The 143,781-nt window shown below is 48.2% G+C and overlaps 1 protein-coding gene and 1 long non-coding RNA gene across 2 annotated transcripts; one reads left to right on the forward strand and one right to left on the reverse strand.

Annotated features, from left to right (window-relative positions):
• Nucleotides 1–416: 416 nt before the first annotated feature.
• LOC146356867 (maestro heat-like repeat-containing protein family member 2B) lies at nt 417–80,341 on the reverse strand. The gene is made up of 43 exons (XM_084826443.1): nt 80,308–80,341; nt 78,208–78,347; nt 76,051–76,213; nt 74,392–74,490; nt 73,737–73,888; nt 72,901–73,041; nt 67,424–67,516; nt 64,306–64,467; nt 58,296–58,350; nt 57,490–57,606; nt 56,285–56,358; nt 54,342–54,464; nt 53,200–53,310; nt 52,410–52,548; nt 51,173–51,213; nt 50,011–50,150; nt 47,783–47,825; nt 46,153–46,260; nt 45,954–46,073; nt 45,739–45,864; nt 44,555–44,707; nt 42,420–42,446; nt 39,709–39,831; nt 37,528–37,607; nt 35,047–35,182; nt 33,925–34,020; nt 32,622–32,723; nt 31,543–31,666; nt 29,687–29,796; nt 25,577–25,729; nt 20,282–20,436; nt 18,969–19,131; nt 17,451–17,641; nt 16,969–17,106; nt 14,961–15,072; nt 12,217–12,363; nt 11,278–11,451; nt 9,103–9,258; nt 6,904–7,035; nt 4,980–5,082; nt 3,892–3,957; nt 2,095–2,277; nt 417–609 (listed from the first exon to the last, which is right to left on the reverse strand). Exons 1-42 carry the CDS (start codon nt 80,339–80,341, stop codon nt 2,105–2,107), a joined length of 4,995 nt encoding a protein of 1,664 aa, XP_084682569.1. The 3' UTR covers nt 417–609; nt 2,095–2,104.
• A 26,689-nt stretch (nt 80,342–107,030) lies between these two features.
• Nucleotides 107,031–116,961, forward strand: LOC146356868 (uncharacterized). The gene is made up of 3 exons (XR_014786528.1): nt 107,031–107,201; nt 109,003–109,139; nt 116,120–116,961. It is a non-coding gene; the product is annotated as an uncharacterized LOC146356868 (long non-coding RNA).
• Nucleotides 116,962–143,781: the final 26,820 nt, after the last annotated feature.

The following is a 143,781-nucleotide window of genomic DNA, read 5'->3' on the forward strand; positions in this document are numbered from 1 at the left end:
ATCACAGCTGACTGCAGGCCAGGGACGCAAACGGCGGCAGCTATGGCCGCCGCCATTTGCGTCCCAGCAGGACAACAGGATTCGTGGCCGGAGAGACAGGGCACTCCCCCCTGGCCAGAATTTCGGCGGGGAGGGATGGGGCGCCTCCCTCCCGGCCAGAATTTCGGGGGGAGAAGCGGAGTGCCTCCCCCCCACCGCGAAGCAAGCTTCGGGATCAGGTAAGTGACTTTCGTCCATCCCTAAGTCTGAAGCAGAACACAACGGGGTAATTTGATAGCTCATTATCTGCGACCTATTTAAACACGGAACAAAGGGCACTTAGTGCAGGAGACACCTTGGAGGTTCACGGCATCATGTAAAGAGCCCGCAAACGTCCATGAAGGAGCAATCTCAATCGCAGGATAAAAGCTCTGTGTGAAGGAGCCCGTAGATACATTTAAAAATGAAACAAAGCTTGGCATAGAAGAGAACTACAACCCCAGCAAAGGTAAGTATATTGGTTCAGATCATGCTAAGAGCCATGGCGGCAGGAACGTTGTCTTCATCAACATGCTGGACGGCATCAGGCCTTTCCTCTCCTGCTCTCGGGGTGGCATCGCTCCAGATGATCTAGGAACAGGGAGGGAAGGAAGAATAGATGTAAGGACTGCACAGGGGCCAAACTGTTCATCATTTTGAGTTCTTAAAATCCCAAGAACACAAGCCAGGCCTTCAGCAGGTTTCCTTCCACCTGCCCACCTGCCAGTTAAGATTAAAAAACCACCTGCTAGCTTTAGCATCCCTACCAGAAACTTTGTGGACTTGGGGCTGAACCTTCATTTAACTCATCCCTTTTAGGGCAGAACTGCATGTTATTTGGGCGTGGAGTTCAGTTGGCTAAGAAAACACAAATGCAAGGCAGAGGGATGAGCTTGTTGATGAGACTTGGTAGGTGGGAACATCTGGACCCCCCAAATGTCCCCCCCCTTGCCGGCCTATCTAAATATTTTTGTTTCACCAGTTGGACACTGTGAAGGAATGTTATATTTTATCTGTTTGTTTAGGTTTTGTGTTGTTTGTATTGTGTAAGTGACCTCAGAGTGAGGTTATAATGTAACTGAGTAGGCTGGAAGCCTGGCTTTGCTACTGCGTGTTGGGCATAAGACAATTGTGGCTGCCTTGGTTGCAGTTGCTATGGAAGGCAGGCTTCAAGCTGACAGTTTGGAAATGATTTGGGGCAGAAGCTGCCATTGTTTAAGTAGGTACAAGGGAGATAGTAAAGCACAGTTTGGATGAGTCAAGGGGTCAACACATTTCACTGATATTCAGGCGGTACATAAAGAACAGCTTGGTCAGAGGTTCTGGCCAGGAGATTTTTAAAAGGTCAGTTGGTGGTTGACTGTTGGAGATGGCTGGAAGAGAAATGGTGTCAGAAGACAGCAGAGTTCAGAGCTGAGAAAGGAGCAAGCCTTCCAGTCTGAGAGAGGACCTGGACACTGGAGCTGGTGGCTGAGGAGAACAGGAAGCCATGCTGCGAGGTTATGGTTAGGGATGTCAGAGAAATCTACTATGGATTCAAATGAGTTTGGATTTCTATGAATCCAGCCTTTGGATTCCACAGTGGACTGGCTTTTTCTGAGTCACGTGGATTCCACAGACTTGCAGACCAGTTTTTCATGGGTTTTTTTGGTGTGCTAATGCGCATCAACTAGTGTGCATTAGCACATGTGCACAAGAGTGCAAGTGTGCATTAGCGCTAATGCACATTAGCAGAAGTAGAATAAAATTCTGTTTAAAAACAATCGCAACGAGCAGGTGACAGAACGAAAGATGCCCAACAATTTGTGAAATGCCGACGGAATGGGTTTAACAAAATCCGAACATCACTAGTTATGGTGAAGCTTCAAGAAGAATTTACAGATCTGGCCCTAGCTTTTTGTTTTGGTCTTGATGGCTAGAATTGGATAAAGGCTTGGAGCAATTATCCACACCAGAGGAACTACAAGGTGCAGTTCAGAAAAACCAAACCTGCTGCAATGCAATGCCAAGCCATCACCTCGTGGGAACCGGAATTCTAGGCTATTTATTAATCTTAGATGTGGCAACAATACTTACAGGAGAAATGTTACTCATACAGGTCCTGGACCGATGCAGCTTCTAGGATTGTGCCAGGTCGAGGTATGCAGTACTGGGCAAGAGCTTGCATTGTGTCTCCCCACTTCTTGAAGATGTAGGCTTTCTGATCAGCAGCTGCCTGTTGAAGGCCATTGCTGGGCCCCTCCTGAAGCATCTCAAGAGCTGAAATAACAGATGGGCAATGTGTCAATGGACCAACTCTTTAAACAGCAAGGAAGAGCTCAGATTTTGGATTTAGCCTCCGTCTGGCATGAAAAAGCTCAATAAACTGATGAATTGTCGGCATGATGAAAATGCAAGCATTTTATAGCTAGATATAGATATCTAGATGTAGATATCTAGATCTATATATATACTTTAGCCTTCCTGCTAGAATACCTAGATTCTAGAGATCTAGTTTCTAGAGATCTAGACCTAGAGATCTCTAGATCCTTTAGCAGGAAGGCTAAAGTTTGCATCAATCATGACATCTGAATCCAGGAAACCTCTGATCCACCTGAAAAGAATGGTCATGCTATTTATTATCTTTTAATCTGACTTTCATCCAAGGAGTTCAGAGGGACATATATGGTATACTCCTATTTTATCTTCATAACCACCCTGCGAGGTAGGTTAGGCTGAGAAATAATGACTGACAAAGAATCTCCCAGTTTGCTTCATGGGGATTTGAATTCAGGTCCAAGTCTGAGACTCGATCCACTGTACCATACTACCCTCCTTCCCATCTGGCCACTGCTGGCTTCTGGGTGGCCCTTGGTCAACTTCCTCCTCATCTTGGCCACAGCAGCTGCCTGACTGTGTTGACCACTCACACTGGTCCTTTTGCAAGGGCACCTTGCAAAAGATGTGCTTCTGATCACTCCCATATCACAAAGAGCATTTGCACCTATGAGGCCAAACTCCTTTTTTGAGCTTTTTGTGCACTGCTGTGATGGTAGCATGTGATTATTGCTCATGCTTGAGAGAAAGTGGAGAAGAGGCATTGCCAGGAGCACCCTGGCGGCCTCTTTCAGTACACTCCAATAGCCAACTCAAGACACAGATGAAAGGATTCGTTTCAAGGCTTTAATCCTTTTACAACTTAATGACTCTTTAATCATTAAGGCTAATCACCAGCGACTGAGCAATGAACAGCAGAGTAGCCTATGCTCCGGGTAGGCAGTTGGTCCCCATTTGAAGGAGAATCACTTGAAGACCCTGAACTTATAGGCTAGGGAGAGATCTTCCCTCTTTCCCTTGGGTCCGCGGGACGCGGCCATTGCTTGTGCGCCAAACGGGCACTACGCCTCCTTTCTGCACCCTCCATCACTCGTCGCTCCCTGCGTCTGCATCGAGCATCAAGCAAGCCCCATTCCCGCACTTTCTCACTGCTAGGATCACTATCTGTCTCAGGAATGCCGGCAGGAGGAATCTCTGCCAGCTGCTGTGCCTGTGAGGGATGAGCTGGCTCCTCTCCCACGGATTGCTGATCCTCCTCAGACTCAGAACTGCTCTGGGGTTCTATTGGCTCAGTTTCCACCCTGACAGGCATTTGTCATGTGGATGAGCATTGTGGCTGGTGCAGGTTTCTACATTCATGTGACAAAGCTGCTCTAAGCCTTATGTGTGAAGAGGCCCATAGGCTCAAGTCTGTCCTCATGTTCTGGCCAGTCCTCTACCTGTGCAGCTAAAGCCCAGCGTAGGGGAAAAAATCGGTCAAATTTTTTGATGTGGTCAAACGATCACAGCTGCTGCTCTCCTTGGCAGCTGTATACAGGTGCATTTTTGCTTACTTACAGGTCAGCAGAAGCTGCCGAGTGGCCTCGTCTAGGTCTGTGATCTGCATGCTTTCCAGAATGACTCCTGCAGAAAAAGAGGTTCAGCAAGGAAAGGTCAGAGTGCCTGGAGGGGGGTGGTGAGACTTACAAATGGGTCCTGAACTGAAAGACTAAGTTTACAGAAGAGACCCCCTTCAAAACTCTTGAAAAGCACTGAGGTAGGGAAAATCATGGCATCATTGGCTGCAGAGACAACTATAACCACTTTAAAAGAAGTGGAGGCTGGCAGCTCCGATGTCAGTGGCGTGGTGAATCTACTCCGGGTTTCAGTCGGAACCAGTCAGAACTCTAGAGGAGCTCTCCAAGGTGCTCTGCACCTTGGAGAGCTCCTCTAGAGTTCGGGCTGGTTCCGACTGAAACCCAGAGAGGATTACCCACCCCATTGCCATCCAGTAATCTCCACTGTTTAAAGCGTCTTGTGGCACCTCAAAGAATAACAAATCCATTCTGGCATCAGCTTTCGTGGACACCGTCCACTTCATAGAATCATAGAGTTGGAAGGGACCTTGGAGATCATCGAGTCCAACCCCTGGCACAACGCAGGCTCCGCACTTCGGTGCAGCTACAGCATCCCTGACAGATGGCTGCCCAGCCCTCTGCTTAAATGCCTCCAGCGAGGGAGGACCCGCCCCCTCCCGAGGCAGCCCGCTCCCCTGCTGAACGGCTCTCAATTAGGAAATGTCTCCTAACATTTAGCATAAATCTGATTCCCCACAATGCCCACCTGTTGGAAGTGTTTAACCTCAAATTGGCAGATCGGTATACACCACAAGACTCCTGGTTGTTTTTGCTGCAACAGACTAACAGGGCTGCTCCCCTGGAAATTATTATAGTCCCCCCCCCACCACCACCTTGGGATGTGAGTCAGAGACATGTGATGAGGAGCTGCTGAATGTTCCAGGCCAGAAGTCCATCTCTTGAATACATCTTTTGGAAGCTCTGAAACTTCCTTGTGGCCCACACATCGCCCGCCGCTGGCACCAGCCCATGCTCACCCTGCCTCACTTCTGCTAAGCCTCTCAAATCCTTTCAGCTAATGCCTCCTACCTGATAATTCAAGAGCTCTTGTTTGGATCTCTTCACAGCTGCTTTGGAAATACACCACTGCCTTTTTCAGTAGCTCCCCGCTCAGCTCTGGTTTGATATTAACCTAAAATGCAGTAACCACAACCCTCACTTCAGTTTAATGGGGCGGGCACCAATAGTCTTCTCTGTTGTAATACAAGGTATTTTGGGGTGGCTTGGTCCTGAATGGGCAATTACCACCCAGTAGCTTTACAAAAACCCTGCTCCTGGTGAGAGACAAAACTCCCAGATTCGGTTTCTTGATACAGCTGCCTGGATTTTGGGACTCTCCTCGGGGCCGTGGCTATGGGGACTGTCATGAGCGCCTACACTTCCACACTGACCACTAGACCAGTGCTCCTGACCTCTCCAGTTTAAAGAAGACCTTGAGCAGGAGGGCTGGACGAAGCCCTTGGAGGAGGGGCACTAATGAGAGCAGAGAAGACTGTGCTAGCTGGATTGGTGGCAGCTCCGTGGGCTGTTCAGTTGTTCACGGGCGAGAGAGATAAGAAGGCGAGGCTGCTCTCGGAAAGGGGCCATTGCGCAATGGCAGAGCACACGCTTTGCATGCAGACGGTCTTGAGTTCACTCCTTGACATCCCCAGTTAAAGGATCTGAGGCAGCAGGACTGGAAAGGCTCCTTCTGCCTGAGTACCACCACCAGCCTAAGGGCTGGAGGGACCAATGGACAGACGCACTAGAAGGTGGCTTCACAGGTTGTTACTGCTAGGGGTGGTGCAGGGACCTGATTCCATCTGGGAATCTGGCAGAACTGCTCCTGCCTGTGCCCAGCGCCCCGCTCGCTGAGCCCCTGCGCCTGCTCACCCCCTGCCCACACTCGGCGCATGGCCCGCACTCACCCCGGTGGCCTCATCGAGCTCTGTGGTCTCCATTTTTTGAGAAATAAAATGGGGATCACAAAAGTGTGCATATTTGTGTATGTGTGAAAATGAGTGTTTTTGCGAATGCGCATACTCGCATATGCAAAAATGTGCATTGTTTGAATGCGCATATTTGTGTATGTGCAAATATGCACATTTTTGCAATCGCCATTTTATTTCTCAAAAAATGGCGACTGCTGAGCTCGACGAGGAGGCTGCTGGGCTGAGTGCGGGCTCAAGTGCGCTCAGGGACTAGTGAGTGGGGGCAGGGGCTGGGGGGGGCACCCGGAGAACCCGGACAGGGGTGGGTTTGCACATCCCTAGTTACTGAATTTTAAATCTTTGTGGTGCTGAGAGGTTTTATTTTGGATTTTATTTTTATTTTGTATTGTAGCTTAAAAATTTTTTCTTGTATTTTATCATGTTATATTTTATTATTTTAATTGTTGTGAGCCAAGCTTCAGCTCTTGGGTGGTATAGACATGTAAGAAATAAATAAATAAATCCCAAAGACGGAGGAAACATTACAGCAGCCTTCCCCAACCCAGGTTCCTTCAGATGAGTTGGACTACAACTCCCACCATCCCCAGCCAGCATAGCTAATGGCTGGAATAAATAGGCCTTTGGTCTGATCCAGCATGGCCCTTCATATGTTACAGCCAATGGCCATGCTGTCTTGGGAGGATGGGAGTTGTAGTCCAACACAACTGGAGAGCACCAAGTTGGGGCAGGCGGCCTGGCAGTCTGGAGCACCGTTATCTCAGACCACTTTTGCAAATGCTTCTTTTCCTTCTATGTGAGCAAAGGCGGGGGGCGGGGCGGGGCGGGGCGGGGCGGGGGGGAATGTTCTGCCACATCTTGCTGAAAAGCTGGAGAGGCCATCAGAGGTCCGAAGATGGCTTTGGGGACAGGCCAGCCAGGGTCAAGCCAATCACCTACATCTCTTCCTCTTCCACCTGCCTTCTGCTGCAGTGATGCTGCACTTATAGCCTGTTCATTCAAGGGCCTCCCTCCCTCCCTCTCACCAGCTGCCTGCACAGGTGCATGTGGAGATTTGGGAGGCTCAGGCTGGTGGTACGGTAAACTTCTTCAATATGGACCCTCAGTTTTCTCTTGGCCAAAAACCTCACTGACTGCAGAAAGGCAGCTCTGCACGCCTGGAAAAAGAGAATGACACCGTTTCAGAATGTACCAGCAGGTTGTTGCAGAGAAGCGAGAAGCAGGTCTGTGATGTAAAAATGAAAAAATAAAACCCCTTTTAATTTACACTATCACCTGTCCATCCATCCACCTCTTGAGAGATGGCAGATTCAGAAGCTCTCCTCCAAACGTTCTCCTTTCAGGAAGAAAGTGCTGCTAGCCCCTGCCGAGGATCTGGAAAGATCCCAGTGTCCATCCAGGGCCAGAGCCTCCGAGTAGTACCTGCTCTTTGCCAGGATGGATCCTCATTGCCTCATTTTAAGGGTGCTGAATAGGAGGAGTACTTAGATTCCAGCGGTGCAATCCGTGGCAGCTGGTGACTCCAGTTCCAGAGGGGCAGTTCTTCCATTCAGGGTTTTAGCTACAAGCAGCCCAAACTCTAAAGGTGCTATCCAAGGTCTGAACCCATTTTGGGGGATACGATTCAGCACTTTGGATAGCACCTTTAGAGTTTTGGCTGGTGGTAAGTAAAACCCAGAATGGAATCACCACCCCTCTGGAACTGGAGTCACCAACCAGATGCCCCAGTGGGAAGCCCGCAAGCAGGACATGAGCCCAATAGCACCCTCCCCACCAATTCATGTTCTCCAGCAGCTGTATTAAGAGGCTTACCACCTCTGATACTTGCAGGTAGCATAGAGCCATCAGGACTAGCAGCCGCTGATAGCCTTCTCCTCTGTGAATGTGTCCAATCCCCCTTTAAAGCCATCCAGATTGGTGGCCATCACTAAACACAGTCTAACTCTGCGCTGTGTGAAGACGTCCTTCCTTTGATCTGTCCTGAATCTCCCACCAATCAGCTTCCTGGGAGGACCCCACTGGGTTCCGGTATTATGAGAGAAGGAGAAAAATGTCTCCACACCATGCATAATTTTGTATACCTCTGTCATCTCCCCTTGCTCCAATGGCAGTAACCAATGGGCTGCACAATTTCTTAAGTTTGGATGGATTGCACTCCTAGTTTGTGCAAGACCACCCATTACTGTAGGGATGGGTGGATATCAGCGCAGCCTTTGGGAAGTTTGGAGGCTGATCATCCATGCTCATTGCAGGAAAAGTGGCTCTGGCTCTTCTTTTTAGCTCCACCTCTGGTGTGTGTGCGCGTGTGCGCGTGCATGCGTGCGCACACACATGTTTGTGTTTGGTCCAGGCATGGTTGAATCAGTCTGTTTCAGTCCATGTCACTTTTCCTTGCGTTTGCTCATAAGTCCATTTTGGCCCACTTCTGCATTCATCTGTTAATTATTTTTTAAAGAAACACGCGCATGGGAATCCACATTTTAAAGCATATTTTCTCCCAAATAGTCTTTTAAAACACATGTTGATATGTTTGAGCTGAGTGAGAACTGCATACACAGAATATTTTAGAAAGGCAAAAACTGGTGGAGGACTCAGTTCTGATCTGCACAATAGCCTAGGACAGGGGTAGGCAACATGGCACCCGGAGGCACCAATGTGACCTTGGACACCTTTCATGGTGCCCACCAGTTGCGCCAGCCCTCCCACTTTTTTAAAAAATAACTGCTGTTTTCTTACCAGCAGTTGGGATTGCTATGAAAGAGGTTTGTGTTGGTGCTTACAACTGTGGGTTCAAAAGAGTTATTTAGTGTGTTGGGCTCAGAACCCACTTCTGCCTTGTTCTCAGTCTTTCGGGCAAGTTACTTATTCTTTGCCATGCCTCCCATGGCAACCATTTTGTGATGGTGCCCAGGACAGTTTTTCAAATTGCCAAATGTATCCATGGCCCCCAAAGGTTGCCTATCCCTGGTCTAGGAGGTGGGAATATGGTCAGTTTGTATTGAAATTCACAAAGATTGAATTCCTCAAACTTCTCTATTTTAATCAGCATCATGTGATGTCAGTTAATATGCAAGGTGCAGGGCCTGGCACAGAATAAGGGATGGGTGATCTACACAGTGAAGGGAGAAGTGGGTCTCCAGGAGAGAATGGATGTCCAGCCAAGGAGTGATCACGTTCCTGTGCTTTTGCAGGACCACCAAGTAGAACATTAATTCTGGCCTTACCTCAGACACCTTGGGACTGGGGTCACACTGATGAATTAGAAGTGGCACCAAATTCTTCTTCACTTGGTCACCAAAAAATGTTTTATATCTGAACTTTGTCCAACCAGCCAGGATGCCAAACAGGCGCAGTGCAGCCCCGCGAAGGTCAGAATCATCCTATGTCCGGAAAAGAATCAATTTTTCCCCAATAGACAGACAACTGATGGGTTTGTAATAATACGGTACAAAAGGCAGCTTATGCTGAAAGCTGTTGAATATATATTATTTATTTATTATTACATTCATATCCCACCTTTATATATTATTTATTTATTATTACATTCATATCCCACCTTTTCCCCGCTTGCAAGGAGCCCAAGGCAGCTCGTATGGTCCTCCTCCTTTCCATCTTATCCTCACCCTGTGAGGTAGGTTAGGCTGACCATCAGTGACTGGCCCAACGTCATCCAATGAGCTTCATGGCCCAAGTGGGGACTAGAACTGGGATCTCTCCAATCCCAGTCCAATGCTCTAACCACTACACCACACTGGCTACGACATTGGTATGGCATAGATCTTCATATGGTGATGGCTGAGATGGCTTTAAAAGGGGATTAGATAAAATTATGGCGAATTATTATTATTATTATTATTATTATTATTATTATTATTATTATTATTAAATTTATTAATCGCCCATCTGGCTGGTCACCCAGCCACTCTGGGCGATGTACAACACACCATAAAACAATTTAAAACAATAAAATTCTACCATAATTTTTTTTTTAAAATACCCTAACCCACCCCAAATGCCTGCCTGAGCAACCACGTTTTTAATGCACGACGGAAGCTCATTAAAGAGGGGGCATGACGGAGTTCCCTAGGGAGGGAGTTCCACAGAGTGGGGGCCACCACAGAAAAGGCCCTCTCCCTCGTCCCCACCAGTCTAGCTGTCCTGGCTGATGGGACAGAGAGAAGGCCATCCGAGGCTGATCTTGTTAAGCGGCCTGTCTGGTGTTGCTGGAGGCGCTCCTTAAGATAAGGCTCTCAATGGCTACTAGTCACAGTGGCTATATGCTACCTCCAGGATTAGTGACTGAATACCAGTCACTGGGCAACATGGGAGGGAGGGTGCTGTTGCACTCATGTCCTGCTTGTGGGCTCCCCACGGGCATGTGGCTGGCCACTGTGGGAACAGAATGCTGGACTAGATGTGTCTTTGGCCTGATCCAACGAGACTGCTCTTATGCACTTACATACCTCATATTGGAAATTGCATTCAAACCCTTTGCCTGCAGAAATTCGCTCCGGCTGGCAAAATGGAGGCTTAGTGCTCACAAACAGCAGATGAGGTGGTTTGATGGAAGTCGCACATAGAAAGCTAGGAGGTTAGGGGGAGCTGTTGTAGCCTAGCCTTCTCCCTGACATGCTCGTTGTCTGTGCGTTTCCCTCAGAACGTCTTGCTGCACCCTCAAGCAAGTGGAATTCTGACTCCCGCCCCCCGCCCCAGGAGCTGCTAGAACATGAAGAGCCTTCCTTGCCCAGCAGTCACACACCTTTCATCAATCATCGTCCTTCATTGGTTGAATAAAAGCAAAGAGAAGGAATGTGATAGTTGAGGTCACAGGATCCTCAAACATCAGGTCTTCTATGACGCAACGGGAGAGTTGGGAAAATGAAGTTTTTCATTTGAAAAATGAAAATCCCAGATAACTCAAATGAAGAATCCCAAATGAAGTCCCAGATAACTTAATTCTTTGGGAATAGAACTTCTTGACTGTTCAGAGTGCTTAAGAACATCTCGCTAGCCCTTAGAACAACCCTGTGGGGTAGGCTAGCGTTATTATCTCTGTATTGCAGAGGGAGGCCAAAGCTGGGGGACTGGTTTGCCTCAGGCGGCCCAGCGAACTTGAAGCCAAGAGAAGACTTGAACCTGGAGTTTGCGGTTCACCTGCTTAGCCACTACCCAAGGTTAATTCTCAGATTCTTGGGGGCCTATTATGCAACACAACTATGGAAGATCCCTTCCCCTCAAAACCATCTCTACCAGAGATGAACAGGCAACAAAGCAGCAGTGAGAAAGAAGGCAGGCACTATGCAAAGACAGATCTAGAAAGGAGTAATGCAATGGGAGGTCTCCGTTCTCTTGGCAGCTCCTAGATAGGTTGCAGGGAGGGAGTCCTACTGTCAGCTTACATCAGCCAGGTAGGTTATGGTCTTCATGGAGATGTCTTTAAAGAGGAAGCCCACGTCCCTCCCCTTCAGGCAAGGAAAAACCAGAGCAAGCATCTCGAGACCTTCTAGGACCACCTTGGGATCATACAAAGCACCAAGGAGAATAGCTACGATGGCCTTCTTCTGCTCTTTCACCTGGAAGGACATATAAGAAGCACCTGTAATGCTGGAGACAGGAAAACAATCTTCTTCAAAAAGCTGAAAGTGGTTCGAGAAAGGTGTGCCCTCCACTGAGGCATGCCCATCTTCAACTTGCTTAGAAGACTATTGTTTGCCTCCTGCTGAAGGGTTTGTTCTTACGGAGGCAGCAATCTGTGTTTGGATTGTAACATTTACATCTCAGGCTGCAAGTGGCAACTGACATGATGGAATGGTCTTACACACACAAAACAGAGATTCCTACAGAGGGAAAACTAGCATGTCACAGAGTAGTTTGGGCTACAGCCCTTTGAGTTTTGGAAAGCACCCCCAGTTAACCCCCTTTCTTAGCTGGAAATGCCATTCAGACTTTGAAGTGCGCATGTCACTAGCGAAGGAACTGTAAGGGTTTTTATGCCAGATTATGCAGATGACTGTAGATTGCTGGCTATCTTGCCTTACGGAGGAAGAGGTGGTGTCTTGCTCTGGTTGGCAACTAATTTTACAGCCACTTTGAGGAGGAGATGGTCGATCATGACCTACCCCATCCTGCAAAGTCAATGGCCATCACATCCCATTGTCATATTAGGTACCCCTCTTGCCTCTAGGTTGGCAACTGGAAGGCTATGGAACTCTCCCAGGGCTGGTTTTGGCCCTGGGGCTTCCAGTGGCAGATGCCTAGTCTACTCAGTTGAATGGGGAGGGCCTTTAGCATATGCCACACATGTTCTGCAATGTCAGCTCCAATGAGCGAAATCTTACCTTGTCAGGAGCCATGAAGAGAACATTGCCAAGGCCTTTGATGGCCATCTGGCGGATGCCAGGGTGTTGGTCTCCTGCTCTCTCCATCAGGATAGGAAGGAAAGATTTCAGCTGCTCCCTTTCTCCTAACATAGGATCCTGAATCACCTGCAGTAATTCAATAGGTTCATTATTATATGTACAGTGGGATTTCGTACATCTAAAACGCAGCCTTACCATGCAGGAGTGAAGCTACAGCATCAGAGCTCATAATACAGGAAATGGGAAAGATAGTTTCGCCTGGCGAAGGGGACCCAGGAAGACAGACACTTCCACTTACATAAATTCTGTTGGGTCATGCCAAATCTGAAATGATCACCATCACCACCATCACCACCATCGTTATTATTGCATTTATATCCCACTTTTCCCCTCTGGTAAGGAACCCAAGACGGCTTACATGATTTCCCTCCTCTACAACCTACCCTTGTGAGGTAGGTTAGCATTGTCATTGCCTCCCATCTCTGCTGCTGATATGGTGCTACTTTTTATTTTTTCAGATTACACCGAGAAGAAGAGGAGGCATCAATCCCATGGCCTCATCAGGAGAGACTCTCCTGGTGGTACCCAAGATTTGGGAGGTCCATTCCATCATGGCTCAGAATAGGACCTTTAGTATCACAGCGCCTGCTCCCTGGAACTCCCAACCACTACAATTTAGGCAGGTGACGACCCTTCTGGGTTCTTGGTGCCTACTGAAAACATACCTTTCCAACAGGCATTCATTCCCAGCAAGGTAATATTGTCCTCTGTATGAAGACATGATTTTATAAATCACTTAGAAATGTCTTTAATGTAATGTATTCATAAATCCAGTTAAATAAATAAATAAATAAATGGCTGATCCAAGACACTTCGGGATCAAGTAGTGATGACATCAGGGAGGAGAAGGCTATTGATGGCTACTAGTCCTCATGATTATGTGCTGTCTCCAGTTTTAAAGGCTGTATGCCTATGTCTACCAGTTACTGGGGAACATGGGAGGGTGCTGTTGCACTCATGTTAATAGAAGTATAGCTTCCAAATCACGTGAAGTACTAGTTCCCCTCTACTCAGCACTGGTTAGGCCTCATCTTGAGTATTGTGTCCAGTTCTGGGCACCACCATTTAAGAAGGATGCAGACAAACTGGAGAGGGTTCAGAGGAGGGCAACAAAGATGATCAGGGTCCTGGAAACAAAACCCTCTGAAGACTGAAAGAACTGGGTATGTTTAGCCTTGAGAAGAGAAGACTGAGAGGAGATATGATAGTGCTCTTCAGGTACTTGAAAGGTTGTCACAGAGAGGAAGGCCAGGATCTCTTCCTGATCATCCCAGAGTGCAGGACATGGAATAATGGGTTCAAGTGACAGGAAGCCAGATTCTGGCTGAACATCAGGACAAACTTCCTGACTGTTAGAGCAGTATGACAATGGAACCCATGACCTAGGGAGGTGGGGGGCTCTCCCACACTGGAGGTGTTCAAGATAAGGCTGGACAGCCACCTGTCAGGGATGCTTTGACGCAGATTCCTGCACTGAACAGGGGGTCGTACTCAATGGTCTTATAGGCCCCTTCTAACCCTACTATTCTATGATTCTATTTCCTGCTTGTGGGCTTCCCATGGGCAGCTGGTCAGCCACTGTGTGAACAGAATGCTGGACTGGATGGACCCTGGGTCTGATCTAGCATGGCTCTTCTTATGTTCTCATCACAGTGCTACATAGCCAGGTTTGCCTACATGACAGCATTGCCGGTAGCAAACACAGCCACCCCTGGAAGTAATACCCTCAGTTTGAAAGTGGAGGAAACAATGTGGCCACTTTTAAAGCTGACAGGGGAGACATTGCTGAAAGGGGCGTGAGTTTTGATCAATGGGGAGGGACTGGAACTAAGTGGGAGAACACATGTGTGCTGAAAGATCCCAGGTTCAATCCCTGATGCTTCCAGTTAAAAGGATCAGGCAGAAGGTGACGTGGTGCACCCCTTACCGTAGACCTAAAGCTTCTGCCATTTCAAAGAAGATAAAACTGGGCTAGATGGAGAAATAATCTTGCCTGGTACAAGGTGGCTTCCTAGGCTTGCACCCTAGCTCAGTCCTAGGACACCTGCCCCCTGCCCTGCCTTCTGCATGCAGAACAACCACGGTTGCAACTGGAATCCATCTGCTCCTTTTAATCAGCACAGCCTCCATGTGAATGTAATGCAAACAGATATTTATTCATTCATTTACCTTATATCCCACCTGCCCCCTACCCCACCTCACCCCAAATAGGGCTCAAGGCAGCTAAAAATAAAATCCGGATTAAAAACAAATCTTAATGAAACTATAACAGAAAAATGAATTAATTAAGAACATAATTAAAAACACAATACAAGAAACAAGCAGCACCAACCAATTAAAACCCTTTCAGCAATGGTGCAGCTTGCATACCGAATAAAAATGTCTTTGCCTGGCGACAGACAGACAACAGAGAGGGGCAACCAAGCCTCCTTTGGCAGGAAGTGCCAGAGGGTGGGAGTGGCCACCAAGAAGGCCCCCTCGCACGCCCCCACTGAATGTACCTCTGATTGTGGTGGTACCGAGAATATCTGAAAACCTGGACAGGCTTGTGGGTTAGGAGGTGGCTTTTCTCCTCTAAGGACTGAGACAGATTCATTCCAAAATGGCATCACACACTTCTCTGAAACGCCAGTAGAACAGACATTCTTGCTGCCCTATCTTACCTCTGTAAAGAAAGCGGTTCCTGTTAGCTGAAGCTTTTTTGACCCTGAATTCATCCAGGGGAGGACGCTCTGGATAATCTCATAGCCGAGACATCCATTCTGAAACAAATGGCTGGGAGAGAAAAGGAACAACGGAATGATAGCAAAAGACACCCACCTCCACAGCAGCCTGTCCCCTAGAGCCTGTGTGGTGTAGTGGTTGGAGCGTTGGACTGGGACTCAGGGGATCTGGGTTCCAGTCCCCACTTGGGCCATGGATGACTTTGGGCCAGTCTCAGACTCTCACCTTAACCTACCTCACAGGGTTGTTGTGAGGATAAAATGGAGAGGAAGGGGAGGAACGTGTATGCTACCTTGAGCTCCTTGGAAGAAAAAAGGCAGGATATAAATGTAACAAATTAAATGAAATTTAAACATTGTTTCATAAGAACATTCTATTCACAGGGTGGCCAACCAGCTGCCCATGGGAAGCCCACGAGTGCAACAGCACTCTTCTGCCCATGTTCCCCAGCACCCGGTGTATATAGGCATACCGCCTCTGAGACTGGAGCTAGCGTAGAGCCATCAGGACTAGTAGCTATTCTTATCTGCCAGGAATGTGTCCAGTCCCCTTTTAAAGCCATCCATTTGGTGGCCATCACTACAACTTGTGGAAGCAAATTCCACAGTTTGACTTCCTTCCTTCCATCTGTCCTGAGTCTCCCACCAATCAGCTCTATGGGATGACTCCATTGGGTACTAGAGGGAGAAATATGTCTCCCTACCCACTTTCTCCACACCATGTACAATTTTGCGCACCTGTATGATGTCTCCCCTTACTCGCCTTTTTTCTAACCTAAACCACCCCAAATATTGTAACCTTTCCTCAGAGGGGAGTCGCTCCAGCCCCTTGATAATTTTGGTTGCCCTTTGAAACAGTCCCATCCGAATATAAGGCAAGGCACCAAGATTTGGGCCTGGGCTCAGTTTGCCCCATATTGGACTTGTGCACCTCTGTTGCCAGACAGCTCTGCTTCCTTCCCTGCCTCCCCCATCCCTCCCCTTCTCATGCATAGCAGTTGCACAGGGCAACTTCAGAGGGGGCAGCAAGTTCCCTCCCCTGCTGTGGACTCGGGAGCCCTGGGAAAAGTCATTTCCCAAGGCTCCTTGTACCTGTTGGGGAAGTTCCTTTGAAGTTCCCCAACAGAGGGGTGGCGTGAGGAGAGGGGCAGATGGAACTTGCTGTCCACTGCTGTTGCTGCCACCACTGCCCATGTCCCACTGGAATGAAAGGGCGGCGGAGGTAGTTGGGTTGGGGGATCACCCAGTCTGCTTGCTTTTGGCAATCTTTCCTTGGGAGCACTAAAAAAAAGAAGCCATTTTGAGAGCCTGCAAAATGTGAATGCACAACTGAGGTGAACCAAGAAGAGTTTGTGCCCATCACTAGGTTGGGGAGGGCTCCAGTGGTATCATTTTAATTATTATTATTTATTTTTATTATTGATGAGGCACCTCAAGCTATTGTGTGCTGTAAAGGTGGTAAAAAAGAACATAATAAATCCGCAGCCTGACGTCTCATACAGCCTTCTCCAGCCTGGTGCTTTCCAGATGTTTTGGATGACAACTCCCAGAATCCCCCATCCTGCTTCCTACGCTGGCCAATGAAATGCCTCTTGGGAAGCCCACAAGCAGGACAAGAGCCAGTGTGGTGTAGTGGTGAGAGTGTGGAACTGGGACTCAGAAGACCCAGGTTCTAGTCCCTGGGTGACTTTGAGCCAGTCGCTGACTCTCCACCTGACCTACCTTGCAGGGTTGTTGTGGGGATAAGATGGAGAGGAGGAGGATATGTAAGCCACTTTGGGTTCCTTGCAAGAGGAAGAAAGGTGGGATATAAATGTAATAATAAACAAACAAACAAAAATGAGTGTAATAGTCCTCTTCTGCTGTTGCTCGCTCCCCAGCATACAGCCTCTGAACCTAGAAGCAGCACATAGCCATCGTGACAAGTAGCCATTGATAAGCCGCTTACCTGGTCAGCAGACAAACACCTCTCTGGTGGGTTCTGGGATCCCTGAGTAAAGCCCAGATATTCACTTCTACAGTTTCCGCTAGTGACGGGTCACAGGTAACCTTCAAGACCAGCGCCTTCAAGCTTGCCACAGAAAGTCTGCCATAGGAAAAGAACACAGAAATGGCATACAAACCAGAAGACCAGAACCAATGGAATAATAGAAGCAGGGCTGGCAAATAACTTAGGAAAGGCCTGTTAGCAGACTGTTCTGCCTGGAAAGGTATCCAAAGAGGGGCTCTGAAAGAGTGGCTGGCTAAGAGGGACCTCCAAACCGGGCATAGGTCTCTACCACAGTCATGCCATGGGACAGGAGTGTGAATTGCTGCATGTGAACTTTTTGTGGAAGCCCATGTACTTCTTAAGAAGGGACACTTCCTATGCTATGAGAAAAACCAGCTCTGCACCTTTCATTAGAGAGCTTCTGCATGAGGGAGGCTTACCTGCAGGGGTTGCCTTCCGATACATGTTGTTCTCTTAGGAACAGCCTCCGGCGGCCCTCGTGAAATGGCATCTTCTGCCCCAGCGTTTTGCTGACCTGCCACAGGAGAGCACAGAACAGCTCTGGGAACTCTTCCTCGATGATGTTCTCAGCTTCCAGCACAGACAGGACTTCATAGATGGCACAAGTGGCCTGAAAAAAAAGGGCGGGGGGAGAGAGAGAAAGAGGGAGGAAGAGAGAGATGCTTTCTTCCAAAAAGTCCCGTCCCCTTAGAGATGTAGAGCAGGGGTGGAGAACCTCAAGCCCAGGGGCCAAATCTGGTCATCCAAGGTTCCCCCAGATGGCTACACCCCCTTCTCCTGGCCCCACCCCTTTCCCCAAACCACCAGTCATTGGGTGGTTTCCTGGCTTCTGTGCAGTTTTTTCCCCATTCTAAAAGGCTGATGTGCCTCTCCTAAAGCTTCTTTACTGGCAGGAAGAGATTTAAGCTACCATATGGTATCATTCATTCATTCCATTTCTATACCCTGCCCCTCTGCCTTTGGCCCCACCCACCACTGGAATCCAGCCCCCAAGAGCTTCTCTGAATTTGAATCCAGCCCTTGGGCTGAAAAAGGTTCCCCAACCCTGGTGCAGAGGAAGCAGGAATCTGGAGTTTTCTTTGAGGACCTTCCATTAACAGCCTTCCCCATCCTGGTGCCCCCCAGATGTTTTGGACTGCAACTCCCATCAGACCCAGCCATCATGGCCAATGGTCAGGAATGCTGGGAGTATACGCCTAAAATATCTGGCGGCCACCAGGTTGAGGAAAGCTGCTCTAGAAAGCAAAGCAGAGGGGGATTCTGGGTTAGAGAAAGGGCAAGCGCCCCCTGCCAGGCTCAGAACTGAGCTTGGGAAACCAAACCCCACTGAATCCCTGACAACATCACCAGTCCTGCCGTGGGGTCCATCTCCACCCGCAATCTTTGTTCTGGTTGTCCCCTGCAAGGTTGGCTGGAACCCTGAATAGGAGCACTTCTGCAAGCGGCTGGGGATGCACCACGATAGGTTGAAGTCAGGCCCTCTTGTCCCATCGTAAGATGGCTACTCAGTGTCGCCATCAGCTCGACTCTTCCCACCCACTGCCAATTTTTAATTTTGCTTAAGAGCTAGAAGAGGTTTGGTGAACTCGGAAACTTGCACGCTACCTGTTGGTCCTTCCTTATAAAGGTACTGTTGCTTTACCACTCTTTGGTGGGGTTTTAGGGCGTTTGCTAATATGCTGATGTGATGAGAAAACCTGATTACATGGAGAAAGAATTGGATGCATGCCTGATGACTCAACACTCTTCAGGAATCACATCACACACAGCTCCCATGTTGCTGGGCATCACTCCAGATGGAAGAGCCTCAGATACAAGACTCTCTAGTCGCCATTGCGCTGATGCTGTTCAAGTCAGCTGCCCTGAAAGCAGGACCCTCAAGAATTCCTCCCTGAAAGGATTGGCAGGAAAATGGACCTCTGAGCCTTCTGGCTTACTTTGAGCGGCTCTTCCTCAGCCAGTTCCTCAGGCTCCTCGCTGCTGGACTGCGAAGTGGCGCAAAGACTCGAGGGCTGCGTTATCCTGGCTGACAACTTGTGGAGGATCAGTGAGGCCAGGGAAGGGTCACTTCCCAGAGACCTCCAGAGTTCACCCGTCTCACTATAATTCAACAATGCAGATGTTACAGGCTTTCTTCGACACTCTCAGCATTCACAGGCAGATTAAAAACAACAAGCCAATGGTTACTTGGCTGGCAACTAGATGGGGTGTCTGGCCAATCCTGGAGAGAGAACGCAGGTGAGATGCCATTTTTATCTGGCCCTTCCTCGGAGAGCCTCGATGGTCTCCACACTATGCCCGCAGATCGTGTTTGCAGGAGGTGCTGTGTGCATGCATGATCCATGTGTGGCAGGTGGGGCCTGTTGCCACTGGAAGAAGGGATCAGACAAAGCCATGATGGATCAGGCTGTCAGGGGCTGTGAGCCATTGGCTGTAATGTGCTTCCTCTGAATCCCAGTCACTGGGGAACAAGAGTGGGAGAGATCTATTGCACTCGTGACCGGCTTGCAAGCTTCCCAGAGGCGTCTGGTTGGCCATGGGGGGACAGAGGATGCTCGACGAGACAGGCCTTTAGTCCGATCCAGCCATGGGGCTTTTCTGATGTTCTTAACTGCCATTGATTGTGCCCAGTGACAGGTGATTTGCACAGGGATGGTGGATTGCCCATGTTTTTTCTCCCCCGCAAAGCTAGCTATGAAGAGATGTCCAAGGACTAAGGCACCAGTACAAAAAGGCACTGGTGCAGCTCGTTTTGGGGCTGGCTCCTTAACCTCCTTGACTTTCCCCAGGGCTCTACTAGCTTAAATCCAGAGGGTCCAGTTTGTGGGCCTGCAACGCCAACGCTGAGGGAGGATCCTCCCCGACAGTGCCAGGTTTTGGAGGACCCTTGGGCAAGACACCCCCACTGGGCCCCCTCCCTCAGCGAGTCTCCCTTCTCACCAGCATTGCTCCGCATCCTCTTTCTCCTCATGGCCACCACTCGCTTGCTGGACAGGCAGAGAGCTGGCAAGCAAGCCGGCCAGGGCATCTCCTGCTCCTCCTCCTCACCACCACCGTTGTCCAGGCCACGATGAGAGGCAGTGGAACACAGCTGCAGTGGTGAAGAAGAGGAGCAACTCCGGGGGGGGGGGTTCTTGTCAGTGGGCTGTCCTGGGGCGCGGGCCCTTGGCAGGGGCTCAATTACCGCTACCCTTGACGCCGGCCTTGCTCCCCAAATGACTAAAAGCCCCAGTTTAACTCCAGCACACACTGGTCCATTGGAAGGCGCCGGCCCAGGAGGCTGCTGAACACGGCGTCCAGGTGATAATGGGCAACAAGAGACACGGCATCCACCAGAACCTGTCGCAAATCATCCCGCTTGATGGTAGGCAAGCGGCTGTAGAATATATCGAGGATCGCCGATATCTGGAAGGAACAACAGTGGTATATATAGAGGATAGCTTGGCCACAGTGGTCCAGGCACTAGTAACCTCAAGACTGGATTGCTGCAATGCGCTCTATGTGGGGCTGCCCTTGAGGCTGCTCTGGAAGCTGGAGCTAAGTGCAGAATGCAGCAGCTCAGCTGTTGTCAGGACCTGCCCCTTTCCAGCATGCAACTCCTTTGCTGGGGGAACTGCACTGGTAGCTGCCTATCTGCTACCGGGCCAGGTTTTGGTACTAGTGTACAAAGCAGCTTGGGCTTGGGGCCAGGACACCTGAGAGAGCGCCTTATCCCTTACCAGCCTGTCCGATCACTGAGGCCATCAGAGGGCGTGCTCCTGGTGGTTCCACATGGTCCTATGGCCTGGTTGGAGTCCACCATGAAAAGAGCCTTCAGTGTGGTGGCCCCCTTCTTGTGGAACTGCCTGCCTTTGGAGTTCAGGCAGGTGCAAACCCTGGGTTGTTTTCAGTGCCTCCTGAAAACAGCTCTTTTCCAGGAAGCATTCCTTGGTTAACCAGCCTCAGTTTTATTGGCACTCTGTGTTTTTTTTTTTAAAAGAATAATTTTAATGTCAAGTTTCATTCTTTTTATCTTTTGCTCATTTTATCTCTTGTTGTTCACTGCTCCTGAATCTGTTTAGATGCGGAGCAGTATACAAATGCTGTAAATAAAATAAACAAAAAATATATATATTGCTATCTGCAGTCCTCTTTATTTTAGTACATGAAATAAAATAAAGAATCCAAATACCCTTCTAACATCTTAACAGCACGCTGCTTCCTCTGAAGATGAGCGGGGGTCAATTTAAAACCATTTGTTTAAAAAAATTCGAATACCATCAGTCTACTTATACAGTGCCACCAGAATTCGTGGTGCTTCAGTGTATGCAAAAGAGACACATCCCTGCCCCAAGGACCTCAAAATCTAAAGTTAACCATGGAGAGAGGAGAGAGAGAAATAGAAAAAAACATGGGATGAAAATGAGTTAAGGTGTAATCTTATGCATATTCAGAAAAAAAAGAAAGAAAAAGCCATACAACTCCCAGCATGCTTGAATCAGCCAGACTTTTTTCTGTCTGAACATGCCTAGGATTGTGCCTTTAGCAAGGCGCATTGTTACCTATAGTCTAGACCAGGGCAACACAGCCTACACCTCACCACCCTGCATTGCCAAACGTATATCTATCTCCCCCATGCTGTTCAATATCTGTATGAAGCCGCTGGGTGAGGTCATTAGGAGTTTGGGGGTGGGGTGTCACCAGTACACTGACGATGCTCAGCTCTACTTCTCCTTGCTGTCGGAGTCAGCTGGGGCAGTGAAGGCACTGGACCAGTGCCTGGAGGCTGTAATGGGCTGGAAGAGGGCCAACAAACTGAAGCTAAATCCTGACAAGACGGAAACTCTGTGGATTGAAGGTTCCCGAGTCCAGGAGCTGGATAAGTGACCTGTCCTGGACAGGGTTGCACTCCCCCTGAAGGAGCAGGCACGTAGCTTGAGAGTATTCCTAGATCCATTCCTATCACTGGTGCCCCAGGTGGACTCCGTGGCTTGGAGTACTTGGGTCTAGCTTTGGCTGATCCGCCAGCTACGGCCTTTCCTGGACAGGGATAACCTTGCCACAGTAGTGCACGTGATGGTAACTTCCCGATTAGACTACTGCAATGCACTTTATGTTGGGCTGCCCTTGAAGACAACTCGGAAGTTGCAGCTAGTGCAAAATGCAGCAGCTAGACTGTTGACCAGAAGATCTCATAAAAATCATATAATGCCAGTTTTAAAGGAGTTGCACTGGATGCCAATATGCTTCTGGTCAGAATTCAAGGTTTTGGTGATGACATTTAAAGCTCTAAGAGGCTTGTTGTTGTTTATTCGTTCAGTCGCTTCCGACTCTTCGTGACTTCATGGACCAGCCCACGCCAGAGCTTCCTGTCGGCCGTCGCCACCCCCAGCTCCCCCAAGGTCGAGTCCGTCACCTCCAGAATATCATCCATCCATCTTGCCCTTGGTCGGCCCCTCTTCCTTTTCCCTTCCACTTTCCCTAGCATCAGCATCTTCTCCAGGGAATCCTGTCTTCTCATTATGTGGCCAAAGTACTTCAGTTTTGCCTTTAATATCCTTCCCTCAAGTGAGCAGTCTGGCTTTATTTCCTGGAGTATGGACTGGCTTGATCTTCTTGCAGTCCAAGGCACTCTCAGAATTTTCCTCCAGCACCACAGTTCAAAAGCATCTATCTTCCTTCGCTCAGCCTTCCTTATGGTCCAGCTCTCACAGCCATAGGTTACTACGGGGAAGACCATTGCTTTAACTATGTGGACCTTGGTTGTCAGTGTGATGTCTCTGCTCTTAACTATTTTATCAAGATTTGTCATTGCTCTCCTCCCACGAAGTAAACGTCTTCTGATTTCCTGGCTGCAGTCAGCATCTGCAGTAATCTTTGTGATTAGAAAGACAAAGTCTGTCACTGCCTCCACGTTTTCTCCCTCTATTTGCCAGTTATCCATCAAGCTGGTTGACATAATCTTGGTTTTTTTGAGGTTTAACTGCAACCCAGCTTTTGCACTTTCTTCTTTCACCTTCATCATGAGGTTCCTCAGCTCCTCCTCGCTTTCAGCCATCGAAGTGGTATCATCTGCATATCAGAGATTGTTAATGTTTCTTCCAGCGATTTGAACTCCAGCCTTGGCTTCATCAAGCCCAGCACGTCGCATGATGTGTTCTGCGTACAGGTTAAATAGGTAGGGTGAGAGTATACAACCCTGCCGTACTCCTTTCCCAATCTTAAACCAGTCCATTGTTCCGTGGTCTGTTCTTACCGTTGCTACTTGGTCATTATACAGATTCCTCAGGAGGCAGACAAGATGACATGGTATCCCCATCCCACCAAGAACTTGCCACAATTTGTTATGATCCACACAGTCAAAGGCTTTAGAATAGTCAATAAAACAGAAATAGATGTTTTTCTGAAACTCCCTGGCTTTCTCCATTATCCAGCGGATATTGGCAATTTGGTCTCTAGTTTCTCTGCCTTTTCTAAACCCAGCTTGTACATCTGGCAATTCTCGTTCCATGAATTGCTGGGGTCTACCTTGCAAGATCTTGAGCATTACCTTACTGGCATGTGAAATAAGTGCCACTGTTCGATCGTTTGAACATTCTTTGGTGCTTCTCTTTTTTGGTATGGGGATATAAGTTGATTTTTTCCAATCTGTTGGCCATTCTTGTTTTTTCCAAATTTGCTGGCATATGGTATGCACCACCTTGACAGCATCATCTTGCAAGACTTTAAACAGTTCAGCTGGGATACCGTCATCTCCTGCTGCCTTGTTATTAGCAATGATTCTTAAGGCCCATTCAACCTCACTCTTCAGGATGTCTGGCTCACTGACCACACCGTCAAATCTAAGAGGCTTGGGACCTCGATATTTGAGGGAGTGCCTCTCCCTATATATGCCTGCCCGAGGACTGAGATCTGTTGGAGCGGCTCTCCTCTGCTTCCCACCACTGTGAGACATACACTATGGTAGGACATGGGAGAGGGCCTTCTCTACTGTGGCACCCCAGTTGTGGAATGCCCTCCCCTTGGAGGCCCAATTGGTGCATACTTTGGTTTCATTTCAGCACCAAGTAAAAACATGGCTTTTTACCAAAGCCTTTGAGGTCTAAATGCATTCCCTAAAGTAGCACACTGTTTTAACTGTTTTATTGTTTTAGATTTTAATTGGTATTAGCTTGTTTATTGGTTTAATATGTTTTAGGTGTTTAAATGATTTATTGTTTTATACTGCTTAAATTGATTTTATCTGTACGCCACCTTGAGATCTTAATGATATAGGGTGGGATACAAATGTTTTAAATCAAACATGTATGTATGTATATATGTATGTGTACACACACACATTTCAAGCTACTTTTGACCCTTCTGGTACTCCATAGTAGCTACAAAGTACTAAAAGGTTAAAAAATCTTCAAAATGGCCGCTCCAGGTGCCATTTTGTTTTTGTTTTTTAAACACATAATTACTTTGTACAGTTTGGGGGCATGGCAGGGGCTGCAGCAGGAGCCCCATGCAGCCCATCGGAGGCAGGCCGCTCACCCCTGCTCTAGATGCACCCTAATGTTTGTTCTCATTCCGGCCTCTGGTCAAAGAGGTTTTGAAAGTGTCTGAAGCATTATCAACCTTCCGCTCTCCAAAATCATCATTCTCCAGCGTTAGACTTTATTTTGTTTGGGGGAAGGGTTGGGAGTTTAAGGATGGATCTGAAGGAAAAGAGAGATGGCGGGGTGTCGGGGGAGAGACAGCTGACACCATATAGGAGTTCCAGGCAGGAGCTTCAGTCTAAGAGGCTACAAGGGAGAACAGTTAGAGTAGATATGAATGCTGTTAAGAGGGCAGGATGGCCTATTTTCGCAGATCTTCAGGTGGTGGAGGAGAAGCACAGGTTATGGGCAGAGATATACTGGGATATGAGGGGTGGAGGGAAAGGCCATGAAGCGCTTTCAAGGAACGTAAAGGTTAAACTAGGCCTGGACTTGGTCAGACGCAGCTCCCTGGCTCCAGCGTGGCCTAGCCCCATCTCCCGTGGCTCCCTGCTGAAGAACCCTGCTGTTTGCTGCTGCAAACCACTGTGGAGGCTTAGAACAGACAAATGTAGCTTGTGTTCAAGCTACATTTGTCCCCTCTATTCCTCTGTGGTGGCAAGGCGCAACTTATTTTTAACCCCCCCACCCCGTTTTTCAGCAGCACAGCAGCAGGAGTGCAGCCCACAGCAGGTCCATGGTGGTGGTGGTGGGGTCACCCCTGGACTAAGCCCTGCCCAGCCTGTGATCCATCGAGCCAAACGCAGCCCGCCAGCCTGCAGTGTGCTTGGCATCTCCTTCTCTTCGTAGGCCCAGGCAGGCAGCATAACCAGGAGACCAATCAGCTCCTCAGTGGGGCACCGTACATGGCTAGTGGACTGACTTGAGCTTGGCGGCTGAAGCGCTGAAGCGAAAGCCACGCCGCTGCATCCACGGGGGGCCGCTCCAGCCAAATAAAAACAAGTAATCCCAGAACTGCCTTCAGAGGTCTGTTCAACAGCCATCGAACGGCGCTTGGAAAGGCCGCAGCAGTGGCAAGCAATCACCTGTGCTTCCAGTGTTTCACCACAGTCTTGAAGGAGGGTTAGTAGCCAGTGACCAGCAGCAATGGCACACTTTTCGTTGCCGGACACAAGGTCTTCTAAGATGGCCTCTATGAAGTCCAGGGCTTGATCTGGTGGGAAATAGGCACTGACCATCTGTAAACACACCACAAACAAAGGATCCCATGGGATGCTTATAGCTCAGTGGTAGGGCACATGGCTTCTATAACTCAGTGGCACAGCACATTGCACACAGAAGGTCCAGGGTTCAATTCCTGGCATCCCCAGTTAAATGAATCACAGGTAGGAGAACTCAGAAAGATCCCAGAGACCATGGGGAGCCCCCGCCGTTCAGAACAGAGCAGCCTTCCTGAACCTGGAGCCCCCCAGATGTTTCTGGGCTACAACCTCATCAGCCCCAGTCAGCATGACCAGGGACAATGGGACTTGTAGTCTAAAGCATCTGGAGGGAGGGTTCCAGGCTGGGGGAGGCTGGAATGGACAAGACCGAGCCGCATCTGGCAAGCTCAGACCTGCTCTTTCACATTCCGGAGCTGGCTGGCCAAAGAGCTGGCTGCCTTCCTGGTAGTGGGCTTAGATTCTTCCCACCATGGTTCACCCCCCACCCTTCTTGAAAGATTATTTTTTCTTGCAAGGTGAGAGATGCGGAAGGGGAGAGGAGGGCATTTGCAACACATTTCAAGATCCGATCTGGACATGGGCATGGACCAGGGATGGACAGAATTTGTAAAATCCGTTCTGTCTGCATTTCGTGGATTGCCAGGTCCCTTCGTTCTCTGTTGTCTGCTCGTTGATGGAATTTGATTTTTTTCCAGTTTCCTGAATCTGCACAAATTTGCATTTGTGCAAATTCGCACTCGTGCAAATGTACAAATCCCCCCCCCCCCGTGCACATTTTCATGCTTTAGCCTATGGGGGAGATGCACACTTTCAGCTGGGGACTTTTTTTTGTCATATTTTTCTATGACTAAGGGAGCAATCCTATGGCTGCTAGTCAGTGGCTAGACGGCCGTAGGATACGTCGGTTTCTGGGAACTGACCTCAGAGCCCGCACTGAGGGTGGTTCCTGAGAACCGACCTTCCCCCCCTCCTGCAGTGCCTTGCATGGCCCCAGGGTCCACACTCAGAGGACGAGTGTGGAGCAATGAAAACGGGGCATTCCAGGGCGGGGAGGATGGAAATGCCAGTCCGATGCATCCTATGCATCGGCCAGCGTCCACCCCCCCGCTCCGCCTTCCCACAGCTGTGTTCAGTCGTTCAATCGTGTCCGACTCTTCGTGATCCCATGAACCATAGCATGCCAGGCCTTCCTGTCCTCCACTCTCTCCCGGAGTGTGCTCAAGTCCATAAAGGAAAGGTTCCTCCTGTGCAAGCACTGGGTCATTACTGACCCCTAGGGGGACGCCGCTTGTGCTGGCGTTTTCATGGCAGACTATAGCGGGGTGGTTTGCCATTGCCTTCCCCAGTCGTGACTACCTTTCCCCCAGCAAGCTGGGTACTCATTTTACCGGCCTCAGAAGGATGGAGGGCTGAGTCGACCTGAGCCGCCTACCTGAGACCCAACTTCCGTTGGGATCGAACTCAGGTCATGGGGAGAGTTTCGGTTGCAATACTGCCACCTACCACTCTGCACCACAAGAGACAGCCGAAATTGCTGTCTAGCCACAAATGCAGGGTGGCTGAAGTGCGGAGGAAACGATCCCCTCCACACTTCTCCTGCCCTGCATTGGATAGGCGGTTGTCTCTGAGTTTGGAGATGGCTGCCTATCCCCATACGATTGCACCCTAAATTTGCATGAAATTCCGTAAAGTAAAAACAACAGCAGTCCACAAGTCTGGAATCTGTGCGACTCAGGAAAAGCTGCTCCGCTGCAGAATCTGTGGGTCCAATTCATAGAAATCCAAACTCATCTGATTCTGTTGCAGATTTCTCTGACATCCCTAGTATGAATTGATATGGAATGGGTCTCACATTTTCCCTGAGAGGGTTTTTTTTTTTTTGCATTTTGAGCCTCCCCCAGTACTCACCCCATCCCTGTTTCATGCATGCATGTATGTGTGCGCGTGTGTGTGTGTGCACGTGTGTGTAGAGCCTCACACTGGTGTCACTCTATGGAGTGGTATGCAGTGGCGCATTCACACACTTGGATGCAAATGGGGCAGTGTGCTTTTTGGATGGGAACAGGCTATATGCATGTATGGGGGCATCTGCCATTTGCACAAGGGATTGGGGGCTGGGGACTGGATTGTACCCTGTGCTGACATCGACAGAACTGTGTTCTCATGCTTTCCACAGAACGGTATTTTTTTCACAATATTTCCCACATGAAAAAACCATTGAGAAAAAAGTACAGCCAAACAAACCTGACATGTGGATGCAGGGCCAGTGTCAAAGGCAGGCACGGTTGGGCACTTGCCAAGGGCCCACACCCCAGCAGGGGCCCACCGACAAGATCCTCCTGGAGTGGCTCCTCCCCTTTGCCATCGCAAGGTGTGTGTTCACCTGCCTCTTGCTTTAGCTCGGAAAACGGTGGTGGGGACAAGGAGGTGCCACGGCCTCCTGGCTCCCTGGCTATTTGCCTGTCAAGCAAGCAAGTGGTGGCAACAATGAAAAAGGGGCTGAGGAGCACAGGCAGCGAGTGACAAGCAGGTGGTGAAAAGGTGGGCTGTGACGAAACGGTGCATTTCTTTATGGTTTGTCTGTTGTGATGTCTGCCTGCGTGGTCGATGTGTTATAACACGTCTTGTCTCTTTGAGGCTTTGGTAAGTATGTGGGAGGGGGGAATTTGAACGTTCAGAATTTAAATACCGTCTCCTGATTGGCTGAGGTGGTTTACTCTCGGGACAGAGGGAGAACAATTGGAGCTGGGTTGGTCCTGAGGCCTTAGACTAGGTTTGGTGGCTTGAGGGGCAGGAAGGACTCTGGGCTCGAGTTTCGGGGTTGGATAGATTTCCTGGGAAGTTTAATTATTATTTTAAAGACTATTATTAGATGGGGCAGAGGAGGCAAGGATTTAATAAAAACGTGAAACCATTCTTTACCACAGGTTACACCAACTAACTTGAAACGTCTTATCCTTTGTAAATAAAGTTAGTTTTTATTTTGCTAATACAAACCACATCATTCTTGGTCTCATTATTAACAGGGAAATGGTTTGATGAACATAAGAATGTCATAGAATCATAGAATAGTAGGGTTGGAAGGGGCCTACAAGGCCATCGAGTCCAGCCCCCTGCTCAATGCAGGAATCCAAGTCAGAGCATCCCTGACAGATGGCTGCCCAGCCTCGTCTTGAATGCCTCCTGTGTGGGAGAGCCCGCCACCTCCCTAGGTCATTGGTTCCACTGTCGTATTACTCTCACAGTTGGGACGTTTCTCCTGATGTTCAGCCAGAATCTGGCTTCCTGTCACTTGAGCCCATGATTCCGTGTCCTGCACTCTGGGATGATGGAGAAGAGATGCCGGCCTTCCTCTCTGTGACAGCCTTTCAAGTACTTAAAGAGCGCTATCCTATCTCCCCTCAGTCTTCTCTTCTCAAGGCTAAACATGCCCAGTTCTTTCAGTCTCTCCTCATAGGGCTTTGTTTCCAGTCCCTTGGGTCACAATATGTACATGCACACACACACACACACACACACACACACATGGAAAGAGAGAGAGAGAGAAACTGAAGGTTCTCTCCTAGCTAAGGGGAGAATGGTGGCAGTGACAGTTTTAAAGGTTTGTAAAAGAAAAGAGGTTTTCTTAGCAGTAGGAGAAAAACACCTCTGCAGTGGATTTTAGGTTATTATAGTTGTAACCATTCCTCACACACTTGCTCTCTGGTTTTCCCGAAAGGAAGAGGTTGAGGGAATATAAAGGTATTAAGAATTCTAGAGTTGGAATTTGTGCCTGATGCTGTTGAGATTTTCATGAGGAGTGGTGATGGGATAACAATCACATGTGGGGATGGGATGGACACGCCACATGGACTCCCTGAGGGAGGGGGCCCATTGAAGATACCTTGCCCAATGGCCCTCAAAAACTGGGAACTGGCACTGCATTGATGCTACCCAGATTAATTGGGATATTGCTCAAGTGGAGGCACTCACCTTGGCCATTCTGGATGATGCTCTGAAGAGAGCACTGGGAACGTCCGTCTGTAGATCGGTACAGGCAGAGGACATTTCTTTTTCTTCCACATACGTGATTCTTGACTTAGCTGAAAAGAAAAAAAAGAGGAACATTGCCAAACTATTTTCCTAATCTCTTGCTCAATTGATTTTGCTAAAGGAAGTGCCTAAATATTGCTATGGCTTCTAGTTGGCCATTCCTTTGTTAGGCAGAATGGTTGCTTGATGTTTCTTCAATGGGAGCTCATCCCTAGGAGTTAGCTGGGAATCTCTCTGTGTGTGTTTGAATGATTTTGATGGGCAAGGAGACAACCCAGCAAAAACCAAAAGGAAGGCACCAAAACAAGGAAGAGTGTGATGTCTGTTGCTTATGTATGCATTTAGGCAAATCTCAAGACAGCCAAATCTTCTGTAAGCATCAATATTTATTAAGATGACCAATACGTAAAAGGTCTCAACAAACACTCTCAGGCCAGGGCTACTAAGCACTGAGCTATGCTTTTTACTTTTACTTTTACATTTGCTGTAGGCTCTCTTAAAGGACCAGTACACCACAAAGAGAGAAACAAGTTCTCAGAGGTGGGCAAGATGAAAATGTAATATGACCCAATGCATTTTCGGAATAAGGTCCTTCCTCAGGACAATCTTGTGCATCCAAATGCTGGGAAGAAAAAGGTAAGACAGCTTACAGAAATAATGCTCTTTCTCTTGCCCTTCAAGGTCTATTCTTGAAAGGCGACAACTTGCCCACCCAGATGAGGGGAGGGGTCTCTGTGTGAAAAACATCTGGCATGCAGGCTTTTTTTTTACTTTGTAAGAGACCAAGCGGAGAGAGTGAGCAAGAGAGAGAGAGAGAGAGAGAAAGACAGAGAAAGAGAGTGAGCGAGAGAAAGAGAGTGAGAGAGATGTGAGTTGGCTGATGCAGACATCTTGAGGGACCTGCATCTCTCACTGAGGATCTAATGTGGTCGTTTGCTTTAGAGCACCGCCCTCTGTCACCACTGATCTAGTTGTTAATTTGTAAAAGAAGCAACGTTGCAAGATGCTGTAAGTCTCCAGCATTCTCTCATCCAAAGCAAATCAAACCCAGAGAGCGACACCCCTAGAACGTCACTGCTTGGAGAAATGGGGAATGAGTAACTGCACAATCATCTATTTGCCTTTAGGTCATCTGTTCTTGGAAAGGGGGGGACTCCCACTGCCCCAGCTGTCACGATTCCCTTAGCCCCCACTTCACTCAATGCCCAAACATACACGGACGAGAGGCTTCAGTCTACAGCTTTTAATCCATTACTTCACAGGGTCATACAGATGCAAATTCTCAGAGAAACTCTCCATCTACAAGGAATGCCTTCAGGGGATCCAAATGGAATTTATGAGAGTTGCCTGCGGTTTGAAGAGGGAGGCAGTCTTGCTAGCCTAACTTAAGGGCAAGAGGTTCCTCTCTTCTTGTGTGGCCTCTAAGCGCAGCTTCTCACAACAGGAGGTTGACCTAATAGATGCCAGGTGCAGATGCAGAGCAAAGAGAGAGAAGGCGGGGCGGAAGTTAGACGGTCTACCCGATTGGCCTTGTGCTGCCTCTCACGGGAGGGGTGGTGGTGAGGACAGACCCTCAATGGTCTTGTAGGCCCCTTCCAACCCTACTATTCTATGATTCTATAACCCTCAAGCTCAGCCATCTGTACGTTTGTAACCTGAGAAGCAGGCCTACTCATATCTGGAGTAGCTGGGCAAAACACCTCCCCCATGTCTGATGGTTCTCCTTCAGAATCTGAACTGCTATCCCACTCCCTGCGCTCAGAAACACCCCTGATACCAGCTCACAATGCCCTCACCTTGTATGTGCATAAGGCAAGTGATACACTGGGCTGCCCACTGTCGACATCTGATGGAATCGTCACAGGTGTACGGGGCGAGGAGCGCAACCCGTGACCCAAATTGTTGAAAATTCTCTCCATCCTGCCAAAAAAGGAAAGAACAAAAAATTAAACTGGCCTGAGTATTTGAAGAACTGCCTTCTCCCATATGAGCCTGCCTGCAACTGACTCCCTTTTCTGGGTATCCCGCTTGTTCCAGGTGAGAAGAGTGGTGATGGAGGAGAGGGCCTTTTCAGTGATAGCACCATGTGCATGGAATGCTCTTTCCAGGCAAGCAAGGGAGGTGCCTGTGCTATCGTCATTCAGGAGCCAATGTAACACTGTCCTATTTATTTATGTATTTATTTAACATATTAATATACTGCCCTTCATTATCAAATCACAGGGTGGTCTACAAAATTCATTAACATGACAATTAAAATAAACAAAGATTAAAAACAACAAGAAAGGAAATCTAACTGAGCTAGATATTAAAATCAGCAAATGCCCCGTGATGCAGATAAGCTTTCAACAGGTGCCTAAATATAGCCCAAGGATGGCACCTCTTGCATGGCAGGGGGAGCAAATTCCACAGGCAGAGTGCCACAGCCAAAAAGGCCGCCCCCCTGGTTGCCATCAAATGTACCTGAGCCGGCGATGGGACAGGAAGCCCTGATCTGTAGATCTCAGCAAATGGGCAGGTTGATGGGGCTTTTTGCAGTTTTTACCAAGACGTTTAATGATAACTGGCAAAGTTGGTGTCTATCATCTTTTATTCGTTGGTTTTATGTCTGCTTGATTTATGGCTATAATGATGATGTCACTGGTCTTACAGTATAGTTTCAAGTTATCATGGATTTTGTATGGCTTTCTCTGCTGAAAACTACTTTGCAGACAGCAACAAGAGAAAGTGGCACCAGCTTGTGGAAGGTTGATCTAGATTAACTGACCCAAGGCAAAAACAAGCAAACAAACAGTTTAGTTGCAAGACATTTCTGTGTATTCCAGAGTAGACTTAGTTGCACCCCTGCCAGGAAGAAGAAGAGCCGGGAACTCACAGGGAGGTGAACATTCTCTTGAAAGGCAGCAAGTGCCTGGAAGTTGGCCTGCAGAGCCCTCTCTCTGCTGCACTCTGTTTCGGTAAACCAGGGGTCTATCAGCTGTGCGTGGAGCAAGAAGACAAGCGAGGGTGAAATTAGAAAACCTCCCAGAACGGCAAACTTAAAAAATAAAATAAAAAATTAGGGCAAAATCTAGGATTGTAGGACTTTCTCTCTCTCTGAACATGCATAGGATTGTAGGATTTTTTCTGTCTAAACATGCATAGGATTGTAGGACTTTTCTCTCTCTCTAAACATGCATAGGATTGTAAGATTTCTCTCTCTCTAAACATGCATAGGATTGCTCCCTTAAACACTTTTATTCAGGTTTTGAAAGCAGATAGTAATCCAAATTTTTTGGGGGGGGGATTTTCAGGGGGAGGATTATACTTTTATATATTTTGACTGGCAAAAAGTACATCTATCTTTTATTTTATATCTATATCTATATCTATATCTCTATATCTCTATATATCTCTATATATCTCTATATATCCTACCTGTTTTTTTCTTGCAAGGAACCTAAGGTGGCCTACATCATCGGACTCCTATCCATTTTATCCTCACAACAACCCTGTGAGGTAGGTTAGGCTGAGAGTCAGTGATGGGCCCAAGGCCACCCAAGGAGCTTCAGGGCAGTGTGGGGACTAGAACCCAGGTCTCCCGAGTCCCAGTTCAACACTCTAATCACTATATCTCACTGGCTCTCTCTATCTTGTCCTTTTAGTCATGATATCATAGAGTTGGATCAGAGCCCTATAGTCAGGGCTGGCCCAAGACATCTTGTTGCCTGAGGCCAAGGACAAAGATAGCATCTCTGTGCCCAGTTCCTAGCACAGAAGCAGACTGGATTGGCCGTTGAATTTTACTTCAACACTGGTGATGGGACAGTGTCCTCCATCACACCCGAGGGTAGCAGAATAGGCGTGCAGGCAAGCTGTGTAATACACATGCACTCTCCTCCCACAGAGGGGAATGTCTTAGGGATGTCTCAGGAGGAATAGCTGGGGAACTGCCCCTGCTGCCCACAACATCTGCTGCCTGAGGAGGTTGGTAGAGACAGCCCTGCCTATATGCCTTCAGTGCCCAGCTGCAAAGCATGACCAGCCAGCACAGATCAAATGCCCACTGAACGCCCCATGGAACCCCGATTGGAACATGGCAAACTGGAGAGAAAGAGTGGAATATCTGAGCCCCTCAATGGTTGTCTGTTCCAGACTACTGAACACCAACAAACAGATTTTCCGTTGGGCGCACATACCTGGAACATTTCGTCCATCAGCTCTGAGGTCGGGTGTTCCTCAATGATGCTCTTGATGAGTTTCCCAAAGGCATCCATGGAGCAAGTGTACAGCGACTGAAACCACAACACAAGCAGTGAGGCCTGAGGGCCAAATTAGACGTGATGTCAGGAGGTCCGTGACCGGATCTCCCGTTTTTTTTTTAAACAAAGTTTAATACCAGGGATGTACGAGCATTTCGTTTCAGTTTGTTTTTGACCGAATTTACCCATTCATGTTGCATTCTGGGATTGGTCCGTACATTTCTGAGCTTGCAGTGCGAGTTGCAGAACAAATTAAAAAGGGGTTGAAAAATGTGTACATTTGGAAAATGCGCATGAAAAACATCTGAAGAGTGCGCTCTCACAGTGGCTGCCATTGGGGAGCAGTGTCACCAGTCACAAAACACCCATTTCCCTGAAGGCTAAAATAAAAGTAACTTGCCCAAGAACCTAAATACAAGGTAGAGGTGGGGGTCTGAATTCCAAAACACAATAGCACTCTTGAACCCACAGTTTCCTGCACCAACACCCATTTCATAGAAGGCAAACTGGTGATGCTCAGAGAAACACATGCACACAGCACACACAGCACATGCAAAGCACCTCCCCTCTTCCCACTCTGCTCTCTCTAGACCCCAGGAGGTTCCCTACCACCCCTCAGCTCACTTTTATCTCTTTTTCTGGGTGGCTGGGCCTGCTTCATGACAAAGCACTGAGCTGCAGCTGCCAAACATGGTTACTTTCTGGGGCCCAGAGGCCTTCTTGGAAATAAAGATGGTGCTGGATGCCAGCACTTCACTTTGCAGCATTCCAGCCTACCAGTTTTTAAAAAAAGAAATCAAGAGGAGCAGAGAGCCAGGTGTGCACCAACAGATGTGTCTGCAAATGCAGTGGTGCCCGTAGGCACCTGTCAGGCCCCAGACATAGGGGCTGTCCAGGATGGAAAGCAGAGATAAGAGTGTAAGAGCAGCCCTGCTGGAGCCAAGCCAAAGGTCCGTCTAGCTCAGCATCCTGTTTCCCACTGGGGCCAACCAGAGTCTTCTAGGGAGCCCACAAGCAGATCGGAAAAAGAGGGCCTAGAAAGAAACCCTCACCACATACCTCTATGTATAGAGCATCCCTCTCTGTCTCTCCTTTCTCTTTCAGCTGCTCCAGAGAAGGGAGCGGGAACAGACTTTTGATGCTTTGATCGAGGATGTTGCGAATGTCCTCCATGGACAAATGTGGCCTCAGCTTGCTGCCAGGAGAAAGGGGGCCTGAGAAGTCATGTATCAGAGGCTCACACAGATGTCCCTTATAGAATAGTAACTGGAACCTCTGTATGGTTGTGTGAACTGTTCAAGACCTGTTCTGCGAATTATAGTGTCACCATAAGAAACTGCCTGGCTGTATCCATCATTCCTCACTGGCTGTTATCTTCTGCTATAAATCTAATGCAGCCTTCCCCAACCTTGTGTCGTCCAAATGTTTTGGACTACAACTCTCAGCATTCCTGACCATTGTCCCTGCTTGCTAGGGCTGCTGGGAATTGAAGTCCAAAACATATGCAGGACCCCAAGTTGGGGAAGGCTCCAAGGTCTTATTGGGAGGTTTTATTGGGAGGGAAGGTGTTGGACTGGGGGATAAGAAGAACATTTGCTTGGGAGATGGGAGAATTCCATTCTCAGGCTGATGGAAAGAGGAGCGAGGTGAACACTGAAGGTTGGGAGGGTAACAGAAAAATGGACCAGCCAGCACAGAGGGGCATCCCGGAAGATGGAGAGGGAGTGAATGTTGGAGGGATAGCTGCGTAGGGTTGCAAGTGACTGCTGTATGAAAGAGTGAGCGTGTATTACTTCAGTGGTGAAGAAGGCAATGAACATTTCTCTCCCCCGCTCCCCCAGCTGCCACTCCATGATTTACAGCTGCTTCTATATCCTCCTGAAATGTTAGAGAGAGCAAATAAACAAAATGGTTAAGCTGATAAAAAATACTCTGAGCATGTACCGTTTGACATTTTAAACTCATTTAATCCTAGCACCATCACGCGCGCAGGCATAAATCAGAGTTTGCTTCTGCTGCCCGGATGCTAAACACATTTACTTGGGAATAAGCACCGTTATACTGTAGAAAAGGATAATGTATTGGAAAAGTAAAAATTTATACAATGAGCACCTGTACCCAGGTACAGGCCCGGCCACCCCCCTCCCACCATAAAAGGCTTTAAATATAAGGAAGGGAGGGCACAGCAGCCAAGCAGAGTCAGCCCCGGCAGGCCCCGACCTTCCCATGCTTACCAGGTGCTGCCACCAGGCCTGTTTGCTGCTGCCCCCATCATTGGCTGCTTTCTGGGGGGTTCTTTGGACCCCCTGGACTGTGGGAGCACCCTGGGCTTCACCCCAAGGCCTGCTCCAGCTGCACCGCGTAGCGTGAGGTGAGCAGGAAGATGGTGTGGATTTTGTGAGGTCGGTGAAGGCAAACACCCGGTCCTGTTTTCCTGGGTTCTCCCTAGTCTTTTTGTGATGGTTGCCTAATTTAGGCTGTGAGACTCTCCATCAGCAGTCACAGCTGGTCGGGGGGGGTTCATGGGGGGCTAAATTGCAAAATTGTAACAGCCCCTCTGCTGTTGTCTCTTGGATGCAGCATGTTAGGACTTAACAAAGTGCTCTGCTGCATGGATGGCCAATTGTTCTAACTTTGAAAAGCTTTATGCTGTCTGAACATGCACAGGGTTGTGCCCTAGGACCCTTAGACTTTGCAAGAGAGCAGGCTGTGTGGCAACCTGGGCATCTTTGGCTCTGCCTCTGGGACCCGTTGGCTCCACCTTCACAGCCCCCCCCCGCCCCCCCAGTCGGATTGGCCACCAGCCACCACCGTCGGTCAAGAAGCATCATGAAGAAAAACAGTCTAGGCAGAAAAGTGCCATGGGACCCAAACTGTCAGGAGTGCTTCTGAGTGTAGGGAGTGGGAGAGTAGTTCAGATTCTGAAGAAGAACCGCCAGACATAAGGGAGGACATTTCCCAGGCTAGTCCAGACATGGCTAGGCAGGCTCCTCAGGTTTCAAAGGTCCAGCTGGAGGAGGAGGGTCCCTCTTCACCCCCCCATGAGAGACAGTGAACAGGGAGAGGCGGGGTTTGGAGAGTCTGAATTAATAGATGCCAGGCACAGGCGCAGAGCCAAGAGGGAGAAGGCTGGGGCAGAACTTAGGAGGTCTACCCGATTGGCCCTGCGTGAACAGCGGTGCTTAGAAGCCCCACAAGAGAGAGAGAGACCTCCCCACACCCCTTACGTTAGGCTAGTGAGCCCGCCTTCCTTTCAAACGGTGGGCAACTTTCATAGCTATCTTTTGAACCCCCTGAAGGCATTTTCTTGCGGAACGAGAGTCACTGAGAATTTGCATCTGTATGACCCTTTTTGGTAATGGATTTAAAGCTGTGGATTGAAGCCTCTTGTCTGTGTTTGATTCGGCGTTTGAAGTTCAGTGGGGGCAAAAGGAATCCTGACACAAACCGTGAAGATTCCATTACGGGACATAAAGGTGCTCATTGGTATGCAGACCTGGCAGGGCCAGGAAATCGCTGACATGCCTGGAAATAGCCCACCTTAGGAATGCAACGGCAGCGATGGCTTTGGAACGAAGCGGGCTCTCGAGAGACTCCCGGGGCTCCTCCTTGATGAAATCCTGACAGAACAAGGCAACAGGGGGCAAAACAAATGCGGAACAATACATCGAGGGGCAGAGAACTTGGCTCCAGTGGCACAACATAGTAATACAAGTCACAAAAAGATACCAAGAAGGGGCGAAACACACCTTAAGGCAGTGTTCCCCAATCAGGGGCCCTCCAGATGTTTTGGACTACGATGCCCAGCATTCCTAAGCAGTGGAGACTGGTGGCTCTAATGTCAGTGGGGTGGTAAATCCGCTCCAGGTTTCAGTCAGAGCCAGTTAGAACTCTAAAGGAGCTATCCAAGGTACAGAGGTTCTGTACCTTGGATGGCTCCTTTAGAGTTCTGACTGGTTCTGACTGAAACCTGAAGCAGATTCACCATCCCACTGACATTGGAGCCACCAGCCTCCACTGTTCCTAACCATTGGCCATACTGGCCAGGGCTGATAGGAGCTGAAGTCCAAAATATCCGGTGGGAGACACCAGGTTGGGTAAGGCCATAATGGCTCCAGGTGAAGAATGTCTTCAAGAATGAAGAAGATAAATGTAACATTTTGAGAACAATGAGGTCTGTCTGGAAGAGCCGTCACTGCATTTAATCCAGAGGTGCATTTCTACTACAGGGCTAAACTCTGGAAAAGAACACAGTTCTGCAAGTTTGAAGCTGAACCTGGCTGTGCTTAGCCCGAATTGTTGAGTGCCTCATGATGCCATCAGAAAACCAACCCCTTTCGATCCTCAGAGCAGTTTGGCATTAAAAAAATTACCTTTAATAAGGCGATGGATGAATTAACAAATGAATAAATGGGCAAACATTTCTGTGGGATTAGGCAGACCACCTGAAGCATGGGGTGGTGGTGGTGGTGGGGAGGATCAGGGGTGTGGCACTTGTTGTTGTTCAGTCGTTCAGTCGTGTCCGACTCTTCGTGACCCCATGGACCAGAGCACGCCAGGCCTTCCTGTCCTCCGCTCTCTCCCGGAGTGTGCTCAAGTTCATGGGTGTGGCACAGCCAGCATTTAATTTGCTGATATCCATGCCTTGTCAATTCAGTGGCAAAGCTGGGTTTGCAACCAAGCTTAAGAATTCACTGTGAACTCTGCTTTTATATTAGACCTGTCTTCACACTTGGTTTGGGGATGTGATGGAAGTGTCTATCCACCAGAAGAGTGGAATTCTGTAATGTTGTTCCTTTAACTGTTCTAGGGAGGAGAGAATGATAATAATTTCAAGACAAAGCAGAATTTGTCTTAAACCTGGGACCTGATTCAGCCAGGACGTCCACGAAACAGATTCGAAGGTAACAATATGACTCATGACCACTCATGTGAAAGAATGGTATAGTTTACTGATGGAAATGGATGCAGATAATAAAAGCAAATAAAAGCTTACATGTGGCCCTCACCTCAAGATGTAGCTGCTCTGGTTCCCTAGAAACAACAGGCATTGTCCCAGGGGCTTTTTCCTGAGCAGCTCACACACCTTCCCTCTCTCAGACGTGAACAAGTAACAGGCCAATCCACTCAGGATTTTATAGGTCTTGTCTCACTGAATTAAAGACTGTCACAACACACACATCCCTGCCTTCACCAAGGAGGAGAAGGAGGGGGGCTTAATTTCTTATCAGGAAAGGAAGTTTCTCACAGCAGAGAAAGGAATATTCTTATCAGCTGAAAAGTATGAACCATGCAAGACATCTACTGTACATTATTTAACTTTGTTGTTAGTAGCAAAAAGTGCTGCCCTTCATTGTATGTGAGTACAGCTATGGGGACCAACTCTAACTTCCAAATAGCGGCCAACTGCTCTACCAAAGAAGTGTACATGCACAACTGGACACTGCATATGACTCTGTGAAAGTTCACACCTGACTCCTTGCCATTCTTCCAGAACCAATCCAAATTAGGATTGTTATCCCAGTGCCTCAGTGATGGCCCAGGATCAGTTTCTCAGGGGAAGCAGGGCTGCCATAACCACCTATCAGTTGGAATGGATCTGGACCCCCATAGAATGACTTGTGAATGTACTCGAAGAGGAAGCTTACAAGATGGCACTGGTGTAACAACAGCAAAAGGGTCTAAGGAGACCTGTACCTTCATGCCATCCTCCTTACTCACCGACAAGATATCAAGAAGTTCTTTCTTGCAAGTTAACTTGAAGTTCTGGAAGTCCCGGGTCTCATGGATGGCATGGCAGATATCGGTCGTGCTCTGAACAAGGGCCAGCTTGAGATTCGCATCCTGAATTGCCAAAAGAGCCAGTGAGGTGTAGTGGTTAGACCAGGGCTAGGCAACCTCCAGATGGTTTGGACTACACCAGGTCAGGGAAGTCTGGCATACATCACCCACAGGAGATACCATTGGAAGACACCCACTTCCTTTTCTTTTCGGCACCCTATCAATACGTTCCTTTTTGCCCAAGCATTTTAACATTTTAGTATTTTAGAATTTTACAATTTAATTTGTTTTTAAACGGAATTGATTGTTGTGTTTTTTGTTTGGTTTATTGATTGAAGAGTTGTTCATTTGTCTTTCAATGTGAAATTGTATGGTTTTTATATTAGATTTATTTGTTTGCTTTAATGTTGTGTACACCGCCCTGAAGAACGTAGGGAAAACCACTAAACCATTCAGGTATGACCTAAATTATATCCCTTATGAATATACAGTGGAGGTGAGGAATAGATTTAAGGGATTAGACCTGATAGACAGAGTGCCTGAGGAACTATGGACAGAGGTCCGTAACATTGTTCTGGAGGCAGCAACTCAATCCATCCCAAAGAAAAAGAAATGCAAGAAAGCCAAGTGGCTGTCTGATGAGGCTTTACAAGTAGCTGAGGAAAGAAGGGAAGCAAAAAGCAAGGGAGAAAGGGCAAGATATACCCAACTGAATGCAGAGTTCCAGAGAATAGCAAGGAGAGACAAGAAGGCCTTCTTAAATGAACAATGCAAAGAAATTGAAGAAAACAATAGAATGAGAAAGACTAGAGATCTTTTCAAGAAAATCGGAGATCTCAAGGGAACGTTTTGTGCAAAGACGGGCATGATAAAGGACAAAGAAGGCAGGGACCTAACAGAAGCAGATGAGATTAAGAAGAGGTGGCAAGAATACACAGAAGAACTATACAGGAAAGATCTGAATGTCCCTGATAGCCATGATAGTGCGGTCACTGAATTTGAGCCGGACATCCTAGAGAGTGAAGTCAAGTGGGCCTTAGGAAGCATTAGTAACAACAAAGCTAGCGGAGATGACAGTATTCCAGCCGAGCTATTTAAAATCCTAAAAGATGATGCTGTTAAAGTGCTGCACCCAACATGCCAACAAATTTGGAACACTCAACAGTGGCCACAAGACTGGAAAAGGTCAGTTTACATTCCAATTCCAAAGAAAGACAATGCCAAAGAGTGTTCAAACTACCGCACAATTGCGCTCATTTCACATGCCAGCAAGGTGATGCTCCAAATCCTACAAGCTAGGCTTCAGCAGTATGTGAGCCGAGAACTACTGGAAGTACAAGCTGGGTTTAGAAGAGGCAGAGGAACTAGAGATCAAATACCAACATTCACTGGATCATGGAGAAAGCAAGAGAATTCCAGAAAAACGTCTATTTCTGCTTCATTGACTATGCTAAAGCCTTTGATTGTGTGGATCACAACAAACTCTGGCAAATTCTTAAAGAGATGGGAGTACCAGACCACCTTACCTGTCTCCTGAGAAACCTGTACGAGGGTCAAGAAGCAACAGTAAGAACCAGACATGGAACAACCGATTGGTTCAAAATTGGGAAAGGAGTACGACAAGGCTGCATATTGTCACCCTGCTTATTTAACTTATATGCAGAGTACATCATGAGAAATGCCGGGTTGGATGAATCACAGGTTGGAATTAAGATTTCTGGGAGAATTATCAACAACCTCAGATACGCAGATGATACCACCCTAATGGCAGAAAGCGAAGAGGATCTAAAGAGCCTCTTGTTGAGGGTGAAAGTGGAGAGTGCAAAAGCTGGTTTGAAACTCAACATTAAAAAAACTAAGATCATGGCATCTGGCCCTATCACTTCCTGGCATATAGAAGGGGAAGAAATGGAAGCAGTGACAGATTTTATTTTCTTGGGCTCCAAGATCACCGCAGATGGTGACTGTAGCCATGAAATTAAAAGACGCTTGCTCCTTGGGAGGAAAGCTATGGCAAAACCTAGACAGCATATTAAGAAGCAGAGACATCACCTTGCCAACAAAGGTCCGTATAATCAAAGCTATGGTTTTCCCAGTAGTAAGGTATGGCTGTGAGAGCTGGACTATAAGGAAGGCTGAGTGCCGAAGAATCGATGCTTTCGAACTGTGGTGCTGGAGAAGACTCTTACGAGTCCCCTGGACTGCAAGGAGGTCAAATCAGTCAATCCTAAAGGAAATCAACCCTGAGTGCTCATTGGAAGGACAGATACTGAAACTGAAGCTCAAATATTTTGGCCACCTAATGCGAAGAGAGAACTCCCTGGAAAAGACCCTGATCCTGGGAAAGATTGAGGGCAAAAGGAGAAGGGGACGGCAGAGGATGAGATGGCTAGATAGCATCACTGATGCAAAGAATATGGACTTGAGCACACTCAGGAAAGAGCGCAGGACAGGAAGGCCTGGCGTGCGATGGTCCATGGGGTCACGAACAGTCGGACACGACTGAACAACAACAACACACCGCCCTGGGACCCCTTGTGGATGAAGGGCAGTTTATACATTTTTTAAAATGTAGAAAAAAATTAGCAAATGACAACAAAAACAGATTCTGACATGACCACACTGACTGAGGTCAGAACTTTCCAGCTTACCTTGTTTTCAATGCTGACACCCAGCACCTGAAAAATGAAATGGAAAATGAAGCAGTACATTATAAGTTGCCAAATAACAAATGAAGCATGACAGTGGAGCCCATTATGGTTTACTGATGCCAGAGGCATCTCCTACTCCCGGCCAACAAAAGTCCCCCCTCCCCACAGGGCAGCTCACCACAGAAAAAATATTTTTTTTTACGGCCTCACCATACCTTTTGTTAAGCAGATTACAGGCCAATGGCCTAGAACGGCCAGAGATGTTTTCTCAATAGCCAGGAAATAGATGGATCTTTCTTGAGTGTTCTGAATGGGAGAAAACCTGCCAGAGCTTAGGGGCCGGTGGCATGTAGCGCCCCCTCCCCACTAAGGATGACAGAAGTGATATCTCTGTGTGCTAAGAGAACAACGGAAGCTGGTTTGGGGACAGGGAGACTTAGGAACTGCAGCTCCAAAAAGATCCTGCCTTTTTCCCTCTTGCAAGAAACCCAAGGCGGCTTACACCAGGGGTCTGCAACGTGGCAGCTGCGGGCCCCCTGGTGCCCACCAGGCCTCCCTGCCTTCCCCGGCCAGACCCCTGCCTCCTCCCCCCGCTGCTCCATCACCGCTCGCCTCTGCGTCCCGGAAGCAGGAAGTAGCAGACGTACCTCCCGAGTTGCTGCTTCCCAGCTCTAAGGTGAGCAGCAGGAGCAGTGCCTGGGCAGCGGAAAGGTGGCAGCAGCAGCAGGGTGTGTGTGTGGGGGGGAATGTGCAGGCATCCATGCACCTGGGGAAAGTGGGAGAAGCAGCGCACAGTGGGCGGGGAGGGGCGAGCAGCAGGCCGGAGCTGCAGGCAAGCTGGTGGCAAGGTAGCGGGGCGTGGTGTTAGGCAGGGGAAGCGGGGGGTGAGTGGGGGGCGGGAGAAGCGCCACGCAGCAGCGGGCACGTGGGGGAAGAGGAGAAAGAAGAAGGAGGAGGAGGAAGGAAGGAAAGAGAGATTGGAGGGAGTGGGGGCAAGAAAAGAGGACCCCCCCTGACAAAATTGGCAAGTGTGCACAAGAAAAAAAAAGACAGATGCACCTGCAGACGTGAAAAGGTTGCTTACCCTCCTCCTCTCCATTTTATCCTCACAACAACACTGCGAGGTAGGTTAGGCTAAGAGACAGAGAGTGACCCAAAGTCCCCCAGTGAGCTTCATGGCTGACTGGGGGCTAGAACCGGGATCTCCCGTGCCCCAATGCGACGCTAGTCTAACCACTACACTACACTGGCTCTGAGTTAAGGCCAGTTGATTCCAGCCCCAGGCACTGTGACCAGAAGCCGAGACAGCGCAAGCCCCACACCACACCAACACCACTTGATCCCTATGTCATGGGGGGGGGTGGTCCTGGAGATGGGCAGAAGGCTCAGCAAGGAGGGTGTCAGTCGATGAGCTCCTCTGCCTGCCTACAAGCAACAATTTGCTCAACCCGGAAGCCTGGCTGGAGTCAACAGCTTTGATAAAACCAAGGAGAACTTTATTGGCTCATGATACCTGCCAGGATGAAAGCTGTAGGACCACCTTCTGGACAGCTGCAGTGGTGGTGCTCCAGTGCATCCGGGATCAGGCTAGGAATCCCCTCTGGCCCACAAGCTTCCACGGCAGGTGGAGTGAAGCTCCTGGGCCCCACGGCCAGAGGGCACATGCCAAGGCCCTTCATCAGCCCCCCTCCCCTGGGATGTCTGAGAAATCTGTTTGGGGGTGGAGTTGGATGGGTGTTCCTAGGTTCAGCCCCCTGGACTTCATTCTGGTTCCTGCTGTGGCACCTGCCTCCCTGTGAGTCGGGCCAGCTCACAGGTTTCTGGGCATTTTTGAGCATTTTTTTCCCCACTGGTAGCAATTTGCCCAAATTTCTGAGCAATTTGTGCAAGTTATGGCCAAATGTGCACAGATTCAGGAAAATTTGTGTTAATTCGCTGATACTTTGCACAAATGGCTCAGAAATTTGTGCAAATTGCAGAACTTGAGGGTGTCTTGCCCATTCATAAAATGGCTTCTGGGGTGAGGGTGGGGCATGGCCAGTCACAAGGAATGGCAGAAAGGGCACAAAAGGTCTGTTTCTGAACTGCTGGGTCAATGTCCCAGCAAAGTCCACCCACCCTGCCAAAGCACTTGCCTGGCAGCTCTTCCGGTAATGGTAGAGGACTTTCTTCATCATGTTGGGCTCCACCCTTGGGAACAGGAGCTCTTTTGGGGCCTGGAGAGCCACTTTGCCATAGGTGAGCATCAGTGTTTGGTGGACGTAGCCTCGTCGGCCTTTGTGGTAGTCCTGGGCGGCAGAAAGGGTTATGAGGCATAGTCTTTGTGGCTTGTCAATTTGGTGTCTTCCATGCTAGCTGTTGAACTTTCATCACACCTGGGAGACAAATCCAGCCTTCTAGAGTTCCCCAGAAGACCATGCCCCCTTCCCCCCTTTCCCAACCACCGATTCTTTAGTAGTTCCCTGGCTTTTCTGCAGTTTCTCAGAGGTTGAGATGCCTCTCCTAAGGCTCAGTTACCGGCAGGAACAGCATTAAGCTTAAATAGGCTGGTCTTTGGGGTATTTTGGCCCTGCCCCTTTGGCTTCCCAAAGTGGTTCTGCACTCCTGCTATACGGTGTTTTCTGTGTTGTTCTCCTGTCCTTTCACAGACCTGATTTGTGTCTATCCCTCTAAAATCCAACTACCTGAAATACAATTGTAGCACCAGCCTGCCCAGTGTGAGCTGGCAAAATGTAATTTAGGCTCTTCAGAGCTATTGTGACTTTAATAAGTAGCTTTTCCTTTTCCTTACAGCTTTTGCCCTTTTTGTTGCTTCCTGTTCACCGGGGCAGCAGCAGTGCCAATGAATAGCCTCTTAGTTGTCCCTGAAATACAGTATGCATGTCCTATTACCACACATGTCCTGTGTGTGTGTGTGTATCCGTGTGTGTCTACTTTAATTATTTACTTCCTCTCTCTCTCTCTAAAAAAGTCACACTTTATTGTGACAATACAATACAATAAATTTGTCACAATTTCACTCTTCTGTATTTGAGAGGAGTTCAGGACTCCATAAACCTCTGCAAAAATTCAGTGGCCTTCACTGAAAATAAATTGTAATTAATCACAAGAAACTTTGTCCCCTCCCTCCGTGGGTGTCAAATCAAATCCTGAAGGAGATGAAATGACATGTTAGTGGAAGGGAGAAGCCAGTTCTTAAATCCAACTGTTTATTGCAACATGACTCAAGCTGCAATCCTATACACATGTATCTGGGAACAGAACTCACTGTGACTTACTTCTGAGTAGGCATGAAGAGGATTGCATTTCTGGCTCCTACCTTATAGCGACTGATGATTGCAGACACCTTCATTTTCAGGCGCATCCCAGCTCCAAATTCATGCAATATGGCCAACGTTAGGTCCAAGTGGCCCATTGCAGAAAAAGAGAGGGTCTGGATGACTTTCTGCCAAGTGGAAAGAAGGAAGAAATCAAAGAAACAGAAATGATCCAAATAGCGCCAAAGTAGGAAGACCTGGAGTGCCAGCAGCTCACCTCTCTCTCTGATGCATCCATATAATCAGCATGTTCTACCAAATGCTGCATCCGGCTCTGAACAAAGATCAGATCTTCACAGCTTGTCAATGAAATGCCCCAAGATTTATACAGGAAACTCTGAAAGAAAATAAGAAGTAAACAGGAGGGCTGATTTTGAATGAACAACAGGAGAAACGTGTTCCACAGAAGAGCAGACCTTTTCAGTTGACTGATCCGCATAACTGGTCATCTGGTTTTCCAATTCCCGGCTCAGATTCTGGGTCCAAGTGCTATCATCAATGGTCTCCAGTGACCTTCTCAGAAACTGGAGACCAAAGAAGAACAGAGGGAAAATATTTTGGCTTCATGGCCTTGTCTTCGGTTAGTAGTCTACCATCATTTTTCTACATTTGTTCTGGAAAAGTGGCTGCGAAACTGCCAGAAAAGGGCCCTAAGATGTGAAATAATCAAACTCAAGAAATTCTAAGCTTGCAAAATTCTTAAGATGGTCGTTGCAGGTCTTTCATGCGCCCTGCTGACCCTTTTCCCCCAGCATTGCAAAGAGGAGCATCCGAAAATCAGGGTGTGTGGTGTAGTAGGGGTGGTCATTCTCCAGACCTGTCCAGAGGCCAAGGGATGAGCCAAGGGGCTGATGGAGAGCCATGATGGCCCAGCCATCTGGAAGCCACTGCAGGAGGAAATAGCTTCTATTCCTGGGGAAAGGGTCACACTGGACCTTATCATTTTTAAGGAAAGCACTCCAGAAGCAATTCAAAGATGTTTACACTAAGCCCCAGCATTTTTTGTGCACATCCATCAGATTTGCATGAGAGATGTCAGGTTTAGGAGAGGGCCATAGCTCAGTGGTACAGCACCTGCTTTGCATGTAAAAGGTCTCAGGCAGGGCTGGCCTAAAAGATTTCCCTGCCTGAGGTGAAGGACAAGCTTCCCCTTCCATGTACAGAAGCCATGGGGGTTGGACTCGATGGTCTTGTAGGCCCCTCCCAACCCTACTATTCTATGATAAGCCCAGTGTACTGGCAGGTGTAGCTTACCTCAACACTGTCAATGGGACAGCATCACTCACTGCACCTGAGGGCCGCAGGCTTAGGCAGCGCAGGGCAGGGGAGTGGCACACCCAGCTCTGTTCTCCAACCCTTCACTGCCATTCCCCACCCCTCAGCATCTGCTGACTGAGGCAGCCGCTTCACACTGCCTAATGGTAGGGCTGGCCCTGGTCTCAGGTTAAGTTTCTGGAGACTCCAGCCAAAAAGGATCTCAAGTAGCAAAGCTGAGAAAGACACTTCTTGGCTTGAGCCCCTGCCAGACAGAGTAGGCAGTATGGACCTAGATTGACCTATGGTAGGGTGGCCACTTCCCCCAAAGAAGATTTTGCATATGCTAATTGATATACCGAGGTGCAAATGTAAGAATAATGGCTATAATTTAAATAGAAATTCAATACATGTAACCATAATAAAGAAGGCTGTGACCATATGACCTTGTGGCTGCTCAGTCTGCAGTCCAGGTGGAACAGTGGATGGGCCGCCTCAAGGCCCTGCTGCTCTCCCTTCTTGGGTTCTCGATCTGTAAACCAGACTTGGACTGGGCCGCCCTTCAAAGGGAGGCCTGTTCCCTGCAAAGCAGGACACATGGCCACCGTAACAATGGTCCGACTCCAGGGTTTCAGATTGACCAGGCTGAGATGGAATAGGGGCTTGCTCCATCCACTCCACGCATAGTGGCTAACAGGCCAGTGTCGAGACGTGCTCTGGCTTGCAGCCTGGCCTGCCAAAGCAACGTCGCCATCCCAGGCTGTTCCAGGTGGACACTTAGCAATCCCCTACCTGCAGCAGCGTCTGCTCCCATTCATTGCTGCTGACCTCAGGGCTTCCTGCGGGGCAAAGGCAGAATGATTGTGCTGCCTGAATTAGGATGACTGAACACAAGACACAGGTGTCCCCCCACCTCCCCACAAGGCAAAAGAAAACATCCATTACAACCTTTCAGTCACTAAATCAATAGCAAGCCTGTTTCTATTGTGTATGTCATCTCTCTCTCTCTCTCTCTCTCTCTCTCTCTCTCTGCAAAGGCCCTCCTGCTTTTCTGCTTGCAATGAGCATTAGAACTGACTAGAAAATCAAAATAACTGAATACGTTACAGAACAACAATAGCAAAACCAGTACCAGAGCTATGGAGATGCATAAAAAATGAATAAATTGTGAGGAATATCAGAAAACAAAAACTGACCTCTAGAGGCCCTTTGGCACATAAACATGTTTGCCGCATGGTGTAAAGCCAGGAGCAATGGGCCTAAGCCAACATCCTGAGGAGGCAGAGTTCTGGAGCCTGGGTGTCATGACAGGAGAGGCCCTGACCCATCTGAGTTCCCAAAATGGTGGGACCAAGATCACCACTGAAGATCAAAGGGAGTGAGCAGGACTCCAGCCTGGATGAAAAGCCTGGATCTTTCATGGGAGGACAGGCCAATGTGGAGAGCATGTGGGGTCTTGCTACACAGGTTTTAAGGGAGGGGGAAGGGGCCAAGGAGGAACCCATGTGGCTATCTGGTGTTACAAAGCATGCCCAGAGAAGAGGAGGAGGAGGAGGAAGGCTGACTGAAATTCCTTCACCTCTGTGTTTACCATTTCAGGCTGCGAGTTCTGGTGATGCTCTGCAATGTAACTTGGGTTATAGGGTTCTGCTATGGCCAGACCTTTAGCAGAGGTCAGGTTAGGTCAGGTTCTCCAGAGAAAAAGATGGGAAGAGATCAGCACCATAGAAAGCTCCAAGTGGGGCTGGAAGCCACACTGGGTTATCTGTAGCTTGATCTAACAAGGAGCAGATCAAGACTGAGCCTTAAGTAGGACTTTGTCTGTTTCAGGCTCCTTGGCTCCGTCTCCTCACTGACTGAGGCTTTGCCTCTTAAAGGGGCCTGGCCTGTTTTAGCAATGCTGTGATGACACTGGAGTGGCTGTGGCATGCGAGTGTCCTCATGGCCAGAATCCTTGGAGTCCGAAGATGGCAAGGCAACTTCCCTGGGACCTTTCTGGGGAGCGAGGTCCTGGGGAGGTGGAAGCCTCATGATGCCTTTCTGTGATCAAATCCTCTTCCTGAGTTCTTATCTCTGGAGCCTCTTGGAGGACAAGGGGTCTGGGTCCTCTGAGGATGGGGGTCTGGGGTCCTGGCCCATGACCGTGCCTGAGGCCCTGAGGATTAGGAACTTAAGTGCAGCAGGTAGCACAGGGCAGGTTATGATGGGTGATAGCATACCCAGGTGGCAGCACCCTAGAGCAGGGGTCCCCAACCCCCGGGCCGTGGACCAGTACCGGTCAGTGGCCTGTTAGGAACCGGTCCACAGGGGTCTGCAGGGGGGGAGGTGATCCGTCCCTCCCCCCCAGAATCCTCGCCGGCCCTGGCTGGCTCTGCTCCATGGCAAGTCTGCGGAGCTGCTGGCTGGCTCTGGCCGCTGGTGGACTTCCGGCTGCTGGGACACAAATGGTGTTCACATAGCGGATGCCATTTGAGTCCCTGTTCTTCAAGTAATAGGCTACGTAAATCTTTACGTAGCCTATTACTGCAAAGAACAGGGATGTAAATGGCATAGCAGGTGCCCTAGAGGACCCAGATAACAGGCTCGGATGGAAGATGTTCCAGGCCGTTTAGGGCTTTTAAGGTCAATGCCAACACTGAATTAGGCTCAGAAGCAAATGCAGTTGGCCCAGTATCAGTGTTACATGTTTCTTGCAGCAGGCTCTAGTTAGAACTCTCACTGCTGAATTTTGTTCCAGCTGAAGTTTTTGAACCCTTTCCAAGGCCATCTCCACAAAGAGGACACGCACACGATAGGAGTCTACCTTGAATGTTACCAAGGCATGTTGCCTGGGGCCCACACCTTCAGCAGAACTGAATCAAGATGGTGGGGATCTAATCCACATAGGAGCAAACCAACCAGCAGTTCAGCTTTACTCCCAGGTAAAAAAGAAAAAGGAACGGCATCATCCACTTGATTCAGGAGAGTCATTTCATAGGGGCCCTCCGCCATGCACAAGTAGGATTCCTGTCTGTATAAACCCCTTACCTTGGAAGGATTTCAGAAGAAATGGGATTTGTTTTGCCCACAGCTTCCTGATGGCTGTGTGGATGTTGCAGTGCAGGGCATGCAAGAGTTGCAGGGCCCAAGCTCCTCTTGGGGTAGGATTGGAGGCCAAGACCTATTGGCAGGAGAGGAAGCACAGGGAAGACCTCCAGAAGCAGGGTCCAACATGCATCCTGCCATCTCTGATGGGGGTGTGTTGACTCACAACTCCCATAATATGGGACTTGGCCATGCTAGCTAGGGCTGATGGGAGCTGTAAGCCAAAATGTCTGGAAGGCCACAAGTCGCCCACCTCTGATCTGTGACCTCCAATATATAAAATTCATGAAAGCTGCGATCTTAAATACATTCGGTTCAGTGGTAGAGCCCTAGCCCCTAGCTTTGCATGTAGAAGGCCCCAGGCTCATGCCCTGGCAGCCCCGGGTAGGGCTAGGAAAGGTCCTGTCTGAAACTCTGGGAAGCCACAGCCAGTCAGTGCAGTCAATAAAGAGTTAGATGGGCCAATGGTCTGGCTTGATACAAGGCAGCTTCTTATATCCTCAGGCAACCTTCCTCATTCTGGTGCCCTGCAGATGTTCTGGACCTCAACCCTCAGCATCCCTGATCATTCGCTGGGGTTGATGGGAATTGAAGTCCAAAACATCCAGAGGTAAGGATGCACAGATTTTGTGAAATCCATTCCATCTGTGTTTCACTCTGTCAGCTGTTCATTGGTGGACTTAGATTTGTACAAATTCATACCTGTGCGAATTCACACTTGCAAAAATGCACAAATCCCTCCCAAAATGTGCAAACACTCCCCAAATGCACAAATACTCCCAAAATATGCACTTTCATGCTTTATCCTACAGCAAGGAGCTGGAATAGAACCGGTGAGTTTTGTGCCCCCTGCCCTTGGAATTCACCCCTCCCCCTGAAATAAGAACAGTGGGAAGCAATGTCATCCCCTCTTGCTATTACTATGACCCTGGCAAATGTGGGATTCCAGAATGTCTGCCTAGTGCAAAACCTAATAGATTTGTGCAATAAACTTCAAATTAAGTTACTTTATCAATAAGCCATAAACACCCTGTGAAAGGGGATCTGATGCATCCTTCTTTTTCAAGAAAAAACGAAGTGTTTTCTGAACATTCTTACCAGGAGCCTTGACACAATTCCTTGGGCACTTGGAAGATTGACTAAAAAGAGAACGGCAGCAAGAAGAAAATTCATTACTGTAGCCTTGAAAGAATAGGGATGGCGATCTACTCTTCACTTCATAAACTTCCCAAATCTCACTCTTGGACAAGAACGTTTCCAGAAACTGATTGGAGCTATTTGGTAAGTGCCTGGTGAACATATACATATTTAGCTGCATATGGTCACCTATATTTAGGTTTTAATAAATTCCTCATTTTCATAATGGTGGAAAGCAGAGACAAGAAAGAATTGTTCTCCCCAGAGTTTAGCACAGCTGGAATAGTGTTGGCAGGGGATCACATCCCCAAAGGGTGCAAGCTAACGATTAATTTGTTCTTGGGTTTTTAAAACCAGTTAGCAAGTGCAGAGCTAATTAGCAGCTCTGGGCGCATCAGAACTTGTGCCAAGTGGCTGGGTGGAGCCAAATAAGTTTCCTTTTTAGCCTGGGTTTCTTATCTATATAAAAACTAGCATGTTCACTAGATTCAGTAGTAGTGGTAGTTTCATTCTTTTAGAAGCCTGGCCTGATTTGCTCTGGTGTTTTGTGCTTCTGGGACTATCTATCTATTTATGACTCAGCCAAGCCCTTCACTTTCTGGATTCAGTCTGCTTTATCCAGCCATTCCTGCTAAGAAGCACAGGAAGAGACTCAGCCCGTCCTCCTTCGAGGACTTTTTCATTATGCAAACATTTTTGCTCTTTTAAATTTGTTCTTCTTGCTGACTGCAGACAAGTGCCAATGATGAAATACCACATTGCCTGGGATTCAAAGACTCTGCCTCAGAATGACAGGAGGGTGGAAGGCCTGTAGCATGGCCTGAGATGGTAGTAGTGTCAAAAGGCCTAGTTCTCACTAAGCTGGTAAACCTGTGTCTGGGCTGCACCACTTTCAATTTGTATGACGGGGGTCCTCCATGACGGTTCACACAATGAAATGCTCACCCATGCCAAAAATAAATGCAGAAATCCCTGCATCCAGAAAACTAGCATGTCAGGGAGACCAGTAGCATCCTTCTGTGGGAGCACTGCCACCACCAGGAACTTTGGCCAGCTTTTCCCCACCCTACCCCCAGCTGATGAGCCCTTCTGAGAGGAAGCGTGGAGGCTGGAGATTTCACACTGCCTTGCACAGATCACCCTCCCAGTGCAATCCCCTCACTCAAGCCTGTGGGCCAGCCCTCCGTAACAAACTGACCGCCTTTGCACGATCCGAGGAAAAGAGCTGATTCGTCCTGCCGAATGAGGGCCAGCTCTTTCAAACATCTGCAGAGGGGGATCAAAGTCGGGGTGTATGCAGCTGGCACGACAAAGAGTAACATCCTTGGCCACAGGGCCTGGAAAGAGGAAGGAGGGATAATTTGATACTTACCCTAGGTGCATGGGTTTTAGTTTGCTGGAACAACATCTATGATGGGCTAACTCTAGGGAAGACTGTTGCCCCAGCCAGCTGTCTTCTGAATGGGACTAGTGATGCTTCAGGCAGGGGGCCAGCAGTGAGAAGGCAGCCCAGGCGAAGCTGAGCAGCTCGGGCGTTTTCAGGATTGTTGACCTTTCTGCAAGCCAGAGCTGCAGCTTAGCTCCAGTCGCTTATCTCCCCTGAGCTAGTGCCGTAACTAGCTCAGTCTCTTTCTTTTCTAGTAACCCTTACAAGCTCAATTAAAACTTGGCAGAGGAGAGACTCTGCTAACTCCAGGTACTTCCCTCATCACCCCCTGGGAAGGGTGTGTAGAGGTGACCGACACACACAAGGTACAATCCTGGTGACATAAGAACATAGGAAGAGCCTTGCTGAATCAGACCAAAGGTCTGTCTAGTCCAGCATTTTGCCAACCAGCTGCCTGAGGGAAGCCCACACACAGGAGATGCAACAGGGACTTGTAGCCGCTTATGGAGACAGGATGCTGGACTAGCAGGAACCGTGTCATGATCAGATGCAGCAGGGCCCTTCTCGTTTTCTTGAGGGCAAATCCATGCCAGCCACTCACTTTGCTCATCCCTTCTGCAGAAGTGTTCAAATGCTCCAAGATGTCAATGCACATTTCTTGAATATGTTCTTCTTTTTCTTTTTCTTTCTGGTCAGCAATAGGGTCTTTTCCCTGCTTTGGCAAGACACGTAAGAGAACGGCTTGGCTAAGGAGATGCTGCACTTTCAGAATCCATACGAAGCCAGTTCTAGGATTGCCTCCAGTCCTGTTGCTTTTCAAAGGGCATGTCAAATCAGGGACACAGTGATCCCACACTGGTCTTCAGGGCTGGCCCTACCATTAAGCAGAGCGAGATGGCCACCTCAGGTGGCAGATGTTGGGTGGCAGCAACAACAGCCCCCCAGCAGTTACTTCTGCCCCCCCAGATGTTCCCATCCTCCTGAGCACTGCCCAGTGGCACTGATGTTTGTTCTTTTGCTAGGCTGGGCTGTCCATTGGTTTCCCCCGCTATGGGCCTGATCCAAATTGGGGGCGGGGGGATCCCTGCAATCTCTATTGTGAAGTACTGATCCCATTGCTTTATGAATCACTATTTTGAAATAGAAATGGCAGGTGCCTGGATTGGGCCCATAGCAGGGGGAAAAGGTTAAAACCCCTCTACCCCCATACATGAGGGTCCAGATCTGGATTGGGACCCCTATGGCTATTCTAGAGTAAAAATAAAAAGAAAAGAAGACATCGCTGCTAGCTGTGTCTTTAAAGGAATGTCTGTTTGGGACCAAAGACAAGGGACCTGACCCCTGCGTGCAGCACCTCGTGCAGGCCAATGGATGCCCCAGCTGGGCCAGACCTCTTTTAGCAACTCAGACATGAAAAGGACTCAGGCAGCAGCGCCATAAGCAGACCTACAGGTGCTTCAACTTTAGAGAGGGGCTGCGGCTCACTGGTAGAAAGTCCCAGGCTCACTGCAAGCAGAAGGTTCGATCCCTGGCATCTCCAGGTAGGGCTGGGAAAATTCCTGCCTGAAACACCAGAGAACGGCTGCTGCCAGCCAGTGTCGGCAGTACTGGGCTAGATGGACCAAGGCTCTGGCTCAGTATAAAGCAGCTTCCAGTGTTCCTAACTTGGGCCTGAAAAGGGTCCACCATCCAGCTAGCAGCTGCCACCCGAAGGGCATCGTAGCGACCTGGTTCCTGACTCACTGTCTGGCTGACTGGCACGGTGAACTGCTGGAAGACGTAGACAACCATGTCCCACACGGCACAGCCCTCGACGCTTTGGGAGCGAAGCAGCTCTTTAATGAAGCCCAGGATTGCTTTTCTCACCTGTTGCAGAGGGAAACGTTACGTTGTAAGTCTCATTCTTAAAATTTCCCCAGAGGCTGAATAAATCCCATTTGAGGATGAATTCAGATGACCAGATGCCTTGTGACAGCTTCTTGCATGGTTCACCATTCTCACTATGTGGCCAGGGTAAGTTAACCAGTTGACACTCAGGATGTGACCCACTTGCAGTTGAGCATCAGGGCTCTCTGTCTAGCAGAGCGCAACCTGCAGCTCAAGCGTGTTGCTTTCTTCTTCCGGTGGTGGCCACCACTTGGCCCGTTCGCATCAGCTCAGCATCCTTCCAAAGCAGCACCTGCAATTGCCCCTTTGCTCTGCCTGCCCCTAGCTGGAAAGCAGTGCCTGGCTGGCTTCAGCCTCTCTCCTGAAGCCCAGACATGGCTCACAAGACCAGCAAGGTCATGAATGTTTAACTGAACATCCCTCCGAGTGATGCCTCCTAAACCGCAAGTGCTATTTGATGTCTCTCTGGCCTAGTTCTAAATTAGCCTTCCCATATCGGTTGTCCTCCAGAGGTGTTGGACTACAACCCCCACCATCCCCAGGCAGCATGGCCATTGGGGATGGTGGGAGTTGTAGTCCAGCACCTCTGGAGGACAACTGGTAGGGGAATTGAATTGGCTACCTGGCTCTGGACCAAACCACTGCACACGGCAAGCAGGAGCTCCCATGCCTGAATGCTCTTCTGTACAAAAATAGCCCCCAGTTCCGCACAGCAACTAGCATGTGGGGCGGGAGACGCCTGTCTAGAACCCTCCTCCCTGAACATGTTAGTACATGCTGAGAACCTTTTAGTGTGGTGGAGTGTTGAGCCATGTGAACCTCCACTTGCAGTCTGGAGCGCATCCACTCGGGTGCCCGGGAGTCTGTTTCATGGGGGACTGTCCTCTGTTCCAAGGGCTGTCCGTTGCAATTCCAGTTTACACTTTCAAAGAACCGTAAGAACAGTGCCCCATTGAGTGTGAGCACCTGGACAGCACACTGAACAGGCAGGCACACCGGTCACCTGGTCACAACCTCCTGCACTATGATGAGATAGACTGTACTTCTATTTAAATTATAATAATTATTTCTAAATTTGCATCTATACATATAAATGACCATATGCAAACTTTAGTGCAAATTGGGCCCATAGCAGCTGGTGCAGAAATTCAGCTGGTGAAGTCCTTTTGTTTTTTGGACACAGACATAAAGGGCTGGAAAAAACAACTCTGCACCTGCTCAACGGCAAAGGAGCAGGGCCGCCTCCAAGGTTGGAAGGGGCCCTAAGCAAAGTTTCCTCTGGTGGCTTAGTGATGTACGGATTTCGTTCAGCGCATTTGTGTTTCATGGATCATCAGCCATCTTTTTTCTGTCATCCACTTACTGACAGAATTTGACATTTTAAAACCAGAATTTCACTGTACTTGTGCTAATTCACATTAGCGCAAGAGTGTATTAACGCTAACGTGAATTAACTAATGTGTATTAGAGCAAGTGTGCATAATGTGCACTTGTGCTAATCTGAATTAGCACAAATTCCACCCCCCCAAGTAAAAAAATATCTGTGAGCCCATGGAATCCACTTGAGTCTGAAAAACCTGGTCCACGGCGGAATCCGCAGCTTAAGGCAGGCATTAGCAGTGGGCTCTGCCCAAGAATGCAAGGTGTTGACATGCCCTGAAGGCCAGTAAAACAAAGAAATAGTGGCACCCCTTGCATGCAGTTGTGTGTATGTCTGCATGGGTTTTTTTTTAACTGAGTTCTTGAGAAAGCGAGATTCCAGCTTTCCAAACAATTCATCCCCGCTCCCCCAGTCTTACTGCTTCACGGCGGTCATCCAGAAGACACTTGACTGCTTCCACAATTGGGCGTTTCCTATTTCTTGTCTTGCATGCTGGAAGGGACAGGAGATGCACATCAGATTTCAGTGGGACTCTAACAAGAAGAGCTGCTGGTGCATCTCATACCAAGGGTTCCTGAAGCAATCTGAAACCCTGTAAGCCTGCTTAACCAGACGCAAAAGTAGTCCCCCCAGAGCAGCAGTCCCTGTTTCAAATGGCCGCAGGCTCTCTGAAAAACCTACCCTCCACCTTCACCCCAAAGGGCCCAACCTTCACATTAAGTTGGTGTTCCATGACTGGAACTCCACATGAAATTCCTTCTTCCGAAAGCAGTCGTGGGAGGGACTGATTTGGATTGGGCCCACGGCACATGGCAACCTATCTTACAGGGTTGTTGTAAGAATTACAGCAAAATAATAGCCCTATGTAGGCATTCGGTGTGCACACATGAGGTCTAAAAGGGGCGGGGGAGTTGAGGACCCGTATTCAAATCCTGCCCCCAGCAATCCTGGGCACAACTCTAAAGCCCTTGGGGTACTAGTAGAAAACAAAATCGATCCCACATGCCAGGAGTCTGCCCACCTTTGTTCTAGAGGCCTGTCGTATATGAACCCAGCCGTACAATGTGATCAACATCTGAGGCCCTCCACCAAGTGCCTCCTCCAAGAGAGGTTCAGAGGATGGGAGCAAAGAAGACGGCCTTCTTGGAGGGGCTACCCCACATACAGAACACTCTCCCCAGTGAGGTCCACCTGTCACCAACATTGTCATCTTTTGGGAACCAGGTAAGGCTTTTTCCTCTACTCCCAGGCATTTGACAGCATATGATGGGGTGTTTTAGGTTTTTTTTATCAGGTCCTGGAGCTTTTACTGCCAAGTGTTTTTAACTTGTTTTTAATCTGTTTTAAGTTTTCAAATGTTAAAGGTTTTATATTATGTTTGAGAGCTTCGGCTGTTGTTGTTGCTTATTCGGTCAGTCGCTTCGGACTCTTCGTGACTTCATGGACCAGCCCACGCCAGAGCTTCCTGTCGGCCGTCGCCACCCCCAGCTCCCCCAAGGTCGAATCGGTCAATGTAGAAACGTAGTACATGAATGAACGAATGAATGAATGTTGTATAACTGCTAAGCACCACTGTTTTACAGACCTACGGGGGTCATGTGGATTGTGGCCTTTGCTACTTACTCTCCTCACTACCAACAATCATTCTGAGATTGTTTAAGACTCCCACGCGGCTGTGTTCGGTGGCATCCTTCATCTGTGTTTGCAAGAAGTCCAGGGCATCCATGGGGCAGCAGCAGACTGAGGGGAAGGAAATGACATCTTCAGGGAACTCCAGCCTCTCACCATCGTCATTGGCATTGATGTCATCACATATGCCAAAAGCGATCTGAATTTTCGGAGTGCCAACCCTTGCGCAGGCAAAAATGGCACCGTCCATGCACACGAGGAAGGTGTCGGCATGGGGGCACTCTGACATTTGCAGAAGTACAGAAACACCTTTAGAAAAATAACCTGGGGCGGGGGGAGGACCCCCCCTCCTGAAATCAGCTCAGTGGCAATAGAATGCTGGATGACTGCTTCAGGGTGGGGAGAGGCGAGAGCAGCGGAGGCTGGTGGCTCTGATTTCGGCGGGGCTGTGAATCCATTCTGGGTTTCAGTCAAAACCAGCCAGAACTCTACAGGAGCTATGCAAGGTGATAAAACTACTTTGGGGATAGGATTCAGCACCATGAAATCGGAGCCACCACCCTCCACTGGGTGAGGGGGACGGAGAACCCAGTGGGAGGGGGAATCAAATGGAGTATCCTTGAGGAGGCCATGGCTGGCTGACAGGAACAGCGAGCAGGAGCATTCCGCACTGCAACAGTTTGTTGCAGGTCCCACTTGTCAAGTCTCTTTTATAACCGGCTTTCCAAGTGCCCAAGGCCTTTGGAGGAAAACCAGGAAGGCAGTGAGCCCCGTGGGACCAGCAAGCCTCCGTTCCTCACCTAAGTGGCTGAACGCATCCATAAGCAAGTGGCGGTGATCCCTGGGGAGCTGCTGCTGGTGTTCCAAGCAGGCCTGGAAGAAGCAGGAAAAATAAGCTGTTGGGGCAAGGAGCTGTCTTTCCAGATCACCTGAGGGCCTGAACAAGGCCCTCCGGACAAGTTTTCGTTCCCACAGTACCTCAGAGATCATTAACTGGCAGCCTGCAAGCTGGTTCTGCTTTCCCTCCTTCCCCAAGAGCAATTTTATCCGGGCCCTGAGGCCAGAGGCAGAAGCGGTGCTAGGGCAAGGGGGCAGTTCTGCCCTCTCAGGGCAACCCCCTGCCCCTGCCCTCTTCCCTGCCTGTCTCTGAACAAATCCTGTTCCTGCTGCTTAACCAGGGCAGCATGCCGCACCTGGTGCTGCACTGGCCCAGGTCTTCTGTATGGGTCCTGGACTCCTGGAGGCCCTGTGCCTTCCTAGGCTAATAGTGAGCATGTGTGCTGGGCACGAATGTGCAGTATGTTCCCTATGCAGCGGGGCGAGAGACAGACTGTGAGGCACGGCATCTAGGAGGAACCCTCCGCCTTCCTGCCAAACATGGACCTGTTCTAGCTTTCCTGCACTTGCTCAGCACCCAGGTTTTTAGTGCTAGGGCGGGCATGCAGGCATCTAGTCTACCAGGCTTGCTTGGATTCTGCATTTTGACAGTCCAAGGATCCTTCCTCTGTGTCCCAGACTGCTCATCCGTGCTCCCTGTTGTGACCAAGGGGAGGCAGATGGAAACAGGCCGACGTCCCTCAGGAGAGAGTGAGAAGCTAGCATGTAGTAGTCCCCCTCCCAGTTAGAAACCACAGAGCTAGGAGTTCCCCTCACTCACAATTTAGGGCAGGGGTTTTCCATTAGGGATGGCACAGGTGTCTGGTTGGGGCTCGAAGCTCAGTGATTTCTTGCTGGCTCAGCCCCCGGATGCCATTTCGCGTGAAAATGGCGGCTCGGCCTTTTTTGTAAATAACCATTTATGCAAATGGCGGCCATAAAGCAGCCATTTGAGCAACATTTCATTAAATGTTGTGCAAATGGCTATTTTACAGCTTCCATTTGCATAAATTTACAAAAAAAGGCCCCCCTTCATGGATCACTGCCTTGTTGTGGCGAAGGGGCTTGCGTAACTCAGTGAAGCCATAAGCTATGCCGTGCAGGGCCACCCAAGACAGGACAGGTTCTGACAAAATGTGGTCCACTGGAGAAGGAAATGGCAACCCACTCCAGTATTCTTGCCAAGAAAACCCCATGGAACGTATCACAATGCTAAAAGATATAACGCTGGAAGATGAACCCCTCAGGTCGGAAGGTGTCCAATATACTACTGGGGAAGAGCAGAGGGAATTTCCAAGTAGCGCCAGAAAGAGTGAAGCGGCTGGGCCAAAGCCGAAAGGACACTCAGCTGTGGATGTGTCTGGTGGTGAAAAGAAAGTCCGATGCTATAAAGAACAATATTGTTTAGGAACCTGGAATGCAAGATCAATGAATCAAGGTAAGCTGGAGGTGGTCAAACATGAGATGGCAAGATTGAACATCGACATCTTGGGAATCAGCGTACTTAAATGGACAAGCATGGGCGAATTTAATTCAGGTGACCATCATATCTACTATTGTGGGCAAGAATCCCTTAGAAGAAATGGAGTAGCACTCATAGTCAACAAAAGGGTGGGAAAAGCAGTACTGGGGTACAATCTCAAAAACGACAGAATGATCTCAGTACGAATTCAAGGCAAACCATTCAACATCACAGTAATTCAAGTCTATGCCCCAACCACTGAGGCCGAAGAAGCTGAGGTTGATCGGTTCTATGAAGACCTCCAACACCTTCTAGAACTAACACCAAAAAAAGACATCCTCTCCATCACAGGGGATTGGAATGCTAAAGTAGGAAGTCAAGAAATCGCCGGGATAACAGGCAAGCATGGCCTTGGTGTACAAAATGAAGCAGGACAAAGGCTTATAGAGTTTTGCCAAGGGAACACACTGATCATAGCAAACACTCTTTTCCAACAGCACAAGAGACGACTCTACACATGGACATCACCAGGTGGTCAATATCGAAATCAGATTGATTATGTCCTTTGCTGCCAAAGATGGAGAAGCTCTATACAGTCAGTAAAAACAAGACCTGGAGCTGACTGTGGCTCAGATCATGAGCTTCTTGTTGCCAAATTTCGGCTTAAATTGAAGAACGTAGGGAAATCCACTAAACCATTCAGGTATGACCTAAATCATATCCCTTATGAATATACAGTGGAGGTGAGGAATAGATTTAAGGGACTAAACCTGATAGACAGAGTGCCTGAGGAACTACGGACGGAGGTCCGTAACATTGTTCAGGAGGAAGCAACGAAATCCATCCCAAAGAAAAAGAAATGCCAGAAAGCCAAGTGGCTGTCTGAGGAGGCTTTACAAGTAGCTGAGGAAAGAAGGGAAGGGAAAAGCAAGGGCGAAAGGGGAAGATATATCCAACTGAATGCAGAGTTCCAGAGAATAGCAAGGAGAGACAAGAACACCTTCTTAAATGAACAATGCAAAGAAATCGAAGAAAACAATAGAAGGGGAAGACTAGAGATCTCTTCAAAAAAAATCAGAGATCTCAAGGGAACGTTTTGTGCAAAGACGGGCATGATAAAGGACAAAGAAGGCAGGGACCTAACAGAAGCAGATGAGATTAAGAAGAGGTGGAAAGAATACACAGAAGAACTATATAGGAAAGATCTGAATGTCCCTGATAGCCATGATAGTGCGGTCACTGAACTTGAGCCGGACATCCTCGAGAGTGAAGTCAAGTGGCCTTAGGAAGCATTGCTAACAACAAAGCTAGCGGAGATGACAGTATTCCAGCTGAACTATTTAAGATCCTAAAAGGTGATGCTGTTAAAGTGCTGCACACAATATGCCAACAAATTTGGAACATTCAACAGTGGCCACAAGACTGGAAAAGGTCAGTTTACATTCCAATTCCAAAGAAGGGCAATGCCAAAGAGTGTTCAAACTACCATACAATTGCGCTCATTTCACATGCCAGCAAGGTGATGCTCAAAATCCTACAAGCTAGGCTTCAGCAGTATGTGAACTGAGAACAACCAGAAGTACAAGTGGGGTTTCGAAGAGGCAGAGGAACTCGAGATCAAATCGCCAACATTCGCTGGATCATGGAGAAAGCAAGAGAATTCCAGAAAAACGTCTATTTCTGCTTCATTGACTACACTAAAGCCTTTGATTGTGTGGATCACAACAAACTGTGGCAAATTCTTAAAGAGATGGGAGTACCAGACCACCTTACATGTCTCCTGAGAGACCTGTACAAGGGTCAAGAAACAACAGTAAGAATTGAACATGGAACAACCGATTGGTTCAAAATTGGGAAAGGAGTACGACAAGGCTGTATATTGTCGCCCTGCTTATTTAACTTATATACAGAGTACATCATGAGAAATGCCGGGTTGGATGAATCACAGGTTGGAATTAAGATTGCCGGGAGAATTATCAACAACCTCAGATACGTGGACGATACCACCCTAATGGCAGAAAGCGAAGAGGATCTAAAGACCCTCTTGTTGAGGGTGAAAGTGGAGAGTGCAAAAGCTGGTTTGAAACTCAACATTAAAAAAACTCAGATCATGGCATCTGGCCCCATCACTTCCTGGCATATAGAAGGGGAAGAAATGGAAGCATAGAATCATAGAATCATAGAATAGTAGGGTTGGAAGGGGCCTACAAGGCCATCGAGTCCAACCCCCTGCTCAATGCAGGAATCCAAGTCAGAGCATCCCTGACTGATGGCTGTCCAGCCTCGTCTTGAACGCCTCCAGTGTGGGAGAGCCCACCACCTCCCTAGGGAATTGGTTCCATTGTCGTATTGCTCTAACAGTCAGGGAGTTTTTCCTGATGTTCAGCCAGAATCTGGCTTCCTGTAACTCGAGCTCATTATTCCATGTCCTGCACTCTGGGATGATCAAGAAGAGATCCTGGCCTTCCTCCCTGTGACAATCTTTCAAGTATTTGAAGACTGCTATCATATCTCCCCTCAGTCTTCTCTTCTCAATGCTAAACATGCCCAGTTCTTTCAGTCTCTCTTCATAGGGCTTTGTTTCCAGTCCCCTGATCATCTTTGTTGCCCTCCTCTGAACCCTCTCCAGTTTGTCTGCATTCTTCTTAAAGTGTGCTGCCCAGAACTGGACACAGTGCTCCAGATGAGGCCTAACCAGTGCTGAGTAGAGGGGAACTAGTACTTCCTGGGATTTGGAAGCGATGCTTCTATGAATGCAGCCCAAAATAGCATTGGCCTTTTTTGCAGCCACATCACATTGTTGGCTCATCTTCAGCTTGTGAATTCCAAGTTCCTTCTCGCTTGTAGTGTTGTTGAGAGACGTATCCCCCATCTTATAACTGTGCATTTGGTTTCTTTTTCCTAGGGGCAGAACTTGGCATTTATCCCTATTAATGTCATTCTGTTGTTTTCTGCCCAGCGCTCCAGTCTATCCAGATCACTTGGAATTTTGTTTCTGTCTTCCAAAGTATTAGATATCCTGCCCAATTTTGTGTCATCTGCAAATGTGATCAGCGTTCCCTGCACCTCCTCCTCCAAGTCATTAATACAATTCATCTAGCCCACTTTGAGCGAGTTTGCTCATCAGGATATCATGGGGCACTTTGTCAAAAGCTTTGCTGAAGTCGAGGTATATGATGTCTACAGCATTCCCACAGTCTACAAGGGAGGTTACTTGATCAAAAAATGAGATCAGATTTGTCTGGCAGGACTTGTTTTTGACAAATCCATGTTGGCTTCGAGTAATCACGGCATTGTTGTCAAGGTGCTTCCAGATGGATTCCTTTATCATCTGCTCCAGAATTTTCCCAGGGATTGATGTCAGACTGACTGGTCTGTAGTTCCCAGGTTCCTCCTTTTTACCCTTTTTGAAGATAGGGACAACATTAGCCCTCCTCCAGTCATCTGGCACTTCCCCCGTCCTCCATGATTTCTCAAAGAGAATAGACAGCAGTTCTGAGAGTTCTTCTGCCAGTTCCTTTATGACTCTAGGATGCAGTTCATCTGGCCGTGGAGATTTGAACTCTTTCAAAGTAATTAGGTGTTCCTTGACCATATGACAGATTTTATTTTCTTGGGCTCCAAGATCACCACAGACGGTGACTGTAGCCATGAAATTAAAAGACACTTGCTCCTTGGGAGGAAAGCTTTGGCAAAACCTAGACAGCATATTAAGAAGCAGAGACATCACCTTGCTGACAAAGGTCCGTATAATCAAAGCTATAGTTTTCCCAGTAGCAATGTATGGCTGTGGGAGCTGGACTATAAGGAAGGCTGAGTGCCGAAGAATCGATGCTTTCGAACTGTGGTGCTAGAGAATACTCTTACGAGTCCCCTGGACTGCAAGGAGGTCAAATCGGTCAGTCCTAAAGGAAATCAACCCTGAGTGCTCATTGGAAGGACAGATACTGAAGCTGAAGCTCAAATATTTTGGCCACCTAATGCGAAGAGAAAACTCCCTGGAAAAGACCCTGATGCTGGGAAAGATTGAAGGCAAAAGGAGAAGGGGACGGCAGAGGATGAGATGGCTAGATAGCATCACCGATGCAATGAATATGGACTTGAGCACACTCCGGGAGAGAGCGCAGGACAGGAAGGCCTGGCATGCGATGGTCCATGGGGTCACGAAGAGTCGGACACGACTGAACGACTGAACAACAACAACAACAACAAAGGCCGAGCCACCAGTTTTACGCAAAACGGCAGCTTGGTGAGGGGGAGGGCGGCTGCGCACCGCTTGCCAGGCGCCCATGGAGAGCCTGGGGGCTTGCCACGTGTGGCGAGCAGGGTCGGGCAGCTGGGGGGGGTTCTGGCGAGTGGCAAGCAGCACGGGGGGCGAGAAATGGTCAGTTTGCCCATCGCCATACCATTTGAGCCCACTGCTTTGGTTTAGGTTTTTGTATCAGGCTAATGTTTTGACTTAAAGGAGACACGTTGCAGTACCCTACCAGATCACACATAGTTGATCCCCCTACATGGACCTGCCCTTCCGCTGGGGTCTTTTGGATTTCTGGTTTCCAACTCTGGTATGGGATCCTATCCACATTCTTCTGGGACTTCTTTAATTGTTGCACTGTGGTATCAAGTGGAAGAACCTGGAACAGATAAAGAAATTTAGGTAGGTAGTTGGTTGTTGTTTTCTTAAAAAATCATCACTATTTTCCCAGTTAAAGGTAATTTGCAATCGTGAAATTACGTCTCCGGTCTTGATTTTAGCATGCGGCAGCTGTCTTACCCTTCATTTCAAAACGTTAGGATTAAATTAAGAAGGCCTGAGAGGTGTCCAGCAGAGGGAGCCCTCGGGCTGCCGTTCTCTGGAACTGTAGTGTACAGGCTGAGTGTTTTGTGGGGTGGGTAAAATTGGCTGGAATCACATGGGAGCCACTTATTAATTAATTTATTATTGAAAATTATTTATAGATCACCTTTCATCATAAAAGATAAGATGGCAGGTTACAAGATAAAACCAATACAATAAAACAACAGCAGAGTACATCATGAGAAATGCCGGGTTGGATGAATCAGAGGTCGGAATTAAGATTGCCGGGAGAATTATCAACAACCTCCGATATGCAGACGATACCACCCTAATGGCAGAAAACGAAGAGGATCTCAAGAGCCTCTTGTTGAGGGTGAAAGAGGAGAGTGCAAAAGCTGGTTTGAAACTCAACATTAAAAAAACTAAGATCATGTCATCTGGCCCTATCTCTTCCTGGCATATAGAAGGGGAAGAAATGGAAGCAGTGACAGATTTTACTTTCTTGGGCTCCAAGATCACCACAGACGGTGACTGTAGCCATGAAATTAAAAGACGCTTGCTCCTTGGGAGGAAAGCTATGGCACACCTAGACAGCATAGTAAGAAGCAGAGACATCACCTTGCCGACAAAGGTCCGTCTAATCAAAGGTATGGTTTTCCCAGTAGTAATGTATGGCTGTTAGAGCTGGACTATACGGAAGGCTGAGCGCTGAAGAATTGATGCTTTCGAACTGTGGTGCTGGAGAAGACTCTTACGAGTCCCCTGGACTGCAAGGAGGTCAAATCAGTCCATCCTAAAGGAAATCAACCCTGACTGCTCATTGGAAGGACAGATACTGAAGCTGAAGCTCCAATATTTTGGCCACCTAATGCGAAGAGAAAACTCCCTGGAAAAGACCCTGATGCTGGGAAAGACTGAAGGCAAAAGGAGAAGGGGACGGCAGAGGATGAGATGGCTAGATAGCATCACGGATGCAATGAATATGAACTTGAGCACGCTCCGGGAGAGAGCGCAGGACAGGAAGGCCTGGCGTGCTATGGTCCATGGGGTCACGAAGAGTCGGACACGACTGAACGACTGAACAACAACAACAACAACAACAATACATACAATAAATACCCAAATATCAATAAGGCCAGTAGTAAAACTAGGTGTCTGGGAATGCTTGCACAAATAGGTATGTTTTACCAACAACTGGAACACCTGCAGCATAGGTGCTTGTCGGATCTCTTCCGGGGGGGGTGGCACTCCACTAGGTATGATAGGGTTATAAGAATTTCATTCCCATTTGCAAATCATGCGAACACGTCTTGTTTGCAACCCCCAACGTGATTGCAAGCAGGAGCGCAATTCTTAGGAAATTTTTGCAATTTCCTGAGCTCGCATTTGCATTTGATAGTGCTCACTTGCACAAGTGGGCACTTCCTCCTCAGATCCGCATGTTCATGTTTTAGCCTATGGGGGAAAGTGTGCATTTTGAGTGCATACTTTTAAAACTGTGCATTTCTCCCAATCAAAAATGCACATTTTTCTCAATTGAAAAAAAAAAAATGCTTGCATTTGGGAACGTGAGCAAGGCAACCCAAGCTTCGGGGAGGAATTCAGACAAGCTCACTAAGCTTGAACGTCGCTTGTTCACACATCCCTAATTTCACAATATGGGGGCCATGACAGAGAAGACCTTACTCTGGAGTTGCAATAAGATGTATCCAGTGGAGGCCGGTAGCTCCAATGTCAGTGGGCAGTTAATTTGTGCCGAGTTTCAGTCAGAGCCAGTCAGAACTCTAAAGGAGCAAGCCAAGGTGTGGAGCAGCTTGGCTAGCTCCTTTAGAGTTCTGCCTGGTTCTGCCTGAAACCCAGAGTGGATTCACCACCTCATTGACATTGGAGCCACCAGCCTCCACTCGATAGATCTCTGCTAATATAGCAGAACTAGGAGGGCTTCCAGCGATGACCTCAGTGAATGGGCTGGTCTGTATGGGAGGAGGCACTCTTTCAGATAGCCCCAAGTCATATATGTCAACAACAAAACCTTGAGTGTGGAAGGGCGAACTCACCTTTGCCTGGCCCGTGCGACTGCTTCCTGGACCCCCGCTGGCCGCTCAACCCTGTTCACCATGTGCGCAAAATGGCGGCTTATTGGAGCCCCTGTTGCCACCTGCCAACCCCTCGTGCTCTCCTTGCAAAGAAGGAGAGCAGGAGGGGCTGGGAGTCCTTGTTGCTGCCCACCAATCCCTCATGCTCTCCTTGCAAGGAGAGCATGAGGGGTTGGCAGGCAGTGACAGAGGCTTCTTGCCAGGAGAGCGCGATGGGTTGGAGGGGAGTGGAAAACCACAAGCTTGCCTGGCTAGTCACGCGACGAGTTGGGCAAGCCGAGGGATGCGTGAGCAGGAGTCTGGGGGGCCAAGCTGGCGATAGGTGGCTAAGCTCTACCCCCAAACCAGATTCCTCTGACATCCCTAACCTTGCGCTTGACTTGGTGGTGAATAGGTAGCCAGCTCCATTCTTTCAGCATTGGTGTAATACGCCCATGGTAGGATTATCCATACCATAGCATCTGACTCACTTTGTTTTTCACTAGCTGGAGTTTCTGAGCCAGCCCCAAGGGCAGCCCCACATAGAGCGCACCACAGTAATCCAGTCTGGAGGTCACCGATGCATGGGTTCACACAAATGTCATGCAAACAACTCGCTACGTGGAATAGCATCATAGTCAGTGTCTCATTTGAATGGGGCCAGATCTTGCCAAGCTCCCCATGGTCAAAGAAATCAGAAGGTCTCTGTTATCTTACCTGCTGGAATACAAAGTCACACAGGGCCTGGAAGGTCTTCTTTGGTATCGGGGGTTTACAGTCTTCACAGACGTCCAAGAAAAAGCTAAGCCTCTATAAAGAGCAGTCAACATTTGTTAGCCGAAGTGCATAGAAGCAGTCATGCAAAGCTTGCTCCCAGGGGCGAATGGAAACCTTGTGAATGACTAGGCAGCAAAGGGCTGATGGTACCTCTATGCGAGAGAAGAACCGACTGCCACCTCTTGGCAGCAGATATGAGGTCCTGCTGCATCTCGCTCCTCCCTCTCTGCCTTTGGGCAGTAAAAAGACCTGCAGCCCTAGATGACAGGGAGTAAGGAGCTTACAGCCAAGCAGCAGAACATCCAGGCAACAGAAGATCCAACAGCTATCGCTCAGCAGCTCCCCAAAGGCCCAGCTTCTGTGCTTTGCTCCTCGCTCTCTGCCCATGGCCAGTAAAAAAATGTGCCGTCCCAGGGAGAGGGAAGGGTATGCTATCCCAGAGTTATGTCATGTGCCGGGGGGGGGGGGTAGATGCAGCTCCAGTATTATTAGAGGAGGGAAGTACAAATCATTCCATATCTGGTCCGTGTCAGTTTCGTATGTATTCAGTCATCTCTGTTGAGTCCCATTTCTGCATCATTCTGCAATTCTTTTTAAAACTGCATGAAAATTTGCACGTATTTTTCTGTGCTGCTTCCCCTGATCAATCAATTTTGTACAAATCTTCCCCTAGTGTACACATTTTTGTATGTATCTTTCCCCAATATGCCCAGTTTTGTTCTCTAATATATACACTCTAATATATTTATATATACAATTTGTGAGCTGAGAAGTACGTACATCGCAACATTTGCAGAAATGGAGAATCCAAAGGATAACCATGTTCCTATCTGCATATTAGTCCGGGTGTGAATTAGGTCATTTTGCTTAAAAATACAGACCAAATGTAATTACCCAACACCCTTATATTTTAGCATATTCTTTTCTGTAAGCCACCTTGGGGATCCTGAAGAATCAAAAGGCAGAAATCAGATATAACTAAGTAAATTATTGGCTGTAGAAATAGGCCTCAAAACAGAAATGGAAATATTCTCAGATGCCTGAAAAGTCTTCTGTTATGCCTAACGTGTTTCAGAAAGGACTTCCCTTCCCCAGGGGTGACTTGTGTTGTTCAGTCGTTAAGTCATGTCCGACTCTTCGTGACCCCATGGACCATCGCACGCCAGGCCTTCCTGTCCTCCGCTCTCTCCCGGAGTGTGCTCAAGTCCATATTCATTGCATCGGTGATGCTCTCTAGCCGTCTCATCCTCGGCTGTCCCCTTCTCCTTTTGCCTTCAGTCTTTCCCAGCATCAGGGTCTTTTCCAGGGAGTTTTCTCTTCACATTAGGTGGCCAAAATATTTGAGCTTCAGCTTCAGTATCTGTCCTTCCAATGAGCACTCAGGGTTGATTTGCTTTAGGATGGACTGATTTGACCTCCTTGCAGTCCACGGGACTCGTAAGAGTCTTCTCCAGCACCACAGTTCGAAAGCATCAATTCTTCGGCGCTCAGCCTTCCTTATAGTTCAGCTCTCACAGCCATACGTTACTACTGGGAAAACCATAGCTTTGATTATACGAACCTTTGTTGGCAAGGTGATGTCTCTGCTTCTTACTATGCTGTCTAGGTGTGCCATAGCTTTCCTCCCAAGGAGCAAGCGTCTTTTAATTTCATGGCTACAGTCACCGTCTGCAGTGATCTTGGAGCCCAAGAAAGTAAAATCTGTCACTTCTTCCCCTTCTTCCCCTTCTATATGCCAGGAAGTGATGGGGCCAGATGCCATGATCTTCATTTTTTAAATGTTGAGTTTCAAACCAGCTTTTGCACTCTCCACTTTCACCCTCAACAAGAGGCTCTTTAGATCCTCTTCGCTTTCTGCCATTAGGGTGGTATCGTCTGCATATCGGAGGTTGTTGATAATTCCCTGGCAATCTTAATTCTGACCTGTGATTCATGCAACCCAGCATTTGTCATGATGTACTCTGCATATAAGTTAAATAAGCAGGGTGACAATATGCTGCCTTGTCGTACTCCTTTCCCAGTTTTGAACCAATCGGTTGTTCCATGTCTGGTTCTTACTGTTGCTTCTTGTCCCTCATACAGGTTTCTCAGGAGACATGTAAGGTGGTCTGGTACTCCCATCTCTTTAAGAATTTGCCAGAGTTTGTTGTGATCCACACAATCAAAGGCTTTAGCGTAGTCAATGAAGCAGAAATAGACGTTATTCTGGAATTCTCTTGCTTTCTCCATGATCCAGAGAATGTTGGCGATATGATGTCTAGTTCCTCTGCCTCTTTGAAACCCCGCTTGTACTTCCGATAGTTCTCGGTTCACATGCTGCTGAAGCCTACCTTGTAGGATTTTGAGCATAACCTTGCTGGCATGTGAAATGAGCGCAATTGTTTGGTAGTTTGAACACTCTTTGGCATTGCCCTTCTTTGGAATTGGAATGTAAACTGACCTTTTCCAGTCTTGTGGCCACTGTTGAGTGTTCCAAATTTGTTGGCATATTGAGTGCAGCACTTTAACAGCATCATCTTTTAGGATTTTAAATAGTTCACCTGGAATACTGTCATCTCCGCTAGCTTTGTTGTTAGTAATGCTTCCTAAGGCCCACTTGACTTCACTCTCGAGGATGTCCGGCTCAAGTTCAGTGACTGCACTAACATGGCTATCAGGGACATTCAGATCTTTCCTGTATAGTTCTTCTGTGTATTCTTTCCACCTCTTCTTAATCTCATCTGCTTCTGTTAGGTCCCTGCCTTCTTTGTCCTTTATCATGCCCATCTTTGCACAAAATGTTCCCTTGAGATCTCTGATTTTCTTGACGAGATCTCTAGTCTTTCTCATTCTATTGTTTTCCTCGATTTCTTTGCATTGTTCATTTAAGAAGGCCTTCTTGTCTCTCCTGGCTGTTCTCTGGAACTCTGCATTCAGCTGGATATATCTTCCCCTTTCTCCCTTGCTTTTCGCTTCCCTTCTTTCGTGAGCTACTTGTAAAGCCTCATCAGACAGCCACTTGGCTTTCTTGCATTTCTTTTTCTTTGGGATGGATTGAGTTGCTGCCTCCTGAACAATGTTATGGACCTCCATCCATAGTTCCTCAGGCACTCTGTCTATCAGGTCTTATCCCTTAAATCTATTCCTCACCTCCACTGTATATTCATAAGGGATATGATTTAGGTCCTACCTGAATGGTTTAGTGGTTTTCCCGACGTTCTTCAATTTAAGCCGAAATTTTGCAATAAGAAGCTCATGATCTGAGCCACAGTCAGCTCCAGGTCTTGTTTTTACTGACTGTATAGAGCTTCTCCATCTTTGGCTACAAAGTACATAATCAATCTGATTTCGATATTGACCATCTGGTGATGTCCATGTGTAGAGTCGCCTCTTGTGCTGTTGGAAAACAGTGTTTGCTATGATCAGCATGTTCTCTTGGCAAAACTCGATTAGCCTTTGTCCTGCTTCATTTTGTACACCAAGGCCATGCTTGCCTGTTATCCTGGTGATTTCTTGACTTCCTACTTTAGCATTCCAATCCCCTATGATGAAGAGGACGTCTTTTTTTGGTGTTAGTTCTAGAAGGTGTTGTAGGTCTTCATAGAACCGATCGACCTCAGCTTCTTCGGCCTCAGTGGTTGGGGCATAGACTTACTGTGATGACTTACCTTTCTCCAAACACTCCAAAACCTTTTGAGCACTTTAAGACAAAAGAAGCATTGGAAAAATTTTTGAGAGAAATTTGGAGAAAGATAAGCAGCCGCTGAGGAAGGAAAGTCGTTTCTGAAACTGGCATAATAAAAGTTTTTCTGTCACCGCAGTATATTTCTCTTCTTTTGGGACACGCAAGTGCCTTCCCCTCTTGCTGCTTCCTCTGGAAATAGGCCTACTTTGTTCTGAATGGCTTCAGCACTTGAGGCAGGAGGCTGCAGCAGCTGAACCTGGAAAGCAGAGCTCCATCAAGACGGAGAAGGACCCTTGCTTGTAGATGTTCATACCTACTCAGATCTGCCATGATATGAACCACACTCCCGAGTGGGGCTTCCCCTCAAGACAGGGGACAGACTCTAGGATGAAACATTTGGCCTACAGAAGTTAAGGTACTCTGTTGACATTGCAATTGTAGGACACGTTTTTCACAAAAATATCTATGTATTTCCCAGCCCCAAAGATAAGGCGCAACTGGAGGCGGCAATGTGAGTTGCATTCCGGTCCCCACAGGGGGCATCTGGGGTGGATAATTTGGAATAAATAATGGGGGGGGGGTTGAGCCCCCTTCTACCATGCCTCCACTCCAAATCATCCACTCCAAAGTGGGGTTTTCTTTTCTTTTTTAAAGAGCGAAGGTTTTTGGTTACATGCATTTGCTTGTATGTGTAGCTAGGTGCTGTGCCTCCTCTGTGACTGTTACTGCAGGGAAACACAGAATCATAGAATAGTAGAGTTGGAAGGGGCCTACAAGGCCATCGAGTCCAACCCCCTGCTCAATGCGGGAATCCAAGTCAGAGCATCCCTGACAGATGTCTGTCCTGTCCAGCTTCATCTTGAATGTCTCCAGTGTGGGAAAGCCCACCACCTCCCTAGGTCATTGGTTCCATTGTTGTATTGCTCTAACAGTCAGGAGGTTTTTCCTAATGTTCAGCCGAAATCTGGCTTCCTGTAGCTTGAGCCCATGATTCCGTGTCCTGCACTCTGAGATGATGGAGAAGACATCCTGGCCTTCCTTTCTGTGACAACCTTTCAAGTATTTGAGGAGCGCTATCTTATCTCCCCTCAGTCTTCTCTTCTCAAGGCTAAACGTGCCCAGTTCTTTCAGTCTGTCCTCATAGGGCTTTGTTTCCAGTCCCCTGATCATCTTTGTTGCCCTCCTCTGAACCCTCTCCAGCTTGTCTGCATCCTTCTTAAAATGTGGTGCCCAGAACTGGACACAGTACTCCAGATGAGGCCTACCCAGGGCTGAGTAGAGGGGAACTAGTACTTCACGTGAGATTTGGAAGCTATGCTTTTCTTAATGCAGCCCAAAAGAGCATTTGCCTTTTTTGCAGCCACATCACATTGTTGGCTCATATTCAGCTTGTGATCTACAATTCCAAGATCCTTCTCGCTTGTAGTGTTGTTAAGCCAAGTATCCCCCGTCTTGTAACTGTGCATTTGGTTTCTTTTTCCTAGGTGCAGAAACGTGTGTGTGTGTGTGTGTGTGTGAGTACCAGTTGCTTTCAAGAGGGAACGTCTTGTATTGAAAACCCGGGGGGACTTCTGTGGAGATGAGCCCTGGGTGGAGTGCGTGGCTGCTGAGATGCTATCTCAGGCTCTGCCCACCATGGGTGCGCAGCCCCCCAAGATGACAGCTTCTCCAAAATGGAATTTGTCCCTCTAGCTGAAAGAGGTTCAACACCCTTGTGTTATAACAACAACCCCCCCTAAAGAGACCCCCTTACTTTGGCCACAAAGTAAGTGTCAAGAATCCTGCTCTCTAAGAGGACTTTTGGAAGGGTCCTGATTATTTCATCTTGCTGCTCCCTGCGGCGAACGAGAACCCCCAGCATGGGCCACTGAGCTTTCACCGAGGCCTCCTTAACCTGCAGAGGAGACAAACAGAAAGATTCTCCTTACAGCTCAGGGTCACATTCGGTGCTGTGCAGTGGCTACGTCCTAACAAGACTGAATCTTAATAAGAAAATCCTCTCGAATTATGGCAGGACAAGTCCTATTGTCATGCTTCTGACAAGAAACAGAGTGTGGTCCTACGATCAAGCCAGTCGCTCTATATCTTACAGCTACGCAGATGTCTGGCTGTGCTCCCTGAAATAACCAACACTGAACCAAAATGTGTGGTGTGTATTTGTGGATGTTTTCTCGTCCCCTATGAAATGGACACCTTCTGGCAGGAGGGGGATGTCAGAGTTGCCAAAAGGGACAGAAATGTTCACAGTGCAGCTCCCTCCCAAATGTCTATTCAGAACGAGGATAATATTCCCTGCCCTCACTCTGAATTGACTATGTGACCTTGCTCAACAGCCTTTAGTTCACAGTCCTAGGTCCAAGAAGAGTCAGTAAAGAGGGAAAAAGTGGAGTCAGAGCACCTGCTGAGTGGGTCTACTAATATGAATGGACAGGCTTGAAAAAAGTAAACATTGGGGGTTGAGGAACACCCCCTCCCCCCGCAATGCCCATAATCTCATGGAAGCCATGGCATCGACATGACTCTATAGTTCTGATACATTCTGAAAAGCTATCATGAATCAGAGATGAAGCTGTTCCAAACGTTTCTCACTTTTGTTTCCTCATCGTTCAGCCAGTCACCGACCAGACACTGATAGATGGGAATGACAGGACTACAAAGCTGGGATTCAGCCTCTCGTGGGAATGAACAGACTCTCCAGTTTTTGTAGTAATAGTTTATCGCCGCACAGAAATTTTCCATGACTGTGAAAGAGAAGAGAGAAAAGTCGGAGAAGTGATACTGCTGGTGAAAGTGAATGTCGGATTTTTGGCTACACAGAACTCATTCTCTGAGCAAATAAGATGGCCTGTGAATGTTGACTATATTTTGCAATACTTACAATTTTATTGCTGCTATTCTTGTTCAATGCCTGGTCGAAAATGTATTTTAAAAAATCCTTCATCACCATTAATTATCAGACACCTCTTTGCCTTCGCTTGCAGAATATTTGTATTCCGTTATGTTGCTTTTGCATTTCCTTCTTTGCTCTTTTTCATTTTATGTTTTCAGTTCTCATACCCACAAAAGAACCATATTTTGTCCTTTTTGGTTGGTCTGGTGGGGGCACCGATGGTCGGTCTGGTGGGGCACCTGTCAGGGCCACTAATGTCACTTATGGTGGCTGGATGATTCCATTTACTTTTGCTTTGTGCAAAACTGAGAAAGAGAAGGAAAGAAGAGATACTTGCCCACTTCCCTCACTCACCGTAACATATTTCTTCTTTCATGTGGCTTATCATGGGCAGTCGTATCATCACCCTTATATACAGAAAGGTCAGAGACAAAAATGGGATACACTTCAGTGCTGCAGGAGTGAAGAAACACATACAAACATTTGTTACGTACCAAACAATTATCTGGATTCCAGTGTGCAATGAGTGCTGAATTTGAACCCGGAGGCAGGACTGGTGATCCATTGAGATGTCTGATCTTTCTAGCATCATCTCCCCAAGTTATCAAGCAGGGGTCTTTCCCCAGCTTTTGCTACCTGGCTATGGATAGGTAAGAATTTTGTTCAGTGCTTTACATATGTATATAATTACTTGCCAAAATTCACACATGACTTCATAAAAGGGACAGAAAGAATATAAGATTTTTTTAAAAAAATGAAATGCAGGAGAAATCAAAACTGACAGAGTCATCCCTCCTGGCCCAGGGTGTTGAGTGGCCAGCTCTTAAAAGTCTGGCTTTGAATTGCTGTATATTCCGCCGTGTTTGTGGTGCTGAATTTGAGTTGCCACCTCTTTTTGTTCTGATAGGCTCCTCTTCTTTAACAGCTCCATGGCAGGCAGGAAAAGCGTGGTCCTCTCCAGCTGGGAATGCTTTCACCAACTGAATTTGGCCTGTGCAGATGGCTGAGAATTTTGTTCAGTTCATTTTTGACAAGAGTTTACCAACATTCACAAATTTCTTCATGAATGGGAAGGAAAGAATTTGATATTAAATAAAACAATTGAATGTAGGAGAAAGTGGAATGGACAGATTCAGCCATCTCTATATCTGGCATCCCTTTAAAAAAATAACTACTTGAAGATGTGAGGTAATTAGTTACCTAAGACCTTTAAAAAAGCAATTATAGAAAAAGAAGGATACCAAAAAATGATAAGAATACTACAAAGTAGTGTAAGGAATTAGAAATATACAAAAACCAAACAGGACAAAGACTTCCAAATTACTTACAGCGTTCTGCCCATCAACAGCTAAGCTTAGATAACTTCAGATGGAAAAAAAAATTCAAACATTACAATAAATGAGGCCACTGTAAAAATTGGTCATCTAATTTGACTTTTTTATGAGTATATATTGCACAACTGACCTTCATATTTGATTGAAACTGCAAGTCATGAATTACATTCTCAAAAGGGGGTTTAATTTCAGAAGCTTTGTTCTTTTTCAGACTTTGAGCAACCATTTTCCTTTCGATTTTTCCAAAATGGGGCTGGACCAAATACTTCTGTGCGTGCAAAACGTTCATGCTTCCATGGGACTATGGCCAGCGGAGGCTGGCGGTTGCGATGTCAGTGGGGCGGTGAATCCGCTCTGGGTTTCAGTCAAAACCAGTCAGAACTCTGAAGGAGCCATCCAAGGTGTTCCTGACTGAAACACGGAATGGATTCACCACCACACGGACTTTGGAGCCACCAGCCTCCACTGACTATGGCCCTTCCCTAGGTTATACCCTACTGAGCCCTGGCTGAATGAACCCTTGGATCCAGCTTGCACAGCCTGCTCAAGTCACTAGTCCTCTACATGTCTTTTCCACGGCCCCTGCCCAAATTGCGCCCTGCCTGGGAAAGGAACAGGCCCCATTCTTCTCTTCAGCCTAAACATGCAACAGTGAAGGAAGAACTGGAGAGTGCCGTACCGTAGTGAGAGGCCAGGTTTCCCAGGGTCCTGAACACCGTGTGGTGAGGGAGGGTCCCAGCCCTGACATTCCTTTGAAGCTCGTACATCACGTCACTGAAGTGAGAGCTTGCCAGAGCTAGAAGAACTGCGCTGGCTTGTACTCTGGTTTTCTCTGGAGTTTCCTAAGGAGGCAGAAAGGAGAAATAAATTACTGCTGGCCACTTAAACCACTAATGACAGCTATGTGAAGTTGGTCTCTCCACACAGGGGTAACTTGAGAAGAGGCTGCACCTTTATCGCCTGGACCTGTCAGCCATACAGCACACACAGAACTAGCGCTGGGAGCAAAAGCCCGGTCATTCATTTTAGCAGCTTGAATTTTGAGGAGAAGCACCGCCTAGACAGCCTTGGACCCAGTCACATCAAGGACCATCTGCTGTCATGTCAACGTGCCCACATTGAAAGATCTCCCTTGGAGGTCCTGTCCTCTGTGCCATCATTATGAGAGGTCAAGCAGGAACCGTGGCAGACAAGGCCTTTTCAGTGGTGGGGTCAAGGCTTTGGAATCCCTCCCCAAGAAGATTCATTTGTTTCCCCTCCCTATTGACATTCAGACAGAAATTAAAAGCATTCTTTATCCAAATGGACTCATTCCACTGCTGTTTATAATGATAAGACTTGCTTATTTTCATGTGTTTTTTGTAAAGTGGTTTTTTTTAATATCCTTTATTTTTTTAATGTATTGCTTTTTGCATTTCTAAGCTGCTCTGAGTACTGACAGGTTGAAGCTTAAAACAGGAAATGAAGAAATGGACAATACTTTGGGAAAGCACCCAACAAGTTATGGAGCAACTCGCATTCACACACCTCAAATCTCCTCAGCAAAGGGCAAGATGGGAAGGAGGCCCCACTCCAGAGACTCTACTGAGAGAACAATTCCAGCAGGGTCTTCCTTCCCTCAACTTTCACCTGGTAGTAGCCATTCCATCAGTCTGCAGCAGAGGGAGGGATGGGAAGCAGGAACCGCTGCATTGGCTTAGCTTCATTTGGCTCCTCCTCTCCCGGAATTGTTTTCCTTCCAGCTGGCATTATAAATCCAGGCCTTATTTTTCCACATGTTCTTCATAGGAGAACATGCCGGCCCCACCCCCAAGATTCCCAACTCTACCATATCCACCTCAGCCTTCCCACATTGAGTGGGAAGGTCTGAAGAGGGGTTCCTTGCATTGTCAGGGTTCCCGATCAAGGGGAAGATTCTAATCTGGTATGTGGGGGATGCTAGGGTGGGGCAAGTGGGTGTGACCCCACTCCTCTCTCCACGGGTCCAAGCAATATGGTCTGAATAAGGCTTGTGGTGCCTCAGTTCACTTATTTTCCTCTTCCCTCCTTATTTATTTATTATTTTTATTTTATAAAATTGCATCAGCTAGAAGGACCCTAAGGATGGAGCTATACTCTACAACAGGGGTGCAGAACCTCAGGCTGGGGGCCAAATCTGGCCTGCCTGGGGTCCCAGTCTGCCCCACGGGGGTTTCCCGGAAGGCCACATCCCCATCCCCTGGGCCCACCCACTTTCCCTCAACCACTGGTCGCTTGGTGGTTCCCCAGCTTCTGTGTAGTTTTTTCCCCACTCTAAAAGGTTGGAATGCCTCTCCTGGGGCTTTGTGACTGGCAGGACGGGCTTTAAGCTACAGTAGGCTGGTATTTTTGACCCCACCCCTTTTGCCTTCAGACCCACCCACCACTGGCATGTGGCCCCCGAGAGCTTCTACAAAATGGGATTTGGCCCTCGGGCTGAAAGAGGTTCTGCCCCCTTGCCCTACAAAGATGACGGGACTACTGCCCGAAATGTCAGCCCTATGTCAAATAATTAATAGGCCTCTCTCCAATATCTAGTGTTTTGTATGATATTTATTTATTTATTTATTACATTTGTATCCCACCTTTCTTCTGTCATGGAACTCAAGGTGGCTACATGTGATTCCCAGGTGGTCTCCCCTCCAAGCACTGACCTGCTTAGCTTCAGCAAAGTGGCTGTCTCAAGTGCCTTCAGACTATGCCCTGCTGGGATATGGGTATTCTTAGTCCTCCAGAAAGGCCAGTCCAGATGGGATTGAAAACTCCTGTCTAGAAGAATCCAGAATAGATATTTTGATGCTGTGCAATGGGCTCCTACCTCTTTTACCATCTCCTCTGCCAAAATGTGGATGGCCAGTTTGATGTCAGTCTTTCCAACCATCTTCTTGATGATGTCTTGAGCCGCTCGGTCTGCATTTTGTATGCATTCCAAATGAAAGGTGATATAGTCGTAAATCTCTGAAAGGTAACAAAGAATTGTCACTGGTTGTCAGTGTCTGATAAGGGTCCAATTTGCCTGTATCACAGATCCATAAATATCATATGTGCCCTTCTCTGCTCTCTGACTCCAAGCTACAAGATACACCCCCTCTCTTTTAACAGGGAGACTCATTATTCAAGCAATTCCTCATTGCAGAATGTGGTGAACCAAGTTACAAACAGAATGTAGTTCTGAATGTTCTTTTCCCTAAGAGTGAGTGTGGCTTAGTGGTTACAGTCCTGGCCTGCGACTTAGGAGATCTGGGTTCTAGTCCCCACTCAGCCACACTGAATGGCTCACACTGACTCTCAGCCAAACCTAACTCACAGGGTTGTTGTGAGGATAAAATGGAGAGGAAGGACCATGTAAGCCACCCTGGGTTCCTTGCAAGAGGAAAAACAGGCTGGATATACATGTAATAATTAAAAAAAATATATGCATTTTTATATGCATTTTTTTGATGGAAGAACTCCATTTCAAAATTCGGACAAGTGCACATTTTGACGAATAACTTAGGGTGCAATCCTATGCTGGGGAATGCTGGGAGTTGTTGGACTTTTTTCTGTCTAAACATGCATAGGATTGTGCCCTAAGTTTCGCTTTGCATAGTGAAAGTCTGAAATCAGGTAAATTCACATTAAAATGCTAACTGAATGCATTTCTCCACCACCCTAGTTACAAATGTCCTTAATAGGGCTACAGGTCCATAGAACTGCTTAGAGCAGACTCTACTCCTCCCTTTATTTTTCTGATTTAGCAACTTGATGGACAGGTGTAGGGTGCTTCCGGGCAGGCCTTTCATCCTGCCATCACTCTTCCTCACTTGTGGAATTTTACGTGGGGTCCAGAAATTGTGGTCTTCCACTTGTAGCCCTCCGGTGTTTTCCTACCATGTCTCCCATCTTTTCTCTTACCAGAAAACCAGCAGCAGAGGAGGAAAAAATAAGATAGCTGCACAATGCCTTTGGACTGGTAGCTAGGGAGGAGAGAATCAGCCATTTTTGTGCTTGCCTAAACTGGGGACCCCTGGTGTAGTGCTCCGATCTCAATTCTTCAGTAAAACTGGAAGTAGATACAGTGGACTAAGAGCCTCATGTAGAAAAGCCCTTACAGGAGCAAGGATCTGAACTGACATCTTTGCTTATGACTTGAACAGTTTTGACATTTTGTTAGCTTCATGTAGAGTGTGGCACAATTATGTAAGATGCTTAGGATTCTCTGTGACCTGCTGCCAGTCCAGAATAAAGCTGGGAGGGACTGGGGGGAGGGGCAATTAATTCAGGGTATTATGGAATGCTGGCTTTAATTAACGAATGGATCTGCCACATACTGCACCTCCCATCACAGTATTACAGTTCCTGGGGCATGCTGGGGTGACAACCTGACTTCCTTTGCTCCATATGTCTCCTTCCCTCTTAACTGGCTTTAGAAGGGGACTCCACAAATTCACAGAGGAGAGGTCCATCAAGGCTTCTGGCTGTGCTAGATAAATTGAACCTTCATTATCAGAGCCAGTTTCCCTCTAATGGCCAAATGCTGGGGACCTATAACAAGGTAGGACCGTTGCCTTTTCTTAACCCCCCGCCCTTTGTGAGCTTTTGTTGTGACACAGGAAGGATGCTGAACTAGATAGAACTCTGGCTTGATCCAGCAGCAGAGCTCTCATCCCTCACTTTGGAAGCTCCCTTCCCTCCTCCCTCTCTCTCCCACCACCAGGGCAAAGTCCTGTATGATGTGCTAGTAAAGAAAAGAAGGCCCCTAAACAAGTGTTGAGTGCAAGTCACTCACCCCTGAGTAGCTACACTCAGCTTCTTTGTCCCTGAAATCAGTGGGCACTGGCAGGCTCTTTATAGAAAAGGATGCGTTTCCCCAGAAAATCCTTTATAGAAAAGGATGCGTTTCCCCAGAAAATGTGTGTCCCAGCAGCTGTTTTGATACCTTTCTTTATCTTTAACTCGATAAATGGGTCCATGATGAGCAATGTCAATTCTCCCTCCTGCTCTCTCTCTCTCTTGAATTCGCAGGCCACAAAGACTAACAGCTTAGATAAACTACCAGCACAGTCCCATGCATATTTACTTGGGAGTAAGCAGCACTGGGTTCAATAGGGCTTACTCCCAAGTAGGCGCACATAGGATTGCAGCCTAAGTTGAAAATACACACCGATCCAGATGTTCCATTGTGATACGGGTGATGGTGTCATACCTCGCTCATACTGCCTAACCTGACCAATGAGGGCAGTACAATCTCCTGGGCATTGTTGACACCACCAAGATGCAGAGATGATGGTCTCCAGGCTGCTACCCGGAAGTTACCACCTCTCTGTACTTGAATAAGAGGCGTCTCTCTGGACAAAGTGCACTACACAAATGCACCATGCTGGCTGGGGATGATGGGGACTGTAGTCCACCTGGAGAGCCCAAGGCTGGGGAAGGCTGGCCTATAACAAAGCACAGACATTTATTTGCAACATGAAAAGTAGCCTTGGGAAGCTGCGATTGTGAGTGGAGGAGCAGCATGGGAGGGGGAGAAAGGGTGGGGTGCTGCTTAACTCTTTCCCTGCTAGCTGCTTTTGTCTCCTCAAAATCGCTGCTTTTCCCAGCTGTTTTGCCTCCATGTGTGGGTTCTTTCAGAGGCACATGTATCTTTGTGGCAGAACTCTGAGCAAGACCAGAAAGGCTGACGGGGAAAGCACTCTCCACTCAAAATCACAGCTTTCTGAGGTGTGCGTTAGTTTTCTCAAAAAAAGACATAATTGGGGCTTTGTTACATACATTTTTCTGCAACGTGAAGTTTGCCCCTGTGCTATAGGCCTAAACTAGGGATGTACGAAAGTCACTCACCTTTTGACGAAATGTGATTTGAGGTGGGGGGGAGGCGTTCCGTCCCTCCCCCCAAAATTCTGGCTGGGGGGGAGGCGCTCTGTCCCCCCCCAAATTCTGGTTGGGTGGGGAGGCGGACTGTCCCTCCCCCCCGAAATTCTGGCCGGGGGGGGAGGCGCTCCATCCCTCCCCCCCCGAATCCTGGCCGGCTGTGTGCACAAATGGCGGCGGCCGTAGCCGCCGCCGTTTGCGTCCCTGCAGTCAGCCATGATAGGCTACGTAAATGTTTACGTAGCCTATCACGGCTGAGTAAAAAAAAAACAACAACCCCTGTGCGTATGCAAATGGCGGCGCCCATGGGTGCCGCCATTTGCGTTCCTTATTTTGGCACGTCTAGTCTACGTAAACATTTACGTAGACTACGGTGAAAATAAGGGGAACGCAAATAGCGTAGATGCTACGCTATTTGCGTTCCCCTTATTTTCACCGTAGTCTACGTAAATGTTTACGAAGACTAGATATGCCAAAATAAGGAACGCAAATGGCGGCGCCTATGGGCGCCACCATTTGCGTACGCGCGGTTTTTTGTTTTTGTTTTTTACTCAGCCATGATAGGTTACGTAAACATTTACGTAGCCTATCACAGTATTTTTAAAAAATCTAACCGTGATAGGCTACGTAAATCTTTACGTAGCCCATCACTTTTTAATTTTATTAATAAAATAAAGTTTTTTTTATTTTGGAAATGGCGGCGGTGGCAGCCAGTCGGAAGACCAGTCGCTGCACCGCCGCTGCACCGCCGCCGGAGCCGCCGCCGCTAGGAGGATTCGCCCAATGTAAGTCCCGTCCCAGGGGGGTGGCGGGGGGGCAGACCGTTTCGCCACCGATTTCAGGGGGCCGAATGTGCTGGCATTCCGCCTCCCCAAGATTCGTGGCGAAATTCTCTGACATCCCTAGCCTAAACTGGCTTAACAGTCAGGTCCTCTTTCTGGAGAATGGCTGCTCAGGGAGCAAGGATTGCAAAAGAAAGCGTACCATCTGCCAGCCCAGAACTAACCAGAAAGTGATGTGTCTGTGACAACAGAGTCACATGAAAATCCCTCACCTTAGGAGCACCAGTTCTACCACAACAGAATACACTCAGGAGCGTACCCTGCTACTAGGGAAGTACAGATTTTGTTAAATCCATTCCATCTGTGTTTCATGGATTGTCAGGCATCTTTCATTCCATCATCCCCGCATTGATGGCATCAGATTTTTCTCAGTTTCCCCAACTTGTGTTCATGTTGGAAAGTGTGCTCTTGTGCAAATGTGCACTTCTGAAAATGTGCAAATCCCCTGCCCCAAATATGAATTTCCATGCTTTAGCCTATGGGGAGAAATGCACATTTTTGGTTGGTCTTTTAATATATTTTTTTGTATTTTTGTATGACTAAATTTGTGTACAATTCTGGATAGTAAAAAAGTGGTCCACAAGTCTGTGGAATCAGCATGATTCAGAAAAAGCTGGTTTGCTGTGGAATCTGGAGGCTGGATTCACAGAAATCTGATCTCATTTTAATGCACTGAGGATTTCTACGACATCCCTATGTGCTACATGCATGAGGCCAGATGGATAACACTTGGGACAAGTCCGTGGTTGCCATGGCAGTAGGGATGGGGGAAGAAGTCATTCAGTTTACATTTTCATGCAAATTTACCTAATTTCATACTTTCAAGCCAATATGCGAACCAAAACTCAGTTATCCTTTGAAATCCGCACTTTTCTGAATTTTGCAATGGAGTTCTCCAATCAAACATTGTGTGCAAAGATGTGCATGTTAGGGGAAAGTGCCCACACAGATGTTCATATTTATGCAAATTACATTAAAAATGCAGTATATTAGGAAAACTGTTTGCAAAAGAAGAGTATATTAGGCAAAACTGCATGCAAAACTGCATGTGCTGGGAGGAATATGCACAAAAAATACTTACCAATTTTCATGAGAACCTAATAAAAATTCTCAAAGTTCAGGATGAACTGAATTTAACAGTGGAAAAATGAGAAACCAGACTTGATAGATTTGTCTGTCCCAACATGGCAGACATGAGTCTGTTTCCCGCCTCCCAGCTGAGCAGAGCAGAGCAGAGCAAGCTGCTCTAGCTGGTCCAGGGACTACAGAAGCAGGCAAGCTCCCAGAGAGCGAGCGACCAGAGCAAGCGGACAGGGGGAGCAAACAGGAGTTGGCCAGGGGAGGTCAAAGGGGAGGTCAAAGGGGGAGGCCCCTAACATTTTTTTTAATTATTTTTATTTTTTATTTTAACTAACTTTTTTCCATTTATTTGTCTTGTAACACACACTTTCACACCAGTGGGACTCTGCTTTTAACCTCTACTGAGTAGAGGAGCAGGCACAGGCTAGTCTAGAACAATCACAAAGCTAGACACAAAAAGGGAAAAGAGGCTATGGAAGGACAAGACTCTCCAGTGGTGGTGACCTGCAAGGTGTGTGCAATGTTTGTTTTCTTGCCTGAGAACAACATGGCCTACACCTGCAACAAGTGCAAGCTGATCATGCTGCTGGAGGAAAAAGTAAGTGGACTGGAGCGGCGATTGTCGACCCTCCGGGGAATAAGAGAACACGAAGAGTTCTTGGACAGAATGGGGGAACTACAGCAGCAAAGGGCAGACCAGAAGCTTGAAGAGCAACAGCAAGATGAGGCAGTGGGAAATGCTGAGGTGAAGAAAAATGGAATAGAGGATACTCCTTGGAAAAGGGTGACAGTTAGGAGAAGAACTAGACGCCACTCTGCACCAGTGGAAGCAGTGGAGCTGTGGAACCGATTCCAGGTTACTTGCGGATGAGACTGGAGGACAGCCTGCAGAGGAAGAATCACAGGGGAACCTGCATGAGAGTGAGCAAAAGGCTAAAGGTCAGTCAAACAGAGGCGATGAAACCCAGGCGTACAAGAAGAAGAAGAGAAGAGTGGTAGTAGTGGGAGACTCCTTGCTGCGTGGAATCGAGACCCAAGTATGTCGCGAAGACCCATGGACTCGCCAGGTATGTTGTCTCCCGGGAGGACAGATTAGAGACGTGACTGAAAGGTTGCCTGCACTCATAAAGCCCACTGATTTCTTCTCATCCATGTGGGAAGAAATGATACCGCCAAGCGGAGCTACGAAGATATCATGTCAGACTTTGAAGCTTTGGGAAGGAAACTCAAGAACTTTGGGGCCCAGATAGTTTTCTCATCCATCCTTCCAGTAGTTAGAAGAGGGATAGAAAGGGAACGAAAAATACTTCGGGTGAATGACTGGCTACGAAGGTGGTGCCGACGAGAGAGGTTTGGATTCTGGGACCACGGCCTATACTTCCTGGAAGATGGGCTGTTGGCTAGGGATGGGTTGCACCTCACAAAGGATGGGAAGAATGTGTTTGGCCACAGCATGAAGAACTTCATCAGGAGGGCTTTAAACTGAATCCTACGGGGAAGGGAGATGTAATGTTGGGGGTAACAGTGGATGTAGGCGCATGCACTGCAACGGAGAGAACCGCTCTGATAGCGCCCAATAATAGTCTTCAGACACATGTAGGAAGAAAGCCAGACTATGAAGCACATGGTCTTCGATGTCTATATACTAATGCCCAGAGTATGGGAAACAAACAAAACGAATTTGAACTCTTAATACAAGAGGGAAATTATGACCTGATAGGTATAACTGAGACTTGGTGGGGTGACTCTCATGACTGGAATACAGCAATTGAAGGATATAACTTGTTCAAAAAGAACAGGAGGAACAGAAAGGGAGGTGGGGTTGCACTGTATGTGAAAAATACATATCTCTGCACAGAAATACAGGAGGAAGAGCTTGGTAGCCCCATCGAGAGCATCTGGGTTGAAATAAATGGAGCAAAGAATAAAAGGAACCTGGTGGTCGGAGTCTACTACCGGCCACCCAATCAAGGAGAAGACAAGGATGAAATTTTTGAAAAGCAAACAGCCAATGTTTTAAGGAAGCATGATGTAGTAGCAATGGGGGACTTCAATTTCCCCGATATTTGTTGGGAGACAAATTCTGCAAAACATGGCCCCTCCAGGAAATTCCTGACTTGTGTGGCGGATAACTTCCTCCTACCGAAAGTAGAGGAAGGAACTAGAGGATCGGCTATCCTTGACTTGATCCTAACCAACAGAGATGACTTAGTGGATCAAGTAGCAGTTACAGGAACTCTGGGGGAAAGCGACCATGTTGTACTTGAGTTCTTGGTTCTAAGGGAAGCAAAAGCCGAGTGTAGTCAAACACGTACCCTGGATTTTAGGAAAGCTGATTTTCATAAACTCAGAACAATGATCAGTAAGGTCCCATGGCAAGCGATGCTAGCGAGAAAAGGAGTCCAAGATGGGTGGGAGCTTTTAAAAAAGGAAATTCTCAAGGCACAATCACAAGCAATTCCAACAAGAAGAAAAGGTGGAAGACAACAGAAGAAGCCAATGTGGCTTCACAAAAAGCTTAGGGATGACCTGAAAACAAAAAAGGACACATATAGGAAGTGGAAAGAAGGCCAAGTAACAAAGGAAGAGTACAGGCAGATAGCACAGAATTGCAGGGATGGCGTCAGGAAGGCTAAAGCTGAGAATGAGCTGAGGTTAGCAAGGGATGTTAAAAACAACAAAAAGGCTTTCTTCAGCTACGTGCATAGTAAAAGGCAGAGGAAAGAAATGGTGGTTCAGCTATTAAATAAGGATGGCAAAACGATAAGAGATGACAAAGAAAAGGCAGAGGTGCTCAATTCCTACTTTGGCTCAGTCCTCTCCCAAAAGAGGGTCTATGACCCCCCTGGCAAAGGCGAAGTACAGGCTGAAGGGGCAGGATTGCAGCTTGAGATCGACAGGCATATGGTCAAGGAACACCTCATTACTTTGAATGAGTTCAAATCTCCAGGGCCAGATGAACTGCATCCTAGAGTCATAAAGGAACTGGCAGAAGAACTCTCAGAACCACTGTCTATTCTCTTTGAGAAATCATGGAGGACGGGGGAAGAGCCAGATGACTGGAGGAGGGCTAACGTTGTCCCTATCTTCAAAAAGGGTAAAAAGGAGGAACCTGGGAACTACAGACCAGTCAGTCTGACATCAATCCCTGCGAAAATTCTGGAGCAGATCATAAAGCAATCCATCTGGAAGCACCTTGACAACAATGCCGTGATTACTCGAAGCCAACATGGATTTGTCAAAAACAAGTCCTGCCAGACAAATCTGATCTCATTTTTTGATCAAGTCACCTCCCTTGTAGACCGTGGGAATGCTGTAGACATCATATACCTTGACTTCAGCAAAGCTTTCGACAAAGTGCCCCATGATATCCTGATGAGCAAACTCGCTCAAAGTGGGCTAGATGAAACAATGGTCCGGTGGATCCACGGCTACAGAATTGGACTCAAAGAGTGCTTATCAATGGGACCTTCTCAAACTGGGGAGAGGTAACGGGTGGGGTACCGCAGGGCTCGGTCCTGGGCCCAGTGCTCTTCAACATTTTTATTAATGACTTGGAGGAGGAGGTGCAGGGAATGCTGATCAAATTTGCAGATGACACAAAATTGGGAGGGATAGCTAATACTTTGGAAGATAGAAACAAAATTCAAAGTGATCTGGATAGACTGGAGTGCTGGGCAGAAAACAACAGAATGACATTTAATAGGGACAAATGCCAAGTTCTGCACCTAGGAAAAAGAAACCAAATGCACAGTTACAAGATGGGGGATACATGGCTCAACCACACTACAAGCAAGAAGGATCTTGGAATTGTTGTCATCACAATCTGAATATGAGCCAACAATGTGATGTGGCTGCAAAAAAGGCAAATGCTATTTTGGGCTGCATTCATAGAAGCATCACTTCCAAATCCCGGGAAGTACTAGTTCCCCTCTACTCAGCACTGGTTAGGCCTCACCTGGAGTACTGTGTCCAGTTCTGGCCACCACACTTTAAGAAGGATGCAGACAAACTGGAGAGTGTTCAGAGGAGGGCAACAAAGATGATCAGGGGACTGGAAACAAAGCCCTATGAAGAGAGACTGAAAGAACTGGGCATGTTTAGCGTTGAGAAGAGAAGACTGAGGGGAGATCTGATAGCACTCTTCAAGTACTTGAAAGGTTGGCCAGGATCTCTTCTTGATCATCCCAGAGTGCAGGACACGGAATAATGGGCTCAAATTACAGGAAGCCCGATTCCGGCTGAACATCAGGAAAAACTTCCTGACTGTAAGAGCAATACGACAATGGAACCCATGACCTGGGGAGGTGGTGGGCTCTCTCACACTGGAGGCCTTCAAGACGAGGCTGGACAGCCATTTGTCAGGGATGCTCTGACTTGGATTCCTGCATTGAGCAGGGGGTTGGACTCGATGGCCTTGTAGGCCCCTTCCAACCCTACTATTCTATGAATGTATTCTATGAATCTATGAAATCTTGAACCACTCCCAACTGAGCAGCAGCAGAGTGAACATTGAGATCTCTCAGAACAAGAAGTGTAGGATGAACCAGGACCAGCCCCGAGATCACCCCAGCCAACTCAGGAAGGAGCATTTGGTTAGTGAGACAGAACTCCTATAGACTGCTGCCACAGATAAGTAAAAAAAAGAACTAGAAAACATCCTGGAAGATATGTCTATCAACAGATATTGGCTATGACAAAGCCAAACAGAGCCTCCACAATTAAAGGCTGTCTAACTCTGATTGCTGGATGTTGGGAAGCAACAGGGATTAGCTATCCTGTCTGTGAGCTTCCCAAGGCATCTGACTGGCCACTGTTGGACACAGAAAACTGGACTGGCTTGAACTTGGTCTGATCCAGCAAGGCACACATTATGCTGCCCAGCTGGCCAGGAAACTACATCCCCTGCTGCTCTGTGGCCAAGCAGGGTTGACTCCTAGCATTTCTTAGGCACTTAGGATTTCCCCCAAATGTTGCGTCAGCCCCTCCATCTTCCAGGATGTGCCCTTCCCATACATCCAAATATTGGCAAATTAGACTGGGAACAGTAAAACAGCCCTGTTAATTAACACTTAAAACTTGGAGTCCACTCTGAGGTCAAGTGTCCACTGACATTTGCCAGCAGAAAAGAATCCAGATGTTTTTCTGTTTGCTTAGGCAAACTCTCGGATGTATCATGATCATCGTTGTTGTTGTTATTTTTTAAAAAACAACAATGCAGGTCTTGCAATGTTAACAAATGGAAGTACGGAGTACATTGATACAGGTCACAGATCCATAATGTCTGCTGTACCATAGGAGGTTGGGGCGGCCAAGTCATTTAAGTTCTGGATGAAGAATTCTTGCAGGGCTCTTGGCGTTGGCCTTCCAATATCAATGAAAGAATTAAATCATTGCATGAAAACATTGCAATGCTGTTTTTATTGGCGGAGGCCAACATGATCTAATTCAAATGCCATGAAATTCTAGTCATTTCTGGTTCCCCCCTCGATGGATAAATAATAAGGCCTTTTAGCAGCCAAGGACAGTAAATTTAATAACGTCCGTGATGTGATACTCTTTGAATCCTAAAAATGAAGCAATGTGTTTGAAAGCTCCCTGTGTAGCCTGCCCTCTACCCCCCACACACACACACCTCGAGATTCCCGGTACTACTGTCAGGAAGTTTTTGTGCCAAACGAGCCAAAAGACCAAGATTATCCCTTATCAGTCACATATGCCATAGGTTTCTGAAGCCTGAATACCTATGGCCAGCCACTTGCTCACAGGTGGTCCAAATTTGTGTAGACCTGAGTCCGAGGAGGAGATTTAATATTGCATAAGTGCTGCACCATCTTACGGCCCCATTATTGACACCACATGGAAGTCAGGAAATTAGGTCTTTCTGGGAACAGTTTGCAGAAGTATGTGGCCCGTCGGCCCTTTCTCAGGGGTACATTAAGGAGAGAGGCTCACAGTTTCAAGGGAATGAACCTTCTCCAGATGTCTGCCACAGCTCCGCTCCAACTTTCTCTTTCGATGGACAAGACAGGCTTGACAAGGTGGATTGTGGGGGGGTTGGGGTTGGATAAATATTGCAAACTTCCCAAGAAGAATAACAAAAGTGAAAAATTCCCCGACGGCTTGGGCCAAAGGGCCTGAAAGCAGAGCGGAAAAGAATCACGTGGTAGATCTGCTTGAACATTAGCCCCCCCCCCCATGAAATAAGTACGTGGTGAAATTCCTTGCCCCCGCCTTCCCTGCCCACCTCCCCTCCCCAGCCATTGCAGCTACACTCGATCCCAGCCTGCTTTAATTCTTCCTCTTTGCGATACTGTTTATGTTACACACATTAAAGTTAGGACATGTCTTTAATAAGATGGAAATTGGAAGCGAGATGCAAAAAGGAAGACGTTGGCTGGGTGCCGCATCGAGAAAGCGCAGTTGGGGGGGTTGCCGCACGTGTGCTCACGCACAAAGAGAAATAAAGCAGATGGGACACAGCAAATAAAACACTGAGGCCACATCTGCAGGGTGGTTTCGAAGGGGAGGAGGGCTCTCTCAGACATAGATTTGATACCAGGAGTGAGCGAAAATTAACTCAGTGATTTCTGTTCACATTTTGGGCAGTGCCCCCAAACACCTCACCCATTTTTCCTCCTGTGAGTTTTGACACTTCTCAGAAAAATGTTCACTTATTCTTTTGAAGTGCCCTCACTTGCCTTAAGCGATGGCACCCCACAGCCAAATCGGATTGGTTGTGTTGACTCCCATGCTTTGATTTACTGACTTCCAGTGACATCATCATGTCAGCCATTAGTGTCGTGACATCATGCTATTTGCTGTGATTCTGAATGGCATGGGACCAGCCATGTGATTGATTCAGGAAGGAGGAAGCAGCAGCAGTCCGGGAAACATTGACGCTGAACAAGATTTTTTAAGACGTGGATCTTTGCACCATCAATGTGGGTTTTGGAAAAGATTGCATCCTGCTGAGACAGTTACATTTGATTCAAAAGTGTAAATGGCTAATATTTGGTATACTCATCTTACTTCTGCGGCCCACATACCCTGGCATCTTCAGCTTGGGGAGGTCCTTTCCTGTCCACACTGCAAACTGAGATGGTTAAGGGATTGGCACATGAGATGCAGTCTGGAAGCCAGGTTTGGTCTGTAGTGTATGAGTACTGTCCCATCAGGACTTTAAAAAGAAAAACATGTGCAAGCAGACACAAAATATGCAGTCCCAGGAAATAGACACATTTGTGCAGTTGAAAAGTTCAAGCCATGCAAAAGGTGATCATAGGTGATGAAAAAAGTGTGTGTTAATAATATGAAAAGGAAAGTGACTAGTCTAGACTCCTCAAAGACCCCAGACCCATTTCTCCACCTTCCACTGCTGCTCTCCACAGAGCATTCCCCAATGTTTCCAAGATGAAGGCAATCATTCTAGAACAGCTCTCCCTGAAGCTGGTGCCCTGCAGATGTGTTGGCCCTGCTGGCTGGGAGTTGTAATCCATCTAAGCATGTCCATCGCTGGGAAACCAGTTCTTTTTTGGCTCAGTGGAGTTCTGTGGCATGTACAACTTGCTTTGCATCAAAATTGCGAGCTGTTCCCTGAACTCTGGGAACTTTTTTGCACATCTGTGCCCCCCCTGCAATTTGCACAAATTTCCAAGCCATTTGCACAAATTATGGCCAAATATACGCAAATTACTCAAATTCAGCTGTAATTTGAGCAATTTGACTATGATGTGCACAAATTGCTCAGAAATTTGTGCAAATTTTAGAACTTCCCTTTCCCCCCACAAATGTGCAAAATTCCTGGAAAATCTATGAATTGGCCCAAGTCGCTGCAGATTGAGTCCAGTTCCGTAGCAGTGAAATGAAGTCTGGGCCTGAGCCTAGGAAAACTTGTTGAACTCCGCCCCCCATGGATTTTTCCAACATCTCTAAATCCAAGACATCTGGAGGGCCCGAGGGTGGAGAAGGCTGTTCCGGAACATGGGGAGTGGACCCTGTTCCCGACAAGTCATGTGGCATTGCCAAAGTTATATGGGCAACGATGCCAACCAATATCCAATACAACATTCTCAACAGAGCCTTTATTCTGGCAAAGCTAACTGATACTTTCAGACACAAATGTTTCATCTGCTATAGTCTGAGTACGTTGTGAGCACAAGACCACAGGATTGCTCTATGGTGTTTGTGCATCTGTTCCCCACACCTGGCCTCTTTTTCTTAGGTTTTTAAACGTTCCTCACTCCAAACGATGTTGTACTGGAGAGGCTTGGATATAACGCTCTTCTGCATGACTGCTGTCAAATGCCCAGTTCTGAAGGTCTTCCCCCAATTTGTATAGGCCTTTAAATGTCATGGAATGTGACTCTATGCACTAAAGCATGTATGTGCACACGCACACAAGGTCAATGTACAGGTGTGTTGTAGTGGATCACTGTTCAGTTCGCAATTTTCCATCTAAAAAAGCCCTGAATCCCAGGTACAGTTAGAATGGCCACTAATGTATTGCCAAAAAAGAGGAAATGCATCACCAGAAAAGAGGTCAAAAGATGAGGCTAATTTGCATAAAATTTGCATATGCTAATTTAGATGCAAATTTAGGAAAAAGTATTATTATTTTTTAAGTTGAAACAGGAGGTGCCAGAATTCAATCAGTCAGGAAGCCATTCCTTCCGAAGCCCCGAATATTTTTGGAGCACTCCGCTACAGTTACTCTGTGGAACAATCAGCACATGCTCTGATGTGCTCTCTTTATTACTTCTGACATTATGGCAAAGCCTTGGCATTCAAAGAGGTCTCAGTGCCCTGGCTTAGATTAAGAAAGCTGGCATCATGCCCTAAGGCAGACAAGATATCTGACCCAGACCAACAACTATCAAATACCGTACTATTGGTATGGTGACCAGCCAGATGGGCGATTAATAAATTTAACAAACAAACAAACAAACAAACACTACTGAAGCTTTCTTAGGAAGAGATTCAAAACAGAATATTTTTGCTGTCCAGTGGAGCCTTGTTGAACAAGAAAATCAGTGGGGAACCTTTATCTATGAAGGGCTGTTGAACCTTGGGAAAAATCAATTGGGACCCATGCCCAACGGTGGGTGGAGCCATTTCCCAAGGTGGGCAGAGCCAGAGCCAAAAATGCACAGTGCCACTTGTTCTGTGTGTGTGTGTGTGTGTGTGTGTGTCTGTGTCTCTGCTGCCCACTTCTCTCTCTGTCTCTTTCTGCCACCCTCTTTTCTCTTGCTCTTTCTTGGGTGCCCTTTGCAGGGCCAAGATGCAGGGTACAAAAAAACTGATAAATAAATTAATTACATAATGTCATGTATTTATTTATTATAACTGCATACAGTTATTTATCATTCATATTTGAGTTGCCAGTATTTTATCACCTGCATTTTAAAATGAGTCATATGGGATAAGCACTGGCATTTCATCTTTCATAGATAAACTGAGCTATGATGGTCTATATGTCAAATACAATTTGACATCTATGGTTGCTACCCCATTCACCAGCCTTCCCCAACCTGTTGCCCTCCAGATGTGTTAGAATACAACTCCCATCACCCCTATGGGCCATGATGGGCCATGGGTTCCCCTATGAGCCCGCCTGTTATCTTTGGGTTACCTTTGGGGCCCTGCTCCATGTTCCCCATCTACCAGAAGTGTGTGGGGTGGGACGTGAGACATGGCCCCCGTGGTGCTGGCAGAGGTATCGGGTTGCTCCCCAACACTTCCCCTTCTAGGCATCATGAGGGAAACCGGGAACAGCAGCTTGGCTCGCAGGCACAAGGCGAGTCATGCCACACGACACCACTTCTTCTCCAGCACAAACATTTTATTTCAGGCACTGTTTGAGTTTCAGTGAGTTTGTGTTTAATTGCTGCTGCTTCTTTGGGCTCTTTTATGGTTTTTGATTCATAAAATCATTCATAGAGTTGGAAGGGACCTGGGAGAGCATGTAGGCCAGTCCTTGCCTTGAACTTGTTTAATGAGAGAGCTTCAGCTGTTGGGTGGCATAGGAATGAAATAAATACATCAATAAAAAAATGGAATAAATAAATAAATAATGGGCATCTGCTGATCTTACTATGTTTTACTCTTGTAAGCCACTCTGTGGACCTATTTTGGGCCCCAAAATGGGGGAGAGATTTCTTAAATGGCTGGCTGGGGCATGTTGGGAATTGTAGGTCTTTTCTCTGTCTAAACATGGATAGGTCTGTGCCCTAAATAATAATAATAAAAAGAAATGTGTGTGTATGTGTGTGTGTGGTAGGGGGGAGGTATCCATGGGAAAAGGTCTCAAGCCAACCACAAAACAGCCTGATGGGGAAAAACTCTTTCCAGACGTCTGTTTTAGCAATGTGCTTAATTACAGTGATGGATAAGGAATTTTGGGGGTCATTAAAAAAAAGCATTCTTAGCCTGTTATGGTGCTATAAAACTCCTTCATGTAAGTGGTATTTTTGCAAACATATATTATAAAGGGGGAGGGGAAGGAATTATTTCTGTTTGTAAAAAGGGGGGAGGGAAAAACTGTTTACTGCTAATTAAAAGATCAAATTAAAAAAAAAATCTGGGGGTGATAAAATGGTCCCCACTGCAAAAATGACAGTAAATGTGCACCTTCCTGTACCCTGCCCACAACAGCTATGTCACACCCACTGGTGCAGACCGAACATAGCGGAATGCACATACAGAAAAAGTGCCATATCGTCAAAAAGTGTGGGAAGTTGACTGCAATCCCACGTGTAGTTTGCAGCAGAGAAACAATGATTCTGAGCACTAGAAGCCAACTGCCTGGAAGCAGGCAGAGAGAGAAGAAGAAATCCATGCATCCTATTTTACACTGGAACCAGATCCTGCATCAATTTTTCTGTGTTTTAATGCTCCCAGAATTTAATACATGGCCCCACTTGGATTGTAACTTCCCAAACTGATATAGCGTGGGCCTCACACCCTCGCTGGGACAAATACTTCACTTTGCATTTAACTCCTCGTGTTAATTCTGTGTTAATGCTCTCCCAAGGCCTCCTTGTCAGCCTCACCAACAGATGGCGGCTGCATTATCTGCCGTTTAAGCCCCGAGTCTCCTGGCGCATGGATTGTAAGGCCACGGTCCCCTCCGGGATGTATTTGCATATTATCCAAGGCCCTTTGATGTGGATCTTCGACAACGGATGGCCCGCCTGCTTTCCAGATGTTCTCATTTGTTGTGCCATGTTTAGACGTTGGGATTTCCTCTGTCTTTGGAGCAAAGCAGCCAGTCCGTGCGTCTTGCGTCGCTCGCATGCGCCTCCTTCTCCCTTGTGCTTGAGGAGACAAGGATGTGGAGAGAAGCATCTCCAGACATCGCTGTCACACGAAGAAAGGCTGTTTGCTGCGTGATCTGCTCGGGGGGCTTGGAATGTCTGTGTACGCCTAAGAAATCGGATTAAAGGAGCAGAGTGGGGGGCACTTTTCAAGCATACAAGGGTTCTCGGGGTGGGGGCTGGGCAGCTGGGCCCTGCTCAGCTTTTGCTCCGTATCCTTTTCTCCCAGCTTGTTGTCTCTCTGCTGGTAGCAGGGAAAAGCACTGGAGGCTGGTGGCTCCGATTTCGGTGGGGCTGTGAATCCATTCCAGGCTTCAGTCAGAACCAGCCAGAACTCCAAAGGAGCTGTCCAAGGAAATGATCCCTACAGGGTAAGCACCTTGGATAGTTCCTGTAGAGGTCTGGCTGGTTCTGACTGGAACCCAGAATGAATTCACAGCCCCACCGAAATCGGAGCCACCAGCGTCTGCTGGCTGGGGAGAAGATGACCTCAGAAGACAGACTATGGGAGGGTGGGGAGAGGGCTTCGTACCCTCTCTCTGAACCGCTCCTTCGCACCTGAAATTTCGACCCACTCCCCTCCTTATCACATGTTTAAAGTCACATTCTCCAACCAGGCAGCTTCGAGATGTTTTGGACTGTGACATCAGCCCTAAACAACATGGCTAGTGGTCAGGAATTCTGGGAGCTGTTCTCCAAAATCTCTGGAGGGCACCAGTTGGGAAGGCTGCTTTAAAGACTGGGGTGCACTGGCATTGTGGGTAATTCGACCCTTAAAATGATGTGTGCTAAAACAGGAGACCATTCAGGTTTATAGACATGGGCAAACTGTCCATGGCTCACCTTCCCCAGAGATGGGGAGGAGCTGTAGCTTGGTGGCAAAGGAGCCCATGCTGTGCCTGGGGGGTGGGGAGAGACAGAGATGGGGAGGGAGAGGGAGAGGGAGGGGGAAGGTTATTTTCTGAGCCAATCTGAGGTCTCTTCCTCTGCCCTGCCTCTCCATTGCCCTGCTGCCCTGCATAGCAGTGTTCCCGGAGGAAAGGTGTGGTGGGCTGTTCGTGGTCTTCCGAAGGCCTGCTTGGGAAGGCAGCAAATCCCAAGGGCACCCAGCACATCAGGGTGGAGGAGGAGGAAAAGGCACAGACCTCTGCTCCCCCCACCCCCACGCCGACTTCTGCCTCCTCCACCACCACTGGCCAGGCAAGCAAGGGGTGGTGGGGAGCAGCTGGCAGCAAACAGGGATGCAGCGAATTCTTCTTGGGCTCGGATGCTGCCAAGAGAGCATTGGCTATGGGGCTGTACAGAAATGCCATTAACAACGACAATAAAATCTGAGCTGGAGAAGAATGAGGAACTTGTAAGACTCACCTGACCTTTGCGGTGGGCTTTGCCATGCCTCCAAAGTCCTTCCAAGCATCTCCTTCATCAGCGTCTCTAGTTCTCTATGTAGCATGCAGGAGGGCTGTGCACAGCCCCCCGATCTGCATTGGAGGCCACTTCAGAGATCCCGAATCAGCCCTGACCCGCCTCGACCTGTTCCGGAGCCAGGCCGACCCAAGTTGGGCTCTGCATCTGAAGCAAGCAAGACCCAGAGACCTGAAGCTGCGGCCCCTGCCGCCGCCACACGAGCCGCCACGCCATGGACACTGCTGAGCGAGCTGCTGCTGAGCCACCCCACTGTGCTGCTGCCACTGCCGCCACCGAGCCACGCGGGCCCCCACTCCTTACTGGACCTGGCTGGAGTGCTTGCAGCGGCTGGCCTCTGCCAAGGAGTTGCCATGTTTTAAAAAATGGTGACTCCCCTTACTGGAAGAAGAGGAGTTGTCATTTTGAAAGAAAACAGTGACTCCCTCCAAGGCGGTGATGGATGCGGGCCCTCCCCAGGGGTCCAGGTAAAGAGTGGGGGGGGGACTGGCATGGCTGGGCAGGGGTGTGTGTCCAGATCAGGCTGAAGCACCCCGAAAGCACATTGGAGTGATCCAACCTGCTTCGGAGCACTTCAGCCTGTTCCTGACCCACTCCAGAACTGCACCGCTTCAGCCTGAACCCCCCCGATCCAATTCAGGATTCGGGATACAGACCGAAGCGGTGCATAGCCCTAGCATTCAGGTTCCTTAGAAGAAGCTTAAAAGGAGATGGAAATTATCATACTAAATCATACTGTTGGATCACAGCGGCGAATTTGGGCTGCAAAGTGGCTGAAAACATAAGCCAGAAATCCTCAGTACAGCTCTCATCTCAGCCATAAACTCGCCAAGGAGCTGCAGTTTCTCAGCAGTACCCCCCCCCCCCATGTAACGGCATTGACTTGCCTTTCGGGCTTGATGTCATGTCAGGAATGCTGAGAGTATATCAGGTACATGAGGTTTGAGAACTAGAAATGCAACAGATGGTTCGGGGAAGGCTGATCTGATGTCCTCCTTTTCACTTCACGTATTACATTTTTATGCCAGCCAAAGCTCTCTGTGCAGTTTACAGAGATTTAAAAACCTGAAAAATACAATATGGTTAATCATCTAAAAACCATTTACATACAAACATATAAACAGACAACACACACACACACACGCACTCACACACACACACACACACACTCCAAGCTATTAAGAAATGAAAGTGCTTCTGAGGGGCAAAAAATTGAATTAGTGAAAGAATGTGTGTTTTTTTTCCTGCTGTTATACTATCACCACTTCTCCAGTCTCTTCATTTTCCCGACTGCCTCCCACACCATGCCCCACAGCTTGAGGGCTGCTTTCAACAAGGGGAGAAGCCTTCGGTAAGGCTGCCTGTCCACCCCTCCCTCCCTCCTTCGTCAAGGCCATTGAACATCCGTTCGAGACGCGCCCAGGGGACCTTTTGCTCTCCCAGCCCTGCTTGAAGAGCCTGCTCTGGGTGCGTTTCAGCCTTCCGTTGTTCTTCTGGTGGGCCAATCCTGTTCTCTTGAGACTTCTGCAGCATAGCAGAATTCCTCTTGGATGTTGTCTTCCAGAAGCAAAGCGTTCTTCTTGGGGATGCTCAACAGTCAACACTGCGCTCGTGAGGGTTTCTTCCATTTTGCCAAACGGGTTGTTGAAACATCCCCTCAATGAAAGAAAAGAATTGCTTGGTGACCCTCCGGATGAGGGAAGGCATGATATTAGGATGGGCGCTCTTCCGTGTATTCAGCATGGCCTCCTCGGCTACCAGCATTATATGTGAAAGATGGACTTGAAAGGCAATAAGAGAGCTTCAGCTATTGGGCTGTAAAGAAATGAAATGAAATAAATGAATGAATGAATGAATAAATCAGCAAAGTGAATGTTTGAGGGGAGAAGCCAAAGAACTGGGTTTCGTATATCACCAGATTTTTTTACTGACATGTAGAGGAGTGAGCTGCTTACCTCAAGCCTGCTTTCCTTCCTGGCCAGGATTCGAAGTCATCACTTTTAGGGATGGCGGGTGCCCAATTCCATCTGGGAATCCGGCAGAACCCCCCTGTCAGTACCCCTGAGCCCCGCTCGCCAAGCCCCTACCCCCACTCACCCTCTGTCCCTGCTTGGAAAGCAGCCTGCACTCACCCCAGTGACCTCATCGAGCTCTGTGGTCACCATTTTTTGAAAAATAAAATGGTGATGGTAAAAATGTGCGTATTTGCATATGTGCGAAAATGCACATTTTTGTGAATGTGCATATTTGTGGATGCAAAGATGCACATTTTGCTAATGTGCATATTTGTGCATGTGCAAAAACGCATTTTTTGCGGAAATGGGCATTTTGCACATGCACAGATATGCACATTGACAAAATGCGCATTTGCACGCATACACAAATATGTGCATTTTGCGATCTTCATTTAATTTTTTTAAAAATGGTGACTGCAGAGCTTGACGAGTCCGCCAGGGTGAGTGTGGGCTGCTCGCTGAGTGCAGGAGGGTCTCAAGCATGGTTCAGGGACTGGCGAGCAGGGGCAGGGGCTGGGCCAGTGCCCGGAGAACCCAGCTGGGTGGGTTCGCACATTCCTAGTCACCTTAGGTTCCCCAATGTGCTACCGAGCTCAAATCCACCTTTTCCTGAGACTTTCAAATCTCCCCATCAGCTGCTGCAGCCACCAGATGTGTTGTACTGCAACTCCAATCATTCCAGGCCAGCATGGCTTTTCCTCATGCTGGCCAGAGATGATGGGAGATGTAGTCCATCAGGTCTTGAAATTATTGGGGAGCTATCATTGGCTTGTAGCTCAGGGAAGGCGATGAAAGAAGGGGTGCAGCTGGTGCCATTATGTAATGGGCTGTCTGTTCAATAGCAGCCGAAACGCCCAGGCTTCTGAACGTGGCCATGCCACGGAAGGCACCTCACACTTATCGACACTTGTTTGATCGACCGCACTTGGAATAAGTCCTGGTTGCTGCATCTCCAAAAGGATAATGTAGAGCTGGAAAAGAGGCAGAGAGGGCACCTGAAATGGTCAAGCATCTGGAGCAAAAGACAGGCGGCAAGCAACGTTTGGGGCTTTTTTGTTCAGAAAAAAGACAAGTGTGGTGGGAGGGGGGCATGATAGAGGTTATACCTGGTGTGGACTGTGGAGAAAGTGGCGAGGCAGACATTATTCTCCCTGTCCCATAATACTAGAACCTAACGGGGTCATCCCACGAAGCGGAATGGTGTGAGACACAGACAAGAGGAAGTTCTTTTTCCCACCGGCAGAGCTGAACTATGGAATCTGGTGCTGCAAGACGTGGTGATGGCCACCAATTTGGTTGGCTTTAAAAGGGGATTAGACAAATTCATGGAGGAGAAGGCGATCCATGGCTACTAGTCCTGATGGCTATGTGCTACCTCCAATATTGGGGCAGGATGACTAGGTGCACCAGTGGCTGGGGAACATGGGCAGGAGGGGGCTATTGCACACTCGCTCTGTTTGTGGACATCCTGGAGACATCTGCCTGGCAACTGTGGAAAATGGGATGTTGGACCCCTCTAGACCTGGCCAGGCTCCTCTTCCGTTCTTAATTGAGAGCTACTGTTGCAAAGTGGTTAGGAGGCCTAAGATGTAAATCGGAAATCCCTGGTCTTTCTGCTATGATGACTCTGTCTTGGACAAGCTGTTTGTCTCTCAGCCTCAGCCCCCGTCTGCAACATGGAGATATTAATACCGATCGACCTTGCAGGGTAGATGTCAGGATTACTGGCCTAAACCATGAGGAATGCCTGGGACAAGGCTGGGTTGCAGCCTGGGTGGGTTCGGCTTTGCAAAGGCAAATGAACAAGCAATCCCGAATGTTCGTCCCAAAGTGCTGCCCTCGTGCAACCAGCTCCTGGCGGGGGCCTGTGACGACGTTTGCTTTGCCCCAGCCGCTGAGTGCGCCTCATTCCCCAATGTAACCATTAGAGGGGGTGAAGCCTTCATTTACCTGCCTCAGCCGAGGGGGGATACGCAGGCCTGGGTAGTCTTGTGGTAGTCAGGCCTAAAAGCAGCCAGCAGGGGGAGCTGTTGGCTTTTCATCCTCATCCTACATGTGCTTTCGGGATGGCCCGAGAGCTGAGCCCTTGGGCACGTGGATGCATGTCACGAAGAACGCCCTGCATTGGCTGCCTCTCTAGCGCACACAGATGGCCGGGCTGTGGGTAGCCATATTCACACCAGTCCTGGAAGGGGTGCTCTCCATCCCATGGCCTCTTAGGACACCTGTTTTGCTGCCCCATGAAGCACAGCAGGCCGAACTTACTGCTTTACTTGCCAGGCAAGAGCAGAGGCCAGGCTCTTAGCATTTATTCCAGGTGAGGGGACTGTGAAGCCCTCCAGATGTTGCTGGATGGCAATTCCCACAGGGAGGCCACTTTCGCATTGCCAAAGAAAGAGGAAGTGCATCACCCAAAAGGGGTACAAAAGAGGACGCCGAGCCACGTCGCACTTGCGTATATGTTGGTGCAGATTTAGAAATAACTAGCTGTACCTGTTGTGAAAAATTTAGCAACTGTGTGCATGTAACTTATGATTTAGTAATGTCGTTAATCAGCTGTTTTACCCAATTTTGAGATTTCGCAACTTTCTGTTAGCTTCGCATTAAAACTGTCAGAGATAGAACAGTAAGCGAGAAAGTTGCTCAGTTTTGAAAGCTTTTTCAAAATACTCCCCCCCCCCGATATCGCTATGACCCACAGTTTTGGAGTTATTTATTGTTTGTTGTTTAATTGTTCAGTCGCTTCGGACTCTTCGTGACTTCATGGACCAGCCCACGCCAGAGCTTCCTGTCGGCCGTCGCCACCCCCAGCTCCCCCAAGGTCGAGTCCATCACCTCCAGAATATCATCCATCCATCTTGCCCTTGGTCGGCCCCTCTTCCTTTTGCCTTCCACTTTCCCTAGCATCAGCATCTTCTCCAGAAAAATATATTTTCCCAATTATTTTGATGAAATTAGGCTAAAAAGTGATTTTCAGTATTTTTTGCTGAATCTGGGTGGTAAATATCTTAATTAAAAAAAAAGTAAATTGGCTGAGTGGAACTCGAGATATTGATTGCTAAAGAAATTGCTTTACGTTTTACTATATATCACATGTTGAAAGATTTCATAACGGAAGTGCATATAAAGAATCAAAGTGCTAATTCAAGTACTAAATGTCGATTTTGCCATTATTTATTTACCTCTAAACATCTTTGCCATTCCGCATCTTCAGTTAGTAAATTCTGTGGTTGAGCTGCATCTTTAAAAGTATCATATGCTACCCCATGATCTGCTATGATATCTTCGCAACTGGGGGCACCAACAATGTGTAGTAATAGTATTCTAAGAAAATACCTTTCTATATCTGAGGAAGGTATGCCATCCATTCTCCAGAGATAGGGACAGCCCAAGGCCTTGGGATCTGCATACATCAGGGCTGCAGAACCTCAGACCTGGGGGCCAAATCCAGCCCACTTAGGGTCCCAATCCAGCCCTTCAGGGTTCTGCAGATGGCCACATACCCTTTTCCCCAACCACAGATTGTTCTGTGGCTTCCTGGCTTTTGTGCAGTTCTCTCCCCATTCTAAAAGGTTGAAATGCTTCTCCTAAGGCTCAGTGACTGGCAGTTAAGAGCTTTAAGCCATAATTAGCTGAATTTGTTTTCTTTTTGTCTTTTGGGCCCTCCCCTTTGCCCTTGGCTCCATCAACTGCTGGAATGTGGCCTCTGGGAGCTTCTGTGAAATGGAATCCGTCCCTTGTGCTGAAAGAGGTTCAACACACCTAGCATACATCCTATAGCATACAGTAGAGTTAGGGATGCAGAACCTCTGATCCATGGGCCAAATACAGACCTCCAGTCCTCCCAGTCCAGACCTCCAGGCTCTTCTGAGGCCACGCCCCCTCACTGGCCCCACTCCAGGTTACTGATAGTATTTACTGCAACTACAATTATGGATTCCTTCCAACTATGGGGGCGGGGGGCTCATGCGTGTTGGAGAAAGAGAATGCCTAGATGCAAATGTCTCCCCCCCCTGTTGCGTGCTGGGCAAAATTAAGAGTCACTTCTGTAACTCCATCCATTTTTTCTCTAGCCCCGCCCACTTTGGCTCCGGCTCCACCCACTTCTGGCTCAGGTTCCACCCACTTCTGGCTCCGGCTCCACCCACATTTGGCTCTGGCCCACCCACTACTGGCATGTGGTGGGGGGAAAACCCCGGACAGGTTTTGACTGAGGTAATGTGGCCCTCACCCCTTCATGGATCACTGCCTTGTTGTGGCGAAGGGGCTTGCGTAACTCAGTGAAGCCATAAGCTATGCCGTGCAGGGCCACCCAAGGCGGACAGGTCATGGCGGAGAGTTCTGAGAAAATGTGGTCCACTGGAGAAGGAAATGGCAACCCACTCCAGTATTCTTGCCAAGACATCCCCATGGAACGTATCACAATGCTAAAAGAGATGACGCTGGAAGATGAGCCCCTCAGGTCGGAAGGTGTCCAATAAACTACTGGGGAAGAGCAGAGGGAATTTCCAAGTAGCGCCAGAAAGAGTGAAGCGGCTGGGCCAAAAGGACACTCAGCTGTGGATGTGCCTGGTGGTGAAAAGAAAGTCCGATGCTGCAAAGAACAATATTGTTTAGGAACCTGGAATGTAAGATCAATGAATCAAGGTAAGCTGGACATGATCAAACATGAGATGGCAAGATTGAACATCAATGTTCATGATGTACTCTGGCAAATTCTTAAAGAGATGGGAGTACCAGACCACCTTACCTGCCTCCTGAGAAACCTGTATAAGGGTCAAGAAGCAACAGTAAGAACCAGACATGGAACAACCGATTGGTTCCAAATTGGGAAAGGAGTACGACAAGGCTGCATATTGTTGTCCTGCTTATTTAACTTATATGCAGAGTACATCATGAGAAACGCTGGGTTGGATGAATCACAGGTCGGAATTAAGATTGCCGGGAGAATTATCAACACCCTCAGATACGCAGACGATACCACCCTAATGGCAGAAAGTGAAGAGGATCTAAACAGACTCTTGTTGAGGGTGAAAGTGGAGAGTGCAAAAGCTGGTTTGAAACTCAGCATTAAAAAAACTAAGATCATGGCATCTGGCCCCATCACTTCCTGGCATATAAAAAGGGAAGAAATGGAAGCAGTGACAGATTTTATCTTCTTGGGCTCCAAGATCACCACAGTCAGTGACTGTAGCCATGAAATTAAAAGATGCTTGCTCCTTGGGAGGAAAGCTGTGGCAAACCTAGACAGCATAGTAAGAAGCAGAGACATCACCTTGCCGACAAAGGTCCGTCTAATCAAAGCTATGGTTTTCCCAGTAGTAATGTATGGCTGTGAGAGCTGGACTATAAGGAAGGCTGAGCGCCGAAGAATTGATGCTTTCAAACTGTGGTGCTGGAGAAGACTCTTACGAGTCCCCTGGACTGCAAGGAGGTCAAATCAGTCCATCCTAAAGGAAATCAACCCTGAGTGCTCATTGGAAGGACAGATACTGAAGCTGAATCGCAAATATTTTGGCCACCTAATGTGAAGAGAAAAGTCACTAGAAAAGACCCTGATGCTGGGAAAGATTGAAGGCAAAAGGAGAAGGGGACGGCAGAGGATGAGATGGCTAGATAGCATCACCGATGCAATGAATATGAACTTGAGCACGCTCCGGGAGAGAGCGGAGGACAGGAAGGCCTGGCGTGCTATGGTCCAGGGGGTCACGAAGAGTCGGACACGACTTAACGACTGAACAAAATGTGGCCCTGAACAGGAAAAAGGTCTCCCAAATGATTATAAATGTTAACAACGAATTGCAAAGCTGTCTATTTAGGGGGGGGGGTGATTATTTTTCTGCAAATCTTGGCATCAGCAGCTTATTTTTGAGATGGTTCTGAATTCGATAGGATAATATTTAGAGGTCGAAAGAGTGAACAAAAATGCGTGCTCTGTATTCATATATAGATAACTCTAAGTAGAAATACGAGACATCTCATACGAGTCAGGAAGACGGGGACCAGGTGAGCTGTGTGCCCGTGGCTCGGTCCACCGTGCAGGGGCTACGTGCAGATGGGCAACTCCAAGGCCCCTGCTGGTTTCCTTCCTCATGATTCTTCGACTTGAAGCCAGGCTTGGGCTGGGTGCTTTCAGATCAAGGACTGTCCACTACCAACTCTCCAAGATGCAGGACTGTCCTCTGGGAAGTAGGACACCTGGCCACCCTATCCCTCCCCCTATCGCTCACCATGCTGGCTAGGGATGATGGGAATTGCGGTCCAACAACATCTGCAAGGTCACACATTGCCAACTCCCTGATTTAGATGCTGAGGCCTCATACTGTTCGCCAACCACAAGGTCAGAACGTGTCCACTCTGCGGTCTCCAGGGGCTGCCAAGGCTTCCACACACGGCACTGTGGTCAGCTCAGCGCCCAGATCCCAGCCTCGGCCAATGATCTTCAAAGCCACCCACAATTTAACACCTACGATGGATAGAACAGCACAGCTGAGAATGTTTGAAACATGCCAAACGTTTTCAGTTCTTTATTTGAATTCATGCTTTGAATGTGAATTTCTATCTATGAATGCAAAAGATGTGTTTTCCATGGGTCCATTGTCTTGTAGGGGTGTACGGATTACTTACCCCTTTCCGCTGGGGCTGTCCGCTGGGCAGGGAGGCAATCTGTCCCCCCCCTGGAATCCTCCCCGGCCAGCTCCGCTCCGCGGGGAGCCTGTGGAGCCGCTGGCCGGAGCCGCCCTATCACGGCTACCGCAGGGACGCAAATGGCGGCCACTACGCCATTTGCGTCCCTGCGTTAGCCATGATAGGCTATGTATATATTTATGTAGCCTATCATGGCAAAAGGCAGGGACGCAAATGGCGTCCCTGCATTAGCTGTGATAGGCTACGTAAATATTTACGTAGCCTATCACGGCTAAAGTAGAGAGGAAATGGTGGCCGCAGACCAGGGCAGCCATTCATGGGGCAGCGGATGGCCAACAAAGGTAGGCTCCGTCCCGGGTAAATTTTGCGGGGTGGCGGGGGGGATTGCTCCGTTCTGCCACAGACTCTGGAGGGGAGTCCGTGGCAGAATTCTCTAACATCCCTATTGTCTTGACAAGCACTGGACACAGTGTTAACTCAGTGGTAGAGCTTATTCTTGGCAAATAGACCATTCTCGATTCGATCCCTGGTGTCTCCGGTTAATCTCAGAGAGCAGGGTGAGGGGAAAGACAACGCCCTCCAACAGATAAATCCCATGGGCAGGCTTCTGCATGCACCTCGCCCTCCAGAGGTGGCTGGCTGGAGATGATGGGAATTGTAGTCCAACACCTCTGGAGGACAACGCTCTTGCAGAAGCCATAGGGTTTATTTGACAGAAACGACTGTGCGGTGAGTAAAGTTCAAACCTTACTTCATTACAAATCCATTCATCCCCAGTCTCCCCGAGGGGACATTATGCTCCGTGGCTGCAGTCTTGAGCTTGCAGATTTGAGACTAGCTCATGCTGAACTCAGCAGAACTTTCTTCCAAGTAGACCTGCACAGGATTGGACTGAACAGCACTATACAGATACGAACCTGCCTGCTCTTTCGGGCTGTCTTCCAAGGGAATGTGCCACGGCCCTATGAAGTGAGGATCATGGAGACATGGGAGGGGGTCTTCTCCGGAGTGGCATCCATGATGTGGAACTCCTTGTCAACAATGTTCCATCATGTGGCACTCCAAGGATGTTCCATTGTTGTCTGAGTGGGAGGGGAGAACTGCGGCAAGCTTTTGATTTGTCCTGCTGTTCACATATTTTTATGCTCCTTTTCTTGTCTGACTCATCTGCAGTCAATTGCCTTTGATGTTTTATTGCTGCTTTTTGTACATTTTTAAAAAGATGGCTGCTAATATTCTGATTGATTGATTGATTGATTTTATTTCTATACCACCCAATAGCCGAAACTCTCTGTTCGCCTCTTGTTTTCCTGTTTTTATGCTCCTTTTCCTATATTACTTGCCACTTCGGGAATCAAAGTTTCAGAGGGGGAAAGTGGGCGAATCTATGAACGAATGAACAAACGAATGAATGTATCATGACAAGGGTGAAAGTAACATGACAAGGGTGAAAGCTGTAAAGATTGTAAAGCGTGTGAAGCAAATCAAGAGGGCAATAGAAATGGTCTGACCGCGCAGAAAGCTCATGGTGCTGAGCCTCATGGCGGCAGATCTGCACCTTTCAAGCCCGCTGCAGGCCTGCGTTGAAGGGGCGGCAGGAACATCTGGGATTCCTCTAAGCAGCCCCAGCTGGGGGGGCGGGGCGGGGAGTAATGCATATGCTGTGCTAAGCCGAAAACACATCCTCTCGGGGGTGTCGGGTTCGCTCTGCTCTCCTCGCCTTCCTCAGAGCGTGCCAGCGACGACGGCAGCACCTGCAGCTGCAGATGAGTGGCCTCTTGGCAGCTGATGGGTCCAGATGCCAGACCCTCGGGTGTTATTTTTTCCAGCAGGAACATCTGGGTCTTGAGCGGAGCTCCCTGCTGGCACCTGAGACCACGGCTGTCTATTCTGGTGGTCTGGGAGCCGACTGCTGGCACGGAGAAGTCTTGGCTGCCAAAAGACCATTCTATAAAGGAAAAAACTCTCTCTCTTTCCCCCTCCTCACTGGAGAGGTGACAACAGGGCCTACCAGCATTTTCCGGGAGGTTCACGCAGCTAGAATGTTTTGTAGAATGCACGGAATGTTCCGTCCACCTGGCCCCTGACCTTTTCAGAGCACACTATTATTGCCAGAAGGAAGCCTTGCTTGGATTTATTCTTTAACAACGTGCAATCTCACTTCCTTATTTATTTGTTTGTTTATAAATAAAAAAGACATTCTCATCTTCCTTTAAATGCATGAAGGATAATAAAATCCGTGTGGCTTACCACACACCGTCCCATAGTACAAAGATGTGACACGTGCGCAGCAAGCCCAAGGAAACAAGAACACGAAAAGAATGAAGGCGTCTGTCAAACAGGTTACAGTGCATCCTTGTTCTGTTGGGAATATGGCGACCTCATCTGCAAGTTCCAGGAAGGGGGCAGTGTTGCAGTTAGGCTAGCTGCTTGAGGCATGGGGATTTGGGCATAGCTAGTCTTAGGATCTCTATAGCCTACATTGGTTTCCTGCTCCTCCCCTTCGATCTTCCAGCATAGCTGGGGGCACATGGCTTGCTCTCTTGCTCCTGCCTGTGTAATGGATCACAAAATGGACTGAGCAAACTTCTTTTGAAACCCTATGCTGTCCTGCACTTGTGTATGCAAGAACCTGTGAGTAGACCATTTTACCTTTCCTTCCCCAAAAGAATGGTGTGGTCTCCTTTTTTTAAGCCTTCTGTGTGCATGTCGGACCGTTCTGCCTTTTGCTTTTCTCTGACAGCTGCCGTCTCACCAGGAGGCAGCCAGCGATACCAAATAAGTCCCATCATGTTCTAGGGCAGGGGTGGGGAACCTCTTTCCACCTGAGGGCCATATTCTATTTCAGGGAAGCTCTCGGGGGCTGCATCCCAGTAGTGTGTGTGGGCTGCGAAGGCAAAAAGGGTGGGGACAAAAAGACCAGCATATTTTGGCTTGAAGCCCTTCCAGGAACGAAGCACTAAGAGAGACACCACCAAACTACCAGCAGTCAGGGGAAAGGGGAAGAGGCCAGGGGAAGGGGACGTGGTCATTTGGGAACCCCAGGAGGGCTGGATTTGGCCCCTGTGCCTGAAGTTTTGCACCCCTGTTCTAGGGTCTGTTTCTCACATTACACAGCAACAAACTGCAGCTGGCCCTTGAATGAACATCACCGGGGAGACCCAGCCAATCCCCCCTCTTCTCATGATCCACATGTTTTCGAGCAAGTGTTTGCCAAATCCAGGGCCAAAGTCAGGTTGGTGTCATGATGGCAGCCATGTTTATCTGCTGACAAGCAGGTTCCCATATATATATTTTACAATGAATGGGGGGTTGCTTTATATGTGAAGGAGACAGTGACAGGAAGACGCAGAAGACAGCCGTACCCATCACATCTCATTTGGTCCTCACTCTTGACATATTTAAGAGGTACACCTAAGCTTATTTAACTGTAAACTTGAACACACACACCATCATGTGTGAAAAGTCTCCCTGGGTCATGAAAAGCCTGCTTGAATAAAAGGTTTCCCCTCTGCCTCTTTAAAAAATACCCTACTGTTGCACTCTGGAAAGTATCTCTGGGGAGGAAACTCTATAAAACTGGGGCTGCTGCTGAGAAGGCCCTGTCCAGTTCTGAAATGATGGGCTTTTCTCCCCCTCCCCCACCCTTATTTCAATGTCTGCCCATTTCTTTATTTATTATGTTTCTATACTGCCCAATAGCCAAAGCCCTCTGGGCGGATCACAACCATTTTATGGCCCCTAGTGATCCTTAAGATCAAACTAAACCACCTTCAGAGTTAAACATTTCATGTGCCCTTAGAAGAGCATCATGCAAACTTAGGGAGGTGGCCAAGTTCTCAGCTGCCTGTTCCTTGGGGGTGCATCCTGTTCCCATTAGCGGCCAGTCAGCCACATGTCCGTGCGGTTCACCATTACACCTGGGCGAGGAAGGTGATGGTCTCCCCAGCACACCGCCCCCATACATGGAGGTTGTGCTTGGCTATTATGGCCAATGGCTCCTCTAACAGACTCCGCTTCTTCCACAGTTCTGTCGTGTCCTCCTTTAAAGCAGTCAAGGTGAGTGGCAATCACCACACCTTGTGGCGGGGCGTTCCACAGATCAGCAGTCGATGGATTTGCTGCCAGCCATGTTCCCTTCATTTCAGAGCCTTCAAGGAATCTTGGGGTGCAGTAGAAGAGTTTTCTTTACCAGTCACATCAACAAAGACACTGGAGGGGGGGAAACACACGCACATGCATTTCGAGTCAGAATTTTCCCTCCCAGGCAATTCCTCTGCATTCTGGTGGAAAGAAAAAAGAGGCCAGCAGGGCCCACTAGATGGCACTGAAACCCATCCTCTGACTGTGACCAGATGCTGGAAGCAAGATGCATGTGTGCGCGTGTGCGTTTTACATTGCTGCAATTAAACTTTTGTCACTTAATTTCCTTCAGGAGCCCAGTTATTCAAACCATATGCCTCGAGTGTGGAACGCCCTCTCCCCTGCTGGTTGTCAGCTTTCAGTGTGGGCAGGGACAGAGCCACGAAGTGGGAAGCCATCGTCTCTCAGCCTCAATTGCCTGCCTGCCAGGTGAGGATAATCCTGACCTCCCTTAGAGAGGAAACGGCTGCAAGGATTACGGGAGTGTGGGGCATGGAAGGGCTGTAGCTCAGTGGGAAAGCCCCTGCTTGGCATGCAGGAAGTCCTAGGTTTGATCCCTGCCATCTCCATGTAGGGATGGAAAATCTCCTGCCTGAAGCCCTGGAGAGCTGCTGCTGCCAGGCAGTGTTGACAGTACTGGGCTAGATGGGCCAGGGGACTGACTTGGCATGATGCAGCTTCCAGTGACCCTAGAGCATGCCAGATTATAGTGGGTGTCGGGGGAGCATAGAATTGTTGTTGTTCAGTCATTCAGTCGTGTCTGACTCTTCGTGACCCCATGGACCATAGCACGCCAGGCCTTCCTGTCCTCCACTCTCTCCCAGAGCGTGCTCAAGTTCATATTCATTGCATCGGTGATGCTATCTAGCCATCTCATCCTCTGCCATCCCCTTCTCCTTTTGCCTTCAGTCTTTCCCAGCATCAGGGTCTTTTCCAGAGAGTTTTCTCTTCGCATTAGGTGGCCAAAATATTTGAGCTTCAGCTTCAGTATCTGTCCTTCCAATGAGCACTCAGGGTTGATTTCCTTCAGGATGGACTGATTTGACCTCCTTGCAGTCCAGGGGACTCATAAGAGTCTTCTCCAGCACCACAGTTCGAAAGCATCAATTCTTCAGCGCTCAGCCTTCCTTATAGTCCAGCTCTCACAGCCATACGTTACTACTGGGAAAACCATAGCTTTGTCGGCAAGGTGATGTCTCTGCTTCTTACTATGCTGTCTAGGTTTGCCATAGCTTTCCTCCCAAGGAGCAAGCGTCTTTTAATTTCATGGCTATAGTCACCGACTGTGGTGATCTTGGAGCCCAAGAAAATAAAATCTGTCACTGCTTCCATTTCTTCCCCTTCTATATGCCAGGAAGTGATGGGGCCAGATGCCATGATCTTCGGTTTTTTAATGTTGAGTTTCAAACCAGCTTTTGCACTCTCCACTTTCACCCTCAACAAGAAGCTCTTTAGATCCTCTTCACTTTCTGCCATTAGGGTGGTATCGTCTGCATATCGGAGGTTGTTGATAATTCCCCGGCAATCTTAATTCTGACCTGTGATTCATCCAACCCGGCGTTTGTCATGATGTACTCTGCATATAAATTAAATAAGCAGGGTGACAATATACAGACTTGTACTCCTTTCCCAATTTTGAACCAATCGGTTGTTCCATATCCGGTTCCTATTGTTGCTTCTTCTTGTCCCTCATACAGTTTTCTCAGGAGACAGGTAAGGTGGTCTGGTACTCTTTAAGAATTTGCCAGAGTTTGTCGTGATCCATACAATCAACGGCTTTAGCATAGTCAATGAAACAGAAATAGACGTTTTTCTGGAATTCTCTTGCTTTCTCCATGATCCAGCGAATGTTGGCGATTTGATCTCTAGTTCCGCTGCCTCTTCGAAACCCCGCTTGTACTTCCAGTAGTTCTCGGTTCACATACTGCTGAAGCCTAGCTTGTAGGATTTGGAGCATCACCTTGCTGGCATGTGAAATGAGCGCAATTGTATGGTAGTTTGAACACGCTTTGGTGTTGCCCTTCTTTGGAATTGGAATGTAAACTGACCTTTTCCAGTCTTGTGGCCACTGTTGAGTGTTCCAAATTTGTTGGCATATTGAGTGCAGCACTTTAACAGCATCATCTTTTAGGATTTTAAATAGCTCAGCTGGAATACTGTCATCTCCGCTAGCTTTGTTGTTACTAATACTTCCTAAGGCCCACTTGATTTCACTCTCTAGGATGTCCGGCTCAAGTTCAGTGACTGGACATTAAGATCTTTCCTGTATAGTTCTTCTGTGTATTCTTGCCACCTCTTCTTAATCTCATCTGCTTCTGTTAGGTCCCTGCCTTCTTTGTCCTTTATCATGCCTGTCTTTGCACAAAATGTTCCCTTGATATCTCTGATTTTCTTGAAAAGATCTCTAGTCTTTCCCATTCTATTGTTTTCCTCAATTTCTTTGCATTGTTCATTTAAGAAGGCCTTCTTGTCTCTCCTGGCTGTTCTCTGGAACTCTGCATTCAGCTGGATATATCTTCCCCTTTCTCCCTTGCTTTTTGCTTCCCTTCTTTCCTCAGCTACTTGTAAAGCCTCATCAGACAGCCACTTTGCTTTCTTGCATTTCTGTTTCTTTGGGATGGATTGAGTTGCTGCCTCCTGAACAATGTTACGGACATCCGTCCATAGTTCCTCAGGCACTCTGTCTGTCAGGTCTAATGCCTTAAATCTATTCATCACCTCCACTGTACATTCATAAGGGATATGATTTAGGTTATATCTGAATGGTTTAGTGGTTTTCCCTACGTTCTTCAATTTAAGCCGAAATTTTGCAAGAAGCAGCTCATGATCTGAGCCACAGTCAGCTCCAGGTCTTGTTTTTACTGACTGTATGGAGCTTCTCCATCTTTGGCTGCAAAGGACATAATCAATCTGATTTCGATATTGACCATCTGGTGATGTCCATGTGTAGAGTCGCCTCTTGTGCTGTTGGAAAAGAGTGTTTGCTATGATCAGCGTGTTCTCTTGGCAAAACTCTATTAGCCTTTGTCCTGCTTCATTTTGTACACCAAGGCCATGCTTGCCTGTTATCCCGGTGATTTCTTGACTTCCTGCTTTAGCATTCCAATCCTCTATGATGAAGAGGACATCTTTTTTTGGTGTTAGTTCTAGAAGGTGTTGTGGGTCTTCATAGAACCGATCGACCTCAGCTTCTTTGGCCTCAGTGGCTGGGGCATAGACTTGAATTACTGTGATGTCGAATGGTTTGCCTTGGATTCGTACTGAGATCATTCTATCGTTTATGAGACTGTACCCCAGTACTGTTTTTCCCACCCTTTTGTTGACTATGAGTGGTACTCCATTTCTTCTAAGGGATTCTTGCCCACAGTAGTAGATATGATGGTCACCTGAATTAAATTCGCCCATGCTTGTCCATTTTAGTTCGGTGATTCCCAAGATATCGATGTTCAATCTTGCCATCTCATGTTTGACCACCTCCAGCTTACCTTGATTCATTGATCTGACATTCCAGGTTCCTAAACAATATTGTTCTTTACAGCATCAGATTTTCTTTTCACCACCAGACACATCCACAGCTGAGTGTCCTTTCGGCTTTGGCCCAGCCCCTTCACTCTTTCTGGCGCTACTTGGAAATTCCCTCTGCTCTTCCCCAGTAGTATATTGGACACCTTCCGACCTGAGGGGCTCATCTTCCGGCGTCATCTCTTTTAGCCCCTTCCATGGGGTTTTCTTGGCAAGAATACCGGAGTGGGTTGCCATTTCCTTCTCCAGTGGACCACATTTTGTCAGAACTCTCTGCCCTGACCTGTCCGCCTTGGGTGGCCCTGCATGGCATAGCTTATGGCTTCACTGAGTTACTCAAGCCCCTTCGCCACAGCAAGGCAGTGATCCATGAAGGGGGAGCATAGAATATTTCCCTTGAATTCAGTCTTGGGCCAAGGTGGCCATCTTGGGCAGTGGAGTTTGTTTGCCATGAAGGGCAATACAGGAGGCAGGCAGATTTGACCCATGGGCGTAAGCAGTGGCGTCCTGTAGGGATGTTGAAGGAACCTGTTCATGGGGCAGAGCTTGACAGGGGTTTTCAGTTCAGCCTCCCTGGCTTTTGTCTGTTTTCCACTAACAGGCCCAACTTAGTCTGCAGCAAGTCAGGCCCGGTTAGCAGATTTTCTGTGGTTTTTTATTTACACAAATTACAGCAGAACTTTGTGCAAATTTGCATCATGTGCATAGATTGCAGGACGTATGACCACAAGTTGTGCAAGTTGTGCAAATTTTGGCCACAATTTGCCCAAATTATGCAAGCCTGTGCAAATTTGAGGTGGGATTGGCACAAATCTCTATTTGCACAAATTGTGGCCAATGCTCCAAAAGAAATTGGCAGAAAGCCTCCAGAGTTTGGGGGAGACCTGTGGCTCGGCTTGCAAATGCCAGGCGAGGCGGGCACACCATGGAGCTCCCTCGAGCCCAAAGGGGCTGGATTCCCGCGCGACAGACATCCCTCACGTGGTGGCTCCACTGCAGCACTGTTCACAGCCATGGGTCAGGGCTCGCAGGGATGTTATCTGCCACTAAGGATGGTGGCGAAGTCTGGTTGGGGGCTCGACCTCGGCAAGTGCGGAGGGCCCCATTGAGCCACCATTCTGTGCAAAATGGTGGCTTGGCCTTTTCCATAAAGGCTGATTTTACATAAATGTTGCATAAATGGGCCTCTTTACGGCCACCATACATGCAAAATTGGTCTTTATGGAAAAGGCCAAGCCACCATTTTGTGTGGAAAAACAGCTCAGAGCAGGAGTGGGGCTCCCACAGACCATGCAGCAGTTCACTGCGTGCAGTGAGCAAGGTGAAATGGCTGGCGGGGGAGTGGCGAGCGGTTCACAGTGCAGATGGGGGTGAGTTCGGCCATCCCTATCTACCATGACCTCAGAATTCCCCAATCCTTCTGAGCTTACCTGCAATCCTCCCAGTAGCTGGGAGAAATGGATTTCTCTAGAACAAATTAGGCATGGCGGAGAATTCTGCCACGGATCTCAGTGAAGCCGAAATCCATGGTGGAACAAAGCCCCCCGCCCCCCCTGCGAAATGGGCCTGGAACGGAGTCTGCCTTTGTCGGCCGTTCTGGTGCTCCTCGAATGGCGGCCATGTCTGCAGCCGCCATTCGTGTCTTTCGAATGGCCGTGATAGGCTATGTAAATACTTATGTAGCCTATCACAGCTAATGCAGGGACGCCATTTGTGTCCCCGCTTTAGCTGTGATAGGCTACGTAAATATTTACGTCGCCTATCACAGCAAAAAAAGGGAACACAAATGGCGGCGGCTATGGTTGCCGCCATTTGCGTTCCCTTTTTTACCATGATAGGCTATGTAAATATTTAGCTAGCCTATCACAGCTAAAAAAGGGAACGCAAATGGCGGCTGCCGTAGCTGCCACCATTTGCGTTCCTTTTTTTTTTCCGTGATAGGCTACGTAAATATTTACGGCTAAAGCAGGAACGCAAATGGCGTAGGGGACGCCATTTGCGTCCCTGCTTTAGCTGCGTGATAGGCTATGTAAATATTTACGTAGCCTATCACGGGCTGGCGTAGGGACGCAAATGGCATCCCCTACACAGGACGCCATTTGCATCTGCAGCAGCTGGAGGCCCCACTGCGGGTTGGCCCGGCCAGTGGCTCCGCAGCCTGGCCGCGGAGCGGAGCCAGCCGGGCAGGATTCCGGGGGGGAGGAACAGATCGGCAGCCCCCTGTCGAGGATTCTGGGTGGAGGAACGGATTGCCTCCCCCCATCTGTGAAACCCGGAGGAGCCAGGTAAGCGGGGTTTTGTACACCCCTAGCACAAATATATTGTTTCCCATTGCAATGCAAAGTATTTTGGGTGGCTTGGTCTTGAATGGGCGATTAAGTCCCCTCAGCTTTACCAAAGACCTGCTCCTAGGGATGTAAGAAACTCACTTACCTTTTCGCGGAATTTTTCGCAGTGGGGGGGGGAGGTGCTCTGTCCCTCCCCACGGAATCCTCGACGGGGGGGGCAATCTCGTCCTTCCCCCCCGGAATCCTGCCTGGCCGGCTCCGCTCCGTGCCGCTATTTGCATCCAGACAGGCTGCTGTGATAGGCTACGTAAGTATTTACATAGCCTATCACGGCTAACACCCCCCCAAAAAAACCCAGCATACGCAAATGGCGGTGGCTACGGCAGCCACCATTTGCGTTCCCTATTTTTCGCCGTTCTAGCCTATGTAAATATTTACGTAGGCTATTATGGCGAAAAAAAGGAGAATGCAAATAGCGTAGTGGGCACTATTTGCATTCCTTTTTTTTCTCACCGTAATAGCCTATGTAAATATTTATGTAGGCTAGAACGGCGAAAAATGGGGAACGCAAATGGCGGACGCCGTAGCCACCGCCATTTGCATTCGCTGGGTTTTTTGTGGGGGGGGTTTAGCCGTGATAGGCTATGTAAATACTTACGTAGCCTATCACAGCTGCAAGGACGCCAATGGCGGCCGCAGCAGCCCGGCTGCGGCCAGCCAGAAAACCAGGCGCCGGAGCCGCCGCTGCTGGAACCGCCGTCGCTGCCGCATCTGCCGCATCCGCGGATAAGGTAAGTTCCGTCCCTGGGGATTCCACGCAGGGCGGGGAGGAGGCCATTCCACCACGGATGCCGAGGGGCCGGATTCTAAAGAATCCCGCCTCACTGCAATCCGTGGCGGAATTCTCTGCCATCCCTACCTGCTCCTGGTGGAGATGCAAACTGCTAGAACTGGTTTGTTGTTCTGGATCAATCCAACTGCCTGCATTTTGGACTCTCCTTGAGGGCGTGGCTATGGGGACTGCCATGAGGAACACCTGCGCTTCCACACTGACCACTGCGCCACTAGGCGCAAACATGTGCCCCATTAGCAATGAGCAGATGTGCCACCTGGGTTTTCTGCACTCAGACCCCAGCATATCCCGGGCCCGCTCCAGTCTCTCCAAGGCCTCTCTGTGGTGAGAACTGATTGTGTGCTGAAGCTCGCCATGGGAGATGCCCCATCCTCACTGCAACATCACAGGCCTCATGGGGATGGAGGTCCTGCAGCAGGGACTGGAGATGCTCCACAGGAAGCCTCAGTGTGCTTCTGGCTCCCCAGATGGAGTAGACTATCTCCTTGTGAAGGTGGCCCACTTCACTGAATACAGTCCTCTGTTTGAAGGTGTCCTCTGTAGGAAGAGCCACCCAGTTTACAGGTCAACAACCCTAAGGAGGGAGATCAGGGGTCCTGAAGTTGCCCCTCCGCAGTGGACACCTGGACAGGAGGCTGAGCAGCAGACACCCAGGTCCCCGGGTCGCCGTTGTCTTTACTGTGGTGAGCGGCATTGAGCTTCCCATTTAAATTCCAGCAGTGATCTCTACTTATTTTTATGTTTAGGTATTTAAAATTTTCCTTGGCCACCTTTCAGGGCAGGAGCCCTCCCAAGGCAGCAACAAAACTCACATGAAGAAAACCGATGCGGGAGCAAGCATTCTAAAAAGCAGGTAGCAGCAGCAGAAGACAAAACTTACCACACACAACTGCGGCTGCAACTCAGTCTGATAACACACAATCAGGGGAAGGCCAGAGTAAAGCAGCACGTTTCCAGGGCCCAAATTTGCATATATTTCCATATACCAATATATATTAATATGTGCAGATTTTATGCAAATGCGAGTCCCCTTTTGTACTCTTCTTTGTGTCATTTCCTCTTTTCTGGCAAGGCCTAACTGGCCACCCAGCTCCTTACACTTGGATCTTAACTGTTTGAATCCGCACACAGTAACCTGAGGGCGAAAAGGGATTGTTGCTTTTTCAAAAATATTTTTGTTTAAGTCAGCACTGCCACAACCACACAAACACTGAGGTACTGGACAGATGGAGGCGATTTGAAAGCAAGCTGAAATCAATTACAGATTTAGCTTGTGACATGCTTATGAAGATTTTTCAAAGGCGGCCTCGACTTCTTTATTGGGAGAAAAATTGTCCGGTAGATGAAACTGGTCCCAGATTCTCCCTATGGGTTGTATCCAATGGTGCCCATCCACTGGCAAAATGGACACCACCGGTGGAATGGATTCCTCCTTCCCTTCTGCACGGAAGTATTATTTAGTAATGTTCGAATGGCAATTAGCAGAGGAAAAACAAAAAGGCGAAACAGAATGAGTGTTTACCAGTCTCAAATGCACACAGGTTATCTTAGAATAATAAAAGTAGACCACACCCTTCTTCAGTGAAGGAAAGAAAACAGTTTTACTCACAAATATTCTTGCATATACAATGCAGGTACACTGCAGAGTTGCAAAGGAGTTTGTTCCATCCATTTTGTGTTCCATTACACCAGCAGGAGCGAGAGAGAAAACACATCTGCTCCTAGCAATGGTCGAAGTCAGGGGGAGAGAAGGAAGGGGAGGAGCAAAAGGAAGAAATCACAGGAAACCATACTGTAGGCCATAGAGTTCCTGAGGCTAGCTGTGGTCAAAATTCCCATGAACTAACTACCTGCAACACTGCCCCCTTCCAGTAACTTGCAGACAAAGTTGCAGTGTTCTCAACACTGCAGTCCACATTATGACCCCCCAGATCTGCTCCGGAGGGTTGGGGGACCCTCCAAAGCAGATTTGGAGAGAAGATTGGGGGCAGTTGGAGGGGGGAGGAGAAGAAGGGGAAGTCCTATTGTGCAAGCAGAAGTTTGCTCGTGTGACATTGGATATGGCCCTATGATACATAGCTGGCTCTGGGATTGTGGGACAGTTGTAGTCCAAAACATCTGGCGGATGCCTGGTTGGGGGAGGCTGCCCCCCCACATTGACTGGGGGTGATTCTCCAGGGTTTCAAGCCAGAGCCTTTCCCTGCCCCACCTGAGGACGTGGGGAACTGAACTGGGGACTTTCTGGATGCAAAGCAGATGCTCTACCACTGAGCTGCAGCACTTTGCCCCTTGTGGAGGACTCACATCCGAGCCTGGCAGGAAGAAATGGGTTCCTGGCCCGAGGCACCCCCGCAGGCTTCACTTCAAGCTGGAGGAATGGGGTTAAAGAGCAAAATGGCCCCCTGAATTACGCTGCCCCATTTGCAGCGGGTGAATTTAGAAGGGCTGGCTAGGTGCTTGTGGCAGGGGCATGGTTCTGAGCCCCCCAAATGGTTTCAAGGGCGAGGGGGTGTTTACCATGGCAGCCGCTGCGGCTTCTCCCATACTTCTGCCAACAGCCTTGTCAGCGGTGAGTAGGGATGGATCGGCTCAACTCCGTCCAGGTGCAGGGGAGCTCGACAAGCCCCCACTTGCGCGGCCTGGACCCACACGGTGAGCCTCCCTGCTCATCCAGCCCCATCTACCGAGCCGCCCCTCCTTTGTGCCGAGGAGTCCAGCAGTCAAGCCCTTGTCCACACAGGGGCTTTGTGCGCACAAGGGCTTGCTTGCCAGAGTCCTTGGCGCCACACACGCCCCAAGCATCCTAGTTGAAAGGAGCAGGACGAGTCCTCGACGTTGCGCTCCCCCCAAGCCCTCTTGCCATCTCCTCCTTGCGAGGAGACAGCAAAAGTGGTGGGGGCGCATGCAGCACTGACAACTCTGGGCTGCTTCCGGCCACTCGCTGAGCTCCAGGGTGTCTGGCAACCGGGTCCATCAGCACCCCGCGGCTCGGCGAGTGGGGGGCGGGGGCCAGGCATGGGGGAGTTCACTGGCCTCCTGGACCAAACTGGACACTAGCAGCAGGAGGCGCGCTCTGGCCACGGGGCTGCCCCGAGACATTTTGCTGCCTGAGGCAAAGAACAAGATGGAGCCCCTCCCAGTCAGTGCATAAGAGCCCACTGGACAGGCCGTTGACTCTTGCTTCTGTACGGGAGATGTGTGAGCGTCCTCCTCGGCACCTGAAGGCAGCAGGCCAGCGTGGGGGGTGCAAGGGCAGGCCACTTGGCCCACAGATCTCCTCCAACCCCTTGCTGCCACCCCCCCAGCATGTGCCACCCGAGGCGACTGCCTCGCTCTGCCCGATAGAAGGGCTGGCCCCGTTTGGCCACTGCCGCCATACTGGGCCACTCTGGGGAGGAAGCCTGTTAGGAGCAGCCGCCACTCTGCTGCCGCGGCCGCTGCCCGGAGGGCAGCTGGCTCCTCAGCTGTCGAAAAGAAAGAAAAACGTTGAAAGGGAGCCACTGTGGCAGCCAGCGCAAAACAGCAATGGGAGGAGTTGCTGCACCCTACGGGGGAAAGACCGAAGGCTGAGCCTGATGCCTCCTCCATCGACGGCATGCGCTTTGCCACCGAGCCCCAGGGTGGCCACATGTCCTCTGTTGCAGAGGACAGTCCTCGATCAGAAGGCTGCCAGGGGACTGTCCTCCATCTTCAAGGCATCCTCTGTTTGAAGGGCTCTCCAGTCCAAGTCCAGTTCACAGACAAAGAACCAAGAAAACAGAAAGAGGTGAGCGCCCAAAATAGATCACAAAGAAGAGAAACGGGTTCTCAGGCTGCAAAAACACATTTATTGTAGGAAGCCCAACATGTTTCCGACTTTTTTCCTTATTTCTAGGCCTTCTTCAGGGGGCTGTGCCATTAATGGTGAGAAAATTTACAAATAGCACAACACACATAATTAAAACATTACTGCAGTACAAATCACCACAGGGGCTAATGCATATATAACACTATTTTTAAAACCATAATAAAACCTGCTTTATTACTAAGAATAACATATAAGCTCATAGTTACTAAAAAAAAGAAGTCTGCAGAATTTTTTCAGCAAAAGATTGTCTCCTGTGTCAATCTACTGGTGACTGGAAAAGATGTTTCTTGGATCTCATCTAATACTCTTTAGTCCATTTTTTCTAGCTCTGTCAGGTGTTTCCACGCTGATGTAATCTAGCCAAGGTCTCAAAACTGAACTGTACTGCAGTAGCTAGGGAGTGTGTGTAAACCACCCACAGGGCATAAGTAAGGACAGTGTGGGCCTCCGATTCCATCCGGGAATCCAGCGGAAGCCCCTGCCCACACTCCTGAGCTCCACTGACTGAGTCCCTGTCCCTGCTCGCCCCCTGCCTATGCTTGGCAAGTGGCCCGCACTCACCCCAGGGGCCTCGTCGAGCTCCATGGTCACCATTTTTTGAAAGATAAAATGGTGATTGCAAAAATGCACATTTTTGCGAATGTGCATATTTGTACATGCACAGAAATGCACATTTTGCAAATGTGCATATTTGAGTACACGTGGAAATGCACATTTTTGCAAAACTGTGCATTTTCACACTTGCCATTTTATTTTTCAAAAAATGGCAAATGCGGAGCTTGGCGAGGCCGCCGGGGTGAGTGGGGGCTGCTCACAAAGTGGAGGAGGGGCTCGAGCTGGGTCCAGGGACTGGTGAGCAGGGGCAGGGGCTGGGCGGGCACCCAGAGTACCCAGACAGGGGTGGGTTTCCACATCCCTAGTCATAAAAGTGGTAAAAATTGTATGTCTTCATTTAGGCCACATGGAGAGAGAGTGTCTGTCCTCTGTTCTGAAGGCATTCTCTGTTGGGTTGCCCAGTCCAGTTTAAAGATAAAGAACCCTCAGAAGGAAGTATGGGTGGGCGGATCACTCACCATCTGTTGTGCGACGGTGTCCGCAGGGGGGGAGGCAATCCATTCCTCCCCCCCCCCGGAATCTGTCCAGGCCAGCTCTGCTCTACCTCGATCCTGTGGAGCCAGCTGCCAGCTCCATTTCGCTGGCAAACGTCGATACGGCCGGCAGCCATTGCTGTGCCGTATCGCTGTAAGTCTCTGGATGCAAATGGCATAGTGGGCGCCATTTGCAGCCATAAAGCTGGTAGATTAGCCTAAATGTCGCTATTTACGGCTGCATTTGGGTTAATCCACCAGCTTTATGGCTGCAAATGGAGTCCACTATGCCATTTGCGTTCCTGTTCATGCGATAGGCTATGCAAATATTTGCGTAGCCGATCATGTCAAAAAATAGGGATGCAAATAGAACAGTCATAGAAACATAGAATAGTAGGGTTGGAAGGGGCCTACAAGGCCACTGAGTCCAACCCCCTGCTCAATGCAGGAATCCAAGTCAGAGAGCATCCCTGACAGATGGCTGTCCAGCCTCGTCTTGAAGGCCTCCAGAGAGAGAGCCCACCACCTCCCCAGGTAACTAGTTCCATTGTCGTATTGCTCTTACAGTCAGGAAGTTTTTCCTGATGTTCAGCCGGAATCTGGCTTCCTGTCACTTGAGCCCAGTACTTGGTCCATGGGGTCATGAAGAGTCAGACACGACTTAACGATTGAACAACAACAACAAGCGTGTAGTGGACGCCATTTGCAGCTGTAAAGCTGGTAGATTAATCTATATGCAGCTGTAAATCTGGTAGATTAACCTAATGCAGCTGTAAATGGCTGCATTTAGGCTAACCTACCAGAGCGGAGGACAGGAAGGCCTGGCGTGCTCTGGTCCATGGGGTCAAAAGAGTCAGACACGACTGAATGACTGAACAACAACAACCAGTTTTACAGCCGCAAATGGCACCCACTACGCGCTTGTTGTGGTTGTTAGTCGTTAAGTTGTGTCTGACTCTTCATGACCCCATGGACCATCGCACGCCAGGCCTTCCTGTCCTGCGCTCTCTCCCGGAGTGTGCTCAAGTCCATATTCATTGCATCGGTGATGCTATCTAGCCATCTCATCCTCTGCCGTCCCCTTCTCCTTTTGCCTTCAATCTTTCCCAGCATCAGGGTCTTTTCCAGGGACTTTTCTCTTCGCATTAGGTGGCCAAAATATTTGAGCTTCAGCTTCAGTATCTGTCCTTCCAATGAGCAGTCAGTCTCAGGGTTGATTTCCTTTAGGATGGACTGATTTGACCTCCTTGCAGTCCAGGGGACTCGTAAGAGTCTTCTCCAGCACCACAGTTCGAAAGCATCGATTCTTCGGCACTCAGCCTTCCTTATAGTCCAGCTCTTACAGCCATTTGTTACTACTGGGAAAACCATAGCTTTGATTATGCGGACCTTTGTCGGCAAGGTGATGTCTCTGCTTCTTACTATGCTGTCTCGGTGTGCCATAGCTTTCCTCCCAAGGAGCAAGCGTCTTTTATTCGCCAGGGACGTGGAGCAGGCGTCCGGCTCCGCAGGATCAAGGCAGCGATGGATCCGACCTGGACAGATTCTGCGGGGAGGCGAGTGCTCCATTCCACCATGGGCCACAGTGGGGCCGGATTCTTGGAATCCGGCCTCAGTGGGGACTGTGGTGGAATTCTCCCCCATCCCCAGAAGGAAGAGCTGAGCTACAGGGCCATGGAGCTGCCCATCAACAGCACCTGGACCACAGACCGAACAAGGCGCACAGGTCCCCTGTTCACAGTCTTCCCCGATATGGTGAGATGTATCTCCATTTCCATTATAATAATGATGTCTACGTTTGCATCAATACATATTGATTAGCACATCCACATTCCATGCAAATCAGTGTCCCCTCTGGTCCTCTTTTTTGGTGATTGACAAGTGGCCACCCTAAGCCAGAGCTCTGATTCTGCTGCGGCCAGAACTGCTAGGGGCTTTCCAGCTGCTGAAAAGAAAGGAAAACTTTGAAAGGAAGCCATTGTTGCTGCCAGAGTAAACCTGCAATCGGAGGGCGAGTCGTCACATCCTGTGGGGGAAGGGCAAAGGTCGGACCCGGCACCTCCTGACTGAATGGCCTGTGCTTTGCTGCTGAGCCATGGCCCTTCCTCCTTGCACCAGGGGCTGATGCAGAATACGTTCTCCGGCCCCTCTGCAGCAGGCCCTTCCGCAACTCTGGTAATTCTTCTCCCGAACTCTCATTTGGGACTTCTTAGCTGTGTGGGACTTTCAGCAGGATGCCAGGAAAGTCAGACTGACACGGCATAGAATCATAGAAACACAGAATAGCAGGGCTGGAAGGGGCCAGCAAGGCCATTTATTTATTGTTTATTATTTATTTATTGCATTTATACCCCGCCTTTCTCCCTCTCGCAAGGAACTCAAGGCGGCTTACATTATCCTCCTCCTCACCGTTGTATCCTCACAACAACAACCCTGTGAGGTGGGTTGGGCTGAGACTCTGTGACTGGCCCGAAGTCACCCAGTGAGCTTCCATGGCCAAGTGGGGACTAGAACCCGGATCTCCCGGCTCCCAGTCCGTCACTCTCACCACTACACTACACTGGCTCTCCGTAGGGGTTGAGTCCAACCCCTGCTCAGTGCAGGAATCTAAGTCAGAGCGTCCCTGACAGGTGGCTGTCCAGCCTCGTCTTGAAGGCCTCCAGTGTGGGAGAGCCCACCACCTCCCCAGGTCATTGGTTCCATTGTCGTATTGCTCTAACAGTCAGGAAGTTTTTCCTGATGTTCAGCCGGAATCTGGCTTCCTGTCACTTGAGCCCATGATTCCGTGTCCTGCACTCTGAGATGATCGAGAAGAGATCCTGGCCTTCCTCTCTGTGACAACCTTTCAAGTACGTGAAGAGCGTGACCTTGCATGACCTTGGTTGTGTCTGCCTTGATTGATCTTATGTTGAAAACAGCGATCATTCTCCTCTGAATAACAAGCCCAGTGCAGGAGGGAAGTGTAACTGTGACACTGGTGTGGTGTGTGTATGTGTGTGCGTGTGTACACATGCACACACCCCATTGCACAAACACTACCATATAACTTTCACACCGATTTTCATACCCCTGGGGACAGCTTTACTTTAACTCCTCTCTCTGCACAGAGTCAGGAACCGACTAATTCCTTTGTCGAACCAAGCGAGGCGTCTTCGCCATCATGTCCGTGCTCCCGCGTTCTCAGCTGTCTGTCTTTTGTAATTTCTCAGCCAGCTCAAACCTCCAGGAAAACAGCTGCTGATTAATCCTTTCTTCATCTGCAGCGCTTTCTGTGATATGGAGAAACACGGCATCTCGGCAGTTCTACTACCTTTGTTAAATTGAGCCAAAACACGTACTGTCACATGGAACCTCTTTAGTAGGCACATTAGAAGAGCTGTGCTGGATCAGACCAAGGTCCACCCAGTCCAGCATTCACAGTGGCCAACCAGCTGCCCAGGGGAAGCCCACAGGCAGGACACGAGTGCAGCAGCACCCTCCCGCCTGTGGTCCCCAGCGACTGGTGTACGGAGCCATTCTCCCTCGTGATACTGAAGGTAGCATATAGCCACCAGGACTAATAGCCATTGATAGCTTTAATTTCCCAATGAATTTGTGTAATCCCAGATTTGCCTAATAGCAGGCCCATGACCCAGGCCCCATTGTGTTTTTGGCTGGTCCTGAACTCATACCTGTGTAGAAAGATGCTGAGCCTGATGCCGCCTGCTCCTGTGCTCCTAGGAGTGGGCCACCTGGGCACAGGTCCCAGATCTTTTTGAGCTGTGCCCTGGATCTGTTGAGCTGTCCTAATTGCCTTTTTTTTTTTTTTTACATTTTCCCATTGACTTGCATTGCAAAACAGAAACGGCCATAACTTTTTTAGTTCGTAGGATAAATACATGCAGTTTGGAGCAGTGGCAGCCCCCATGGAGCTGATTGAATCTGCCCAATTTCATGCAGTTAGGTCCAGTGCTTTTGTGCTAGTCACAGGTAAAATTTGCTATTTTCAAGAAAATCTGTCAAAGCAAAGAGCTATAGGTTTTTTCATTCTTTCACATTAGTGCATGGAATTTGGAGACCTGACGGCCACCATGGAGTTTATTGAACCTGTCCAATTTCAGGCAGTTTGCTCCCGTGGCTTTTGTGCTAGCCACAGGTAAGGTTTGCTATTTTCAAGAAAATCTGTCAAAGCAAACAGCTATATTTTTTAATGCTTCCACATACGTTTCTGGAACTGGGGGACCTGGCAGCCCCTATGGAGGTGACTGAGCCTGACAAAGTTCAGACAGTTAGGTCCAGTGGGTTTTGTGCTAGCCATGCATAAATTTTCCTTTTCTCAAAGACTAAAACAAAAAGTAAAAAACTGTCAAGCCATACAGGGGATTAGAGATCCTAATCAGAAGATGTTTAAGGTGACCATTAAGGTCACTATCCCTAATCTCTGGTGTACGCTTTTTTTGAAGTGCAAAAAAACCTCTCTCCCCCTTACTTTTCTTTTCTGCTCTTCCATGCCCACTGTTGGGAGCTTGTTTGCAATGAAATTTTGAAGAGGGAGAAGAATAGGGTTGGCGGAGAATTTCTCCCCGAAACTTCGGGGGGCCGAGCGCCAACGTGTTCGGCCCCCCGAACAAGTTTCAGGGAGAAATCCTCCGAACCCCCCCGCACCCTGCACCCCCCCCGGGACGGGACTTACCTTCGCCGAATGTCCCTCCCGGCGGCGGGTCCGGCTGGCGGTTCGGCGGGTGTTCGAGCGGGGCGGGAGCGGCAGCCGGTCTTTCGACCGGCTGCCGCCGGCGCCATTGCAATAAAAGAAAAAAAAAAAAGCCCCCTGATAGGCTACGTAACGATTAACGTAGCCTATCACGGCTAGATTTGCAAAGTCAGCCGTGATATGCTATGTCAATCGTCACGTAGCCTATCACGGGTGACTTAAAAAAAAAAAAAAGTGTGTACGGATAATGGCAGCCCCCATAGGGAGCCGCCATTCGCGTTCCTTATTTGGTCGCTGTAGTCTACGTAAAGATTTATGTAGACTATGGCGAAAATAAGGGCAACGCTATTTGCGTTGCCCTTATTTTCGCCGTAGTCTACGTAAACATTTACGTAGACTACAGCGACTAAATAAGGAACGCGAATGGCGGCTCCCTATGGGGGCCGCCATTAGCGTACGCGCTTTTTTTTTTTAAAGTCACCCGTGATAGGCTACGTGACGATTGACGTAGCCTATCACAGCTGACTTTGCAGATCTAGCCGTGATAGGCTACGTGAATCGTCACGTAGCCTATCAGGGGGCGTTTAAAAACAAAACAAAAAACTTTCGCGTTCGCGGCCGGGTGAGGCGGGAAGCCTCCCCCCCGGCCTGAATTTCGGCCGGGGCGAGGCAGGAAGCCTCCCCCCCTGGCCTGAACTTCGCGGGGGGAGCAGCGAAGCTCCTCCCCCCCACCGCGAACGTCCTTTGAGGACAGGTAAGGGACTTTCGTCCACCCCTAGAGAAGAAAGGGAAGAAAGCGCTCCATGTGAAGTACTGGTATTTCACACCACATCTGATTTTACTACCCCAAATTGGAACCTTTGGATTCTGCAGAAGTTTAGTAGCTTCAGTACAGCAAAGGATCCAATCAGCCTCCACAGACTTCTTTCTCCCCCTCCACTTTAATTTCTCCTAAATAGCTGTAGGGCTCAAATTATTCCAAAAGCAGGGTTAGGACTATGTGGCATCATGATTGAAGAACTGCTGAGGCTTTTAAATAGGTTCTACAGTTTTAAAAAAGCTAGAAAAAGCCCTCAGCCACCTATGCATGTTTTGTCATTTGTGTTTTTTTTCATTTTACATGAACTCTAGCTTCAGAGGTGAGGGAAAGGCACTTAGTACATGCTCAGAGCTTCTCCATAACTTAACCCTAGTTTTGAAAACAGAGTCATTGGCTGAATCCTGGTGAAGTCTTGGCACAAATGAAGTTATGGGGAGGAAGATACAATGAGAGTTTGTGCATAACAAGGAGGAGGTAGAGGAGAGTTGCACAAAACAAGGCATCTGCTTTTATGAAGAGATGCTGGAGGATGGTAGGATGAGGATGGATGGTTGCATAGAGGGGAATAGAATTGGTAGGGGGATGTAAGTGTGCAGTGGTGAAAGAAAAGCATTTTGCATATGCTCAGAGGCACTCTCTATTTAAGAACATAAGAAGAGTCATGCTGCATCAGACCAAGGTCCATCTAGTCCAGCATTCTGTTCACACACTGGCCAACCAGATGCCCACAGGAACCCTACAAGTAGGACATGAGTGCAATAGCACCTTCCCACCCATGTTCCCCTGCTGCTAACATTGGTGAAATGTAAATAAAATCTAGTATTTCTAAATTTGCATGTGTGTATATCCTTCATGCAGGTTTCTTGCTTGGGGGACACCTCTAATGACCTGTGCATTTTCATACAAACTTACCCAAAAACTATTGGGGAAGGGTGAAGGGAAGGGAAAGCAAATCACTCCCTCCCCCAAATTGGAGAACTCCCATTCCACATGAACTGCTGCACCTATCCTTCTGAAACTTTGCTGGTTTCTTACTTAGGGTCACCTCTGGGCTGTCTGTAATTTTCAGAACAATGGCCCACAAGGAAAATAGGGAGGTAAGTATGTCCTCTTTTGGAGACCTCAAAATGTCAAGGCCACCCATGCACAAAAATCCCTGTGGCTATCATTCTGGAATTTGGCAGACATGATCTCCTCGGATGGGGCAATGAATCCTGGAAATTTTATCCAATTCTTCCAAGTAATAAAGATGTTATTGGCAGTTCCCTTTAAAAGAAAATCAAAATATAAACCCTGCACCTATTTTTCTGACATTGGGCAGGTGTAATCCCCTTCTAGGGGGCGACTATGCCTGAAATTATCATCCACTTCTGACCAAGAGAAAAAAGTTACAGTTTTTCTCTAATTCCCCATGGTAGTCAGCAGGAAACATAAAGACACATTTTTCCAAACCTTGACTCAAGTCTGGTGCTGAGCTGAAATGGTCCGACTATAAATTGGCCAGAGCAGAAGCGGGATGTTTTCCAAAATGCTGAATCAGGGTGTGAGTTGAAGTGGGGTGGGGGGGTCAGTGCATACTTCTTATGTATGTATGTACTGTATGTATGTAATCTATAGGAAATTAGCGAACAAACACACAACTGTAGGTGAGTCAGGTTATATTAAGATATTGTAACAATATGGAAACACGCACAATAATGTAGTGAGTGTTGGTAATCTATTTAGAATAGGGTTGTTGTTAGAACATTATAATTATACGTATGAATACAATTGTACAAAAACTGGTAGATAACAGAAGCATCTGTATCACAGGTATATACAAATTATTATTATTATTATACAAATTATAATTATCACAGTTTCTACAACTGTGGCCCTTTTTTGTATTTGTATGTAATCTATACACACATGCAAGCATACCACATTCATACACCACACACACACACGCATATTAGAGGTGCGTTTGGACTCAGATTATATATATATATATATATATATATATATATATATATATATATATACATATGCGTAAATTTGTGTTATGGGCCTGTGCCCCGGATCTTTTAAGACCCTAGCAACACCCCTGCTCCTAGAGGTCTCCTCTCCTCCTTTTGCATTATTAGTACCTCTCTACTTTTCCTCCCCCTTTGCCTTCGCACCCCTTCCTTCAGGCCCTGCAGACCTGACTGTCCTTCTGATCCTTTTGGGAGACTCCTTGGGAGAGGCTCAGCTGGTCCAGAGAAATCTCCAAACACCCTGAATGACCCCACCTTGAGGAGTTTCCCCTTGTCTTCTGTTTCCCTTTTGATGCTATAACCCTTTCCTACAATTTTCCAAATTCTTACATGTTGTGGGGAAGCTGTACAGAGCAACAGCCCAATGGCTCATAGGGTTCTGTCAGTTTTAGTTTCTCCCACATTCAATTTTTCCCTCTCTCTCAAGTACTTTCCATCCTATTTATGCAGAAATGTATGGATTTTGGTAAGTTCTTCTCAGGAAATGAACCAAAAAAAATTCTCACCCATCTCGACTTGGCAAGTGGGGTGTTTCTCTTCTTTCCCACTGTGAGCAGCAGCAGATCATGGGAATGTAGCTGTGGAGAGGCAAGGAAGCATGTGCCACAGAGTGAGAGGTAGAGTATTTCAGAAACTGCTTGTGCCCTCTGGTGTAGCCGGGTCATTTTAGACCCTGGACATACTGGGCATTGTCCAGTGGCGTCATTCTGCAAATTCAACTTGTACTAGCAGAGCTCTGCTGAATCTTTCCATTGTGCAAACCGTTGCCCATTACGATTGTGCAAGGAGTTGCGTAACCAGTTGCACAAGCAGAATGCACAACAGGTTGCCCAAGAGTTATGTTGCACAATGGATCGCACAAGCATAACACACAACCGCTTGCACAACCATGCTTGTGCAAACATAACCATAGTTGGAGTCTTCTCTTGCGCATAGTGCAGAACCTAGTTTCTGCCAGCGCAACGTCATTTGCGCCTACAGAATGACTCAGCAGCCTTTAGACAGCTATGTGTATTGCATAATATGTACATATGCTAATTTATATGCCTAGATGCACATATTGAAATAATTACTAGGATTTAAATAGAAATACAGCCTGCTGTCCAGGTGCCAATTGTTGACAGGCAGCATCAAGGCCTCTGCTTCTCCCATACGGTTTTTTTGTGTGTGCGGTGGAGGTATGTGTTTTGCTTTAAACCAGACTTGGACTGGACAGAGCATTCAACAGAGAATGCCTTCAAACAGTGGACTGTCCTCTTTAAAGTAGTACACATGGCCACCCTAAGAATGATGGTGAGCATGGGTGTGGGGGGAAAGCCCAACTACCAAGAGGTCTGCTTTTGGTGGCACAAGTCTGATGAGGCAGCAGGAATCGGTCGATAACTGAGTTATTGAACTAAGGAAGATCCATAATTGAATTATGAATGTGCAGTAGGTAGGAACAACTGACTCCTATGGAGAAACTACCACTGATAAAGCATGTAAGAGAGGAGCAAAGCATGCTTTGTGTTCATTTGAGGCTTCTTCGTCCTCTTGTGTGTGTGTGTGTGGGGGGGGTCTGCCAGGGCATTTGTACAGCTGGAAAACCTACTTTAAAAAAAGCCTGGACGAAATTACTGCCCCTTAGGCGCCAGCTTATGGGCTCATACTTCTGGGTGCAAATAAGCCTGCTGACAAGCCAGACCTCTGGGAATGGGTGTCCATGTGGTTGCTTGAAACGGAGAGATCTGCAAACAATGCACCAAAAAGGCCTTGATTTTACAGCTGCCTAAGAAACTGGAAGAAGAGATTTTATGTCACTTTCCTGGCAAAAGACCTGAGAAACCAATTTATTTATGAATGAAATGCCTCCCATAGCTTGGAGCATTTGCTCTGGTTTTGCAATGCCCAAAATAACAGAGAAGGGAAAGTTCCCTAGGGAAATCCCGGAACTGTGTTACCATATTCAATTTTTTTTATCTTGTTAAGGGAAGTTGTTGTTGTTCAGTCGTTCAGTCGTGTCCGACTCTTCATGACCCCAAGGACCATAGCACGCCAGGCCTTCCTGTCCTGCGCTCTCTCCCGGAGCGTGCTCAAGTTCATATTCATTGCATCGGTGATGCTATCTAGCCATCTCATCCTCTGCCGTCCCCTTCTCCTTTTGCCTTCAGTCTTTCCCAGCATCAGGGTCTTTTCCAGAGAGTTTTCTCTTCGCATTAGGTGGCCAAATTACTGGAGCTTCAGCTTCAGTATCTGTCCTTCCAATGAGAGCACTCAGGGTTGATTTCCTTTAGGATGGACTGATTTGACCTCCTTGCAGTCCAGGGGACTCGTAAGAGTCTTCTCCAGCACCACAGTTCGAAAGCATCAATTCTTCGGCGCTCAGCCTTCCCTATAGTCCAGCTCTCACAGCCAAGGGAACGTTTTGTGCAAAGACGGGCATGATAAAGGACAAAGAAGGCAGGGACCTAACAGAAGCAGATGAGATTAAGAAGAGGTGGAAAGAATACACAGAAGAACTATACAGGAAAGATCTGAATGTCCCTGATAGCCATGATAGTGCGGTCACTGAACTTGAGCCGGACATCCTCGAGAGTGAAGTCAAGTGGGCCTTAGGAAACATTAGTAACAACAAAGCTAGCGGAGGTGACAGTATTCCAGCTGAGCTATTTAAAATCCTAAAAGATGATGCTGTTAAAGTGCTGCATTCAATATGCCAACAAATTTGGAACACTCAACAATGGCCGCAAGACTGGAAAAGGTCAGTTTACATTCCAATTCCAAAGAAGGGCAACGCCAAAGAGTGTTCAAATTACCGCACAATGGCGCTCATTTCACATGCCAGCAAGGTGATGCTCAAAATCCTACAAGCTAGGCTTCAGCAGTATGCGAACCGAGAACTACCGGAAGTACAAGCGGGGTTTCGAAGAGGCAGAGGAACTAGAGATCAAATCGCCAACATTCTCTGGATCATGGAAAAAGCAAGAGAATTCCAGAAAAACGTCTATTTCTGCTTCATTGACCACGCTAAAGCCTTTGATTGTGTGGATAACAACAAACTGTGGCAAATTCTTAAAGTGATGGGAGTACCAGACCACCTTACCTGTCTCCTGAGAAACCTGTACGAGGGTCAAGAAGCAACAGTAAGAACCAGACATGGAACAACCGAGTGGTTCAAATTGGGAAAGGAGTACGACAAGGCTGCATATTGTCACCCTGCTTATTTAACTTATATGCAGAGTACATCATGAGAAACACCGGGTTGGATGAATCAGAGGTCGGAATTAAGATTGCCGGGAGAATTATCAACAACCTCCGATATGCAGACGATACCACCCTAATGGCAGAAAGTGATGAGGATCTAAAGAGCCTCTTGTTGAGGGTGAAAGAGGAGAGTGCAAAAGCTGGTTTGAAACTCAACATTAAAAAAACGAAGATCATGGCATCTGGCCCCATCACTTCCTGGCATATGGAAGGGGAAGAAATGGAAGCAGTGACAGATTTTATTTTCTTGGGCTCCAAGATCACCGCAGACGGTGACTGTAGCCATGCAATTAAAAGACGCTTGCTCCTTGGGAGGAAAGCTATGGCAAACCTAGACAGCATAGTAAGAAGCAGAGACATCACCTTGCCGACAAAGGTTCATATTATCAAAGCTATGGTTTTCCCAGTAGTAATGTATGGCTGTGAGTTAAGGGAAGTGTTCCCCTGCAAATAGTTATATAAATGCTCATTTCCTAAAGGCCCAGCATAGAGTTGAATGGTGAGGGAAATGAGCCCTGTAGCTTTGCTAGGTGAGACCCTTGTTGAAATTCCCACTCTGATGCTAAATGAGGAAAATTCTGCAGGTCGACTTGGGGATGCAGCATGGAAAGTTCGATGGCTGAGGGAAGAGGCCACACACCCATACACTGGAATTAAAAGCTGTGATCTCAAACGACAACAGCAGCCTTGTCAGCCTGTTCCTTGCAACATCAAAAGAAAAAAAGAACCTAAGAACATGAGAAAAGCTGTACTGGATCAGACCAAAGGGCTGTCCAGTCAAGCATCCTATTTCCCACAGTGGCCAACCAGAAGCCCACGGGAAGCCCACAAGCAGGACATGAGGACAAGAGCTCCCTCCCTCGGTGACTGGTATTCAGAGGGACATTTGTGGCTAGTGATGGTCAAATCAGTCTGTTTCTGGACCATGTCAGTTTTGCATGTATTGCTTTATACATTCATCCCATCCTATTTTTCCATTAATCTGCATTTTTTTTTTAAAAAAATCTGCATGAAAATTCATATTTAAATGCATATTTGTGAGTGTATTTTCTCACACAATCTGCATTTATAAACATCTTTTTAATCCTAAAATATACATTTTTGAATGCATTTCAGGATTTTTTCAGCTGACAGCTCCATCATGAAATTTGGAGGCATGCGAACTCCAAAGGAGAAATACATTCTGATCCGCACATTTGTCTGGGAGCTGTGAATCAGGTCAGTTTGCATCAGAATTCTGAAATACTGAATTCCTCAAGTGTCCCTACATGTGAGGGACCTTAAATCTTAAGCAATTGATTGTAGAAAGAGTATAACTTCTGAGCTGAACTGAATTGGGGCAGTTGGGTGGGGGAAATCACAAGCAAATTCTTCTAATAATGTGGTGTCCAGATTCACAGTTTTCCCAAAGGTTCGTTGCTGGCATAAAAATAATGACATTACCCACTCATCTTAAATGAAATCCAATTTTCTGCTGTTGTCAGCATCATGATGTGGAAGATTACCACACAGATGCAGCAACTTGTCTCCGTTTAGTGATGTTGGAGAATTCCGCCACGGACTCCAGTGAGGCCAGATTCTAAAGAATCCGGAGTCTGTGGCGGAACGGACTACCCCCCCCCCTCAAAATCCCCGGAACGGACCTACCTGGCTGTGGCTCCAGGTCGTCTTCCAGGCTGCTGCGGCCGCAAATTTGCATCCCTGCTTTAGCCGTGATAGGCTACGTAAATATTTACTTAGAAATAAATCCCTACACAGGATTAATATGTCCCTACGCTGGACGCCATTTGCGGCCATAGCAGCCCAGCAGTGGATGGAGGCCCCACTGTGGATCAGCCTGGCCAGCGGCTCCTCGGACTGGCCACGGACTGGAGCCAGCTGGGCAGGATTCCGGGGGTGAGGACCGGATCGCCTCCCCCCCGCAGACCCCAGCGGAGCCAGGTAAGTGGGGTTTCATACACCCCTATCTCTGTTGCAAAGTAACATAAGGCATAGAATCATAGAATCATAGAATAGTAGGGTTGGAAGGGGCCTACAAGACCATCTAGTCCAACCCCCTCTCAGTGCAGGAATCCAAGTCAGAACATCCCTGACAGATGGCTGCCTAGCTTCATCTTGAATGCCTCTAGTGTGGGAGAGCCCACCACCTCCCTAGGTCATGGGTTCCACTGTCGTATTGCTTTAACAGTCAGGAAGTTTCTCCTGAAGTTCAGCTGGAATCTGGCTTCCTGTCACTTGAGCCCATTATTCCATGTCCTGCACTCTGGGATGATCGAGAAGAGATGCTGGCCTTCCTCTCTGTGACAACCTTCCAAGTACTCAAAGAGCACTATCCTCTCTTCCCTCAGTCTTCTCTTCTCAAGGCAAAACATGCCCAGTTCTTTCAGTCTCTCCTCATAGGGCTTTGTTTCCAGTCCTCTGATCATCTTTGTTGCCCTCCTCTGAACCCTCTCCAGTTTGTCTGCATCCTTCTTAAAGTGTGGTGCCCAGAACTGGACACAGTACTAGGGATGTACGAAAGCCACTTACCTTTCGTGGATTATGTTTATGGTTGGGGGGGAAGCATTCCGTTCCTCCCTCCGGAATCCTCGCTGGGGGGGGGAGGCGCTCCATTCCTCCCCCCCCCGGAATCCTGGCCGGACGGCTGTGCTCCGCAGGGAGTCTGCGGAGCCGTACTCCAGATGAGGCCTAACCAGTGCTGAGTAGAGGGGAACTAGTACTTCCTGGGATTTGGAAGCGATACTTCTATTAATGTCACAAACTTTGTTCCAGAGCTGAGCTTCCTGGATCAAAGCAAAGAACTTTAAGCAAACCTTGCAATGTATTTATTTATTCATTAAATTTATATACTGCCCAATTAGAAAATGCCCTCAGGGCAGTTTACAATAATTAAAAACACCCCTCCCCAAACAATAAAATAACAACCAAAACAAGAACTCTAGCAATAAATTTCAACCTATGATGCTGCTGGATATCATCTTGAACACAAACTTTGCAAGCCTCCAGATCTTTGGACAACTGAGCTGAGCAGGGGGTGCCTTGTCTGGAATGTATGTATGTCGTAGAATGTGGAGCCAATGCAGATGTTTAGAAGAAGTAAAAAATTCAGAAGCACACGTGAGTGGAACTGGCCACTCCTAGCTGGCTTCGCTGTAAGCCATGTCCAGTTAGAGGGCAGGTTGCTGGGTTTTTTAACCTAACAGTCACGACCTGGAGAAGGCCCTGTGGATCAATCGCCATGTCTGGGTGGAGTCATAGTTGAAGGGTCCCAAACATCCACCCAGTCCAACCTAGTGGTGAAGTGGTACATTTGGGAGTGCAGGGGCTCATCATGACAGTCCCCATAGCCACGCCCCCAAGGACAGCCCCCAAGGAGAGCCCCCAAATGTAGCCAGCTTTGTCAATCCATACTAACAAATCAGTCCTAGCAGTGTTCATCTCCACCAGGTGCAGGACCTCTGTAAAGCAAATAGGTCTTAACTGCCCATTCGAAACCAAGCCACCCCCAAAGACTTTGCATATGACAGGGAATAATATATTCTTGCTGGGAAATGTTGAGGGGGGTGGCAGATGACATCACTGTCACTGCTAAGAAGTGCTGTTGCTGCGTCCCTACGAGCCCTGGCCCACTACTCCACTGGTCCAGCCTGGTCTTGCAAGGTGGCATCCGTCTATCTCCCATCCACTCCCAACATGGACAAATACTTCTGTGGGCTGCATGGTTTCACTAGGTTGAAATCTGGGATTCCCTCAACATTCTTCAAATATTTTGCTGTGGGAGGCACCTCCCAAAAGTTCTTTGAATTTCACTGTCAGCAGAATTGTGGCAGCAGTTCAAGCACTGGCTCAGATCCCTTACCTGGGGGTGCCTTGGGAATCGCATTTCTAACCTGGGTGCTGTAGCTCTCTGGTGCGGGCACTTAGCTGGAACCTTCGTGATCACCGATTCTGTCAAATGTATTCCTCGTAGGGGAGAAACACGGCTGGCAGCTCACCAGGCTGCTTTTGTGCAGGCTACTCAGAGAGGGAAAATAGAGGGGAGATGTGAACACTTTTGCACCAGCTGGATGGTTTGTTAGGATGTGAATCACCGCAGACAGTGCATTTGAATCCTCATCCAAATATGCATTCTGCTGAAAGCACTGGAGATGAACGTAAGTGTCCTCATTCAGATGTGTATTCAAGGTGTATACTAAAAACAACAGAGTTGCAACATCAGCACCTGCATTTGAATGTATGTTTGGGTGTGAATTTGAATGTGCATTCGGGTGTGTAGCTCAATGCACATTTGAGCATGCCTTTAAATGTACAAATGCAGCAGCTAGACTGTTGACTGGAACATCTCATAAAGATCATATAACACCAGTTTGAAAGGAATTGCACTGGCTGCCAATATGCTTCCGGTCAGAATTCAAGGTGCTGGTGATGACATTTAAAGCCCTAAGCGGCTTTGGACCTCAATGTTTGAGGGAGCGCCTCTCCCTATATATGCCTGCCTGAGGACTGAGATCTTTTGGAGAGGTCTTCCTCTGTGTCCCACCAGTGCAACAGATACACTATGGTGGGTAGAGATGGTTGAGAAATCTGCCACGGACTCCAGTGAGGGCCCCCCCGGAGTCCATGGTGGAATGGACTGCTCCCCCCTGCCACCCCGTGAAGTCTGGTAGGGATGGACCCTACCTGGTGCTGGCTGGTCCAGGTCTGTCCGCTGCCATCCGCTGCCGGGCTGTGGATGCAAATGGCGTCCAGCGTAGCGAATGCCATTTGCATCCTTGCTCTTTGCCTTGATAGGCTACATAAATATTTACGTAGCCTATCACTGCGAAGGGCAAGGATGCAAATGGTGTCTGCTACACTGGATGCTATTTACGTGGCAGTGGCCGGAAGTCCGGCTGCAGCCAGGAAGGATTCCGGAGGGAGGGATGGATTGCCTCCCCCCCCCAGCGGACGCCCCGGACCGGACGGGTGAGTGGGGTTCTTACACCCCTAATGGTGGGACATGGGAGAGGGCCTTCTCTGCTGTGGCACCCCAGTTGTAGAATGCCCTCCCCTTGGAGGCCCAACTGGCACATACATTGGTTTCATTTTGGTGCCAAGTTAAAACATGGCTTTTAACCAAAGCCTTTGAGGGCTAAATGCATTCCCTAAAGTTGCATGCTGTTTTAACTGTTTTATTGTTTTAGATTTTTAATTGCTATTAGCTTGCTTAATGGTTTGATATGTTTTTAGCTGTTTAAATGATTTATTGTTTTATACTGTTTAAATTGATTTTATCTGTACGCTGCCCTGAGATCTTAATGATATAGGGCGGGATACAAACGTTTCAAACAAATACATAAATAATCTGGGCATAGGTTTGATTGCACATTTCAGTGCACAGTCCTCAGGACGTATGATTTACACTGGTTGAAGCTAAAAGCAAGGATGTCTGAGACACTCTCTGAAGTTGCTGAAGGCCATGGGCCAGAAAAGCAAAACATCCTGCAGAAAGAATGGGGGTATGTTCTGCACCTCCCTACCCTTAGCCAGAGATTGGAGCTGGAACCTTCTGCCTGAGAACCAGGCGCTCCACTGAACTATGCCCAACTCCCAATAGATGCAGGAAGCATTCTGCCCATCTGTAAGACGTGATGCCAGGTCCAGGCCCAATAAGCGCCTCACGCTGTTGACATTAGAGCCCGTTGGCACGCATCAGCCACATTTCCCAGTTCTGCGCTGGCTTACCTCGATTCATTTGGCTTCACCTGGCTGGTCAGGACGTCCCACCCTGTCCAACCAGCATCCTTTTAAAGTGCAGGTTTTAACTGGAAATGGATCATTAAGAGATGCAGCTCTTGTCCTCAGGCAGAAAAGGAATCTGGGAACCACATGTTCTTCCCCTCCGTGAGTGTGGTGATTAGGATGAAAGATGTCATGCTCGGAAACTCTGCAGTCTGGAGATACACAGACCACATGTGGCATCTTTCAACAAAGGACATGGCTTCCAGCATTGGCTGGGGCTTGGACCCCAACCATTTGGAAACAGACATCTGTGGGCTCATAAGGAGGGGGGGAATTCACAGACATTTCACGCTGACAGGCAAGGAGATGCTTAAAAAAAAATCTCCTTGTAATTGGATGGGCAAGCCAACTTCTGGCAGTTCTGTTTGGCATCAAAGCCCACACCTTTCAGTTGCAATGATTATCACAATTTATTCCCCATGCATTTATCCCTCGTGCCCCTTAATGACATTTGGCACTCTCTAAAACTGCAACAGACAGGCACTTCTGCAAGCTGGTTTGAAACTCAACATTTAAAAAAATAAGATCATGGCATCTGGTCCCATCACTTCCTGGCATATAGAAGGGAAAGAAATGGAAGCAGTGACAGATTTTACTTTCTTGGGCTCCAAGATCACGGCAGACGGTGAGTGCAGCCATGAAATTAAAAGACGCTTGCTCCTGGGGAGGAAAGCTATGGCAAACCTAGACAGCATAGTAAGAAGCAGAGACATCACCTTGCCGACAAAGGTCCGTCTAATCAAAGCTATGGTTTTCCCAGTAGCAACGTATGGCTGTGAGAGCTGGACTATAAGGAAGGCCGAGCGCCGAAGAATCGATGCCTTCGAACTGTGGTGCTGGAGAAGACTCTTACGAGTCCCCTGGACTGCAAGGAGGTCAAATCAGTCAATCCTAAAGGAAATCAACCGTGACTGCTCATTGGAAGGACAGATACTGAAGCTGAAGCTCAAATATTTTGGCCACCTAATGCAAAGAGAAAACTCACTGGAAAAGACCCTGATGCTGGGAAAGACTGAAGGCAAAAGGAGAAGGGAATGGCAGAGGATGAGATGGCTAGATAGTATCACCAATGTAATGAATATGGACTTGAGCACGCTCCGGGAGAGAGCGCAGGACAGGAAGGCCTGGCGTGCTATGGTCCATGGGGTCACGAAGAGTCGGACACGACTGAACGACTGAACAACAACATCAACAAAACTGCTACTGGCAGGCACTTCTGCATAGGGTTCATACCGATAGAGCACTTCAGGGTGTTCAGAACACCACACCTATATTCGGATGCTGCAGTCTCGCAACAGCCCTGGAAAGTATGTTCTGTGGCCAAGCCATGGGCTAAGTGGCCTAAGAGGAGCTGGGACCCAAGAGTCCGGACAGGGAATCAGCCAAGGGACAAGCGAGAACTAGAACAGAGGAGCAGCTGGACGAAAGAGGAAGGCAGAAGTTAGGACGAGATGACAAACTAGGAGGTAGACTCAAGTGTAGGTCAGGCCTGAAGAGCAAATCATGCTGGCTGGGAATGATGGAAATTGCAGTCCAACACAACTAGCGGGCACCACTTGGGAAAGGCTGATCTTAGCGGTGCGCTGAAGCCTATCCCTATTTTTGCAGATCTTTTCTCTCCCTGTGAAAGGCGCACTGTTTTTGCTGCCTCTTTCACAAGGAGGGGGAGAATTTTGAATAATTTCCTCCTTAGGGAGGGGGCCAGGGTTTCCATATACCTTTTGAAGTTTAGTGGGTGGCTGAGGGACCTTCTATTTTTTTTTCCTTTGAAAACACCCCACGCTGGTATTCAGGCAGAGCTGCCGGGCAGGAGAAGCTTCTCGGCAAAGACCGCTGTGCTGGTGCAAGCAAGAATGGAGGGGAGTTTTAGAACTTGAGAAAAACCCTGTTCTTGCTTGCAGCAGCACAGGGGTCTTTTCTGAGAGACTATCTGCAGAAAGGTATTCAGGAACTCCTGCTAGGCTGCAAGCACAGTGTGTTATAGAATCATGGAATAGCAGGGTTGAAAGGGGCCTACAAGGCCATCGAGTCCAACCCCCTGCTCAATGCAGGAATCCAAGTCAGAGCATCCCTGACAGGTGGCTGTCCAGCCTCATCTTGAATGCCGCCAGTATGGGAGAGCCCACCACCTCCCCAGGTAATTGGTTCCATTGTCGTATTGCTCTCACAGTCAGGACGTTTTTCCTGATGTTCAGCCGGAATCTGGCTTCCTGTAGCTTGAGCCCATTATTCCATGTCCTGCACTCTGGGATGATGGAGAAGAGATCCTGGCCTTCCTCTCTGTGATAACCTCTCAAGTACTTGAAGAGTGCGATCATATCTCCTCTCAGCCTTATTATTTGCCCCCAGCACCTGTTATTTGAAGATACAGGGGAGACCCACAAGAAAATCTTGCAATGTGAAGATCTTGCAATGTGAAGTGTTCCTTAGGGATGCTGGAGAAATCTGCCATGGACTCAAATGAGGCCAGATCCCAAAGAATCCGACCTCTGGAGTCCATGGTGGACTGGCTGCACTCACCTCAAGGTCCATAGGAGTTCCCATGAGGCAGCTATCCGGCTCTTATAAAACACAATACAGTAATAGCAGCTGCGATTAGCTTATCACAGGAAAGTTACAGCCATAAATGATGTATTGTATGTCATTTGTGGCCATAAACCACTTACTTTTACCTAAATACAGCAGTAAAAAGCTGTAATTTAGGTAAAAGTAAGTGCTTTACAGCTGCAAATAGTGTAAAACATGCCATTTACAGCTGTAATTTTCCCGCAATAGGCTAATGGCAGCCGACATTAGCGTATCGCACTTTGTAGGAAGCCGGAGAGTTGCTCCGCCCACTCCAGCAGACACAGCAGGACTCCAGATGACTCTGCAGGGCCCCAAGCAGCCTGAATCGCCCCACAATGGACCACCCTGGACCAGACAATGGAGGGTTCATACATCCGGGCTAGGGTTGTTGGAGAAATCTGCCATAGACTCCAGTGAGTCCGGATTCTTTGGAATCCGACCCCCCGGAGTCCGTGGCAGAATGGCCTCCCCCCCGCCATGCCCCGAAATCCCCCCCTGGGATGGGCCTACCTGGCAGCGGATGCGGCGGTGGTGGCGGCTCCGGCTTGTCTTCCGGCCGCTGCCGGGCTGCTGCGGCCGTAAATAGCAGCCGTCGTTGCAGCTGCCATTTGTGTGGCTGCCTTTTGCCATGATAGGCTACGTAAATACTTACGTAGCCTATCATGGCAAAGAGCAGGGGCACAAATGGCGTAGCGGCCACCATTTGCGTGGCTGCCTTTTGCCGTGATAGGCTACAGAAATACTTACATAGCCTATCACGGCATGGCAGCCATGCAAATGGAGGCCAGCATAGCGGCCGCCATTTGCGGCTGAAGCACCCCAGCAGCAGCCGGAATCCGGCTGCAAGTGGCCCCAGCCGGCGGCTCCGCAGAGTTGCCGTGGAGTGGAGCCAGCCAGGGAGGATTCTGGGGGGAGGGACGGACTGCCTGCCCCCCACCACGGACGCCCCGGATTGGAACGGTAAGTACATTTCGTACATCGCTATACATCCCTAGTGCTCCTGTTCAGTGTAGCAGCCAGCCAGCAGCCAGCCATGCCCACCCCAGGACATTCCATTCCATTCCCCTTCCCACCTGGTCTTCCATCACCACCTCCACTGCCAGCATTCTGTGGCCACTGAGCATGCTCCATCCCCATTGAGCTGTTTGGGTTCCCCCACCCTGGGGGTTTTAACTGCCTCTGAGTGCCAGATGCCTCACATGCCTATTATCTGGACTAGATGGACCCTTGGTCTGATCCAGCATGGCTCTTCTTATGTTCTTATGTTACATTCTTATGCCTTGACTGGGGAACCAGTCAATGGGACTGAAATGTCCCACAATAACCCCAGTGAAGCTATGTCAGTGATGGCTCCATCAGAAACACTGCTGCTGTTGCTGCTGGTGAAGTCCACTGCACTAACAGGGCCTACATAGGAGGGGTCCCACCACAGGGCACAGTGCCACAAAAGCCCTCAAACCCAGAGCTGGCCCTGAACAGTTCTCAATGTGACATCATCCCCCATCTCAGAATCACCAGATTCTGAACACAATATTTCTCTGCCTAACTATCAAGCCCATTAATTTTTATTCCTGCTTTAAAACAAAATATTTTTCCATAAGCACCCACTAAGCGCCCGTGAAGGCATCCCTTGTGAAAGGCTACCATGCTTCATTGCACCACAAAATTTATACTTCTAGCAAAAGATGACGTCTGAGAACGATTCCAAATTGAATTGTTGTGATGCTTCCCATTTATCAAGGGTGACAGCTTGGCTGTTTGGGAAAAGGGGATGATTTACAAGGCTGCACGTAAAGCTCCTGGGGACTGGCCCTGGGGTTTCTTTCATATGACAGAAGATCTGATAATGTACCTTTTGAAAGTAATTTGTCAATGACATACAGTTCAGATAATCAGAGGCCCGGGGGGGGGGGGGAGACAAACAAAGAAACAAACATGTCATATGCTCTGACCATCCATATTTATAAGTGACAGTCTCACTTTTATGGTACCAGCCTAACCATAGTAAAACACTCTCCCTATTTTGCCCTTGGTGATAGGTGGGGTGGGGGAGATTCTGTGTTTGCCTTTCTAAAGTGGAGCTAGCATGCAAATTTATTTATTTGTTATTAGAATTCAGATACTGCCTTATTATCTGCTAAAAGGCCATCAAGGCAATGTACAACAATTTAAAACAATAAGCAAGCAATTTGCAGCAGAGAAGCCGTGGGGAGGGGGTACGTCACCCTCCCTCCTGCTACCACGATTCCCTTGCCGCTTCAGCACCAGCCCTACTCCACCCCACCCCCTCCTCCTGCATGGTCCCACATACATCTTTGCAAGGGCTTTAGTTAAGGATGGATGAGTCAGTCTGTTTTTGGTCCATGACACTTTTGCACATGTTCGCTCATACGAACCACCCCTAGCGAAAGGCTGGGAGAGATGGTCTGTTTTGCCACTTAACTCCCGTCGACAAAGCATCTGGGAATGATCCTCTTCCGGAGACCTTGAAGATCCACTTCCAGCCAACATAGGCAGTACTGAGCTAGACAGACTGATGGTCTATGTCTGAGGGCCACACTAAAAATGCTACCTTTAGTGCTGTGCAGGCTGGTGGCTCTGATGTCAGTGGGGCGGGGAATCCATTCCAGTTAGAATTCTAAAGGAGCTATCCAAGGTGCGGTGCTCCGCACCCTGGATAGCTCCGTTAGAGTTCTGACTGGTTCTCACTGAAACCCGGAGCAGATTCCCTGTCCCACTGACATCGCAGCCACCAACCTCCACTGCTTTAGTGTGTAATCGTTTTGCTTACTCTTGTGCAAATACGTACAGTCCTGATTTAGATTGGGACCATAGTGCTCCAAGAAAGGAACTTTAAACATCACTCCACCTATTTTTCCTAAAATCCCCCCCCCCATGGGAGGGGGGTGAAAAAAAGAAAAAAGAAATTTCCTCCTATGCCACTCTGGGAGCGGGGTGGAATTTGTGGGAAGGCCCCCCCCCCCCCCAGGAGTGCCTTGGTCTTTTTCCAAATCAGAGCAATTCAGACACAGATAAGAATAAGGAAAACCATCATGCACAGCTACACCATGCATGATTAGGAGAATGTTTAGTTTGGCCCTAAGACAGTTTCATCTTTAAGTGATGTGGCAGCACGCATGGATTTTTATACTTAGAGATCTCTAACTGAGTAGAAAACATTGTGCAAGAAGCCATCTCCACCGCCTTGGGGGGCCTTATCTCACCAGGATCACCTGGGAAATTACTCTCTAAAAGCCTTAGAAGAAGGAGGCTGTTACATACTAGCGCACACCTGTGTCATATGGCACTTTCAGCAGATGAAAGCAGCTAAGGAGAACCAACTTCATGCCTCTCTGCTGGATTCTGTCAAGAAAATAGCAACTTGCTGAAGTCATGGTCCTAGTGGAGATAAGAGCAAGTGGGTCATTGGTTAGGTTATCAGTTGTCCAAGCTTTTCAAAGAAGTGAAACACATTTTTAAGTCAACACCAGCCGAATCCTGCTGAAAAGACTCCAAGTGTGTGTGTGGGCGTTGGGGGTGGGAGTGTGGTGGCATAGAGCTTCATGGCAAATATAGTGTTAGTCAGGTAGGGATGGCCATTGTGGAGAAATCCGGCCCTTTTGGGGCTCGCTGGATTTCCCCACTGCCCCTAGCTCAGCTTGGATTTGTGGGTTGAGCTGGGGGCTTTTCCCGGAAATCCAGGAACTTAGTCATTTTTGTTGGTTTGTTTCTTGGGTAAATCTGTGCAAATTACTGAGATAATTTGCACAAATTACCTCCATAATTTGTGCAAACTATGGCCCTTGCCTAATTTGTGCAAATTATAGAGGTAATTGGAGCAGATTACCTTTACAATTTGCACAAGTTTACCTCCAGAAACTAACAAACAAACAATAAAACATTAAAACCACAGTATAACAATACAACCAGAATAAAACCAGAATAAAACCTAGCAGCAATGAAGAGATTTAAAATACAGATTTAAAAAAGCAATGCTAAAAGTCTAAAATGCTAAAATGCTAAAATGCCTGGGAAAATAAAAAGGTCTTCACCTGGTGCTGGATAGGGATGTACGAAACACCTACCTGGCTCCGCGCCGGGCAATCCGCGGTAGGGGTGAGGCGCTCCGTCCCTCCCCCCGGAATCCTTGACGGGGGGGGGGGAGGCGATCCAGTCCTCCCCCCCTAGAATTCCGCCCGGCCGGCTCTGCTCCGCGGCCAAGCTGCGGAGCCGCCAGCCGGCTCCAGCCACCCGCAGACAGACATCCAGCCGCTGGACAGCCCTGCAGGGACGCAAATGGCAGCTGTCATAGCTGCCGCCATTTGCGTCCCTGTATTGAGCCGTGATAGGCTATGT

This window comes from Heloderma suspectum, chromosome 1 (genome assembly GCF_057233095.1).
Source record: "Heloderma suspectum isolate Gila_16-S chromosome 1, 16-S_ref, whole genome shotgun sequence".
Lineage (NCBI taxonomy): Eukaryota > Metazoa > Chordata > Lepidosauria > Squamata > Helodermatidae > Heloderma > Heloderma suspectum.

Bases quoted from the DNA above. Each gene is read 5' to 3' on its own strand.
- LOC146356867 (XM_084826443.1), bottom strand. From the start codon at position 80,341: ATGGACCCATTTATCGAGTTAAAGATAAAGAAAG. The intron at 57,607-58,295 runs GTGAGGAACGGA...CCTTCCCCTCAG, and splicing joins GGATGCGTTCAGCCACTTAG to TCTGCTGCTGCCCCATGGAT. The intron at 50,151-51,172 runs GTAAGAATGTTC...TCCTGCCAATAG, and splicing joins GAATTGTGTCAAGGCTCCTG to GTCTTGGCCTCCAATCCTAC.